This window comes from Pempheris klunzingeri, chromosome 11 (assembly GCF_042242105.1).
Source record: "Pempheris klunzingeri isolate RE-2024b chromosome 11, fPemKlu1.hap1, whole genome shotgun sequence".
Taxonomy (NCBI): Eukaryota; Metazoa; Chordata; class Actinopteri; order Acropomatiformes; family Pempheridae; genus Pempheris; species Pempheris klunzingeri.
In genome coordinates, this window is record NC_092022.1 from 15,483,018 (window position 1) to 15,613,700 (window position 130,683).

Below are 130,683 nucleotides of genomic sequence, written 5' to 3' on the forward strand. Positions count from 1 at the left end.
AATAAATTAAGTTAATGATATCGACACTAGCTTAAAGACACCTAGCTGCTTTATACTGTCCGTCAATAACATACTGTAATGTGATTTGAAAGGTAAATTGAACTGAAGTGAGGGAAATGAGCAATGTCAAGCTCCGTGTTAATTATTGAATAAACATTTGACAAAGTGATGGGGCAGAAGGAGACACAGGAGCGAGCCTGACTGCCACATTAATGCACTGAAATATCCAACATGACTTTGCTGCAAAACCTTGCAGCTGAAGGGTCTCTGTGGCCTCTCTCTGCCAATTATGAACCCCTGAACCTGAACATACACACCCTCGTTGAGTATTTACTCTGCCTTTCAACAGCTTTTTGTTAGCGTGGCTGAGAGCCACACTCACAAATGTGAAGGAGCCAGTGCCTGGATAAAGATTTGGAGGATTGACTTTTATTTCTTCTCCCTCCCTGGGTGAATCTGCAGTCTGGATGAGCTCTCTGTTGTAAAAGAGTTTCAGACAGTGCCAGGCTGTTTGCTTGTCACGAGGAGCTGCTCAGCTGCTCCATATGCTCTGTATTCATAGTGACTGCAGTGCGTTATTTGAGAATGTCTTACTCAAACCCCACAAAACCTGGCGAGATAGTGGTTTTATATGTTGCGTAATGGAAGTTGCACGCACAGTATGCTCGTAGACATTATGACTATCTTTTCCAGTTAGAGCTTTTCTCCACTCAACCCATCTGGTGGATGTGGTGCACTGTCAGTGCAAAGAGACAAGCACACCATCTAGTGGTCAAGACTCAACTGGAGCGACGAGGCCTCCAGTGCCCTCTTTCCCTCTTTCACTACCACTGGTGCAACACAAAGGAATGAGAATAAATATGATACAAATACATTCAAAGAAATACTGTAACATATAGATGAATAGAATGACCCTAAAATGAAACATAGTAGTTGACACTTTTTTTGAATAAATGCATAGTCAGGATGATTTTCAGTACACACTCTTAAAGGAATAGTTCAGCATTTTGGGGAATACACTTTAAAAAATTTGATATCGGCTCATGGTATTAAAAAAAAAACAACAACATGAACAATCAATCTTGATATTGAGCTCCGATTTTTTTTTTTTCTTCAGATTTTTAATTTTGACTAAAATGCGTAATGACTGGGGGATTTAAAATCAACATGTCAGTGCTCTCTAGTGGACAACTTTTGTAACGGAGATACGATTTTTAAACCATGTCAAACTAACTTTGGTATTTCTACTCACATTTTTCGGCCATCATGTATACAGATACTAATCATTTTGCAAATAGCTAACATTGGCACATTTGCCTACCAGCACCTCTAAAGCTCCTTGATATAACATTGTATCACATTTGTTTAATCCGTACAATAAACCAATGATTTCTTTTCAAGGAGAACTTTGTTTTTTCCACATATTAAAAAAGCCAGGTATAAGATATTGATTATGGAGGTGTTAGTAGGTGGGTTTATTTCAGCCTTACACAGCTAACTGTTTACCCCTGTCTCCAGTCTTTATGCTAAGGTAACCAGCTGCTGACTGTATTTATGGACAAATATGAGAGTGGTATCGCATCTAAGAATGTAAATTTTTTGATTGAATGACAATAACAGTCATATTTTTCCATTTCAAATCTGCTGCATTCACACTGTTTGATGTGGACAGAAACCAGAACTGATTTTAATTAGAAAAAAAAAATCCAGATTCTCCAGATTCTCACATGTGCAGATGTTTAGCTGCTATGTTTTCGCTACCCGTGAGCATGGCAATCAAGCATAACTCTTGATTATGATGCAAACCCACGTCTTCACGCATGTCAATACACGGCGCGCAGTGTGCAGGAAAGAGGGCTTGGGGTATGAACAGCCCCACGTATCCTCAACCTCTGTCATCTCTGTTTGATTGTTAACGGATTTCAATTAGGACTCACAGGAGTTAATATGATTGCTTGCTGTTTACCCTTTCTTGCTTCCTTCCATGGAAGCCAATTATGCATGAGTAGCAGTAGATGAGTGCTGGACGCTGCTAATGGCTCTGCTTCTCCCTTTGTGTTCACATTACTGAAGGATATGGGTTGTGAAATTAGATCACTACTGACTACTGTGCTATCAGTGATTGTGCTATAAAACATTATGGGCCAGAACATAATAAATTGTGTAACGTGACTGTGGGGTGGCAGGCTGTCTGCTGTTTTATCTGTTGTCCTCTCATCTCCTTCCTCTTTTTTTTCTCCCATTTTTGCCATCTCTCGTTTCTCTCCTCTGCTATCATATCCTCTCTCCCCTCTCTCCTCTTTGCTCATTCACTAAACCTTCCTCTTGCTTCCTTCCTTGGCGTTTTGCCCCCTCTTCTCTTGTCCTCTACTCCTCTTCTTTGGTTTATCCTCTCAACTCTTATCTCCCCACATCACTTTTTTTACACCACTTCTGTCTGCCTTTCATCTCCTGCCCTGCGGTTATCAACAGAGACAGACAGGACATGAGCCAAGCCTCTAACCTCTCCTCCTTCCAGATCACTTATGGCAGACTGACATATTTTGGAAAATCTATTATATCCCAATCAATAAGGATTAATGGACATGATATAGGGATTTCATATAAATCACACCCATAAAATTAATCATTATCTTATTACTCAAGGAATCTATGTCCCATATATTATCTGAAATGCCTGATTGCATGTGTGCATATCCTTGTGCATGGCCACGAATGTAGACAATTGGTTTTGGCTCTGCTGTACTGTTCTGTGAAGAATGAGTGAAGCTGAGAGAATCAACGAGTATGACGGGAAGTAGCTGGTGTTGGTTTATGATCTATACGCACATTACACAAAAAAGAGAAGGCGAGAAGAGAAAACATAACGTCGTCTCACAAAGATGAGAGATGAAAACCGCAATGTCTGATGCGGAGCAGGCTTATCTGACTGCACACCACAGTTGAGATAGGGTGATGGATCCCGCAGCCAGCTGTCTTCGCCACCTGAGCCACGTCGCTGTCTCCGTGTCGCTGCTCTCTGCTCAGACAGACACTCTGGGACATGAGGGGTGATGAGCAGTTAGCAGTTCCATCAAGGATCTCCGGGGCCATCCGTGGAAAATGAAACCATCTCTGAACAGGTAACTCAATTTAACTCGTGGCCGCCTTCTCTGGAGCTACAAGCACAAATACTTTCCCAGCTGATGAGATGAGGTAACAGAGCATGGCCGAAGTCACTGAATGCAACAGGAGAGGCCCGCTACACCCTAATTGCCTGGACATGGTCAGGGGAGGCTTTTCCAGCAGTTTTACAGATGGAGAAGTGGAGACTGAGGAGTAGAAAGGTTCTGGGTTTTCTATCCTTCCTTTTCAATCAATAAAATAGACCGGCTTTAATCATGGAGCTATTGAGTGCTGAAGCTAGCAAAATGGAGAGTTGGTCTTCTGGAACCATTCCCAACTTTACCCCCTGCTTCAAAGGCATTTGCCTGCACAGGAGGGAAAATACTGTATTTGGACTAAATTTGTAGCAAAGCCGATGAGGTGCCAAAGCTTTTGAAATTCCACTTTGTGCTCCACGCAAGGAAATTAGTGACTTCATTTCTAAAAGCATCTTTAAAAAAAGCACCGTGTGTGAGTCTGTGAGTTTTATTATTTCCCCCTGTAGTGGATTAAATACTTGTATCGTATACTGAATTCAGTTTAGCATTGTAAAAATCCTACAGACAAGTAAAAGTCCTGCAATCAAAATCTTAATTAAGTAATTGTATTTTCAGCATAAAATAATCAAAGTAGCATTATTATGCAGAAAATGGCCTCATAACAAATGTGTGTAACATCTGATGCTGCTCATGTGATGATTCTTGAATCCTTAATTTTGAATTCCTGAATCATTGGGTCTCTCTCTTAATGAATGAATTTGGTCTAGACCTGCTCTTTATGGAAAGCGTCTTAAGATAACGCTGTTATGAATTTGGCGCTATCTAATTAAAGACTGATTGATTGATTGACTATATTTTACATTATAAGTATGTTTACAATAATGCATTGATCTGCAAATAGTATTTTAGTAGCTCGCCATGGTGGAGTTTTTAAATTACTTAGTATAAAATTAGGTCTTTTAATCGAGCGTTTCTCACTCCCCTCTACAGGTGCATTTATTTATTATATATACATTTTTTCTTCAAATTTTGTATAATTTTACATCATTTTTAAGTGGAAAATCTTTATCTATAAAGAAACTATTAACTAAAGCTGTCAGCTATAGTGGAGTAAAAAGTGCAATAAAAAAAATCTGAAATAAAGAGGTATGAAATAGCAAGGAATGGAAATACTCATAAAGTACAAGTGCTCCAAAATTGTATTTAAGGACCCTAAATAGCATTGAATTTGGGAACTAAAACTTAGGACTTAGATTTGAATTGTATTAAAGCTCTGAAATGGATCTTCGTGTTTTCACAATCCGATAGATTAGCTCCACAGGAGGAGGTGTCACTCTCACACCGCACCTTAGAAATCACTCTTGTTAGACCATTTCATAATTCGTGCTAAATTATATAACGATCACATTGACCTTCCACATTCCTGCTCAGTAGTCTGATGTGGTGCATTCAGGAAAGTCTGTTTAATGAGTACAGTTTAATGTGTGGCTCAATAATGCTATCTTCTACTCCATTATTAATCACAATAAAAAAGTTAGCTCTGCTAATTATTGCAAATGTGTTACAGTGAAAATGCCAATGTGGCTTGAAAGCCTCGAGATATTTCAGCGGAAGTGATATATTGTTCGCAATTCTGGAGGAACTCCTAATAAAAAGTTTCCCATTAAAGTCAACCACAACAGCAGATAGATATTGCTTTAGATGTAGTACAATGTCTTTCAGTAAAGTCTGTATGACTCCATTAGAAGACATTAGATGAAACTTTAATGTTCCCTCTGGGCAAATTGGATTATTACACCTTCATCTTAGCAGCTCGGAACATATAGCATGTATTGGCATCCTACATATGCTGAAATGAGCAGGGGGCGTAATGAGGAAAAAGACTTTCCTTTAATAATGAGATCCAGGTTCAAGCCTCTGTCATATTAGCATCTTTCCTGCTGAAGTGTCCTTGAGCATTACGCTGAATCCCTACCAGCACCAGACCCGGCGCTCTGCAGCAGAATCTGAGGATAATGGAGCCCAAGAATAAACAGCACAAGCCTACGGGCTCTCGTTGATCACCTGCAGTGGTTCTCATTGATTATTCACTAATGCAGACACTAATTCTGCTCGAAAACAAAATGCGAAGGAAAAAAAAATGCGGTGCCGCTGGTTCTAAAACTGAGCGAAGTAGCTGTATATCATGCCTCCTCTGTCAGCTGCATGCTGTGCAAGTGAGCCAGAAGATGAAAACGAGACGGGGGATGGAGAGCGGCGGGTATGAAAACAGGATTGAGTGAGACTGATTGTAGCCTGCAGAGGGCAACCATTAAGCTCACCAAATATCATTATCAGATTTTCAATAAGGTTGCAGCCATCAGATAGTGAATGCAGACAGTCTTGCTGCTTCTCCTGCCCGCACTAGCTGCGCCAGGTGCAACATGTTTTTGCAATTCAATCTGGCTACAAGGCCACAAGGAGGCTTTACTTATTGCTTAGATCCCAGAACAAATCATAAGCCCAGCAAATATCAGGGGCTGGGCTGCCTGGGGAATGGCTGCAGGCTCGGCCCTGGATGTGCACTGTTGTTTGAGTGATTACACAATGATTACCACCCGCTGCGTACTGTTGTGCTATGTGTACACCATGGTACAAGGGCACTTGGGGGATTTACAGTGTTCTTCATTATCAAAATGTAAATTGCTTTGCTGATAAAGTCTATCCAAAATGAAACTATATTTCAATAGATTACACCCCCCCTCCCCACAAAGCCAAACACTTAACCGCAGGCTAAAGCTAATGAGAGATAAGAAACTGGAGATAAGGGAATTTGGGCTTGCGGGGTGTTCTTTTGCTTTATTGTATACTAAGCACTAAAGTAGCAGAAAGGTTATAAAAGACTAAATAGTCTCCATAAGCCAGCACATATCATCAGTGAGAGCGTTGGTTGGTTTGGATAGAATAAGAGAGGAGGGGTACCAAAGAATAAAAGTGGGAGCCCATCTGTCAGTGCAGTCTGGCTGAAGTTGGCCTTCGCCTCTCTGTTTTGATTATTTCCTTATCTCTCTCTCTCACGGGCTGGCTGTGAGTAACAGTGACCCGCTGGATTGCTTCCTAGACCATATTTCCTGGTCTGACTTCGGCTTTGCAATCCATTACTAATGTCAGTGGATTTATTCTGAGGCTTAAAATCCCACAAAACAGCAAAAGAGTGACTCACCAATAAAGAAAACTTTATATAATGAGTCCATATTCCATATTTAACATGTAGGGCTAAATGTGAAAGGTGTGAATGAGTATAATGGTTAAACATCAAAAGTCCTGTATGTTTATGACTTCTCAAATGTGACAGGGCTCAGTACCTTCAGGATAGAACAAAAATGGCTGACGATCGCCTCACTGCTGCATGTTTCCAACAGGTTACTGCACTCTCTTCCTAAAAACTCTTCCCCTTTCTCATTACTCACACCACAACATTGTCAGCAAACTTCAAATTATGACCCACGTTTTTTCCGCTGTTTTTATCATTTGGTGCCACACTGGTCAGCAGGTCTCACTGACTGTAACCATGGAAATATTGGTCAGCAGGTGTCAGTGGTTGTTACCATGGAAACATGGCTGCGTCTCTTCGTTCACTGATGGTAGGATGGATAAGTTTTTAGGCTTGAGATGAGTCTGTCTTTATTTTTGTGAAACAGTCTAACCTGCAGTAGATTAAACTGAGAGCAAGATGAAGTCTGGCCTACAGATCAGTCTAAAATATGTCTGTTAAACCTGCAAAACTTTAATGTCACAATTTAAAAAGGTCTGCATTTGGCCCCTGCCAGTGGTATCATTAAAAGAATGTCAGACTGTCCCTTGCAGTAGAGGTAGTGTTTCATTTTACAAAAATATTATGCCATGCCAATAATTTGAAAGATGTTATTAAAATTCTGAAAAAAAGATAGATAGATAGTTAAATAGATGTGCTTTATTGATCCCAGACTGGGAAATTGTATCGTTATAGCAGCATCCACAGCAAATATAGTACACTTAAATTAAATAAACGCACAATAAGGAAAAAAGTTATAATAAAATCTCGCTTTTTGAGAATTTTAAAGTCTCTCAATTAAGGCTACAGCCACAGACTGTATAAAGAAGTGGATGTAGCGTCCAGGTCGGTAAGTGAAACCAATGCGGAAGTGCCTCAAACCTCCATCCTTTAAATTTGGCCAGCGGGTGGCTACTGTGCTGGTTGCAAAAAGACTTCCAGTTGTATGGAAGTCTATGGGATAATGATCCTACATCTCACTTGATTTATTACCTCAGTAAACACTTTCCTATTGGGTTTATGGTGTCAGTCGCTACTTTTAAGTCTTCTTTTAAGCGTGATGTTCATTTAGTAGATTATTGTCCCATTTAGAGTAAAATAGACGATAAAGCAGGGTATGTTTTAGGGCAGGACTGTGTTGTGACTAACCAATCAGAGGCGGCCTTCATGGCCCGAACGTCACTTCTGGTTCTAAAAAACCGAAATGGCGGCATCCATAAAGCCGCAAACCAGTGGGTGACATCATGTCCACTTCTTTTATAGAGTCTATAGCTACAACTAATAATTATTTTCATTAAGGATTAATCTGCTGAGAAAAATTTTGTCTACTGTTTTATTCATATTTTCGTTTCATCAGACCATTTGTCCAAAACCCAATGATAGTCAGTTTACTATCATATATGACAAAAAGAAGAAGTCCAGAACCAGTACAATTTTGTGATTTTTACTTAAAAATCCTGAAACAATCAACCATTTAACAAAATAATTGAGTTTTTTTGTCTATTGACAAATTGTTTCACCTGTACTAAAATTACACCATGAAAAATATACATAAAAATTATTAAAAACTTTATTCTTTGCCTTTTTAACAGGCAGGTTATTTCTGATTCTTGTACAGTATGCTGTATTTGCACAACACTACATGACTTTCAAAGGCATTTCTGAAACACAGCGACCACATGACACACTCACCATTTGCCAAACAATCACTCTTTGCCTTGTTACTCTACTGCTGTGATTTTTCTCCGCCCAGATTGTGTCCTGTCCAAGTAAACAGTGTCTTTGAAGTATTCCCCCAATGTTAATAGCTATGGCACCTTTAATGATGAGGCAACAGACAAGGCCTGGGAGAAATATTAGCTCAGCAAGGTCATAGCAGACAAGGTCCCATCTGTCTCCGTGCAGCCACGGTGGATCCCAGGCCCTTACATTACTGTGGCCCCGGGGCAGGGAAAATGGATCATCAATCTGATTTAGAGAGTCTCTGGCCAATGCTGTCATTTCCAAGCAGAATAACACTAGTTTCTTCTCCCGTCACCTTTCGCAGGTAAATTCATAATGGCTCGTGATGTTAAACTGTCTCGTGTATGGCGTCGCTGAGCCCAGACCTTCAGAGAGCTTCACATCACATTACATCACACCAACATGCCACGCCGCAGCACTCTGCAGCCACCATGGATATCTGGGTTTAGTGCAACACTGCAGCAAGGGCAGTAAAAAGAAAAATAGAGCAGAAAAATAAAGTAGTAATAGCCATTCATTTTTTTATATACTGCTGAATATACTGCTGCTGTGTATTTGAGAGTAATTCCATGTCATGGTTGTGAAGTTTAAGTCTGTCGGTAAACTCAGTGGCCAATCACTTTGCTCCAACTTCAGAAATGAGACACCGTGTAAAACTGGATCAGGCATGTCTTTAGTGCAGCCACTCTCTAGACTGTGTTTTGCTCACACACACACACACACACTCTCACAACAAAATGCACCCCTCAACACTCTCCTGCCGTGGAATTTGGTGTTGTGGCTGACACAGTAGAAATGTGGTGTGAACGACAGGCCTCTATGGCCACACGGCGCTGTTGATAATGAGTCTGTAATCCATTTGATAGCCTGTAAACAGGGTGAGATTCTTATGAGCCTCTGCCAGGAAAGACAGCCAAACAGCACCCTGAGGTAGACATTACCATAAAGAAATGAGCGTGAAGAGGAGCACCAGTCTAGTGAGGGCAGGTCACCGCTGCTCGAACCTCATTCTGTTGGTGGATCTTTGCATAAGAGATGTTTGAATATGAAAGGGTTAGAGAAATCCCACTCTTGCTGATCTCTGTCATCTTCTTTTCACGCTGGTTTTCCGGTCCCTCCAATCCCTGCTGTCGTCTTATCAGCCTTGCCCACCTATGAAGCCTACTCTCAAGCAGCACCTGCATGAAGAAAATGTCACGTTAGCCTGCCAGTGTAAATTTGCTTATCTTATACAGAAAGGAACCCGTGAGAGTTGTCTCCGCAGAAAGGAGGGGCCTTAAGGGATCTTTAGAAAGCCAGTTCTTTTCTGCTCAGCGTCCCTCTAATGTGACACAAATCCATCCAACAGAGGAATGACTTCTGCATCCTCAGGTTGCTTCAGGTACATTAGTATTTTTCTGCCCTGTGTGTTACGTGTTGCATTCAGGCACAGCGGAAAAAAAAAAAAGAACAGCAGGGGATCCCCGGCTGTTACCCCTGGCTTGGTGTTTAAAAAAACCTTGGCAGCAGCCCAAGAAGCAAGCGGGTGGCCAGACCAAGCTTGTTGTGCTCCGGCAGACTTTGAACCTGATTCCTGCAAATCCACACATTGTTATTCACCTGGAACTCGCCGTTTGGTTGACTTCCAGACCCAAACAGCATTATAGCAGGTCTGCTCTGCGCACCTCCTCAGCATTCAGCTCGGCCTAGCCCGGGTCTTTATACTCTGCATCACATCGCACTTTCATACTGAGTCCAAACACCCGTGTAGAATTCCCTTCCTCTGCACACAGTGTGATAGCATGCTTTGTTCTTTCTAGCAAGGTGAGTATCGTCAGGGGATCATTTAATAAGAGAGGGATTGCTTGGAAAGGACAAGAAAGGGCCTCAGGTGGAGAACCTCCCTCTGATGAGGATTAGTTTTATCCTGCATATGCAAATGACATTGATTAAGCCAGAGACTGTACTTCCCCTGCTTCAGTGTGGCATTCCTCTCCTGCAGGTAATCTCTTGAGAAAGTACTGCAATACAGCCTTGGGAGACAATGCTAATAGCCAAAGATGAACTGCTGTCATCATGCTCATCGTTTGTGGCTCACAGACAGAGGGGTGGTGGCAAATCACACAGACATGTCATTGAACAACTGGTGTTTGTTTTTCCTGATCTGCATGCTGATTAGCATGATAAGTAACATGCTTCTCTATTCCTAAAATGCACTGGATGCTTCTTTTAGTGCATGACTATACAGCCTTATCGCCTTCCCATGCTGGGACTTTTAACGTCTTAATCCCTCAGCATATTGCAGGAGATTATCTTTCTAAAATTAACTAGCCCCTTGAGACTGCAGAGATAGCAGCTGCTTTTTTGCCACTTGGCGAGTTTTCAACAAACAAAGTGGCTTATTGCATACGGGAGAGCGTGCTCACATTAGCTTTTTAAAAACTGTAAGATTATAGGACTGTTGTGCTGTTTCGACTGGCGTTTGATTTATTCAAACAGAACAAATGTTTGTGTGCAGGTTGGAGGAATGCAAAGATTTTCTTGGTTCCAAAGGCTGTTTGACAGCATATGTGCTCTGCATGTTGTCGCTGTACTGAGAAATAAAAATGGAGGAACTCTAAAGGGCTGCCAATCCCACTTATGTCTGGCATTTATGAGAGGTAGTCAATCTAAATTACTCAGAGGTAAACTTTAGCTGATAGATCCTGTGGAAAAAATCAGACTGCATCCTGCAACAAAATATAGATTCATCATGCTTACAGCTGCAAGTAAACAAGATTTATTTATTGCACGTTGATTAGAATTCTGTTTGTAAAAAAGCACCAACTAATCCTTCATATAGCTGCAATCCAAGAAAAGCGCACATACGTTGACTGTCAGCAAGTTTATTTTAAATCTCTACTCACCTTTTGTCATATACGTAGTTCCATACTTCTGCAGACGTGATGGTTCCTTTTAGAGGGAGCAAGTCATTAACAGCGTTCATGGTCCTGAGTTTCTCACTTTATAAGTCACCAGATGTCCGTAGTTAAATGTCCACCATTATAAGATCTCAAATCTTGAGTTGTAAACGTTACTTAATTGGTCATAAATGGAATTTGGATTGTGCACCTCTTTTTCCAGAAGGTAAGTGGTCAAATTGGTTCTTGCCAATTAATTTAAAAGCGAGCTAAAATTACACAGCAAATATGAGGTGCAATAGCCAAAGGGATTTTTTTACAATGTGGTAACTTAGAAACTGTTATTTCTGTTCTTGGCTTGTTACTGATCTATAAAGAACTAAGTGAAATATGATTCATAAAGCTAAAAAGTTGAAATATGTTGTATTACTTTATTCATTACCACTGCTAGTTTAATTATTACTAGTAGTGGTTTAGTTTAGTCCAAAGTCTTTTAAAGGTATAGGACCATTTTGATGACATCCATCTCTTGATAGAGTTTGACCTCACCAAGCCACCAAATGACTATTAACTCATGTAATGTAAGATAAAGGTGTAAAACTTATACGTATTACGTACTGATCTTAGCTTGGCAGTCGTTTCTCATAATAGAGATGCCGGCTTTTATTCTGCTGCTGCGTTAATGGAAAACTAAATTAAAAAAAAAATTCATTCATTGCTTTCAACTTTCCATTCTTATTCAAAACCCGTCGGAGTCTTTCACAGCATACACTGCATATAAACACAGGAAAACAACCAGGACAGACTGCTGGTTTATCACAGAGCAATCACAAATTAACATTGTAAGTCACACTTACACCTATGGGTAATTTAGAGCTATTAATCCCCCTGATTTGCATGTGTTTAGACTGTGGGAGGAAAGCCTCAGGAACATGCACAAATAAATGTGTAATTAAAACTGATGTATCAGTTGTCAACAGCAACAGGTGACAGTCGCAAAGATGGATCAGGTCATGGATAGACGTTTAGAAAAGCCACTTTTTTGACAATTTGGACTAATTACAGGTTTATCTACCCAAAATTATCCTTTCAGTCTATTGCTAGGATATAAAATAGTTTAAATTAGCACCATCTCAAGCAACTACAGAAGCAAAATGCTGCTTACACATGAATGCAGCAGTAGTAATAATAAAAATCCACAATAATCCAATAGATAGTAGAGTACCACTCACAGAGGCTGTTTTTTCTGCATTAAGTGCTTTTACTCTCTGTGACAATTTCACTGACGGACTTCTACTTAAAATGGAGTTTTTCCATGTTGCATTATTGTTACTTTTACTGAAGTAAACTCTTTGAATACTTCTCCTTTCACTTTTGAAATGCTATGGCAGTGTAACATAGCCACTTACCTGACAGAAAATATAATGCCTGTGAGAATATGGGTGTCTGTTGTTATAATTTGAAGCGCCATATTCATTTTCCTTCACACTCAGTCTGACTGACACCCTCCAACCCCCTCACTGCAAGCCAAAAAAACTCACCTCATCTGACTCACAGGCAGATCGGCTGTGACTGGTGATGGTCTGGAGTGGGCACTTTGAAGATGAGGACAGGAGAAAGCAACTGAGGCCGACATAAAACGACATGAATGGACCATCCATTCGAAGAGTAATGAGGGCTTCTATGGCTTTTTACCTGTATCATTGCTTGTGTTTGCTTTCATAGAATTATGCTCATTACTCACTATTTGGTGCTGAACCGTGTTCCGCTTCAACTCACTCACTGGTAATATAAGCTATTTTATAGAGTGCATCTATTATGTGTAATTTGATAAAGATTTAGCAGCAGTGTATGGTTGCTTTGCTCCAGCCTCCTTTTGTGTGCAGTAAAGCTGAGCCTCAGACAAGTGAGTCATGTTGGAAGTGACAGCAGATATTTATCACTGCCACTGTTTATGGTGCAGCCTGCATGAACACTTTTTCTTTTCTTCCTGTCAATCTGAAGGCCTAAGCAGGAGAGTTAAGCACTAATAAGACAGCTTCAGTGTTCATCTCGCGCACTCCCCTCCACTCCTCTGTCAGATGAAGGAAGAGATCTGAGGATGTCCTGGAGAGCCTCCCCAGTGATCACTGGGAGGATATAAAGCCGATTGCTTAAATAAGTAAGAACAACCACAACCGACTGGCTGGCTAGATGTGTTGCATCGCTATATTTTGCCCCATCATCATGTTTTAGTTTTTTGAAAAACAACGAAAAACGGTTACAGATTTTGCTTCATGTAAACAGAGTGGAGCCAGTTGGGTTGCTGCTGTATGCTGGCACGCACCCACTTTTCAAAATTAGGACTTGCTCCCTTATCAGCATGCCTTTCTTTGCACAGAAAACATGATGAATAATTAAATATTAAATAGTGGAAACAAGGAAAATGTCATCAGTGCCTCAACTAGATTTCGACATTTTTCCTGAGGTGAAAAAGGAGAAACAAAGCTTCCAGTGTTCAGATTGTACAATTTGTTCTTTTTGAAGCTTACACATCCTTCACTAACCTGCTTCATTTTATCTACGTTTCCCCTGTCTGTGATTGGATTATATAAGCAAAATTGACAAGAGATAATGGTGTTTACCTGAATTCTCCTCACAAAGAGCCTTCACGCCAAGAGTGTCCCCAAGACGTTTTGGATTCAGTGTCCTGCTGCAGCTTATGTGGGCATCTCGAGCATGTTAATGAAACACAGAAGAACGTTTACTGCAGAATGAACTGCGCAGAAAATTACTGACCCTGAAGGGAATGAATTTCTATTTGCTTTTGGTCTCAGTCTGTGATCATGATATACCCACATCCCTGCAGCTACGTTGTGATTGCTGAGGTCACCCCTTAATGGTTTTGCTGTTTACTTTCAATGCACTTTCAAATCACTTGCATCACCTTGTGAACTTCGGCGCACGTGTTTACTAAAAGCATCCTGAGAGCGAAGATGGGATGTAGTTGCTTTGCTGAACCCGGTCTCTCCCTTGTGAACCAATGTCTCTGAGGCCCTCATCAATTATGTCCTCAAGGCTCAGTCTACTGGCATATTTCCACTCTCAAATGAATGGAATTCTCTCTTATTTAGCCGCTAATATGGCTCCTGATGGGCCCTAAAGTCTAACGGGATGGGCTTGTGTTTGATGCTTTCCTGCACTCTAGCCCAGCTCCCATGTAGAAAGGGGCAGACTCTGGCCGCACTGGTCATTTTATCTGGTCTCCTCGTTTCCTGCTCGTTGCATTAGCTTGTCCGCTGGGGTTTCTTTTAGCACATTAAAACAGATTTGGGTTAATAATTGATGCTGCGATTTATGGAGTCTAGTGCCTGAGGTTCAATTGTAAGCCTCCACTTAAAAAGAAAGCATGCCTCTCATTCCTGCCTTTGCCTCAGAGTGCCATGATTTATGACTTCAGTTTGGTGGTGTGCGATTTATTGTACAGGAGTCATTTGAAGAAAGGAACCAGACGTATCATTTTTCATACAACAGTCATTTTGATGTGATTATATTTGAGTTTCGAATTTCTCGTTCACACATCAACCCAAGACAAAGAAAAAAAAAATCGATCTATGCACCACGAGTAGTAAATCCATGTTTGTTTGTGAAGCATTGAGCTCCGGGCTCTACTTTGATTAAGAAATGTTGGCTGAAATTAATGTTCAATATTAACACCAGTTTAGACGGTATGTGAAACGGTCTATAGGATGTTAATCAATAGTATTACCTAGGGTGATCAAAGAAGGTGTGAAATAGGTGTAGGCGTTAGGCTAAGCCTTTCCTTAAAATTCCGCTAAGAGGCTGTTAAGAATTACATGTCTCATAACGTTTGCCTGTGATAGCCTCCCCTTCTCTGCACAAATGTAGGAGTGAGAGTCGTGCACTTCATTTGAATGTGTCACTCAACTAAATGTCTTGGTGTATTCCATTTAATGCCTTTTCTTGAGAGGAAAAATGTCACTCGTGAATCTCTAGACTCACAGGATACTGATTCTTTGATATTAGTGCAAAGTCTTGAGGCAGCTGGACTTACAGTTGTGTCATTTTTAGCCATCCTAGTGGCATGGCTTTAGGGAAAGTCACATCAGTCTGTCTGTCTGATGGATTATCCCGAAATTTTATATAGACATTCATCACTTTGGTGAACCCCTCACTTTTCTTCTAGCGCTACCACAAGGTTGACATTTGTGGTTTTAAGCAAATTTATAAAATGGATTGACCTGAAATACGGTACATAAATTCATGACCTCATCAGGATGATTTTTTAATAACTAATGATCCCTTTACTAGCACCATCAGATCAAAATTTAACGTTGTCCGGCACTTTGGTTTATGACAAAGTACCTGAATAACTAATGACGTTCCCATCATCTTCAGTGGCCATTAGCAAATGTTAGCATGATAACCCGCTAAGATGGAAAACATGTATCTGCTAAATATCAGCATGCAAACATTGTTATTTTGAGTGTGTTTGCATTTAGCTAAGAGCAGTGATGTGTGTAGGCACAGCCTCACTGAGCCGCTAGCTAGGGCTGTAGACACATAGGTGAAACCTGTGGTAAATTGTGGTCAGTCATTCATTCATGGATGTGGCCAGTGCTTGTCAAGTGTGAACAAATTAGTTTTCTCAGTGGTGGCTGCACTGTCTCTAATCATATGCTTTTATGCAAATGTAGTTCAAGCGGAGGGTCAGCCAACAACTTTGTTCAGCAGCCATATTTCAGTAAAACACGCAGCCAGGTGAGCAGACACAGTTGTAGGTTGTGTTCAGGATACAGTAGAAAGACTGAGCACATGTGGGATACAAAGTAAGAGTTCATTGGTACTAGAAGGTTGTTTTTTTTGCAAATTAAGTATACCGGCTATTTTTTTTTAAGTTTTGATGACTCAGAATCCAAAAACAATTTAGCAAAAAGAATCTATTGTGAATTTTTGGCATTTCTAGCATTTCTCAAAGACTATAATTCCTTACCTTTTTCAAGCATATTAATAAGAGGGAAGAGGATCCATTCCCAACAGAACAGAATATAAAGCAGGAAGACGCGCTAAGAAATGCACCTGGTTTCAATCCCCTGAAAAGAAGGATTGCTACCATTTCCAGCTCCGTTTTAATTTCCTGTTTATTTCGCTCTCTGAAGCTTTGGGAACTCTGAAAGGATTTAAATGCCCTTCAGTCCTCATGTCTTTCTCCCATTGCCTTTGATTTATAGATTTGATTTTCAGCTTGAGAGCAAAAAGGGAGAAATTCCAAAAGGGGAAAAAAAAACACCACCATGACATGGAGGAGCTTAAAGTGAGCTGAAAGGTGGAAGAAATAGGAAGGATATAAAACGCCCATTGCCAGCGCCACGGATGAAATATGAGGAATTGTCGGAAACCATGTAACAAAACGTGATATGTAGCAAATGAACTGGGCTTTATTCAATCCCCGAGCAGCCATAAGAAGTCCCATTCTGCCCGGTCTGTATTGTGCTGTTCCCAGTGTCGACAGGGCTCACTTTCACTCGACACTGTCGGGCACCCATTAAATGCAACAATACACAATCATTCCTCCTCCTCAACCTCTGTAAACACAGTGTGCTCCCTCTTACTCTCTTTCACTTTGAGCAGTGTATCATCAACTATACACTGGCACCCTGATTTGAACATGACTCCCCTCATCTAACCTGACTATTGTAACTATGTATGCATTTCCTCACCTTAACTGGCCCTCTATATATGAGAGATCAGCTGGGATGGCTCAAAAAGCACCCAGTGTGCCAACAGTGGAACAGCCCCGGGGAAAAGGCAGCTTTAGCTCCGAAGGGACCACTGGGCCATGGGGAGTCCAAAGGGAGACAGACCGTGGCTGAGAGACAGGAGGGATACTGGGGGACCGTGGAAGCACTGAGCTCAGTGAACAGATAAACCCAGGGGATTACTGTCAGACTGCACGCTCCTCAGGCTTGCACATGGTCAAAATGGGGAGCAGTTTAACTCGAACCTCTTTTAAATGAGTATGGCCTCCAGCTAAAGGAGGTGATGTACAGTGAAGGTGGCAGCGACCGTAGGTGGCTGCTTTTATACATAAAAGTAGTGATTTATTGTTCCACCTTATGTGATAGCTATGCGCGGTAATTTGTAACAGAGATAATTTCCACCTAATGAGTGAGAAAGATTAATTCATGTGCATGATGAATTGCGCAACGGCAAGCAGTCAGGCTAAGCACATTTTTGTTCAAAAATGTGTGTGTGTGTGTGTGTGTACTTTTGTGAATGGTTTTCAAACACTGGTGAAGACTGCAGGGGCACTTATCTGAAATAAGTAGGCCTGCCCTCCACCACAGTCCTCGCTAGCAGCTCCGTATGGTAATGAGGTGTTTAAGATGAAGAAAATATGTTATTTGCAACACAAACAGCACTGCAGTTAATTCAAGCAGTGAAGGCATAATCCACTCACATCAGTTTCACTGACAACAACATTTTTCCAAGTGTAAAGTTCAGGGGGGAAAAAGGAAAAAATGGGCTAATTTGAGTTGCAGTAACACAATGAGCATTTTAGGAATATATAATAGTTTCAAGGCTTGTGCAATGCAAATACGTCAGACGCTAAGTCACCGTGGTGCTATGAGCCCAGCTGCCAGAACATAAATCGAAATGAATAACAAACTAGGAGCTGCTTGCCAAAGTGAAAGGGATGATGAGGTTATTATGTCCATCTGCAGTATTTGCAGTGTCCCTCTGTTAGTGTCCTCATTAACATGAAGATTGTTATAATTTGCAGGTCCATCTAAATGTGCTGACATTTGGTACTTCTGCCTCTTTTGCAGCTCAGTGTAGCTTTCCTTTGTGCAACATCACAAGTGCAGAGCTACAATATATGCAGAACCACAGTCTGTACTTTATGAAAATGCCTATATTGCTGGGCAATGTTTACCATGGTGACAGAAATCAATTCAACACAAGAACAAGCCATTGTTGAATAAAAATGGTAATCATAGATGAAAACAGTTCAGCTGAACACATTGTACTCAGAAAATGTCCTGATGTTTATCACAGTGCAGGTTTTTTTATCTTTTGTCAGAATTCTGTCTCGGTTTGTTGTGAAGGAATTAACTGTGCATTCCCAATAGAAAGGATTATGCTTTACTTTACTTTATTGCGCAAATTAATGTTAAGTCACAGTAAGATAATTATAAACATGTAACTACACCATGAGGGGGCACAAAATTATTAACTATCCTGAAGAGCTGAAACGATTCCTCTAGGAACTCCAGTGACTCCATTGCTGAAAATCATTGATGCAAATTCTTTGCATCGAAGCTTCGTTTAATTCATATAACTGTATACGGTGCACTGCGTTTCATATGGGCGATTATTACTATCACCCTTGTATAGCAAGAAAGAGAAGAGACGGGCCATAGAAAATGGCAGAAAGTGTCCAAAGTTTGGGAATATTTTACGCTGAAACAAAATGAATCTAAAACTGAACCTACCACACACCACCACTCTTCAGCAAAAAATGTCTTGTAATATGGCACTTAAATGCACTAAATGGGTTTAGTTTTGACATATTATAAAAAAGAAAGCAATTAGTTGTTCCTTTAAAGAGACCTGTCTTTTCTCTTTTTTTATTTCTTATCCGATTAATCGATGGAATAATGAATAGATTACTTGATGACTAAATCAATTGATAAGTGCAACCCTACTATACTGTAAGTTATTTGAATTGATGAAGAGTTATTAGGTCACTGATTCAGAGTTAATCATCATTAAGGAAGCTGTCAGTATTTTGATTCCTAGATATTAGTTATTAGTTTCATCAAAGGAACAGTTTGACTTGTTGGGAATTACGCTTGTTTGCCTTCTTGCTGTGAGTTAGATGGTGAGATCGATGTTAAACATCGATGCTTAATACTACTCAGACCCATCAATTTGTGTCCCTTTCAACAATGATACCAAGCAGACCACAGATACCGATCAACAGCTGTCTGAGACTGAAGATATTCCACTTTTAAAGGAACAGTTCAACATTTTTGGGAGATAAGCTCATTTGCCGTCTTGCCCAGAGTTAGATGAGAGGACTGATACGACTCCTAATACGAGCACTGGAGTCTCCGCTGGTTGCCTGGCAACCTCACCGTGCTGACAAGACTACAGGAAGAAGCCAAGACATAGTCATTAGCACCAAGTAAAAACCACAACCTGTTATCTTTACATTTCCATTTTTTTTACAGATATACAACTAACAAGATCTAATCATTGATTAACAACCATAAGCAGGTGTAGGGGGCAGAACCAGGGTAGATATTCCCTCTGTTTCTAGTCTTTATGCTAAGCTAAGGACTGCACTGTTGCTTCAAAACAAGAAGGTTCCAGGTCTGAATCCAGGTTTGAACCTGGGGTCTTTCTGTGTGGAGTTTACTTGTTCTCTCTGTGTTTGCGTAAGTTTTCTTTGGGTACTCCGGCTTCCTCCCACAGTCCAAAGACATGCAGGTTAGGCTAATTGGTGAATGGTTGTCTGTCTCTATGTGTCGGCCCTGTGATTGACCGTCGACCAGTCCAGGGTGTAGCCCGCCTCTCGCCCCAAAGTCAGCTGGGTTTGGCTCCAGCCCCCCCTGCGACCCTGAAGGATAAGCAGTATAGACAATGTAACTCTCGGTAAGAAAGTATGCTTATTTCACAAAATTAACAAACAAACTATTCCTTTACCACTGTATCTTGAAGTCTGCTTTCAAGCTTATTGTATCCTATTGTAAAATGTTACCAACAAAACAATTATTACATTACAATACATTTTTCTACTGGTCTCCTTTTCTTTTGGTAAGTAAACAGCTATGAAAGGAACTCATCTGTTCAGCTGTATCTGTCTGTCTATCCTCACCCAGGCATGTCACATCACCCCCACCTACACACAGACGCACATGACGGGGGATTGCTATGAGTCATTCGCCAAGACTGTGGATAAAATCTCCATCACAATGTACCACGAAGACACTTGCGCTAAAATATTTCACAGAGGTCCAGAGCTGCTCAGAAGGTCGGCTAATTAACAGACATTTGCTATCACAATCAAATTTGTGGCTAAAGTCCTCCTGGGTAACTAACACAGCTGCACCCACTTATTGCGAAAGTCCAGTGGACCATGAGGTTAGCCATCAAAACAAAGGTTCAGTCACCCACTAATAGAGCCTCTGGAAGATTCCAGGAATGCGTGTGTGAGAGGTCAGCACCTTTGGGTCCATTACTGCCACATATAATACCGCTGATCATTATCGCTACCGGGCAGACTCCCAATCAGGAGCAGGTACTTGTCACATCTGTAAGAAAGAAAAACGGCAGCAGTTGTGGGTTCATATTCTTTCGGCTTTTCTTTTCTCTATTTCTCACTTTTTGCTCGTCTCAACGGGCACATCTCTGGGTAACTGCCTAAGCAGACTGATTGTCGAATAACCCATGAGTCTCATAGATAGTCTGTAGAGAAAAACCTCTTGTTATCAAGCTGCCCGCTGAAGTTATGTATTCCAGTGGTCACTTGTGCATTATCTGTCTATCTTTCACATTTCGGTGTGTGAATGGGTTCTCAGCTCATAGCAGCAACTTTACAGAGACATAATTAGAAGGGAGCAGGTATGACAGATGGATTACAATCATAATTGAGAGCGTGGAGAGTCTATCGGCCTAGCTGCAGTGCACCTGCTTTGTCGTCGGCATAAACAGCAGAAGAGGTAAGAATTTGTCTTCTCATACAGCATGCCTGTAGAATTACAATGGCTTTTTTTTCTCCTCACACACTCTGATTCTGCTTACACTGATGAAAAAAGCATAGATAGCCTGATTTTATTATTCCAAAGCAGATGGTACAAAATGAGACACGGGGTCCCAGCAGCTCAGTGACCTTCATGTCGCTAATCTAACATTGCCCTGACATTGATCCAACATTAACACCTCAACCCTCACAGAATATGCATGACTCCAAACAGACTGGTGGCCTGCGTGCGTTTGAACAAATCACCTCGACATGCAATTACCTCCTGCTCTGGAGTTATTTCTTTCCTGTGGATACAACGACCCTTTCATTTGAGTCTGGGAATTAAACTGGTTTCCAGGTTAATTAATTTGACAGACAGACCCCATTGTGCCTGGTGTCAGCCCAAAAGGAAACCTTATTGCCTCTTGTCCTGGAGGTTGACTTTTTGTTTGATTCGTCGTTCCTGAAAGGAGCACATGGTGCCAGCCCTGTAATTGACTTGAAGAAGACCGCATCGAGCAGGCGTATTATTGAATGCTTGAAACAAAAGCTCTGTTTTCTCATAGGAGCCCATAATTTATCTGGTGGGATGTGCTGAAATGTTGTCCAGCCTTGGCATTTAAAAAACCATGGCTGTATTTGTTTGCTTGGTCAGCTACATATTGAGCATAAACCTCCTCCAGATACATCCTCACTCCTCCTGGCTTGTTGCTTCCTGCTTTATCCCATGATGAAATTGAAATGGAATTTATCTGAATGTGTTTGTGTGTATGTGTGCGCGCTTGTGGGCACGTGATGTGTGTGGAAGTGAGGAAGGAGAAAGAGAGAAGATCCAAACCGAAGTGTAATCTCAGTCTAAATCACACAGCTTCCCCAGGGGAAAAGGCCCCTCTTCCTGGGGTTAGTCAGTGAATTAAATCACAGTGAGGGCCCCATTTTTCAAAAGTAACCTTTCCGTTGACAGTGTAAGTGGGAGTCAGGCTCTCACCGCAGAGTCCGAGCGGTAGAATTAGTATCGTGCATTGCGACACCGGTCTCTCAGGGTGTCATTTGTAGGGGCTGTTGCTGCATTTTTCCAGGCCTGCCTGCCTGTCTCAATGTGCTCACAGTGGAGGAGGCCATCTGCCTCCCTCCCCTCTCACATCCCTCATTTCTCTCCTCAGCAGTCTCTTCCCAGCAGTTCCCACACAGTTTCCTTAAATGTATTTTTGGTGCATCTCATGAATTTTGGCCCCACTGTACAGTTTGCGCATCCAAAACCACATTTCCACGCTTAGATTTGGTCATCAGCGATTTGCCAATTGAAAATATTCATGCAATAAGTGCAGCTAATGGAGATAAATACACTACATGGCAGGATTAGGCTTGAATTAATCTCTATTCAACTTAATTAACTAGAAATTTGTCCATCCAAGCCTGTAATGTCAACAGGACATGTTTCAATTAGAGCTACATCGCCTTTTCTAATCTTTTAATTGAACAGTAAACGAATGGAACGAACATGTTCATAAACTGGGATTCTATGCCTCATAATCATTTTCACGATAAAGCAACTCTCAGAGGCTGTTTATTACTCAAAGATCAAGGAACTTAACAGATTTATCCTATAATCCATTTACTGTTTCCTGTTTGACCGTTTCCCACAGTGCTGCTGTAATTTTCCAACAGCAGCAGCCCCGTGGATGCTATTGTTGGATCTGTGGTGGCTGGTTTAGAAGTGGTCAGTTTCTAAGGATACTTGAAAATGAAGGCTTATACATGAATTATGTATCTGCCGAGTGTTCAGTCTGTACCTTTTCTCACACTGTAACCCAATGAACGAATGCAGCGCTCATTAGCAGAACAGAACAATGATTTTTTTTTTTTTTTTAAATATGAGATTTTGAATTACACACACAAAGTACCTTTTTTAATTAATGTCACAAATTGCCAAGCGAGTCCCCGGCTAATGCATGCCCACGAAAGCAAATTATCATAATCTGCTTGTTTGTAAGAGCACCATCTGTGCAATTAGATAGTTTAGTGATGATAGTGTTTTGTTAGGGAGATGTCAGGGCTTCCTTGCTCCTAAAGGTGTGGTTAATTCTCACCAGTCTGCCAGTGTGCATGCCAGCATGGTGTGTGTGTGTGTGTGTGTGTGTGTGTGTGTGTGAGGAGGTGGGGGTGCACAGGATGAATCAGGACTGTCTGAAGGAGGGTTGCCTGGGAGACCAGCCTGGACCCCTCCAAACGTATCTGTTCTCCTCCCTCCCTCCCTCCCTCCCTCCCTCTCTCTCTCCCCTCCGTTTTAAAGGTGCATCAGTAATGAATCCAAAAACTATTTCAGGAGGCACTTTTGAGTCGGCGGGTGAAACCCCTCATACCTGCAGCTCTGCAGTGTTTCCATAATGCCACACATCTCCGTTTCATGCCTGCCACTGTCAACATCAAAAGAGGAGGAAAACACTTTTTGTGTGTGTGCGTGTGTGTGTGTGTGTGTTTGAAGGGGATAAAGGAGGGAGGGGAAGTAGAGAGAGATTATGAATGCTGAGATGCAGCGCTCTGAGAGGCACTCAGAGGAACAATTGTCTCTATTAAAGTCTGTAAGTGCATTTGTTCGTCTTGTTTACCTTCTCGTCGAATCGCTGTCTGAAGACGCTGAACGCCAACTTCCTGAAAACCTTGCCATGAAGTGATGGTACTCTGTTTTTTTTTTTTTTTTCTTCCCAGCCTCCTGAATGACGTCTCGCAAGGAAAGGGGGCTGAAAACTCGGCGCACACAGTGAATCCCTCGCTGTGACTCATTCATTTTGTATAATGCGACCGGTTGCGGAGCCAGAGGAAGAGCCGCGGCTTTAATTAGCTGGATTTTGTAAGTCCCTATGCCCAGTGAAGGCCACATTTGAGCTCGCACTGGTCGTTTTCTTTCTTTCTTCTTTCTTTTTTTTTTATGGAGGTGGTGGTGGTGGGGGGGATAATATGCACCCCTGGGAGACAGACACCACAGCCGACGGAGCCATCCCTGCGCTCCCGTGGAGTTGGTTTGTGCGCAAAGAATGTCACCCACTTCTGCCGGTCCTAACATCTAAGTAGCCTATTGGTTTTGAGAGATAATTCCTGAAATTCGCAGTGTTTCATTCGCTCGGATTGCCGCTTTAGGTTGTGAAGATATGCCAGTTCTCAGCTGCGGCTCCGCTCTCTTTCCGCTCGCGCTTTGGATTTAGCATAAATGGACTAAATTAGGCCAGTTCATCTGCGGCGGCTGCTCTTTCTCTGTTATTTTCTGACTTATGGATGTAGCCTCCCTTTCCCGGGGATCTGAATTACCGTCAGGGGCTTTACTATTCAACAAGCTGCACCGCTCACTCCTGGCAGCCAAGCGATGGGCGCAGTTTGCCTGAGCCATCCACTGCGTCTTGGTTCTTCAGCCCAGCTTGTTGAATCTCCTCCTTGGTGACAAGAATGGGTTCGTTTTAACAAACTTCTCAGATTTCGTGGCTCTATTTTCGGCGGATTGCAGACTCCATCCTTCCTTAAAAGTTCACCATGGCTCGTCCCGGTCTGTGCGTGAAGCTGAGCTCCATATGGAGGGTGTTTTGGCTCATGAGGACTGTGGTCGATTTTGCGCTGCCACAGGAGACTTATGCGCCCCATTCAATACGGACAGAGGGGCACCTGACCCTCGGTGGACTCTTCCCGGTGCACGCCAGAGGGGCCGACGGCACGCCGTGCGGGGACCTGAAGAGGGAGAACGGCATCCAGCGGCTTGAGGCCATGATGTACGCTTTGGACCAAATTAACCAGGACGAGCAACTCCTACCCAACATCACCTTGGGCGCCCGGGTGCTGGACACTTGTTCGAGGGATACCTACGCGCTGGAGCAATCTTTAACTTTCGTTCAAGCCCTGATCACGAAGGACACCTCCGACGTGAGGTGCACTAATGGGGAGCCACCTGTGTTTGTCAAGCCTGAAAAAGTGGTGGGAGTCATCGGAGCCTCGGCGAGTTCAGTATCGATCATGGTTGCCAACATCCTACGCCTTTTCCAGGCAAGTCTCCGAGCGTGTGCGATAGTTTTGTGGTTTATAAAAAGTGTTGTCAGTGATGTAGCTACAGTGTGTGTGTGTGTGTGTGTGTGTGTGTGTGTGTGTGTGTGTGTGTGAGCTTCTGGTAAAATCTGCTTTTTAGGGAAGAGTGAAAGTGGTGTGCCTCAGTGCTACCCACGCAGTGATGGGAAGCAGATGAGAACAGGGATGCCATAAGTAGTAAATAACAAAACAAACATATCTGATGTAAAAAGCAACAAAAAACAAACAAACAGCTATTTTACAGGTGATGTTATATACGTATAAATGTGTGTGTTTGTGTGCCTTGTCTCCATTTTTCATATGATGTACTTATGATTAATTTACATCCAGACTTCTTCCATCTCAAAATAGGGAAATAAAGGGAAGGTGAAGTGAGTTTGGGTGGTTTTTCCCCTCCACTACACTGTGCGGATGAGACAGCTGAGTGTGCTGTTGCTTGTCCCCGGTGGTGCTGAAAGAACCGCTCCCGTCTGTTCCAGTCTCACTCCAGAGTCTGGATGAGTGGGCACTGACAGCCTGACACAATCACACCCAAACTCAACAACCCCCCTCCTGAGAATAACAGGCCTGCTTCATATGATTGCACATGATTATATGAGCCTCTTGTACGGAAAGACTACAGGCGTTTTTTATGAATTGTTTTGAACCTGAAAGCCTTGATTTATGGTTGAGTTGAGCTCGCTTTTATCTGCAGGGGTCCCCCTCTCCGAAAATGAGCTTGTTTCAAACTCTTTGCACTCTAATTGAGCTCGATGGTTGCGAGTAAATGAAATGAAATTGCACCACTAATTTCGAAAGTGAGTTTGCTCAGGTCTGTGGGAACACATCCATACTTCTTTTGGCAGAGAGTCAACCGATGGTGTTGACCCACTGCTGGTGCTGCAGCGAATGAGCAACGCAGCAGGGCACCAATACAGCAAATTAATTATTTAAGACACATCTCCATAGCAAAATATCTATTTGCTTGGAATATCATGTGGATGCTTTTCCAAATCTGTAGACTTCGATACAGTTTTTTTTTCTCATGTCAGGACAGAGGTGTTAAAGCCAGAGAGGCCCATCAGAGCTGCAGTGCTGGTGCTAATGATTTGCGGTTTGGCCATTTTGTGTTTTGTTTCAGTTCAATTAGACAAACCATGGGCCCGGCTGTAAGTAGCTGTTTAACTGCAACTGTAAGACCGTAAGTGCATAACATGCTTTTAGTGCCCCTTCTTCCTTTTCTTCTTCACACACACACACACACTTACACCCACACACGTACACCCACAACACTCTTGCTTTTTATATGGTTGTCATCCTCTGGGGTTTTATGGCTCCATTGGTTGGACAATTAGACTGACAACCACAACCACCAGTCTGGCTTTGGTTCCTATCCACTCTTTGTGGGGCCGAATTAACAAATTGAAATTTTATCCTGCCAAGTTGGTAAAACCCTCCAGTTATACTTTGAAGCATCCTCACCACACTTGTTATTTGTCGCAGAATGCTAGCCGTGTCACATTTACATGTGTGCATTTGTGAAATCTAGAGGGTTTAAGTGGAGTGAGAGGATTTCTTAATTCCCTCTCCTGGTTCCACTTCACACCAAGTGCGCCGGCATGCAAAGTGTAAAGCTGTGGTAGTGTAGGTGTAGTCCATGTGTGATGTTGTCATCAGTCTTGAGGAATTTGTGGATTGACAGCAGTCGTCATGCGGCTCCGTCCGTCACTCTGCATTTCTTCTCATTTCCCCACAGTGGTGCCAAAAAGATAGATTTAATCACCGGTCAAATCTGCACACCAGATAAACTCAGTCCTCCCCTCAACCTGTTTGCCCTTCGCACAAGTCTTTTTTCGATGGTGCCGGTGGCGATGATAGCACTGATAATAAACGATGATAAATTGAATGTGAGGCCACATGATACTGTATAATCAATACATGCCAGAAGTGTGAGCTCCCAGCCCATTTACTCTCATTAGTTTTACAGCATTTGATTAGTGCGTGGAAGCAATTTCCAAGTTTCCGAGGATGCTTTCTACTGCAATCCATCAAGTATCAAATGATTCCAGTCAAAAGTTGAGAGAACACCTATTCGGATATGATTAAAGAAGCAAATCAGATTTTTTTTTTTTCCTCAAATCAAAGCGAAACAGGGCTCTATACAAAAATTCCTTGTCCTTCTTTAGTCGATTTCAATTACATTTGATTATTACATATCCTCCATAACCAAGCAGTCTAATGGACTTCGAAGTGAAATCTTTACACTGCAACCCAGTAGACCACGACCTCGGCCCGATCTGTCCTCCTAGCCTACTTCCAGCTTTGTTCTCAGTGAATATCATCAGGTCATTTTGTGTCTCACCCCTGTGATAAATGAATCATCAGGGAAGCTAAATAGTGATTGAAGATTTTATTGCCAGATGCTAAATATCATGGCTGTCTATTCAGGACATGAGTAGCTGCCGAACTGTTAATGCAGGGAAATTGACATGAGGGATGGATTTTTCTCTGGACCCAGGAGGGTTGATCAATACTGTTGCCATGGTGAGGCTGATTTGCTGCTAAGATGTTTTTATTTCACCTCCTTTCATGCTGTGTTGGAAATGAGAAGCAACAATGCCATGGGAGGGGAAAAAAAATCAATTAGCCAAACTTTTGAATTGTTACCAGGAGCTACGATGTTATCCACCTTTGAAAAAATTGTCCAGTACTTAGACTACACTCGATGAGCACCAAGTCACTCTCGGAGAGGGCGACGCTCTAGTTGAAAAGACGGGGCAACTTTGTCCATTTGTACGTCCTGGCCTCTTGAATGAATCATGAAATTGATTTTTATCCAGATGACATTTATGTCAGGGAGTGCAAACTCGCTTTTCTCTGTCGCATCTCTTTTCCCAAAGACCGTGGCAAAACTTTGTATTGAATGCAGGTGAACTCTGTCTTGTCCTCCTGTCTGGGGAAGCAGCCCCTTTAGACTAGCTGTCTAAGTGAGGCATTGACGTCCCCTGCTCTCATAGCCCTGACAGGCGCTGGTTGGCTTTTTATCTCTCCTTTTTTACAGAATCATCACTGTGATTGATTTGAGGGAGATTGAAGCCTTGTAGTGTGATCTATTCAGCTGGCAGTGGTAAAGACGGTCACCAAAGGAATATGAAGGCTTTGTGTGTGTATTTATATGTGTGTGTGTGTGTGTGTGTGTGTGTGTGTGTTACGTAACAAGCTCTCAAAATGACATGAAATGGCAGAGGTTAATTATGTCTGTTTTTCTAAACATGGTTGCCATTTGTACACTGATGCATGAAGTAGCACAGTCAATTAGTCAAAGCCCTATCAGAGGAGACACAGTTGGCATGTCTTGTACTAAGCACATGAATAGATGCACACACATACGTGCACACAAAGAGCTCCATTACAATTGCGGAAGGAACGAAAACACAACTGTCTCACGGATAACTCATGATCCACACCACTGCTCTTGTATTTCTCTCTGTCACTTGCTAATTGGCTTTTATTCAGTGTGTGACACAGAGACCCCACTCAGTGCATTATAACTTTATAACAAGTATCTGATACATCCATAACAAAGAACATAATTCCACTTTCTCAACTAATGTGACCCTTCTCTCCAAATGAAGTGTCAGTATTTTAGTTAAAACATAAATAAACCCATGTAAGAGCTAAAATTGACCAGAAGTAAGAGTTGAGTTTGTTATTTTATGCAATGGGACATAGAAATATGTTATTTTGTCGATCATCATTGGATATTTGACCAAATACGGATGATTTCAGTAAACCGCCAAACCTAAACGATCAGATCGACACCTTTCTTTGGAGTCATGAAGAGAATTACTGAATATTAGATTATGAGTTAAAATGTTCTACCTGTCTGGCTTTCCAGGGGGGTTTAAGTGTGATTGTGCCTCAGTACCCAAATGAAAGACGAACTGTACAATTTTGAAGCACACACGCCTTCAAGAAATGTTTTCAGTATCTGGGTAGCAATAATCTGCACAAATTGCCAAGATATAGCTGTGCACTGCTACCTTGTTTCAAATTTTATTTTTATCCTACGTGGACATGACGTCATTTTGCCCATAGCAGGTCCTCCTCGGGTTAAGTGAGGTTATGAGCATGCCTGTATTTATAGACGAGCCGTGATGAAAGTACATGTGAGGACAATATGTTCAATTATTCAGTCAGTAGGAAAGATTACATGTTGTATATGTGAATACCACACCAACAAGACATTACATATACAGCACCCGAGTCCCTGAAGTAGGACAAGATGTGGTTGACATCTTGCCGTGTCTTTGGGAACAGGATAGCATTGTGGCAGGTATTTTTAGTCTTACTGTTTTAGTGCAAAACACAACGTAAACATTTTCTCCAGAAGAAGTCTGGTCCTCTTTCTCAGAACAGATAGCAGATCAGTTATGCTCTAATAACACTCTTTTCTGTCATGCCTAATACGCTTTGAAGGATTGATGAGTCATAAATTACAAATATTTGTGCTGGTTTTGTGGATCAGTTGATATTATAATTGATCTCATTCTCATCTTCTGCCTTTTGTATCCCTAATATACAAATATGAAAAGTCAGAAATAACTACCAAAACCCACAAAACTACAGCAGTGCATATAAAATAGAAGTCTGAAGTAAATAAACCCTTTTATGTACCCTTTTTTTGATGACACTATATAATACCTGTGTTCATAAATGTTATATTCGTCAGACTTATAAGGGAAATAACTAAAACATAATGAAGTAGGGGCGGATCAAGCAACTTAAAAATAAATGTTGTACTTTTATTATTCCTGTGTGGACAGACTGAATAATCTATATTCGAGTAATTCTCACATCAGATCCTTGAGCCTGAGAGCCCTGCTGGTTTTCATTCCAGCCATTTAATCAGATGCTGACTTATGTCCTGCTCAGACCAGATTTGGCACGCTGAAATTTACTCACATGCTGTGGCAAAAAGCAGGTGGGACAGGAAATAATTCAGGCAGGGTTATAAGCATAAACTGCAGCAGACTAAGAATAGCATTCCACAAATTGAGAAATATATGCCTAATTACTCAATCACTTAATTACCTTATACTGCAGCTTTTTTTTCTCAATCTCTGTCCTTGCACTAATGGCCAGCAACAAAGCAAAAACCTTCTGCTTCTTGTGATCTTTAAGCATGCAATTACAAAAAAAAAGCAAGGATACAAACAATCAATACTTACTTAAGGCGAGGTCAATCCCACCTGCTATTTCAAATTGGCTGGACACCAGTAAATCCTGCTATTTCTTAGGTCAGAGTTTAATCAGATTGAACAAGGCAGGATCAATTCATGCAAATGCATATGAAGAACAGCACTGGAAATTATGGGAAGCAAATTTTGGCGGCAACAGGACAATAGACTTGTGATGCAGATGAATGCATTTAACTGAAATTATCTGGTTGGACAGAATGGCAGTAGCCTGAGCGCCAGGACTGAACGATAGTGAGCATAGATTTGATGTTGGACTTGGATCAAATAAAGAAAACACACACACACACACACACACACACACACATTATGTTTGTATTTAAAATGGGATGTTTGCAAAATGAGAGTCTATGACTGTCGACTGTTTTCAGAGTGTGACCTGTAGTCCAGGAATATTCCGGCCTGCAAAGGCAATAATTATACTGATAAGCACACAGAGAAATGATTTTTAACATTTCCATCCTGTTGGCCTGTTCAGGAGCAACCTTGCTGGAGAGTGCTGGAGAGTGCTGTTGTGCTCCTGTTTGTGGTGCAGGTATATATTCGCACACACAAACACGATGCAGTGGGAAGAACTGATGCAATATTAATAAAATGAATAAAATATCCCCATGTTAGACAAGTTGTCATTGCTGCCGACATGAGGTCATTAGGTCAGCCCGCCATGGGGAGAATATAAGAAACCATGCATGCCTGGTATTAATGTCTTGGCTATTCCCAAAGGCCTGGGGGGGATGGTGCGCTTTATTATTCGGCTACATAATAGTGTGCGAGATGACTGAATTTCAGGCATATTCTATTTTGTTTCTGTGTAATGATTTTGCCTATAACCTGTAAACATTGATTCAGTGTCTCTAATGAGGTGCCATCCCTCATTCATACATGGGTTTGGGGTCCTTGCTTATAAATTGCAGCAGCTTGACTCTCCCAGTCAGGCTATTACCCCCATTTTCTCCTTCTGCATTGGACAGGGGAAGAGGACACCTGCTTAAAAGCTTAGCTCTGCTCACATTGAGGCCACACCAGCGTTCCTTCGAAACATATTGTCGGTATGACTGTAAAATGTGACAAGAATAGCACTCTTAGACCTCGTTGGAAGTTTTCTGCAGTTTATCTGGCGAGCAGAAGGAGCCAAAGAAGAGGAAACCCCATTACGTCGGATCCTCTTACGGGGATGAGTGGAGAAGCATGAGGAGGTCTCTGCTGGCTGCTGGTCTGCCTCTCACTCAACCCTCCAAAAGGGAAAATGTCCCCGTTGCTTCAGCAGAAATTGGTCCAGTGTGGGCTGAAAGGCATTATCACAGGGTCCACTGTAGTTTGTTTCAACACAGTGATCTGTGATCCATGCAACATTCTGGAAAGACCCTGAATACAAAGTCACGCAGCCATAGTAGACTTTCATGCTATGTGACTGAACAACATCCAAGTCTAGTTTTGCTGTACAAAAACCTCATGTGAGCACACAATGTCTGTATAGATCAATAAGAAATTTGTCTTTTAAATATGATCTGTCTTTACCAGGCAAACTCCCCTCTTCTCGCAGTTCCTAAAATCCTGCTGCCTGTGAGTGTGAGTGTCTGCTGCTTCAAAAGAAGGCATGTGCTGTTGTTCCTCTTAGACCTGGATTCTGTGCTTTGTTCTCTGTTTTATCGCTTTCTTAATTCTTGCCCATCCGGCTCTGAAATCACACGGCACCTTAGAAATTATATTGCACTTAAGACTAATCCTGTGGATCTGCTTGTCAGGGAGAATTCCCTCTGAACACATAAATGTATGTATGCATAATGTTGCATTTTAAGGAAAACAGGGGCAAACAGGCTGAAACAAGATTAATAGTCTGCAGCCATCCTAGCAGCCCTAGCAGCTCTCTGATGCTGTACTGAAGCACAGTGGCAATGATAACATGCTGCTGTTTAGATAGTTTGATGTTAATGCTCATCATCTTAGTTTAGCCTGTTAGCATGCTGATATTTGCTAATTAGAACTAAACACTGAGTGTAGCTGAGGCTGATGGGAATGCCATTAGATTTGCAAGTATTTGGTCATAAAGCAAAGTCTCACAAACATCATCATCAGGAAAAATGGAATTTCAGCCAGATGATACTTTTTAAATGTATAGGAATCGGCAAAGATCTGTGACTTTGGCGCAAAATCACAACATTTCAAATTAAAGTCTGAATAATCCAGTGACTGGTTCAGTGTAATTCGTTACAACAAAGAATGCCACAAACAAAACTGCTTTAGCCATAGCTTACCAAAAGAGAGGCTACTGTTCCCGGTGGTCAGACATCTCTCTACAGTCACGGGCATGAAAGCGATGACGTCTTGATGGATTTCAAGAAAACACAGACACATTTACTCAAGTAATTTCCTAGAATGGTACAATACTGTAAGTGTAGCCTATTCTTCATCAGCAACTGTGCAGAAATACAGTCAACATCAGAGGTTTAAAGAAAAAAATTCGGATGTAAATGCTACGAATGAAGCTTCAAACTATTCAGTACAGCCTTAGTGCATGGATACACACATTTTCAGTGTCTACAATCACATAGTTCACACAGTTAAGGGTGACGGCCACATGTGTGCAAAAAAGACTAATGCAACAATACACTTCAGCACGACACAATCAACTTTGTTCAGTGTGCTGCCAACTTAAAAGGCCGCGCTGCTCACATGACTGTCCCGCTGTCCCTGGAGGCTGGTGGCACGAGGCTCTGTTTGGACTGCATTCCCATGTGAGGGCTCTAATGTAGATAGGCATGTCACTGAAGAGCAGCCAGAAGTAGACAGCGAGTCACTGCATGCCAGCTTGTGCTGCAAGAGAGGGAAGAGGAATCACAATGGTCCTTCATCTACAGTGGGTTTTTTTTCATACTAGCTCTCGTAGCATCGGGCCAGGTATTTTGTAGTATTTTACACTCTTAACTAGTGGGGGTGGAGCTACTACTTTAGTAGTACTAGTTTAATCTATGACAAAAAAATCAGAGCCCAGTGTGCTCTCTCCCAGTATACATAATAAACTGTCATAAGGATTCATCCCTTGTCCCTCAGTTGTGTTATTACAGCAGGGTCTGAGGGTGCATCGGTTGCTAACAACAGATAGTAATATATAACCATTATATCAGCTGGCACAGTGTGGACCTTTTTATATGGAGAGTAAATTATTAGAGTGCAGCATGGGCCTCGGGTAGTTATGCTAAAATACCTGTTGATTTTCCATATGAAAATGAAAGAGTGGAACTACAGAGTTTCATTAGCTTCAATTTCATTTTGCCTTTTCCCTCGAGATGATGTTTGGCAAGTTCTTTTTTTCTTTTTTTTTTCCTGGCTGGCTGTGCAGTGGTGTGTGAGCGCTGTTTGAACAAGTTTGTGTGTCCCTGCTCTTTTGAGCTTGAAATGTATACTGTGCTGCAGCAGCAGCCAGAACATGCATAAAAAATCAGTTGACAGGATAACTGTTTTCAAATGCAAATCTGGTGAGATTTCAAGTGCTCTCTGAAACGCCTGCATCTGACAGTTACATTGATTTGGGGGAAGACCTCAATCACCATTGACATTTTGCAAATTAGGGAAGCTCTTTCCTTTAAAAACGGTTGCTTAAACTACAATTGACTGTAGACAAGAGCTATTGATGACAGAATATAGTGTTTTTTAACACTTATCAGTTACAGAGTGCACACATGGCAGAAAGGAGGATCAATAGCATGTAATTTATCAATGGATTATGAATAGAGCTGTCATTTGCTCTCTACCTTGGGGTCGAAGGCCACTCAAATGTGATATTTGCCAGTAAATTTACTCAGTCGTTGGAAAACAAAACCATTTGTACATTGTATTAGCCAGTCAGCTATCATTCTCCCTGTACTTTGGAAAATGGATCCAATTCTAAAATGTATGTAATATTTAGGAGGGCTAAATATGTTTTGTGTTAAGATTACTACTGCACAATCCTGATCAAATACCTCCATCAGTTTGGTTCAGTTTTTGTTCCTTTTAAACCCTATTTTTATTAATCATACTGATGAGACAAAAATCTTTTAAAATACTTATATCATGGGACACAGTGGCGGGCCGTTCATTTTACACCTGGGCCTTCAGTGGCGTCCTACCTGAATCAAACCACCTCTTAATACCATCATTATGACGTCACGGCTATAGAAACCATCAACATTATACAGAAAGGCAGTATAACAGGACGTTGCATCGCAGACAGGTATCTCATGTTACGAGAAAGCAAGAAACCCAATTAAAAGAATTCAACAAGTCACCAAACACTCTAACCACCGACTCGGCTCCAAATACAGAGTCGTTCGGTTGCCAATACCAGGCATTCTCAGCAACACAATTTGCTCCTCGGAGCTTGTAAGCCGAGGGTACCGCTCGTAGTTGCTGACCTGAAAGTGGCGGACGAACCCTTTTCCCGGCTGGGACAGGCTTGCTAGCTTCGGGGTTGGCCAGCATTTCCTCAAAATGTCCAGCTTTTCTTGGAAAGTCCGCCTTGAAAATGGATTTCTAAGTAGATCTGCGACCAAATTAACATCTTCTCCTCCGTCAGCCGTTGTGGGTTAAAAAACTGCTATTAATAGTTACAATTATGATAAAGTTTTAGCTTGTGCAGGTCGCTACAGATAAGAATCGCTAGCTTTGGCTACGCTCTCTGACCATCCAATCAGAGGAAAATACTAACGTCATCGTACGCCTGCTAGAAGGCCCTGGGGTCACCAACTCGAAATCTGATTGGTTAAAGCAACAGTTTCATTGCGATGTATTTTAAGCTACGGGCGCCTGCACTTTTGATTCTGAAGGCCTCAGGGCAGATTTCTTTGACCCTGGCAACACATGATGGCTGAAATATGATTGGATAAAAACTCTAATATAGACATACACTGCTGGAAACACCCCAGCCCAGAGACGTGCTATGAAATGAAGAGCATAGACTATTAGGAATAATCTAAAATGATTAATGGGAAAAACGTAAATCAGTGATTCTGAGTTTAGGCCAGCAGAGAAGGCCTTGCTGGCCCTGACGGCCCACCACTGATGGGACATGAAGTTGGACCTCATCAGTAAAATTCAAGACCATGATTTGGTCTGTGGTTAAGGGTTGGGTTAGTCACATAGTGAGGTTAGGACAAGTCTCTAGAGAATTCATGTACAGCCAGATTTATGGTTGACACGGGGTGTTAACAGGAGCTCCGCCGTAGAGACCTATGGAGTGGGTTTTGATTTATAAGTCAGTGTCAGATTTCATCTGTGGATGGCACCACTGCCACACTAGACTGATGTATTGTATGTGTTCATCTTGCTTTATTTGTATTCCCTAGTGTAACTATTGTGTACAGCAGCGCTCCCTAAGCCTGGTCCTGGGGGCCCACTGCCCTACATGTCTTAGATGTTCCCCTGCACTTACACACTTGATTCAAATGAATGGGTCGATATCAGGCTTCTGCAGAGCTTGATGACAAGCTGATCATTTTTAATCTGGAGTGTTGGAGCAGGGAAACAAATAAAACATGTAGGGCAGTGGGCCCATAGGAGCAGGACTGAGAAACACTTGTTTACATCCTTTCATTCTCTTTTGTTTTATAGACCAACAGTGGGCAACTCAAATACTTATACAGTAGAATTGGAGTTACCGTCCAGGTTAAATGCCTATTTCACCTTGTCGTATCACAGAACAGGAGACCATTTCATGTGTAGTCGCCATGTTTACATTCATTCATTCACTGTGATAAGAGAGTGGGTGGTTGCGGTGAGCAGATGCTTTGCAGCAGAAATGTCTTTGCTAGATGTTTGATTCTAGAGAAGATTATTGAGTCTTTATTACACTTCCATAACATTATCTTCAACAATCTCTTCCAGCATCAGAAATTCGTAGGACAAAACACAAGACAAACTGACCTGTCACAGTTCTTGCAGTCCTCACGTAGTATCTCTGCAGGCGCATGTCAGATACGGCACACAGCATAGCTTCGGCGGCTACATGCCATAACCCCATTATGTACGACTATAAATCAAACTCAAAGGCGTTTGTTCACACCAAAACAAACGTGCGCTGCGGGTCCACAGTCGGATCTGTCAGTCATCGCTGACTGATAACCTCTCTTAGCTCAGTTGCTTAGCTGAGACTCTAAGACTCAGTGGGAACAATGCGCTGGGTCCCTCAAGGTTAACCGTTATCTTCAATTTTTGATCAAGGCTACTTTTAGGATTAGGTTAAGTTTGGACTGAGGGTTGAGGTTAGACTAAAGCCTCCAGGGTATGAACGCACGTCAATGCAATGTCCTCTTAACGTTTTGAAAACGTTTGTGTGCATGTGTGTAGGTGTGTTTTAGGGTGGCAATAATCCTACACTCTCAGTGCTTAAGCAATTTTCCAGTTCCTGTGCACAGTTGGAAACACATAACACCTTTTTTATTTTGAGAAACCATCCACACAGAGGTTATGAAATTGAATGTCCTCTAATGAATAGAAAATAAATAAACACTAAGCACTTAAATACACTCACTCTGTTGGTGATGGCATAAGTGGCTTGGAACAAAGTTACCACCAAACTTTGTTGCATTTTTCTGTATCAACTTACAATTTACAATAATAATGTTAAAGCTTAATCTGTTCAGGCCATATGCAGTCATAGGTTTAGCTTCAATGACACAGCTATAGAGGAACTTATATATTGGTATTTGGATTACATTTCTGACACTGAAGGCTAGAAGTTCTTACACGTATATATGAATTCTCTGCAAATCTCTGAGCACATTTTCTACAATATTTTTTTGGGATTTCAATGAGCCAAGTTTAGAAGTCTGGGTTTTGGAAGGTATTGTATTTGTCTTATTTCAGCACATTTGACAAATAGTGATATTAGCAGATGCATGTTGGTGCTCGTGCTGAAGATAAAGATAACCCCTCAGTAGCGGTGTGTGACAGTTTCATTGTATGCGACTGGGCCCATTCCTGTTTCGGCTGGTTAACTTGTCTGAGGGTAATTGTCTGATCTGGCGTCTGTTGTGCATCTCTGATTCTGGCTCTGTAATACATGTCAGTGTGCAGCCTTCTGACACTTTGTCTCACTGCGAGTGGAAGTTATGTGAAATGTGCGTGTCACAAAAACACATTCCACATAAATCTTCTCAGTCCATTAGTCGAGACACTTGCTCTGATGAATCATGATCTCAGTGAGAATGAGAGTCTGTTTACGCAGAATAGCTCTATCTGAAAGACTGTGTCCAGTTCTTCCACTTGGCAGGATTTTCAGTACAGTGCTGGAAAAACTCACTGGGTAGACAATTGTCCATTGTTCTGGTTGTGCGGTGGAGCCAATGTACTGCTGATAGCACCACCAGGTCAGATGCCCTCAGTGAGGCACTACATCAGCAGCACAGAGCCGAATGGAGAGCCCACGGGTGGCCAGGTCACGACTGAACATGGGATCATTTTCTTCAGAGTGAGCCCCGAGGGGGAAGATAGCAGACATTTATAAGCTTTACTTCAAGTTTACTTTTTCAATTATACAACTTACCTTACTTACTTAGCTTTCTTTGTGTCTTACTGCTCAAGAGCACAATGTTATATTGTGTAGTAATGAAATCAAAGTGCTCCTTACTTCTTCATATTCTGCACTGTGTTACAGCATAAACATATGTGCCATATGATTATTGCAAACCTGATGTTCACTGAGATGGATTATACAATTCAAGAAGAGTCTCCCAATATATTGTACAGAAACTGATTGAAGACGATGAACGTCTGGATTTACATGTTGTACAATGTTTTGCTAAGTGATTAGTTGTGATGTAAAGTGTACAGTTTTGTAATAAACAGGCTCAAACTTTCAAAACCACTGGCATGCACCTTTTAAAGTGAAATGAATTTTAATTAAAAAAAATGAGCAGCCTAAATCCAATTACTCAACTGTGCTTAGCAAAATTTAGCTGATAATAAAGCCTCAAAAACTTGATAAGTATCTACTGGGACTGCTCTGGTAGCAGCGCTGTGAGGCTGTACATTGGCACAGTAGTACTTTGAGATAAATGCTAATGTCAGCATGCTTACAATGACAATGCTAAATGGTGGAGTTTAGCAGCATTAATGTTTACCAAGTTCACCATCTCAGTTCAATGCGTTAGCATGCTAACATTTGCTAATTGGCACTAAACACAGCTGTAGCTAATGGCACTGTCATAATTTTACAGTTATTGAGTCCAAAATATTAAAGAAATAGATGTAAATTATGGGGATTATAAAGTAATTACAGTTCATCCGGAGAGGGGCATGAATATCTGTACAAAATTTAATGGTATGTCATCAAGTAGAATTTGAGATATTTCATAGAATAAGTGAAATCTTTGACCTGCTGGGGGCGCTAAAGGGAATGTCAGGGGATCATCAAGTTGGTACAATTCATCATCTGGGCATCATGAAGGTCTGAACACAATTTCATGCCAATCCATCCAATTATTGTTGGGATTTTTCAGTCTGGACCAAAGTAGTGGACAGATCAATGACTGAGAGAGCCACATAGGTGGCATATCAAAAAGTGGCTAAAAGAAGAAAAACCGGGATCTTTTCACACATTTTGCTCCTACATTTAGAGAACTCTTAACTTTTTGCCTGAAGCATCCAAGTCATTAAAATACAGCAGTCAAATTTTTACCCTTTATGATACCATACATTCTTGATTTTAGCATCAGCTCATTGACTAGAAGATTTAAAGTTAATCCTCTGTAGACATCCTGGTCACGATGAAAGCATAAAGCTGGCTCCTAAAAGAACTTTTATTTCCATGTGAGTCACACTCTGCCTGAGATCCGTAGGCTCTTCTGACTGTCCTGTGTCTTGACAGAAGACGAAAGGTGATTGGTGACCGCGGGAGGCAAGGGGGTTTGATGCCCTGAACTGAGCCTCCCAGGCTGTGGCTGTGGACTGCCACCAACGTGCTCTACCAAACAAATGCTTTAGGTTATGGACGGTTAGTGTGACGGTCAGTTAGAGTCTGCCAAAGCTCGCAAAGGAGGCGAGATTCGTATAAAGCCTTGGAGGAAGGTCTGCCTGTGCAGCTGAACTCAGGGCAATAAAATCCCATGTTGACTGTGAAGTGCCCTACCTTGAAGCCTGTTTTTTTAAATGACACTCAACGTTGTCTTTCAAAACACTTTTATTGTGAGCTTTATACTCGGATGTGTTTGATTTTTCCTGCTTCCAAAATTTTGTCTATGTCTGTATCTTTATTTCTCCTTTTACCCTTTTTATTTTAACTACTTTTTGTCTTGAATATGTTTTTGGACTTTTATTGCCTTTTTGTAGATTTTAATGTTCTTTGTTGTCACGCCACTTTTGTGTAGCCCCGCTGGATGAGTGTGAATATTTTTTTATGAATGGCAGTTTAAGCAGCTGTTTTTGCCTTGCTCTGTGTAAATTACACCACGGCTGCATTCGTTCATCTCCAAACACTTCCTGTGAAAACCATTGCATTTCCCACAAAGCACAGTGTAATTTGTGAAAACAAGAGCAGGGATTACATCAGTTTTAGCTACTTCAATCCGCGTGTGAGACTTTTGCAGGAAAGTGGATTCTTGTGCTCATTCTTGTTCACGTTTACAAACTCTGTGACACACAGTTTCATACAGGCTGACAGTGAATTTGGCGCGTGATGTGAATGCAGATGTTACTGATATAATACTACGATCTCAACTCTGGGAGAGGTTCAAGGCAGCACTGCAGGCAATGCCAAGCGAGCAGATAGCTGCCTATTAAAATGTTTTGTTCTGTTCTACACCGGTACATATATCTCGAGTGCATGACATCAAGTAGGGGCTCAGACACAAGATGCTGAAGGAATAGGATGTCTGTGATATTTTCCACTGCTGCGATCAGTACGTAATTACACGGCCCTGCTAAAGAATTCTTTGTGAGGAGCAGATAGAGAGGAAAGATAAGATCGAGGAGGCTCACCCGCATTGTCTGCGCTATTAGGGGAGAAATGGGCCTGGTGATGATGCTCTGTCAAGTCTGAAGAGAGAGCTATACAGGGATAGATGGGGATAGTACAGAGGGAATCATTGGGATGCAGGTCAGAGTGTTGCAGGTGTACGGCTGACAATGAATGTGTCAGACCCAGTGTGCTCCAGATATAGGAGGGAAAAAAAACCTATGATCACTCTTTGGTGAATAATATGCCAGAGCCAGAGCAGAACAGGACAGAGCAATGAGGCAGAGCAGCGATGTGAAGATGTTGCACACAACAATAATTCCCAAAATACAAACACAGAAGTTTGGACTTGCATGCCTCTCATTAAAGAATACTCTCGTTCTGTTTTTTTCTTACCCACGGCGTAATGGAATATATATTTCAGTATAGGTTTATTGGTATTTCTTATCTCTAAGAAGAAAGTTATTATGCAGGCTGTAAAGAGCAGAGTAGAGAAAACAAAGCAGCGTCCAGTGCACTTTGCAGTCAGGAAAAATCAATACAGCCATCTGTAATGTGAGACCCTGTGGATATAAAGAAATGCATTTGATAACACTTAGTCATAAACCTGCAGGCTATGTTTTATTCTTACCCTGACTTTGTGAGTTTCTGTCACACCTGGAGAGAGCACACAGCACAGCCACGATGATCAAGGCTGCTCTGCTGAACTGCATTGTTCTCTGCAGGGCATCGCTTTTTGTGAAGCCTAAGTCAAAAGAAGTTTTACAAAATTACTTGAAGAGATACAATGAAGTATCTGTGCAAAAAAAAAATCCCTCATGAGTGACAGCATAAAAGCTTGTCATGCCAGCTTGAAAGGCAAGAATCCTAAGTCAGTACGCTCCATTTGTGACGTGTTTGTAACATCACCGCACAACACCTTTACACTGCAATCCATAGATGTTGAGCCTCTCCTCAGTACAGACTCTTCTCCAATGAGGCTTTGAGTGCTATTTGGTGGTGGGAAACGATTATTTCTTTGAAATACCAATAGAGTTGAAACAGCAGTCTGTTTACCAGATGGAAAGATGGAGGTCGGTCAGGTTCCCTTTGTGAGCTATCCACACTTTCCTCCCACGCCTCGGCTCTACTCTCTGTGTGGCTCTCCTGGTCAAATATCTGATTTGTGAGTCATACCTAGCCTCTATACCCATGGAGGAACATGCTGGTTGTCTTAAAATACACTCTGGCAGGGCAGCCATGCAAGAGCTCAGGCCCGGCATAGAGCACTGGAGCTGCCCAGGGGACTCGCATGGAGCGAGCAGAAGAGACGGAGGGTGAGGGAATCGACTGGGAAAAAGAGTAGTGGGCGGAAAGAAGGAGACGGTGGAAGGTCGTGTTAGATAAAGGATTATGAAAGCCTAACTTTCTGTCATGTAACACTAAGGCTGGTTCAGCGGTGTGGGCAACTCTGAAAGGGTTGTCGCTGTGATTCCTGTAGCAAAAACCTTTTGCCAAACACACTAAACATCCAGGTTGGTTTAACACTATTCAGGCAAAGGCCTTGTGGAATAACTGGATGGAAAATAGCGGAGAGATGTAATGTTGCCAAATACAACACGGAGAAAACTGAATTGCTGCCTCGGTTTTATTCACTAGCGACACTTTTTCCAATTCAAAAAGTGGGGCATTCCTACACAGCAGAAGTCTTACGGATGAAGTTGGTCCGGGCGCTTTGCTGAACAAAGCGAAAAGTTTGAACACTAAAGACTGGAGCTCACATCCTCTATCCCTCATGTTGCTGAAACACTTAATGAAATAATGAAAGACCATGGTTTTGGTTAAATATTTAAAAAGACAATTTGTCTCAAATAGATGCTACAAGTTAATGCATTTTCAGTGTTTGATCATAATGATCAATATTTTCCCCTCACCTTAAAGCTGCTACAATCAATATTTCTATATTAACAAATGGATCAAATGACCATGTGTGTGAAGAAGGTGTTATCTGCAGTGATGAATCCAAAGAGAATCACCTGACTGCAGATTCCCCCATTGTAGCTTTCTTTTAGCTCACAGTTTTGGCGCTCCTGCCTGCAACTTTACTGTTTTGGTTCGCTGTCATCAGCACTGCAGGCAGCTATTTTCGGTACAAAAAGCTCTAAAAACCCACTGTGCACTACCTGCTCAGCACCAAACAGTAGACTGGCACATTTAGCTTCTAGCTGGTGAACATGAGGGAACATTTAGCAGCAAAAGAGACAGATCTTTCCCTCAGGAGTTGATGGGGATCAAAATAAAGTGAATATAGTGATTTGCATTCATCAGATGACCAAAAATACGACTCCAATTATATCTGCGGGATGTGTAAATAAGTTAAAGTTAAATAAGTAAATAAGTTTGCCATATCAACTTTATAACATGATCAGAAAAGATACTTATTATGCTTTATTTGCTGAAAGCGGATATTGTAAAGAAAATCAGTTAAATGTACTGAGCCTTCTACAGATATGCTTCTGTATTGGCAGTGACCAGTTTGCAAAACAAAATGTTGGTAAAAACTTAAAAAGGTAATCTTGCTGGCAACATTTCTGACAAATTATATTTGCTAATGCAAATTAGTTGTACCTAATTTTCATGAACACGGGTTTAAATGAACTGGGAAAAAATGGGGGAGAAAAGTGAAAGACCAATGACAGTGAGGTGGGGAGAATCGGGTGGCATGCTAGCAAATGACTGAGGGCAGATTGTCACGACTTGGGGGGAAACTGGCAGCCCTAGGACCTCTCTGGGCAGGAAATGTCTGCTGATCATCTGTGTGGGCGTGTCTGCATGCAGATAGATGACAGGGAGGGAGGGAGAGACACACAGGAAGATGAGACTCACTTGTCTCTCTCTCCGACGGCGATGAAACACACAGAGGAGCGGAGAATAATGGATCGAAGCTGAAAGTCACAGGTTGTGTGAGGGCACATCGGGGAATCGCAGTCTTCACAAAAGGAGAGTTTGAGTGAGAGTGAGAGACACAGATGGGCAGGAAGAGAGTGACAGAAAAAGGGAGGGAAAGCTGTCACTTTCCCCCGCCCTGCCTCCCTGCCTCCTCGGCTTTGTTGGCAGTGCTGTGCTCTGGTGAAGAGAGATTACCAAAGCCCAGCCTGAGGTTGCATGTATGGACAGAGTCATTATCTCTGCCCTGCTAACAAATGGCACTGCTGTCTATATTCAAACCCATGGCTGTCTAACCCCTTGTCGCGGAGCTATTGAGCTTTGATTTAGCAGGAAAGATGTAAAACTTGATAAGTGCTCAATATCTTGATAGGCCCATTTATGGTACTGTATTATTTTGTTTATAGGATATCGACTGTTGCTGGTTTACAGTGCTGGGCAGGGGAGCTACAAATAAATCTTCTGCCCAGGGATGTTTTTTGTGAGCAAATATTTATTCCATTATGGGTGGGGTGTGTAGTCTTTGAACTGCTTTCAAAATGGCTCCTTGGCCTGCTCATAGGATCATACTTACAGTTTGTGCGTGCATGTCATTGTGCTGGTGTCATGAGGACAATCTGTGCATTGGCGTCCGGCCACAGACAGCATGGGGTTCGAGTCGGGTCTGTCAGTACCCGCTGTCATTTCCGCCATCACCGTGGAGACCTTGCAAACAGCCGAGTGAAGCTGACTGATGTCAAGATATACTTAGAAGCTAATCATGCAGCAAATAGAGGCACAGGGATTCCTGCAACAGAAACTGCCTGGCCGCCCTCGCTCCAGTTAAAGCCATTCGTGGGAAACATTTCAGCCCTGCCACTCACAGTTCATTTGCAGCTATGTCTCTGGGCCTTGTTCTTGGACTAATGGATGCTGAACCCACTCTGGACAACACTGTGGTTTTCTGTGCCTAATTTTTGACACTGATGGTGTCTACTCAGTGCTGCCTTTTGTAAGGAAAAGCTGTGTGTTTGAAAGATAGCCTTTGTTTTTTATCTAAGTTTTTGTTTAAGAACCCATGGGCTGTCATACCCCTCTGTTTTCTGTGGAGACAGCCTGTCTTGTCATATCCGCAGATTTTCCTCTTCTCAGATGGCAAGGATAGATGGTTGCCATTACCCCAACTGAGAGTCGTGTTGTGCCATATGCCGCCTATTTTTCTTCAAATAACATTTCGTTTTGCATCGAGCATATGAGAGAAAAGACAGAGTGGAGCAGCACAGCTAGCTGCATCTTCAAGTATTGCTGTCAGCTCCTCAGGATCATCACCTTCGCATTAGCAGAGCAGGACAGTTAAAGCACAAACATTAAAGTATTTCACCTCTCTTCAGAGCTGCTCGTGGTGCTTGTGGGCTGCTATGTGTGCAAATGCAACAGAAAGGCCAAGACACTCTAATTAACTTCACCTGGCATTCCCACTTACTGTGAACGTGTCTAACCTTTACAGAACCTCGCTTAGTCACTTCTCCTCTTAAACACCCAGGTTGAAATTCTCCTTTAATGTCAATAAGCAGATTACCACCCCCACCCCATCCCAACTACCACCTCCCATCCCTGTTGTCTTTTTTCTTAACCTTCTTTATACTTCAGCATCAGATTTTCATTCAGGGCGGTCGCAGCACTTGTGGTGGTAAATCAATAAAACAGTGTCCCCTATAACAGACCTCCGTGTTTTCCTCCCATCGATCCTGTCAGCCCAGATACATTCAAGAGCAAGCCAGGCGATTACCCTCAGCAATCTTAACTTTGATCTATACTGCAGATGACAGGTGCCAGACATCAGCTTTGGGTAATTGTGATACTGAAAGGGGGCATCGTTAATCGTTCTTTCTTGGCTTGAATTCAGTCACTCATGATTGGTTCATGGTTATTGTAGCCATTGTGAGTGCAGACTGCTTGCAGGCATCGCTATCACCCGTTCACCTTGTTGAACACCACACTGTAATGTGTGATGCCATATTTCAAGTTATAGATGTGAAGTGCCTGAATGAAATAAGGAGAATTGCAAGCAGTCTTTCTAATATAACTGAGGGCTTAAGAGAAAATGATCATTTCCCCATTCCAAGCTAATTACTTACAGAAATTAATTCCAAAATGTTAACAGAATATCCATTCTCCCTGCCTTATTATCTCTGCACTATCGACATCACTAAAATTCAAATCTGCTGCAATTTGCCACAACAAGAGCTTAGTTAGTTGAAACCATTGTGAGAGTCAATCATGCAACTGAAGAGGAAAAGCTAAACTTTGTCACCCGTAATTTACTGTGAACGACATACTCGTTCAGAAGATGGCAAATTAAATGAGCTTATTTCATGGAGAAGGTTAAATTACTGACTTGCATTCCTCTTAATTTGTAGCCCATTTGCTTCCAGATAAGAAAATACAAAGGTGTTAGATCCTAATCATTATTAGTTAACCAGAATCTCATTGTATTTCCTTGTAATTCCAGCAGGTTTAATCCTCACACCTCTGCATTTTCCCAATCAAGGTTTAGCACTTTTGGTACCTGAAGGTCGAAGTGGTAATTAAAAAGCACAGGCAAAAAGCATTAATATTTGCACTGGAAGGAGGTGTAGATTCCTGGGGAATAAAGAGTGGAGAAATTATATCAACAGGGTACAAGCAATAGGACCAAGTAAAAAGACATCGCCATCTTAAATGGTTCCCTGCAGCAAAAATCTCCAGAGAGACAAATGTTCAAGCAGCTCTCTGTCCCAGCTGGGGCGAAGATAGAACGTGATTTAACAAACCTATAACACCTTTTGACTCGATAGTATTACTACAGCAGCTCTGTTAAGATACATCTACTATTCAATGTTTCAAATAGATGCTTCACTTTTTGGAAAGAAGAGTCTTTTTAAATGCAAATTGCTGTTGCTGTTGCCGTTGCCTTTCCATTACTTTGCTTTGCTTCTTTTTGACCCACAACACTCAATTTGGGGAGCCCTGGGGACAGGCATATAAACAATGCGTTGCGTTTTCCAACACATAAACTTGTGTTTATTAACAGGAATGTGCGGCGAGGATGTGCACACCTCAAACATGCTTTAGAGCAGGCATGCGGTTTTAGGTGAAATAGCTGCAGGTGAAACGATGAGGTGGCTATGAAATATAAGGTGAGAGACGTACCCTTCAAATAAAACATTGTTTGTTCAGGTTGCGAATTTCAACGATTGTGTCATTATTTTGCAGTCTACACTGCTGTCTGTAAAATGCCATGTCAGAAAGACGCAATAGATTAATTGAATTTATTCATGAGCGATGAATGTCATTCTTTTTATTTACAGCCAGCCATCATTTCCCTGTTAATGATCTTTTCATTTCATCCTGAATTGTGAAGAACGTTGTAACGTCTGTTTCAATATGAACACTATAAATAAATCATCCCTCTGACATAAAACAAGGTTGATTGAGATATGTATTAAGTATACATGCGATGAATCAGTGATGTGGCTGCTAAATAATTGCCACAGCAGTGCGTAGGGGTTGCACATAATGACAGCTGTTCTGGTGCTGTTGGAGAACCTCGCTGAATCGAAACAATCAGTTCAATTGCACTTTTTCTTCTTTGCCCTCCTTCAAATTGAGGTCTAATGAGTGGTGTATCAATATGCGATCAATAACGGATGTTTAAGGGCATTTCTTGTGAAAATGAGGGTTGTGCATATGCAACCGGTTCAACAATGACTGAGATTTTTAAAACGGTATGCTCATGTGTGGCTGTTGTTTAATTGCATCACAGATTTTGTGTTCATTTATATTGTAGTTGGTTGTTTGGGGGATTTTTTCATGACTTGAAACACATTGAGTCATCTTGAGCTTGACCTCCTCCTCTGCTCCTCAATTTGTCAGCTTTGTGCAGTTGACACCCTTTGAGTTGTGGGTCAAAGCTATAACTCACACTCCGTGAGTTGAAGCGATCCCATCAGCAAGCTGCTGTGTCCTCATCCCTGTGTTTCCCCAGTGTCCAGCTGCTTTTGATCACTCTAACAGAAATGGATGGCATTCATACAGTGCTTAGATTAGACTGTGTGATGAAGTACTGCACTGAGTTCAAGGGAAAATGATGTCTGTCCCTGCTTGTGCAGCCACCTGTCTAATGCGAGGTCGCCATTTTGATCCCAGACATGCCAGCAGGTGTGATTGCAGTTTCAAACATCAAACACAGATCCCAATGAGATGTTTTGGACTTTATCAGGCAGCACAACCTAATACTGGATTCCTTATGAACTAGCTTACATTTTTGTTTAGAGCTCATGTGAAAAATGCAAATGCAGTCATATACTTTATACTTCTACTTTTCTACGAGTTTTAACATGCACGAAACAAGACTGAAAGTGTATTTAGACAGAAAGCAAAGACTCACATTTTTGTTTATTCATTCTAAACAGCCAATGTACTGTACCAGCTGCACAGACACTGGCTGTAAGCTTGTTAGCTAACGGCACTTAGGCCTCAGATGTCATCAGAAACTCCTTCTTATTTTCCTCCAGCCTCTCTTCTTTCTTCTCTCATGTCTGTCTCATGTGCAAAATTTCTCACTTTCCATAACTAGCTCACAATTTGCACCATCCTGGGTCCCGGACTCTGCATCCCAAACTTCAGGGGTGTCAAACTCAATCAAAGAAAGGGCCAAAATTTAAAACCCGGTCTAAGTCGCGGGCCAAACGGGCTCAACATTTAGTGAAGACTCTAATAGTGACTCTTTTATGATAGTATATAATAATATAATATATATTTTATCCAGAAATATGAATGTAAGCAGCCAAACTTCAACAACTTTTCCTCAATAAAATAAATAGAATTTTAAATTATTTTCTTATTTTCTGTACTATCCTGATGTTTCGTCTCATAGTGTCGTCTTATATTTATATTCTTTAATTATGGCCACATCAGCTCCACAAACAAGACACAGATATCGACTAACAGGTAAAATTCTGTCCCCCACCTTCTTTGAAAGTCTCTGTTTTCAAAGTCCACTTTTCGTTTAGCCATTTATTTTGGGGGGGCTAGCTTAATGGAGCGTTTCCACTAGTACCTACTCCGTACCTACGCCGAGTAGAGCTGAGTAGGTACTAGTGGAAACGCGCCATAAGTGTTGCTATAACAGCGCTGATTGATGCATTGATCCGCTGATCGGTGTGTCATTATACCTGCGGGAGGAGGGGCTGCTGCACGGGTCCTGACTAGCACGGCAGCTGTTCAGTGCATTGTGGGATTTATAGTATTAGAGGTGGGAGTGCTGTTTACTGACGGGCCATTCTTAATAGTCACATAAAATTATCTCGCAGGCCGTATATAATTGTATCACAGGCCGGATGTGGCCCGCGGGCCTTGAGTTTGACATATGTGCCGAACTTGTAAGTAATCCTACCACCTCTAAAATTCACTTTGCGCTCTGTCTGAACTCACAGTAGGAGTCTGAAAGAGTGGTGCTCTGAGATAAAGGCTAATATCAGCAATTACATCAACTGGCTGATTTGAGGGGAATATAACATCTGGCATGATCATCTTAGCATACAAACCATTGCTAAATAGCACTAAACACAAAGTATAACTGACTATTTGGTCATAAAAGTGTTGGACAAATTTTCAGAGTGCCAGAGGAAAGACTGAGGGGTCATTTAAGTTAACATGTAGCTGAACATGAAAGACATTTCGTGTTAATCGTGATAACAATGTGTGAAAAAAATACAAATATCAATGAAATATGAAGTAAAATAATAAATTACACAAAAAAAACAATAAAGCATCTAGACATAAACAATAACATCAATCAAATGTTAATATATTTCAAATTGAGGCTACAGATAATGATTCTCTACAATATAGCAGTCTACCCGGATGAATTTGTGATCTGACGTGTTGTGTGAGCGTATTGTCTCATTTGCAGTTAACAGCGTTTCCCTTCACTGGTTTTTGCTGTTCTCGTCTCAACTCGGTTAATTTTGCTATATTTGTCATTACAGCGGCTAATTACCCACTGTACATTTAAAATTACACTAGTCCTGCTCAAGCTCTCACACTTCTTTTAGCGACTTTCTGACCTATCCCACGCTTGCTTACACACTGTTCAGATCTGTTAATTGTTACTTTAGCTTAACAGTTGGCGATGGCTCCTCTCTTTCTCTCTCCTGGTCTCTCTTGCTCGATGTGTCTTATGTTGAGCTATTCCTCTGCCACATTTAATAATGGTACATACTAAATGTAGTTTATTTGCAATGTTTGAGGTGTGGCTCAGTGAGTTAGAAGTTTGACATTGCTAGCCCTTAACAAATCCAGCTAAACTTGTAAACAGTGTTAATAATGCAAAGTGTTAATCATCAAACCCCTTTTGATGAGACCTTGAGATGTGTGGTTGAAAGTTCCAGGAAAGTCTTAAGTGTTTTTTTGTTTTTGCTGAGTTGTTGTCAAACTGTGTTAATGCTGCTTCTGTTGGCTGTCTGAACGTGTCATGCGTAGCTCTAAGCTCCGTCTAAAAAAGTCTGAAAATGTGTCAAAATATTCTGCAGTTCAGAAACTAATCTAGTTGAGTGTTCCTTCGAAATGTTGGGCTCAAAAGCAGCGAGAAATAAAGTGTCTCAGGAAGATCCAACAACTTGGAAAAAAAAGCTCCTCAAGACAAACAGTTGGAGTATCCAACAAATGCATCCTTCTTAATAGCATTATAACAGCAAGTGGATAAGTTGACAAAGAAAGTCAAGTTGGCTGTTAGAGAGATAGTCGAGGATATGTTCTCCGTTGAAAATAAAGCCTAAAAGACCATGGTTGAGTCCTCAAACTCTGCAGTTACCAAACCTAGCCAGGATGTCCCTCACCAAGCTGAGGTTGGTAAAACACTTCAAGGGAGAGTAGATGGACCCTCTCTAGTAGGGGAAAAGACGTATATACCATCTAGGAAAAGACCAATTGTTCCCGGACGCCCAATTTCAAACTACTTCATTATCAGACCCAGTCCTCCCTGCACTTTACCTCCTACCACATCCACTGACAAGGAAATCTCAATGGACACTCTACCTGACTCATTCCGATTGGATGTCAGAGCGATTTGGGCTGATGGGCATGGGAGCTCGCTGCCAGAAGCTGGGGTGACATGGAGCCAAGGCTATTTCATAATTAACCGCTGCAGATTATTATTGTTATCACAGTAGGTTGTCTCATAATTTGCAGATTACATTGCTATAATATTACTTCATTTTTATTTTAGATGGAGGAGGGATTTTTTTTCTCACTAATATAAGCATACTGTTTCTCATCACCTCAACTGTATGAAACATCTAGCCTTGATTTATTCAAAGACTTGAAGATGACTAAACACTTATTTTTTTTACGGAGACGTGCCACATTAGAAAGTCACAGGGAGATTTTGATTTTTCTCTTTAAACTGAGAGAAAATTCCTTCTCTTGTAGAATGAGCATTTGTCCGTTTAACTAAATAAATGTTTATATTTATCGTATTATATTTCATGTTATATATTTTAAAGGTATCTTCTTGTGTAGATCTGCATGTGATTTTCTTTAGATTGTATGGCATGAACCCGGGTTTTAATAAACTCTATAAAACCTATGGGGCCCTAAACTAGTCGGTTTGTGCAGCTCTGTTAAAGACGATGCTGGAAGACTGATATACGCTGTCTTATTTCAATATGTGGTCAAAACCCATATTTCCCCCATACTTTGGGGAAATGACTAAAGACTTTAGAAGAGGAAAATCTTCCTCATTTGCTTCTCATTAAAGGCATCCAGATAACATAGAAATCTAGAAAACATAGAATCACACAATTACAGAGTGTAATATAGACACTAGAATCTGATCAAAAGTGTCAGTTCTCTGACCAGACCCACTCAACCCTCTTGGCTTTGAAATTTAAATTAAATAGCCTGCTCAAGGCCTAGGCTGAATTCATGATTCACTGTACTAGAGTTACATATTATAACCAGAGTGAAAGTTCAAGCAGGCCGCTCACAGACAGGTTAAAACAAAATGAATAATTTTTCCACCATTAATGCAACCTAAAAGGACCTGTTACCCATGAACCAGATGAAATGAATTATACTTTTAGTTCATTTTGCTTTCATCTTGACATACCTGAATCTACTCCTGACAGCCCTCAAATCATATTTGTCAGAGCTTAACCTTAGCTTCATTGACTGATGGGGACACAGAATACCTTGAGGTGCCACTTATTCTCTTAGAACTTAAAGAGGCTTTGAATTCAATGCAAAAAGCAAAATTGCGTCCAGAACTGGTCCTGAAATTGTGGGATGTTATCAGATGTTATCATATTAAGTTCTCTTAATTATGCTTTAGACTCTGGGTCCTCTCATCATGACCAAAATACATCACTTTTAGCAGTATTATCTAAAGAACATAAACCTCTGAGATGTGGCATCTACAGACTGATATCACTCATCACAACAGAATTGAAGCTCTTTGCTAAAGTTTTCCACATCACACAAGCATCTGGATCAGAAACATGTCCTGCAGCTGTGTTCATCTATTGGATGTGTTCATCTATTGGATATGTTCATTTATTTGAGGCCTTTTGACAGGGCTTTTTGTAGGGCTAGTAATATCTATGGGTGGTCTTAGAGGAATTGGTAGAACCTTCATATCAATGGTTAAAATACTTCACACTAATCTTTGTACAAATGGGTAAGGTTGAGCAATTGAGGCAGTAGGCCTCAATTGCTCTTTGCATTGTCACTAGAACCGTTGGCCCAGACAATTAGACTAAATCCTCATATGTCATCCATCAGTATACAAGATACGCAACATAAAATCTTCCTTTACGCAGACAACAACATATTCTACTTTCAAGTCTCTCAAGTACTACAAGTCTTTACCTGGTTCAGTAATCTATCTGGTTAGAAAATCAATTCACATCACCAGTAATTTTTCATACTCAATGGCACAACTCTGTTTTACATACTCAGGTTTGATTATAATCATATTCTCTGATATATCACACGGCAATTATGATTAATTCAAACTGTAAATTTAATCCGATGTCTAGAGATGATCTAATCTTAAAATGTCATTGCAAGGCAGAATCTTAGTAATAAAAATGAATGTTCTTGGTCAATACACTTTCTTTTCTCTATGATCCCAATTCCCCCACCACCTAAATACTTTGATTAATTACATTCCCTGGCTTATAAATTAATTTGGAATTGTAAAAGACCTTGTATTCTGCTACGTACACTTCAACATTCAAAGCTCCCTGGAGGTCTGGCTGTACTTGATTTCAAATTATTTTACCGGTCATTTCAGAGAAATTAATTGACAGATTGGCGTGGCAAAGAAGCTACTACACCATGGGGTTAGATAGAGCAGGAACTAGTAAAACTACACAGTGTGGCAGATGTACTGCTGTGTTGAGTGAAACCTAGATAAACTTTTTGGACCAATTATAAGCAACTCTTTGCAAATTTGATCTGATGTCCAGAAACATTTCTGTTGTAACCTTCGAGACCTGTATGATAGAAATGGATTGCTTTCACTCCTGTAACGTCAAACTGTTATTTTCTTCCTGGGTTTTTTGGTTCCTGTACCTGCAACTGAGATCATTAAACCGGGCCCATGCAGTTCCATGGGATTTGCCTTTACCCTGTCACTGAGTACCTCAAATGTACTCTACTGAATTAATGTCCAATAATGATTTAGTTTCCAGAAATGCCAAAAGCCTTGGGGTGACAGAGTCACGAATGTGACCTCAAGGGACATGGCTTCAACTTGACTGGGCCCAAATTTTGGCGAACATATTTATCTCAGTAAAAGTCCAGCAAATCAGCTCATTCATCGTAGATTTTTATACGTTTTATGCTACACCATATAGGTGCTTCAAAATGAGGCTCAAAGATAGTAGAAATTGTACTAAATGTAGCTAGAATACAGTTGGAATACGGTTGGTGGTACAGTGTCTTGCAAATATCCTGGAATTCCCAATTTGTAAACAGCTCACCTTATTTTTCATTCAATGATGTATTTACCCTCAATGATAACAACAACAACCAGGTCTGACTCCTCAGGAATATGATATTTGGAGGTTTAATTACCACCTTGAAGACCATAATACAGTCATGCTTCTGTCTTGAGCCTCCATCAATAAAAGAATGTCACTTCAAAGATATTGCTCTCATAGAAGGATCAGTAGCCGTAATTCATAAAGTGCAGGCATCCACTGTAGAGACTTGGGATATCCTCATTAGTTCTGTTTTGAACCCACTTTTTCTTTCCCAAATATAATGTGTTACTTTGAGTGTAAGTTGACCTACACATAATTACACTTTCTTTTTGTTTGTTTGTTTGTTCTTGCAAGGCTACGATGATAAGATAAGACAAGATATTCCTTTATTAGTCCCTCGACGGGAAAATTTAAAACGTAAAAGCAGCAGTGGGTAACAAACATAGAGCGTTCAGTACAGTGTAATACAATACATGTATATGTACTGCATATAGTTTATGTTAAAAGCTGTTTGTATGTGCAGGAATCCTTTCTACGGGACCTCATCCTCAGTGATTCTCATTTGAAAATACCTTAAAAAATTGATCACAAAAAATGTTAATGTTGTTGAATTTTTCATGTGGCAAACTGATGTTACATGTTAGACTATAGATTAGTTCGAGTTTCAAGAACCATGTAAGCTTAGCTATGCTGTTTGCCAAGGTCAAATACAGGGTGAAACAGAATAGTCAGAAGTAGCACAGTAACACTGAATTTTTAAAATCTTATATTTGTACATGCTATAGGGTGATATAGACCGGTATGAGCTCTCACCAGGAGGGAAGTGTAAGAGAGCACTTATGAAGCAGCACTGCAAAGACATTTCTGCAATAAGTTCTTATTGATATGTTAAGAGAAGAAAGAGACAGCACTGCATGTTGCCTAGGTAACAGACCCAATATAGGCTATGTAGACTATTGCATGACATAATGTGAATATATTTTTAAATGATCAATAGACGAGATAATGTGAAATATATGAAAAATGTGTCCTCTGCTAACTTGTTTCGCAAGTCATTTTATCATTTACTTGTGTGAGCAGCAAAAGAAGAGAAACGTACAGCGCCTGCAGTGCTGTACTGCCAGGCTTTTAATTTATTAATAATGGGAAAACATCATTGTTTAAAAGGTTGTCAAATGTGATATGTGAAAATGTATATAAAATATAAGGTGTTGCTATTGTCTATTCGTGTTTTAACACTTTGTGATGGGGATATATTTGTAAAGGACAAATAATATTCTCTTCCCCATAGCCTACACAGTTAGTTAACCTTGATTAAACAATGCATTTTAAATGTGTAAATTCTAAAATAAAAAACATATTTAAAAAAAAATGATGGCTTAAACTTTCCTGCATACATAAAAACTGATGCAAATGTGAAAATGTTAGCAAATTAAACCATTAAGTGAAACACGTTAAAATTGGCATTAAAGGAATTAATGGTTTAAAATTAAAGTTGGAGCTAGCAGCAAGTCACCTTAGCTTAGCACGACGGCTGGAAACAGAGGGACATGGCTAGCCTGGCTCTGTCTAAAGAGCGTAATTGATCTTCTCATTTAACTCTCAGCAATAAAGTGAATTAGTCCATTTCCCTAAATAGCATTATGGGATCTTAAGCAAAAATGTAACTTACTTTCCACGGGCACTACTTATTCGTTCCATTGTGGCCACTGAACTGAGGACTTTTTGTGCATAAACTTCACTCTGAGAATTTATACATTCAAATAAAACGGCAGACAGTAAATGTAGTGCACCTAATAGTAAAGAAGCAGTGATTGTGGACATATGATGTGTGATTTTTTTTTAGAGCAGTCACCATAGAAACAACTCATGATACTGCATCGACACATGATTAATAGTTCCTTTCCTCTCCCCTACCCCACTTCTTCTCTTCAAGATCCCTCAGATCAGCTATGCGTCAACAGCCCCAGAGTTGAGTGATGACAGGCGCTATGACTTCTTCTCACGGGTGGTTCCTCCAGACTCATTCCAGGCGCAGGCCATGGTGGACATTATCCGAGCCCTGGGCTGGACTTACGTCTCCACCATTGCCTCAGAGGGCAGCTATGGAGAGAAGGGAGTGGAGGCCTTCACACAACTCTCCAAAGAAGCAGGTAAGGAAAAGTGGGTCAGTGCTGGGCACTTACAGAATCATAATCTTTTTTTATTTATTTATTTGCATGATTTAAATGTGCACTTGCATTTTTGCAGGAAGATCAGTTTTGCATTTCCAATTCATCGTAAAATCTGTTTTGGGCAGATGAATTATTGATCTGTTTGGCAACTTGTGCTTAGTCCCCCGGTGAGTTGTGGAGTGTTACTGGAAATGTAGACAGAGAAACAGCTTGTAGAGAAGATGCCATGTCACGAAAATGAGCAGAGCATGCACCTATGTCCATGTTTTTTAAATTCTATAATTTCAGCGTTTTGCTGCATGCACACTCAGAAGAGAAATGAAAATGTCTTATGTGTTCTTTTTAGCCAAAAGAGAAGAGAGAGAGAGAGAGAAAACGGTCTGGCAACTGTTCATTCGGGAGACATGAATTTTGTTTTATACTGCCTTTTCTCTTTCACTCAAGCACATTTTTTATCTCTGCTAGTGAGAGTGCAGGGCTCGGAGGATGGTAATGGTGGTCAATCAGTTCAAACCACTCTGGTCTGGTTGTGTGTATGATGCAGTAGGGTTTTAGATTAGGGATGTAACCACATCAAAAACTCCCAGTATAATAATTTCAAGATAAAAAGTCCACAATATGATATTCATCATGAGATTTAAAAAAAAAAAGGAAAAATGATTTCTTGAAATAGTAAAATTCAACAAAAAACATTCAACAATAACTCATTGGCCTCGGTTCTGACAGCAACATTTAAGGTGCTCAAGTACTGACATACTGTGTGTAAGAAAAGATGAGAAAACTATGCAGTAAACACAAACGTCAGTAAAGCTAAGTATCTTCTGACCTGTTGATAATTCCTGAATGACTGCAGCTTGCACTCATACACAGGGCAGGCACAACCGACATGTCGTAGTGGAACTCTAGCACTTTGAGCATACACTTAAACCCTGTACTCTCTATAACTGAGTACGGTCTCATATCAGCAGTGATAAACAAAGCAGTAGTTAAGGACTTATTTTCCAGTCTTATTTGTTCCTTATCCACACTTTCGGCTCATGTTGTCATGAATTACATGTTTAAAGTGTTTCCACAGACATCCCAGACTTTATTTGATCATTGTCGACATGCAGTTTGACATTAATTATTGCGCTTTTTTGTTGTAACTATCAGGGCTAAGTCGACTAGCAAATTCAATATGGCCCTATCTTAAATATTTTGTATTTTTAGGAAAAAAGCCTACCTTCTTCTGTGAATATGTCTAGACATTGCTTTAAGAAACCATATGATTAAATTGAGAGAGTCGAACCACTGAATGGTTTAGAGAGCAAGCTATTAAGAGTCTTGTTTGTTGGGGCCTGTAATGTAACATTAGTGGTGACTGTGTCAAATAGCAATGATCCTTTTTCAGGCTCAGCATTTGAGTTTTGAGAGGTTAAAATAAGGATACGGAAGAGTACTTAAAGCAGAAATTTGCATTCAGACAAAGTGTTGTGGTTTTGCTTCTAACAGGGCTGAAAATTGTGCACATGCTTGACTCGCCTGCTTTTTTCCACATTGATGCTGTTGTTGTCATGTAGTGGTGCAGCCATTGTCGTCCCCAAAAGACTCTTAGCTGCTATACAGTACAATGGGTCGGCTATCTTTGTCAAATCATGTGCTGTACTGTGCTGTGCTTTAGAGAGTCGGTAGAGTGTTTCCACAGCTGCTGTAGTATTTCTGCAAGATCAGGACAAGGATACATTTTTATAATAATTCAGTAATCAGTTTGAAGTGACTGATCACAACATTTTTTAATACACTAGAGGTGGCAGTAGCTGTGTTCAGAACTCCAGTCCCTTTTCATCTTTGTGAAAGATTCACTTTAAGAGAAATGTTACCTGGGCTGGAAAAAAAAAATTACCTCCATGAGTGCACATCGTAGCACATTCATGCAACTCATGACAACAAGAGCAAGTATTTTACTGCTTCTCACCTTGACCTCTTTGGATCCCAATCCATTTCCTGTAAATCTGCAGGGAGTGATCCCTGTCTCTTCTAATAGACTAATGTGCAGAAACCTCTAAAATGAGGAAAGCTAATGATATCCCACAGGCACCGATCAGAAGTCCAGTGTGCATGAATATTTTATCTGTGTGCATTCGTGTCCAGTGTGATCACTCATTAAAACTTTAAGCAGCTGTTTGTGGCTGTGTAATTTGCATCGACAGGGAGAGAGAGAGAGAGAGAGAGAGAGAGAGAGAGAGAGATAGTAACTTGTGTAGGAAGGAATAAGGAAAAATCCTGATTTAAGGCTTATTTTAGAAGTTTCAATTCATCCTATATCCTGTGATAAACACAGTTTCTTCCAGCTGGTTTTCTCAGATACATTTTCGACTGATGTGTCCTTTTCTTCTCATGCAAAGAGCAGTAAATATACTGATATTATTATGACTCTTGAACAGCTACAGAAGGAGTTTGGAATTATACGCCGTTGTTGTTGTTGACTCATCCTATTGCAACTGAGCTGCAGTCACTTTGCAGTATTTTTTATTCATATACAAATGAGAATTATTTCCTCCAAAGAAAAGCCTCCAGTACAAAAGGCATTTTATCTTTAATAAACACAATAATTTTGTAATAGCATAACTGCACATTCATATGATTCATGCAATGGCACGGGTTCTGCACTGGGACTGACTGGAATGGATTGAACTGAATAAGAAGCGAACATCTTTGTGAATATGGACAGAGATGTATAGACGTATGTAGATGTATTCATAACACATTTTCAAGAATTTTTGTTGTGTGGATGTTGTTGCAGCATCCCTGTAAGGTGATCCATGAAGCCTTGAGATGTTTTTGTGGCTGCTCTGTTTGGTCGCAGTGAAATGTCAGATGCATTAGTAGGATTCTCGCTTCACCACTTCAAGCAGAACCATCTAGCGGACTAATGCAATATGGCTGCCCATTACTCCAAGCTGAGACTGGAGTGATGGTCAGCCTGTATTGATCTCTTCTGTTTTGTCTATTCTTTTATTTATTTTTTTTTGGGTCTTCTTTCTCCTCTCCCCTGTTTAGGCACTGTTCCATTGCGCACCTTCATCCTGGCTCCAGGTGAAGCTGGCAGAGATTAATCCTGTTTGTATTTTTCTGTGTCTGTCTGGACTAAGGCCAGAGCGATGGAGTTCAGTTTTCCTATTTGATAAAAAGACTCGCATTTGAGGAACACCACCCACAAAGTATCACTGAGGAATTGATTGCAGCAAGTTGCCAACATGATGCGTTCTTAGATCTAGTCTGAGCTGTGCAGGGAAAAAAAATCTGCCAGTGAATTATAGCACACATATATAGCAGAAAGAGAGGACTATGGAGGAAGCCTGATGCAAACATGCCGTAAAATAGACCACAATGTTTGTGCATGACCCCTCAACACTGCCAAGTCCCAGACCGGTAGTGGAAAGGCGCACAGGATATGGAAGGGCTCACAGATGCAGAGTATGAATGTCGGCTGCATGTTAGCTCATTTTGATGTGCTCTCACGTGTTCAGGCGGGGAGACTGGAGGCAGCAGGTCTGCCTTGTGCTTGTCGAGGTGATAAATATAATTGCAGCATTATGGATCCCCTGGAGGTTTGGGTTTGGAGGGTGTTGAGTCGGCGGGTGGGGGGTCGAATCCATCAAGAGCCTCTAATTTAAAGGGATTTGTATTTCACTAAGCAAAATGGCAAAGCGAGATTCCTCGCCCTGGAGTGCATTTTCAGAACCGAGGGCATTGAGGATGAATAATTGAAGCAGTTAATGCAGTGCATGACCTATGGCACTCAGACAGATAAGCAGAGAACTTCTAAGAGCCTGATGAATTTGGTCATCATGATCATTAAGCTGTCTTTGATATATTGTGGATGTGGAGCAGAGGGTAGAGACTCTCAGAGCATATAGTTTTAATATTATGTTGTAGGATCATAGGTAACTGAATGAAGTGCTGCTGAAACTTTTAGCATCACAGACCTGCACATCCCACTTCCAAAGTCAGCAGAAATATTTACATTGTGAGTATTTAAATTTATTCAAGGTAAACTTACATTTTGTCTTTACTCTCCTCACTGACTGGAATGCATGAAGCGAGGATGAATGTCGGAAGTTACAGAAATTGTCGAACAACACCCACCCACCCACTTCGCCACCCAATTCCAATGCTGGAAACATATGTGGGGGACAGACAAGAAGTTCTGATGAAATAGACTGGTCCAGAAGGTATGGTATTACTGTACAATCCCATTTCTTGGATAAGACTTCAGCAAGTTGGAGTAAAACACTGTCTTCTCCCAGAGTCTGACATTCATCTGTCGAGCATCACACATCTCCAGCCAAGACAGACATGCTGCTGTTCTTTAAACTCATTGTTCGAGTCGAGGACTCTTTTGAGTCCACACAATGCTTTCCAGTGACAGGTGAAGGCGGTCCAAGCCACAGCACAGTACTCTGGAAGCACAGATACAATGCCTGCTCCATCATGCCTGCCTCCCTGACAAACTGACTGACTGACCACCTGACTGACTGACAGATGAGGTATTCTGCAGGCATTCAATAATTTAACCACTGCTGCACAGCTGCTGATTCGCAGCCTTTGGGGCAGTCTGAGGCCCACAGCATGTTCAGCTTCGGTGCTCTCTCCCTCTCTGAAGATGGGTTCTGCTTCAAATGCTTCTTATCTTCATCAGTGGCTTCTGTGGTCTCTGTCTGTATTATTGACTGTTGTGACCTATAATATATCTCTGTTCCAGACCTTTTATACCATTTTAACTCTTCACACAATCCTGCAGGGGTTTTTGCCATTATGGAGTTAATGCATTTTCATGTAACTTGAAGGGAAATTTTGCCACATTTTTTTTATTTTGATGATAAATGTAGGCAATTGAAGCGATAAATACCTCAGAGCGTGCTATGCTGATCAAGAAAGCTGAGTTGTCCTGCTGCAAAATATTTGGTTCTTTGTTCTTTTGCTATAGATGCTGCTCAAAAACAAAGCTTCCTTATTGTCTTTGCTTGTATTGCAAACTAGCTATGTGGACCACGCAGTCAAGGCAAAGAAACGCAGGTTTGAATTTAAAATAAATAGAAAATAAAAGAAGGATTCAAAAACAAATTGAAGACAAATTAATAAAATTACAGGGCCCCTGAAAGAGGTCAGCAAAAGAGGTCTTAAAAAATAAGGCGAACAAAATAGCATGTTAACTTAATAAACAGGCCTAACAGAAGAGAGGCGTGAGGGCAGCATATATACTGAGTAAACAAACCACAGGGGAGGATGACATAGGAAACAAATAAAACTTCAAATACAAAGAAACCATGTTTCCCCCTGTGCTGTTACAGCTGGTGGTATGGTCCTTGGTTTGTCATAAAACCGGGCTCCACCCTCTACTCCAGCTTTTGTCTGACCAGGAAGCAGAATTCAGCAGCCAGGTAACTCAAAAACAAAAACACAGAAATTAATATAACTCAAGTAAAACAACACACAATATAACAAACCAGTGTAAACTGTGTGCATTTTATCCAAAAAATAGTGCATTGACAAAAAGTATATTCTAAACCTAAAAAACAGTTGTGTTTTAAGTGTCTGTGAGTGTGTGAAACCTCAAACCTCCAATGGTGTGGCTGTGGCCACAGCCACCACATGGACGTGCATACATTTTACAATATTTCGCCTGACTCAGATATTCAGCTGTATTTATTCAAGAGGATACAGCCAAAGACAAGGCAGCGGAGAGCAGCTGAGGCAAGAGTCGGCCAGTCAGGGGGGACTATCAAGAAACTGAGCTGCTGAGAGCAAACAGGGACTGGTGGTGCCTTTGCTCAAATTGCAGATAATATTGGTGTGGACAGTGTCTGTTGGACGCTATCATCGACGCCGACCTCAAGAGAGCCGTGTGCGTCACTCTGCATGAAAGTTTTACTCCTTGGACAGATCTCGAAGATAAACTGGAGTAGACAACCAAGACTGACTTATTTATTGCTTCAGTTGACTATTACCATCAACACTGATTGGATATCCACATAAAACTTCCCTTTTGAGATTTTCTTTTTTTTCCCTGGAATTTATGGGTGTGTGATACCTACCTGCAGACACACTGCCCCCTGGAGCTGAAAGGTGCCGCCAATATGCCAGTATCGGATATTACAGAGCTAAAACAGAAACCTGGGAGTATTGTAGGCTTTGTGGCTGATATCAACTGAAATCTCTGTGCTGAGACAGAGCTTTAGTGTCGTCCCTTGGAGACCCACAACGCTGGCTGCTCTGCACAAATGACACCGAGCACGTTTCACTTTAACAGGATACCACAAACCCTTAAGCAACAGCCAGGCCATTTGCGGGATCTCCATTTTTATGTTTAGCCCACTTAGGGAGGATAACAGCAGCCATCCCAGCAGTCTTTTGGCACATACAGGATGTTTTCTCGCATCAAGAAATATTCCTTCTCTGCTTGCTGGTACTTGAAAATGGATAGTTAAGAGGAGGTTCAGCAGTTGTCATTTTGCTATCCTCTGCCTTTAGAAATACCACAGTAAACCGCGACGGGAGATGTGTGATCTGCCAGCTAAAAGCTGTTTATATCAAAGTAATGAGCCTGAGGAGACTGGCAATTAGGAGATTCCTTCCATTTCTCTGTCTACTCAAGGAAACTCAAACTGAAAGGTTATTGGGTAGGCTATTAAAATGCTTGAGTGGGGGAAATTTTAATTGGTTTGGGTAGAGCTTTGCTGTTGACTCAGGACACAGGCTGCTGCCTCAAGTCTAGGCCTACTGTAGTAATGATGGTCTTTTTGCACAGGTGATCATATCATTATGTTTATCCAAAGCGCCTCAAAGGTTAGCTTGTCCTCTACACCTGTAATTACCACACTAGACTGAAGCAAAACCCTTGTCTTTAATCATTTTTTTATGAAAGATATAATTTTGCTTCTCTACTCGATAATGAGCTGTTGAGTATAACCCCAAAGACAATATCTAGCAATCTGAACTGCTAAAAGCCAATTGAAATAATATGCTGTGCCGAATATCTAGAAACTATTTAGCAATGCATGGAAGCAATCAGTACCCCTCATCCTGTACAAACTCATTAGTGGTGACCTGTCTTAGAATGATTTATTGTCAGTATTAATATCCTCTTTGTTTGTTATTGCCGGCTGTGCTATCTGATTGGTTCAGGGTCCAACAAGAGATGTTTGATAATGACTTAAAATAAAAAGTCAATGGCAAGCTGTTGGGTTTTCCAAAATCTATAATGTGAAATCTATAGCTTTATGTTCCCATTGAATTTGTTCTAGCAGATATGTTATATAACTCACAATCTGAAATGATTCTGGTGCTCAGTCAGAAGCTGCAGTTTGAGTGTAATATTGCATGCTGCTGCTGTTTTCAGAGCATTGCCAAAATGTAAATGTATACACTGTTAGACTATCATTTAGACTCTACAGCAAGGATCACGACAGCATCATCAAAGTCTCACTATTGTGCTCTGATGTTTTCCATTTCCATAAGGAAAAAAGCAGCTATTGTGACCCCAGGCTTTTGTGTATGTGTACGTTTGTGTGTGAGAGTGATTGAATGGGTAAGATCATCCCAGAGGCCTCATCATTTCTTACTCCTTCCCCATTAAAAAGGTGGAATCTGCATCGCCCAGTCTTTGAAAATTCCCCACAACCCCAAGCTGGAGGATTATGACAAAGCCATCCAACAACTGCAGGAAACGCAGCACTCGCGGGCAGTCATCATCTTTGCCAGTGAGGAAGACATACGGTGAGGAGCGCATCGCATTCTGGCTTTATCCATGTCGTTGAGGCGTGTTGATGACTTCCCATGTTGAGGTCTTTAATCTCTGGTTAGCAGCTCCTGAAGACAGGCTAGAAGCACAGATTTGCCATGTGTGCTTGACAAACATTCCTCAGACAACACAAACACAAGCATGCCCCAGAGGAGTACAGGGAGTGCAGATCACAACAGAGCAACGGAGATATTGTTTCATTCACAATGCCCCATGGGAAACAATTATGTAAAGAAACACAGAATAAGACATTTAGTACCTGTAAATTCAGAATGAAGAATCTAGAGGTGGATGTATTAGTGAAATGTAGAAGAAAAATTAAGATGAGTTATCTTTAGATGAAAGATCTTTTCACTTAACACTTAACATATACCAGTACAGTCAAAGCAACAATAGTTTCCCTCCTTTCCCTCTCACCTTTAATGTGATAAACTGGAGAACTGTACATAACAGAGCTGTAATGTCAAAACAAGTCCTTAAAGCTAGCTGTGCCTCTGTGCGATAGCTATTACACTGCACACACCTCTCTGGTGCTCTCACCTAATTCACACACGGATGTCCTTGCAGGGGAGTTCTCAATGCCACCAAGAGGGCCAATCAGGTGGGCCATTTCTTGTGGATTGGATCTGACAGCTGGGGGGCCAAGAGCAGCCCGATCCACCAGCTCGAGGATGTAGCTGTGGGAGCAGTCACTATACTGCCCAAACGTTCCTCCATTGAAGGTACGCACACACACAGGCTCACTGCATGATCCACCACATGTCGTGTAAGTGTATTGTATTGTTTTCTGCTGTGCTGTTTTGTTGGGATTAATAGTTTCGATTAACAGCTTTTTTTCGCCTAATTGTGTGTGTAATTACTTTCTTCTGTTCATTTCTTCTATGAAAAACACCTACAATTATTGTTTTTTGGGTCTCTTTGCGTGTAGTGGAACAAGCTGAGAACACAACATACATCATCACCTTTTAAGTTGATATGATGAATCTGTTACAAACAGGTGCCTGTTATATTAGCACTCCTTTGGAGTCGTGGTTCTGGCCACCTGGCAAATGTTTCTCTCCTTGTAGCTCTGTCTACCGACAAAAATATTCATGAATGAATATCAATAGCTATAGCTTCTCAACCTTAAATTGTCTGCCAGCTAGTTTCTTAGTTTGTCTGCTGTTTGGCATTGAAAAGGTAATAGTAGGATGGATATAGGATAAAGAGTCGAATAATCAGAGCTAATTAAACTAATGAGACAGAGCTGATGAGAGCAGGGAGGGTGAACCAAAACAGTTAGGTAGCAGGCTCTAAAAGCAAAACAATGCTCTCAAATAGGCTAAAATGCTCGGTAGAGCTGAGAGGAACTGCAAAGTTAAGTGACAATTCTCTTTTGGTTCATCAGTTTTAGTGACCCCTTTGACATTAAGTATATTGGTTCGATCCATTCTTAATGTAAAATCATGGACAAGAGCAGCTTTAAATACCAACATTCACACTGGAAATTTTTTTAGTATCTCCATGTGTGATTGACTAACTCATACAAGCTCATACAAATGTATTCTTGCACAGACCTTTTGTACAAAGTACAGATTTGAAAACACCCAAATTCTTTAAAAATAAAAACATCTGTGGCATTCAGTGCATTTATAGATATTTTCTGAAGACATTTTCTCATGTACCTTTTGGGTATACCCACATTTCCTTATGCCTCATCTATTTCTGTTTCAGTGTGCAATTTTCTGCATTTCTCAGAATGACTTTCAACAATCCTCAGAGAACAAGTATGACCTTGTTGCATTTGGCCGTGGGTTGTACATGACTAGACTAAAGTCAGCTTGGACAAATTGGCTTCTTTATAGATTTTATTAGATGTTGAAACCAATGAATGTAAACTGTGTCACCTTTTTGCAGTCATCACAAACATATTCATCAGTGTGGTCCTGTTTATTTGCTTTAAAAAATGTAAAAATCTCCAATTTCAGCCTGTCGGCCTTGGAGAAATTGGTATGTCTGGTCTCTGCAGTGTATTTGTTGAAAAGAACAGACCGGATGGGTCTTAGAAAGCGCTGCAGTGTATTTCTTAATATTTACCATTGATGTTTATAACATTTTGCATCATTTAACACAAAATAAAAACCATTACCAATTTGTTTTGGGGCAAATTTCTATTTTAAATTGTAGCTTGAATAAGTCCACCCACAGGTAAAAGGAGGCAAATGAGGAAGTTATGCTGCAGGACATGTACAAATTCACCACAGAAATAGAATATTCTCAGAAAGTACCGTCTATTTTAAGTTGTGCCCATTGTCACAGTCCTAATAACCACTCATCATCACAATCGAGGAAATTTGAAAGTCTGAGTTATATGAAGCTCTCCTTAATTAAGGCAGGTCTAGCCAGGACAAATGTACACTCTGGAGACAGTGAGAATATTATTAATCCACCATGCATCATTGATGGTCTTTTGAAAAGAAAATCAGCTGAATCATTCGGCTCTGATTAGCCATTATCACCTCTACCCACGACTCAGCTGATATGACTGGATAACACAGAGTGAAGACACAGACAGAGAGACTTTAAAATGTGAAATTATTCCCGAGACAGAAAATTGTGCCTCTGTAACAAATGTTAAAAAAGTACTGCACCATGAATCTCACAGCGAGGTTTTGTCCCAGCTCAGTCTCCTGACCCATATTGGGTGGTAAATCTGCACAAACAAAAGAACAAATTTCAGCATGCTGGCTTTCTTTTCCTTTGTTGCAGCAAGTTATCTATGCTCAAACTAATGTGTCATACAGGCATCTAAACTTTGTTAGAATGAGTGTTAAGCTAATATAGCATGCCTTCAATCCATCTCTACTGTAATGGCTTTTATAAAGTGAAGAAAACCTGTTCAGCACCTACAGGACCTGAGTCTTGAGGCACAAGGCTGTGGCACCACTTACAATCCCTGTGTTATTTATCACGCATCCTGTTTTTTAATTAATGTAATTTCCTTGATGAAACAAGTGAATCAGCTTCCATGGGGCTTGGGAGGAAGAGGAACCACCGTGGTCAAATTTTGATGAAGTAGTGCTTGCTGGTGTGCTTCCAACACCTAGCGGCCGACACCACACCCCCACCACCACCACACTGCTGCACAAGTTTTGCTTCATTTCCTCCAGGTTTGAATTGGTTGATAATTGGTCCGGAACTAAGCCACTCTCCTCTTTCCTCTATTCCCAGGGTTTGATGAATACTTCACTGCGCTCACCCTGGAGAACAATCGCAGGAACGTGTGGTTTGCTGAGTTTTGGGAGGACAACTTTGACTGCAGGCTCCTCAGTGCCTCGAAGAGAGAGGATACCAGCCGTAAATGCACAGGTACACGAGTTCGGCCATGAACAAAGCAGGAACATTTCTGTATTACACTAATAAATTATGCATATTTTCACCTTTCTATGTCAGTTTGATGTGAACTTGCCCTTTTGTTCGCATTAGAAGCTGCAGATAGACTGTTGGTGGTTTTTAATTCAAACTGCAGCACAGCCAGAAAGTCTAACACCAGGTGTTTCTACGCAGTGGGTGCAGGACAGGCAGAGTTTATTATTAGAATAATAACACACCACGTGTCTTAGTCATACTACAGTTACAGACCGTCTGCTCCTGTGGCTAATGTCCTGTAACTATTAAATCCCATATTCCCCCTAGTCCCCCTTAACCTAGTCACCTTGACCGCTCAGCACAGCCGTGACGTGTGTGCTAACTGCACCGAGCCAGAGAACACTCTCTTTAGTGGGGAAATGACAGAAAGCTGAGTAAATACTGCCCATGCCCCCATTTTTTTTGTGGTAGCATTAATGATAGTGTTGTTGCTGGTGGTGATGCATGCTACCTAAACTCTGCCTGCAATGGTGTGACAGGCATTGCACTGCATTTATTATCTACAAGGATGATGCCTGTGATGTGGGATGCTGTATTAATCTCGCTTGCATACGTGATGATGGTAATAGCTCTGTGACATAAATTGCTGTTTGCTGAAGGATTTTGTTTCCTTCATAATCTCCTGCATGGCGTCTTTTATTATGTGTCACTGACAGAAGATGCTCGTCCATTTAGAGAGCCCCACAAACCCTCTGTAATATGTCTTTTATCTTTTCTTCAATTCCACTGGAAATGGCTGCACAACCGTCTCTATATTCTCTATTCTTATACCTCAAGTCGAGTTGATATTTATGAATGCTGAATACAAAGGGGAGGCTTTTCCATTCAAAGACTGTACATTTAGCATCCTATGCTGCAAGAAAAAGTTATGTGTGGGCTGCAAAGTTCTGAGAAATGGGCTGAAATGTCTGCACAGATTGCTTTTGACCTCCTTCATTTTATGCAAGTCTCCCACATTCTTCTACTTGTCCGATTAACATCATCTGCTCCTCCACTAAGCTCTCCCTGTGAGCCACGAATAGCTATCACTGTGGGGAAGATTGTCTTTTAGTATTCTATTATTTCCTCGATGAGGCCTTTTTGTTTACTGGGAGCTTGAATATTGAAATTATGATGATAATGACGACGTTCTTGATAATGATAATCATGATGATGATTATTATTAAAAGCAATAGTAGTATTTTCATTCACTCGGCAGCTTTCATCTACCACAAGGATAAAATAGCTTATTCAATTTGTAACAAAAACAAAAATCCAGCAGAGGTTTTACATTAGTTATTCAATCAGTGTACCAGCAACATGAGGCAAAACCTTTACAGCAGCCCACAGAGAAAGAGCAGCACACTGGGAGGAGGATACAAAAGAGCAGGAAGCCACCGTAGAAGAGTATGTTACTTACTAAGGTTCATGGTGATCTTCATCACCCTGCAGATGGGAAATGTGAGGTCCGTTCTAAGCAGCCTGATACTTTGTAATACACCGCAGTAATTCAATCTGAGCCTGCTGTATTTGTCACAAACACTTTGTCTCACAGCTCAGCTTGATATTTTCCACTTGGGAATTAAATGTGTCTTCTTATTTCCTACGCCTCATTGTCCCTTCAGGTGTAATTCCTGCAAAATCAAAACTGAACTGACTGGCAGCAAATGGTAAATGGAGGAATACAAATGAAGCTGGAGATGATAGGGAGCGCTGAGAGAATGTAATGTCTAATGGCTCATGGTGTATTCCACCTCTTGCTTTTCTTCCCTCAGGCCAAGAACGCATTGGGATTGACTCCAAGTATGAGCAGGAGGGGAAGGTGCAGTTTGTGATTGACGCGGTGTACGCCATGGCCCACGCTCTCCACAACATGCAGAGGGACTTATGTCCTGATCATCCTGGCGTTTGTCCACAGATGGAGACTGCTGAAGGGAAGACTCTGCTGAAGTACATACGTAACACCAGCTTCAACGGTGAGTGACTCATCGTAAAAGTCTGCACATCGGATGCTCACAGAATGAGAATGTATAGATAAGAAAAGTAAATTTGGTTATATTATTTGTTTAGATAGAGTTTTGTCCACTGCCTTTCAAGCTGTATTGTGAAGATAGTAAAGTATATTCAACTGTAGATTTGAGATATATACGAGAATAAAATAATGTGTAAACATTCATGAATTTATGGATGAACAACCTATGAACATAATGTCACATTTTCTCTACAGATTAGTTTAAAGGAGCTTACTGACCCTATTACATTAGTTAAAGGAATGAAATTAATTTATTCTTTTGCTCTCATGCATGTAGGCTAAATATAAAGCAACAGATAGCAGCTGGCTAACGTAGTTTAGCACAAAGGCTGGAAACGGGGAAACTCTTAGCGTGGCTTACCTCTAAAGGTCACTAATTAACACATTTTACACAGTTTAACACATACAAAAAATGTATGAAAATGAGTTGTGGTTCTAATAGGGGCTTTGTTTTGGAGAGTTTCTTCACTGGGACCGGTATCGAACCGAGACATAACCCCCTGTAAAATGGTTAATTGGCATTTTTACGATTCACTTTTTGTACAGATCAAAAAAATGAGATGCCATGTATTAATTAATTAGCTTGAGAGGTCCTCAATCTTCTCATCTAACTCTCAGCAAGAAAGCAGGAAAGAAGCAAGAAAATGTTTCACAAAATATCAAACAATTACTTTAAACTTGCAAATACTCAAATATGCAAATTTTAGCAAGTTAATCTCAGCTAATTGATGTTGGTAGTATGTTGTTAGCTTAAAGGTCCCATATTCTGCTGATTTTAAGGTTCATGCTTGTGTTTGGAGGTACTACTAGAACAGGTTTACAGGGTTTAATGTTTAAAAAATACATTATTTTTCTCACAGCAGACATGGCTGCTGCAGCTGTTTTCAGCCTCTGCCATTTTAGAAGAACAGAACAGTCTTTGTATTACCGGGAGCTGGTGTTAGTTAGCAGTGGAGGACAGAAAGGTGGATTCAGGTTTTCAGTGGGCGGGGACAGTCTGCAGAGGGGTTGGAGGAGGTCACATGATTAACAGCATAAAAATGCGCCAAATCTAAACAGCATACTTTCACACACATATACTGAAAGATGGAGCAGGAGAGAACAGTCTTTACTCAGTGGGTTTAGCGGTCTGTTGGCACACTGGGAACACATATTGATGTTTAGAAGACATTAAAAAGTGCATTTTGCATAATTCAGCTGACCCTGACATGCTCGAGTCTGAGGGGTCTGTGCTGAGGTCAGAGAAACAAGTGATATAGAGAGGGTATCAATCTCATCTACGTCTTGGCAAGAAAACAAATAAGCCAATTTCTTGAAATGCCAAACTATTCCTTAAACTGCTGTTTCATCCTGAAGAATTGTATTCAAAGCTGCTGTGTCCACTCCAATTGGCAGTGTCAACTTAAACTTTAGAGGAAATAAAACTGCAGACATAAGAGCCAAACTAATCTCAGTTTTACCTTAAAAAACAAAGCAAATGGGTGATAAATATGTGCCACCTTCTCTGTTTTATGCATCATATGCAATTGCTTGTGAGCCATCTACAATTTAAACATACATTCAATTTAATTCATAGCTTAGAGCACCACATTTCTGGATATGTGTAATGTTTTGAGTCAGTATGATATATCATAGGTCTGCCGGTGCTTGAACCTCTACATTATTCAGCCCTGTATGGGAAGTGATGTGGAAGATACTTAACAATTAATGGCAAATAGCTATTAGTGAAATCTGCTCTGAAATGCCGGAATGAGTGGAGGAAGGGAGACAAATGGGAGATGAGTTTCAAACAAGAGAAACCCGTGTCATTACAAATGCGTTGGCATGTATGTCAGCCTGTGATCATTAGAGACTCTTCTGACGTACTTCAGGTCTTCACAAAATGTTCTGGAAAAGATTCAGCGGTTTAAAGTAAGGAATCAGCGTAATCTTCTCACAAAACTGGCCTACTTTTAGAGGTGGACACAGCTCATTGTCATATTCTCAGGCGTTAAAATAACACTCCACTGTGATGTTTTGAAGTACAAAAATGTAGTTGCATGTACTTTACTGAGATATTCGCTAAAGATCCTAGTGTTTCATTTCATGCTTTTTTTGGCCTCATTTCAGGGTACATCTTCAACGAATTTTCACAGAAAATATAAACTGCAGTCTAATAAACTTAGTCCGTGGCTGAAAAGGAGCAGGGAGAGCTTCCTTGCCTGTTTAAATAAATACATGAAAAAGTAGTGTAGACATATTATACAGTAGACAGTCTGCTGGTGCTTCTACATAACACTTTTAAATTCAATTTTATCATTAAATGTGATACATAGAATCACTGGAGTCGAAGATGTGTGCAGTGATTCAGAGGTCTGAAACTGGCCCATGAAATTTCTACCAAGGTTGGCTTTCTATTTTTGCTGTTGTCAATACTTACCTACACTGTTTGTGGCTGCCCAAAGTCCCCTCCCTCTTACTGAAGAACAAAATCTTTAGAAACACATTATATGTATAGTTCCTTTTTTAGGTTCAGCTATTTTCTAAAATAGCTGGGCGCTGTGTTTTTTTTTTGCATGTTACACATACAGGGGCTATTTGTTTTGGACTATTTTCACCTGCAGATTAATACACATTTGCTTCACCAGTGAGTATTTCCACAGTTGGACGTTGTATGTGAGATCGTTTCAAAATAAACAACAGTTCCCATGTTTGTCATAATGAAGGAACATGTCACTCAGTGCACTGATGTGATTTTTGATGCATTCTTCATAGTTTTTGGACGACAGTGGAGGCCTGTGGCACAGAGGAATATCATATATCAGGCTTATGCTATTTGCACAGTACATAGTCTGATCAATTCGTGCCTGGTTTTTCGTGACAAGAAAATGAAATCACCAGAATTATTCTTTAACAGATTAAAAGTATAACAGGCAACGTCATGCTCTAAAATTATGTTAATCCATTAGAAATTCTCTAATCCATAAGAAGTTGTATACACATTTTGTATTTGTTGATCAATGTAAGCAACGCATTAATCATGTTTAATTGGCAAATATCTCATGTACAATTGCTTACAATGTACAAGAAACAAAAACAAACTTCAGTCAGTGAGCTGAAGAAGAGCTGCCTTCTCTCCTCTAACACTGTCGCTATGGCAGCAGTGCAGAGCTCCAGCAGGCGAGATGCCCTCAGATTTTAAGGTGGAACTAAGGAAACAGAATATGTGCAATTGGCTGAGCAGTGGTAAAATTTCAAGGAGACCTTAACTAAGTGCAGATTCATTCATGGGATTGACAATCTGCTGTCCAATCTCAATAACCATCTGGACTTGTTCTGACTTTTCTGGATTTTCAGCTCCCGAAAAACATTTACCCCAGTGTGGCACTGATAAAGGAAGAGGTTCATTTCACCTGTGCCAAAAATAAGATCTGAACCTACTCCATCTCCTCTGCCTCTTCCTGTCTTGTTATTATGTTCTCAAACCTTTTTACTGGCAAGCGAAGGAAGGTTGCTGCTGTTGTGGCTCAGGCATATCTCTCTGCCCCTTACTGCATTTAGTCTGGAACCACGCACATTATCCTGTGTATGTGCCAGTGCTAATGTATGTTTGAGAGCGAAGGAGTGTAAGCCTCCTTTGTTGATCTCCCCACTGCGCCGAAGTCACAGAGCTGAAGAGTGAGAGGCAGGGAAAAAAAGAGAATAATGATGCGAGAGAAACACAGCAGTGGATCCCTAGTCCACCCACACTGCTCGGCACAGCACAGCAGCAGTGCACTTTTGTCATGTCGTAGTTCAGAGCCACATGCAAATGCATAAATCTTTCATCTTAGACAGCGCTCTCACTAAGGAGTCTGCACAGACCATTTTGTTCCCTTGAAAATATCAGGCAATAGAAAATACAAAGGAATTTCTAATGCCTTTTTATCTGCACACACAGAAACGCCACTTAATTATTTGCTCTAAAGCTGAGGAGCGCCAAGTGCCCAATCACTCATGTCACTTTACTGAATGACTTTGTGTCTCTGTTTATTTGTGTAGGTTTTTGCTGAGGCGTGCAGTAAGAATGGTAACCTTGTCACAGATTTTGCTCACAGGAGTCAATACCTTGTCAACATCTATATACACTGTGTCAACAAGTCTACTGTCTGTTTGGTGGAAGCAGAAGTGACAGAATGGTGACTGCCACCCACCGAGTTTTAGTTTGGGTTTCATATTGAGAGAGCTTTCTCTATGAGCTTCACAAGCACACTTGAATTCAAGCTTTATATTCTGTGCTGACATATGGACACCTATGAATTAGTGTTTTACTTTTACACTAAAACGACTGGTGGATTAATGACTCGAGTGGGGCCATTTCTGCAATGTTAATGTGGAATATATGTGCTTTCATTTTGCATAACAGCAGTGTAGTGAGGGATTTCTGGCTCTGCATTAACATGGAAATGGCTACTTAAGGTCTTATTAACTGCTATTTGTAATGCACAAAGGTGTCACTAGGTCGAAAAGGAAAATTTGGGTGCTTGTCCACAGCATTTTATTAAAATGGTCCCTTATTCTTTCGCCTGAAATGGGCTTTTTCTCTTGCCTCCTCCTGCCTCTCTTGTTTTACAAGACCCTTTTGGTCTGAAACTTTTGTAGAATGTTCAATGACAAATGTCCTTGGAAAAAAACTGGAGGGAGATGAAATTCCCTTCTGGCTGAAAACTAAGGAAAAGGTTCAGTGGCCTTCCATCCAAAAGCCACAAGCTCTGTTCTAGATACAAAAGACAACATGTTCCCAGAAGTGTTTTGCACACATGCTCCTAGTCCTTTCTCCACACTTTTTATAGCCAGAGCTATTAAAGTACTTAATTCCCATGCCAAGAGTCATCAGATTCCCCCCGTCCCAATTCAAAAATGGTATCTCCATTCGTTCTTATGAGCTACTATATGCAGTGCCAAGGTGAATAGCCGTGTAAAATGCAGCAGTTTTACATTCTGTCTCGGCATTGTGCGATGGTTGAAATGACCTCATCAACAATTCAGGCCTCATGTATAAAATAAAGTACAACCGTTTTTCCCATTAATGCCATTCAACATTTACTGCTGCGAGGGAGATCTGATGTTGACTGACATCTGCATTAACACACTACCTTTGCACACACTGTGCAGTCACAAGTCTCAAGTAATTGAGTGATGTGCACACATCCACATTGGATATTAGTGTAGACACAATTGACAGGCTTGAGAGCTTGTCCAAATACGTATTTAAAAAACTCCTTTTCTCATGCATGATATTTCAGGTGTCCGCAGTCCTCTCTCTGCTAATTAGTGAAATCTTCAGAACTCTGTTTGAGACAGATTGCTACTCACTGAGAGCAGATGGGGACCGTATGATGCTTTGGCTGACCTGTGCATCTTCCCTACTTCCCCTGTTGTTGTCCACTGTGTGACTGAGATGCATTACTTTTCAACTGAGGAGGAATGCCTTCATTCAAAACAGCGAACAATGTCTGGTGTTAGAGCACAGCTCAGTGTGTCCACATATCTTGTTCATGTTTTATGTTTATGACCATTCTGCAGCAGTGATGATGCATAGGAAGCAGGTGAGGAAGGGCTGTACTGGTGAGTAGGGAGCTTGTTTCCCTGTCCGTGATTATGAGAAAGGTTATACTGTGGGTCATTGTGTTTGGAGCTTTTCACTGTGAGGGACAGGCACAAACACTCTGAGGTTGTTTGTGTGGTCCATGTAGGCCACCGCACAGTGAGAGGCAAGGGGTTAAAAGTTCATGGTTTTCTCTTATTAGAAGAGATGCTGCACAGTCCTGTCACATCAAGGTCTAACACTTTTCTATTCCATTGTGCTTTTGCTGCATTTCCTCTCTTTTGCTCTGTACAGGCAGTGCCGGCACCTCTGTTGTGTTCAACAAGAACGGCGATGCTCCAGGACGCTATGACCTGTTCCAGTTCCAGATGACCAACTCCTCCATCCCAGAGTATAAGGCGGTGGGACAGTGGGTGGAGACCCTCCAGCTCAGGGTATGACATTTACTGGTACCGGAAGCACAGACGACAGACACACAGTGTCAATTATTGTTTAAATGCTTGTGTCTAAACAGGCTCCGCGATGCTTTACAAGCGTGAAGACTATTTTCCAAAATTGAAATCTCTTATGCGACAAGGAGGTGCACATTATTTGCATCTCAAATACGGAGAGAGCTCAGGTGCAGACATGTTTTACTGTCAGTCTAATTGATGCATTTTAGGCGCAAAAAATGAATCTGTTTTTGCTATTCAGCAAGAAAAATGAAGTGTTACTCTTTATTTGTTGTCATATTTTCCTCCTCTCCTCATGTTCACACACACACACACACACACACACACACACACACACACACACACATTTCAGTTGATGTGTTGCCTACTAATGCAAGCCAAATGTTAAACGTATTCCAAAGTCCTACAGAAAGTTTCTTTTAGATTTTATTTAATAAGACAAATGTTTATATTCATAATTGAAACAAGGTTTTATTAAAGGTTATCAAATGTCCCAACGGCTGCTTTCAAGAGGAGAAAAAAAAACATGCAATTAAACCGACAGAGGATTTTAAAATCCGTGTGTGAAGAGGGATAAAATGCAGCAATTTTAGTCTGTCACATTTTTATGCTATTAAAAAGGGCTTTGATATGTTTCCACCGGTAAAAGGATGTTAGGGTTACACTAAAACATCAATGAGGACTTGATTTGAGAGTTCAAAATTAAAAAGAAAGACAGAAAACAGATAATGATGTTTGCTGGAGATCACTTTTCTCCCACTGAATAGGTTGGTGGACTGACAGTGAAGGAGAGTGGGAGGAAGAGGAAGAACATGCTTTTAACCCAAGTGTCAGACTTTATATGTTCAGTATTTGGCAGCAGAAAGCTGCTGAAGATGTTGATGTTGATGAAACTGACACCTAAAGACATACCGCCAAGTTATTTGTGGTGCCTGGTAGGTTTTACTGTACATGATAAAAATCAAAATCTATGATCACATTTTGTCAGATGGTATATAAGGTACTTGCAGGAGTGCAGGATAAATCATACAAAAGCTCTGGGGACTTTACAGGAAAAACGGATGGATTTTAATAGGAAAATATGTGAACATTTTATTTGACAATTTTTGAAATATCCAAAAGAAAGTGTTTCCCATGGAATAACAACATAGATAAGGCATTTATCTTTATCTTTATTTATCTTATCATTTCATGGGAGCTTTAAATAACTTGAATTCACCTACAAAAAAAAAAAAATACTGCTTAATACCAGTGTTAGATGTAGAGCTGGAGACAGCTGCCGTGCGGCTTTTTTTAAGTGCAAGATCTTGGTTTGTAACCGCTGTAACAGATCTCACTGTCACAACACAGGAATGGGCTTGGGTGATTCATGTGGACAATAAAGAAACTGATTTTATTTCAAGGCAAACATGGTTTGAAATTGCCCACGCTGCATGATAGGATGAAACCTGAGCTGAAATTTGTATGTATTTCTATGTAGCTCAGATTAGAAACAAAAAAACATGACATTTACATACAGATGAGTTAACATTTGCATAAATGCGCTCTGGATCACAAGAATTAAACTCACCCCAATGGATTTGAAAGCACAGGTGGAACAACATTTGTTGCTGGAGATTTGTGCTTCTTCCTGTTTTAGTGTGATTACAAACTAAATGCTGTTACAATGCAATTATATTCCAATGCTCTCGCTATTTGTTCAGTAACACATAAAGAGCAGTCTAATTTAAAGCTCACCCTGGAATGAGCATCCCGATACACTTTGTGATCATCAATACAGAAGTACAATGTAACGCTGTCCCAGTTCACAGAGGCTCAAATTAACTGTAAAATTAACGACTAAAGCAAATACCCAAATGAAAACTATGGCAGCCGAGTCCAAGGTGTCAAAAATCTTGCTTCTGGTCTCCATGGCAACAGAGCAGTTGGTCTCATTACTGTTTCCACACTGTGTGTAATCGGGAGGTTTTCCAGTGAGCGCCATTCATTGTCCAAATAACAAATGGCACCTTCATGGCCCCAGATAAATGGCAGATGATAATCTACCCAGACACCACAGAAACAACACATTTGTCATATAGGTACACACAACATGAACACACTGTCAGCATGTGTGTATGTTTGTGTGTAAAGGTGCAGCTCTGTGTCTGCAATTATTGGCAGTCGCCACATCTGGAAGAGTTGATGCCGTTAGTATCCTGAGCTGGAATCTATCTGATGATATTTGTACCTGTTTCTTTTTTATCTGCTGATAGTATGTTATGGAGTAACATGAGCTATATGAGCACACAGCTAGAAGTGGTGAGACAGTGGTTCATTTCAGCGAAATTTTGTGTTAATTTTATGCTCACACTGGTTTAAATTCAATTTCACACCCTAGAAATGAAAAGTTATTAGTAGATTAATAATATCAATGGTAGATTTTTTAAAAGATTATTTTGACATTTTGTGGAATATGCTTATTCAGCTTAATGAGAAGATTGATCCCATTATCATGCCTGTATGGTAAAAGAAGCTAGCTTAGTTAGCCTATTAGCATTAGTCCATTAGCATCTCTAAACCTTCACAAATTACCATGTTAAATCTCATTTGCTTAATCCGTAAAAAAAATGAAGTCTAAAAATGAGAACTTTTGGTTGTACAGAGCAGTTATGTCCCATACTATTTCTTGGAGTATAGCAGTTACTGTGGCATCGCAGCAATCAGTTTTTTTTGTAGATTAAACACACGAAATGTAACGCTAATTAACCTGCTAATTTAGAGGTGCGAGTAGTTTGTTACCTTAGGACAGAGCAAGGGTAACTGTTTCCTCCTGCTTCTACTTTTAATGTAAAGCTAAGCTAACCAGCTGCCGACTTTAGCTTCATGTTTAACAGTCATATTGTATCAATCTTGTCATCTAAAGGTCTATACATACTCAACAAGAACAGATAATTTTGATTGTTAGTAGGGTTATAGCTCAGTGGTAGAGTGTATGCCTTGCATGTATGAGGCCCACGGTTCAATCCCTGACAGCTCCACTACTTTATATAATTTCCTTCTGGATGAATAAAGTTGATCTTATCTTATCTTAGTTTTCTCAAGGTGGCAAGAACAAGAACAAAGTTCAGTCTGTCCATGACATTTCATACTTCACGAGAAACTCAAGTGCAGAATTCCTGGGAAGTCCTCATAGGGCCCTTTCACTGCAGCACAAATCACTCGTGGGAATGACATTTCCGCTTTTCCGCATTAACCACGGCCACTTCAAATTTCTGACCAATTACGCAATAGTTCTCGGACACCACACGAGAAAAAAGTTCTGCCCGGATGATTTGTCGAGAACAGCCTGCAAGAACTCCCAAACCAGGGCTGCGAGAAAAGAATGACATAATTTTTTCCTTGCAGATTTGGGAGAGAGAACAAATGTCTCTGTTCTTGCGGAGTATGCACAGGCCTTAACTGTTTCCTCCTGCTTCTAGTTTTAATGCAAAGCTAAGCTAACCAGCTGCTGACTTTAGCTTCATGTTTAACAGTTATATGGTATCAATCTTCTCATCTAAAGGTCTATACATACTATACAAGAACAGACAGGTTGTTTTGGTCAGTAGGGGATGTAGCTCAGTGGTAGAGCGCATGCTTTGCATGTATGAGGCCCCGGGTTCAATCCCCGGCATCTCCACTACTTTAAATAATTTCCTTCAGGATGAATAAAGTTGATCTTACCTTATCTAAGTTTTCTTGAGGTGGCAAGAACAAGAACAAAGTTCATTCTGTCCACGACATTTCATACTTCACTAACTCAAGTGCAGAATTCCTGGGAAGTCCTCATAGGGCCCTCCCACTGCAGCACAAATCACGCATGGGAATGACAACATTTTCGCTTTTCCGCATGAACCACAGCCACTTCAAATTTCTGACCAATTACACAATAGTTCTCAGACACCACACGAAAAGAAAGTGCTGCCCAGATGATGTGTCGAGAACAAGCTGCAAGAACTCCCAAACCGAAGAGAACAAATTTCTCTGTTCTTGCAGAGTATGTACAGACCTTAACTGTTTCCTCCTGCTTCTAGTTTTAATGCAAAGCTAAGCTGACCAGCTGCTGACTTTAGCTTCATGTTTAACAGTTATATAGTATCAACCTTCTCATCTAAGAAGTTGTAAACTATTCCTTTAAAGGTGACCTTTTCCGCCAAACAAAAACAGTTAAGTTACATTGATTGTTCCTCAATAAGACACAGTATGTGTAGCCTTGAGGTGAAACAAATGCGTTGAAGGCATTTCTTCCTCGTATTCATCACATGAAGCATTTGCAAGGTGTTAAATAGCTTGGATTATTCTTCCATCGGCACATTGCTGTGTTTCATTGTTGTGTGCATTACTGCCCCCTGTAGACTCGTGGAATAGTGTGAAACTGTTGGCTGGACTGTATGCGTGTGTCTCCTTGTCCACATAAATCAGACAAACAGAGCAGGTTAGGGTTTAGCACTCCAGGGCAGGGGGCGACTTTAAGTCATGAATTCACTGGAAATCCAGGCATAATGCAAACTAGAAAAGCTCCTGTTCATTTTCAATATAGTTTTACACTACACCATTCTGATTTTAATGTAGGTTATTATGCACTCAGTGTTTCAAAGCTCCTTTTAAATCTGTCACATCTGAGCAGTTTTAGAAGACAATGAAAATCAGTTTAATGATTATACCAGAATGTGCTGCTTTTCTTTTTGTTTGTTTGTTGGTTGGCTGATATATATTTCTGTGAACTGCCTAAACCAGGTTAGAGTATCTTTAATCTTCTGGTGCTTTTAAAGCCATGGATCAGTACGCTTAATAATAAATCAAAAGATCAGCTCAAAGTATTGTGAGAGCTTTTTCAACTCCCTAACAAAATATGAAAGAGCGCTACAAAATTCAATTTCTTCATGGGCTTTTTTTTTTTTTTTTAAGGCTGACTTGTATGTTGAGACTGTAGTTTGAGCTTAAATCATGAAACACCTCAGGGCCTTTTCGGATTGGACTTTCAGATAGTTCTTCAATATGACTCTACACTGCACTTTTCATTTTGATGACAAGATCATAAATAGAAATAGCTCTGCAAAGTCTAAAAGAGGCATTTTGCAATCCCAAATCCCATTCTCCTTCCTTATCATCACATATTTCATACCTCACTGGCTCCTGTATTAAAACATAATGTCTTTTGCATTTCACATTTCTTTATTTTTATTTCACTGAACAAAGGTAGGCTCTGTTGCCATGGTGATTTCAATTACTTTCAAGTATTAGAAAAGGCAATCCCTCTAAGAAATTGCCATGGAAGAGTACTGTATTAGGATAATACAGTGTTTAATTTTTTCTGCTGTTTGCAAAGATTGCATTGCACTTTGTTTTTGCAAAGAATGTAACTTCATGAGAATCATATGGTAGTGTCATATAGTAATGTATCATGACTATTATATAAGTAATGAATCGCCTCTTAATCAGTTGTGTTGGAACAGTACAAGAATGTAATGTTGTTCAGGTACTTTTCACTATCCACATGTTTTTTTAGTATTCAGAGGTACCTCTCCGCTTACCCTCTCTTCCTGTGCTGTGTTTCATCCTGTTTCCAGCTGGAGGAGCTTCAGTGGCCAGATGGGGAGCAGGAGGTGCCTATCTCTGTGTGCAGTCTGCCCTGCAAAACTGGAGAGAGGAAGAAGAGGGTAAAGGGCATGCCGTGCTGCTGGCACTGTGAACTATGTGACGGCTACCAGTATCAGTACGACGAGACTTCCTGCAGACTGTGTGCATACAACATGAGGCCCAACCCCAACAGAACAGCCTGCCAGCCCATCCCCATCGTCAAGCTGGAGTGGCACTCCCCTTGGGCAATTATCCCCGTCTTCCTGGCCATGCTCGGTATCATTGCCACCATCTTTGTCATGGCAACCTTTATACGCTACAATGACACACCCATCGTGCGGGCGTCAGGGCGAGAGCTGAGCTACGTGTTGCTAACTGGCATCTTTCTGTGTTACATCATCACCTTCCTCATGATTGCCAAGCCCGACGTAGCTGTGTGTGCCTTCAGGAGAATCTTCCTGGGCCTGGGCATGTGCATCAGCTACGCTGCACTGCTCACCAAGACCAACCGCATCTATCGCATCTTTGAGCAGGGCAAGCAGACGGTCACGGCCCCGCGCTTCATTAGTCCCACCTCGCAGATTGCCATCACTTCCAGTCTGATCTGTGTGCAGCTGCTGGGCGTGCTGGTGTGGTTCGCCGTTGACCCTCCAAACACCATCATCGACTACGATGAGCAGAAAACCATCAACCCCATGCTGGCCCGTGGCGTGCTGAAGTGTGACATCACAGACCTACAGATAATCTGCTCATTGGGCTACAGCATCCTGTTGATGGTGACCTGCACCATCTATGCCATCAAGACAAGGGATGTACCAGAAGACTTCAATGAAGCCAAGCCCATTGGCTTCACTATGTACACCACTTGCATAGTCTGGCTGGCCTTCATCCCGATTTTCTTTGGCACAGCCCAGTCGGCGGAGAAGGTGAGTCATCTCTATCTCAGTTTGCTTTCTTTCTCTCTCTCTCTCTCTCTCTCTCTGTCACCACCCCTTCTCTTCGTCTGTCTCTCTCCCTCCTCTCACAAATTTCCCTTTCATTCCTTCGGCCCTGTTTTTATCTTGTCCAAACACATGCGCACATCCATATTTGTACAAACACAAACAGTACATAAAGGCAGCACAAACACACACGCATATACACACACAGGCACACATTTAGTGACTGTATGTAAGTTATGGATTTGTTTTCTTTTGATTTCATATTCACATGGCTCTGGTGTGCAGGGAAACCCACACTAGGACCACCGCAGACAGAAAAAGGCATGTAAAGGCAGAGGCAGGGTTGATGCTAAGCACCAGAAAGCTGAAATGCCCGAGGAGTGATGCGGATGGGGGTGCCGGCAGCTCCAGATGCCATTATCTTAGCTCTCACGCCTCAACATATACTATTACTCCTTATTCTGGAGAGGGAGACAAGCACGCTGAGGAGGTGGAGGAAGTTGAGGATGAGGAGCTGGAGGAGGAGGAGGAGGAGGAGAAGGAAGGCAATGGGAAATAAGAGGGGGTGTAAGTAGAAGTTTGATATAACACATTCCATTTCTTGACAGCTGCGCACCACTCAACAAAGCATTTGACACTGGATGCTACTGGAGTTGATTGAGGATCTGACATTTTGACCTGATGTGCTAGTCATTGCTTATCTGACCAGCACTGGGCAGAATACAGATGCATTCATCTGCTGGACTCATGAGCTGCGCGTGCTGCCTTGCAGGCCGTGTGTACAAGCCGGAGAAGAGGGGAAGTTTTCCACTGACAGATTATTGATGCTGACAGGAAAGTGTTACTCCTAACCTTTTGAGAGGCACACCGTTCAATATCCTTCCTGCTAAGCTACCACATGAGATGGATCAGAAACTGATTTTCCTCATCTCAATTTGCTGCTGATTTCATAGATGAATTACACCCTCAGCAGCGATTAGGAGTTCATTATGCTACTCGCGGCGACTAGCGAAGCAGTAATGTGTTTATCTTTCCCCTTTATGCAGTTAACTCTTTCTTCACACCAGCTCCTGCCTCACACTCACATCCACATCATCCAAGTGTAATGGCCTTCATGCGTGCATTACTCCCTAGCCACTGCTGGTGAGAAGTGCCTTTGCATGTCTTTATAACGTCCTTTGCAAAAGCTGCAGTGTAAGTAAGGTGAAGCCAACTTATCCATTACTTCAACCTACTTATACTTAAGTTTTTAGTTTGAACACACATTCCTCACAACATCCGTGTCTGCTAGCACTGTATTTACCTGCTCGTAGGGTCCCTTCATGAATACTTTACCAAGGACATTCAAAAGTAGTCTGTCCCTCTGTGTGCATGTGTTTGTGTGTAGATCTGCATGCGACTGAACTGCTGGAGGCTAAATGTGATCCAGTGTGATGTATTTGACTGTATCCTCACTTTATAAGCAGCTTGACCAATTGTATTTTAAAGTGCAGATGTGGCTAAACACCCACACAGATCTGAATAACCTCTCTCACCATAGGTTGTCCAATATCAAATGATTTACAGGGTTCAACAGAACATTTTTATCTCCACTGGCCCACTTGGCGTGTAGATCAGAGTTTTACTGGCCCCTTGTATATTGTCACTGGCCTGGCAGCCAAAACTCTTTTTTTCCATTGCGATGATTTATTTTACATAATATGCACAGTGAAATGCCCTTTTCCTTTAGGTATTGATATTCATGTTGATATATTACACAAATGTGCAAAATGTTATTTAATGTTATTTATGTTATTTCAGAGTATCATTTTATTATATTTTGTCTCAGCCCCTTTAAAAATCACAACCCTGGATCAAAATATATGACCGTCTGAGTTTTCCACACAGGAGTATTGTTACTTCCGTGAAAATAGAGAGCCCCGTCAGCCGACTTTTTCGAATACTGGTAAGAGGTTAAGGTGGGCTAAGAGTGCATCCCATAGTGCATTTCGCCTTCCTCACATCTATTTCAGTGAATCATGGTGCATTTCGCCAGTCACATGTCTCGAATGTGATGGCATCCTCTAAAACATGCGTCACGTCGGCTTGCCTTGCCCTGCGTAATCTTTTGCTGGTCCTGGTCTGTCGGGCCATGGGTTACATTGGACCCAAATTTATGAAAACACTGAAATGATTTTATGTCAGCGGCCAGAGGTAATCAAAACAAATCAGACAGCTGTTTGACCTCATGTTGTTTTGTTATACTGTAATGTGGCAGAAGTTGTGACTCAACCGAGTGGAATTTCCTTAACTCAACACCATTTAGACACCCTTCTTTTCCACACCTGTGCCCCCCCCACCCCCCCCCTCTGTTTTGCCCATGCAAACTTGTGTTGAGGGAAGCCATGCAAAAACAGTAACAAAAGATCACAGAGCATCCTCCTGCCTCCTGTGCACCTGCATGCACTTAGTCAACTATTCAACACTCTCAAGTTAATTACTGTGAGAGTCACCAGCATCCCAATTCAGCTGTCCTCAGGCGTGGAGATCAACTGACTTTTCAAACAAACTCTGAGCTTGTGAGTCACAGTTAAGGCAGACTTTTGAACAATCAGACAGCATGGAAATGTGCAAAACAGTGTTAACAAAGTCACAAAAACTGTAAATGTTACTTCTTGAATAAAAGACTTGCAAATAGATTTAAGGGACGCTGTCACTGAACATGAGAACTCTCTTACTCTGTTACATCTTTGACCAGAGAACAGAGAGCGCTTCTTACAGTTTAAAAGAGTAGGATGATGATACGGTGAAACACTTTCCCTGAGGCACAGAAATGTTCTAGTAAAACACCCACAAGATCTAGTCACGCTTAAAGGAGAACTTCATGTCATGAAAACGTACATACCTCAGTGCATGTCTGGAAACCACTTAGGTGCTTGTAAGTTGTCTCCTGTACTCACAAGCCCCCTTAAAGAGACGCCATTCTGCCAAGTATCATTAGCAATGACTACCTATACTTGGCAAAAACCTCCTGATTCCAGCTTTCAGTCGGTAAAATTACAACTTCTAGTGGTCCTGTGTCTCTGCAAACAACTGCACTTCACAGGAGCTGGACTTGACATTTATTGCTGAGATGTGGAGTCTTTCAAACATAATATAATATGTGAAATTCCACTGCCTATCATTTGGTTTATCCTTGAACCCAATTGTAGATTGCATCAGAAGCAGATTGGAGGCACAAAGGTAAAACTGATCAAGTGTGTTGGAAAGATTTATTTATTTAAATAGATGGAAATAGAGGATACCACAACCTCGGCCTGTATTTATTTATCGAGTAGCAGAGACAGTGACATTGCTGTTTTACAGAGCCACAAAGTAGAAATGATGTTGATATGAGTATTAGACAAGTGTGAAAACCAAAATGCAGAAAATAACAGCAACAGCTTTTTTGTGAAGATGGGTATCCACTTTCAAAGGTAAAAATGTGATTTCAAAATGAATAAAAAGCTAAATCGCATACTGATAATTCCCAATACACTATACATATTAGTCTTTAAGTAATGACTGTCTGGCTTCCTGTCCTGGCTTAAAAATAAATGCAAATTAAATTACATTTAAAAAATTGAAATAGCAGCTAATTTGACTGCATGAAATTATATCAGCCCTGGAAACCCTCTGCGGGGTTTGGCAGCTCTCTCTCTCTCCATGTAGAACATGAAATCTTTAACTATATGTCCCCTATGAGTGGGAGAAAATGTAATTCTGTAATGTCACCCAGACAGAGGGAATATACAGCAATAATATGAATCGCTGAATTATTGTGTCTCTGGTATAATTTGAATGACATAAATAAGGTATAAAGAAAAATAAGAAAAATGTATCCACTTTTACTCCTTGAACTAAATATTGGACCAAAAATGTGACATCCCTCGACTTTTTGGCTCATCAGTACAGACTAGTGTTAAGGATGCATTTCAACAAATCATGTCGAGAAAACATCAACATTGATTTCCTAAGATTGTTTACTAGAAAGATGATTTGCCAATTTTCAGCCAGCTTTGTATCATTACAGTGTGGGGAGTATATATGTAAATGCACAATGTTTAACTTTGCTCCATTTTGCCTGCACCCAGGGCTCCCCGCTCTTTTGCGTCACCCGGTGAACATCCGGTGTCGTTCAAATGACAGACTGTACTGTTTTTGTATGCCATAAAAAAACTATTTTAATGGTTTAACGCTTGAATCGGGTATTTAGGGCTACCTATGTGAGCGAGAATAGTTTTTTCATTTATTTATGTTAAAGCAACAGGAATTAACTGAATAATTATGGCATGTTGAGTGGGAGGAGAACGCCACAGCAGAGAGTCGGAACTGTTGAGGATAGCGACGCTTTGCATTCTGGTTATAGAACGATTTCTACCTTTTGAGCAAAAGGGAATAGCACAGCCCTTTTCTCTGCTTTCAATGGTCATCTAACACCAATTTCAATAACATTTGCACCTTTCTAGTGCACCCAGTGTTATGAAAAGACTATCTCTGCACTGGTGAAATACTTCTTTAATGACCTGCTCTAACACATGCAGAGCTGGTTATATGTGTTATAACATCTTTATCGACCAATCTCGAAGCCCAGAGATGGGGACCTCCTGCACAGAGTCAAAATGAGGGGAAGACCATCCACATAGAGAGCGGTGTCTCCAATATGGAATAGGTCTTTGCAGCTCAAAGCCAGACAGAGTTATTCATGACATGAGCCGGGCGAGAAAGTAGGCCACCCAAAACAACAAGAGACATCCAGGTAGTTGAGAGGAGACTGCAAATCCCCTGGATCCATTATTGAAGGCATTCTCTAACGGGCCAGGGAGCATCCCAATTGTCACTGACTGAATCAAGTCCTTATCACTGTGTTCATTTATAGTGCTCAGCCATACCCTACGAAATTGCCTTTGCAGTAAGTATATCCCTGGTGGGTATAATTATGAGAATTACACTCTACAGCTTTTTGTCTAAATGGAGGACATGTCGTTTGTTGTGGCTAGATGGTAGTATTTGGCTTGTCAATGAGATGTAAAATTCAAAAGCAACCGTTTGATTCCTGATGAGGACGTTAATAAATCATTACTGCGGCTATAAATAGAGAGTTGCCAAGCAGTTGTGAAAATGACTTCATGTATTTATTTATGTTAAAGCAACAGGAATTAATTATGAATGTTCTGTGACAAGCTAAACATTCGAGTGGTGGGTGAGAGGGGCTACGAATTTGGGTCAAGCTCTCTGTGATTAGAGGCGCTAAGAAAAAGGATTTGGTTCGGTGTGTATATGCGTGTGTTTGTGCGCATGTGTAGCTGAATTAGAGGGAGTGAAAGCCGACATATCTGCATGGGTTTTTTTTCTTTTTTTGGGTGTGTGTGAGATTTTGCTTGTGTGTCCTGAGTATGAGTAAGCACCTTGGACTGAAAGCACCTAATGCTTATTGTGTGCCTGCTCTCGAATCAACTCTCCTGCATGGTCAATAAATCAGCTCTGATAGGGTCAGCATTGCGGCGTCTAAGGTATCAGACTCTCATTAAAAGCTTATTTCAGCCGTGTTTAGTTGCTCGACCAAACTCTGTAGTGTTGCTATGGATACCAGACAGGTTACCAGCTACCAAACATGAAAACACAGCACAGGGCTGAGATTCAATGGTGATTATATATGTACTCCTCACGATGCTTTGATAAGTGACCCCAATATCTGGTCATAAATGCTGCAAATTCACAGCTCAGACACGAAAGAAAGCACGACATTTCCGCTTTCCCCGAGCTTAGAGTGACACAGAACAGAGTGCACTGAGAGCATTGTGATATTCATACAGTTATTAATGCATGGTGCGCCAGCCAGATCACTGCCTCTGATGCTGCTCCACAGAGAAACAGGAGGGGATGGAGAGAGAAAGACGCAGTTGAGTGTATTGGTATGTTGATGATATCAGGCGTCTGAATGATTGGGAGACAAAGGCATGACTGGCATGTAAATTAGTCTCTCTTGTATGAAAAAAATTACCATTACTCGTGTTATTTACCAAGAAAACTGTATGCAAATGGTGACATTTCTTCCTCTCACTGAATCAGTAAGCGTTTTGCTGCTCTGCAGATACACTGTGGTGGCTAATGTGTTTACAATTGTATTCTCTCCTCCATCCACATCACCAGTGGCTGACTGGAAGGCAGCATATAAGTGACAGCTGATGCTTTCAAGTGCAGTAGATTAGTGAGGAGGCTGTGGTGATCTGCTCTTGAAACAATGTCCCCTGTTGAAGTGATTCCTTCTCATCCAAGACCCTTGTATGGAACAAGAGGCTCTCGCGTGTCTGCTGAATTTCTGACTTCTCTACCTCTTAGTGAAATCGCTACCTTTTAACAAAGTCACCATTTGAAATTTGTATTAACCTAAATCGTAGTGTGATATCGGTTATGTAAGCTTACAATTCGAGCTTGACGATGTGAAAGGTGTTACGTAACCTCTGAAAAAGGAATGTTGGGGAGGAAACATTTAAGAGAACGTACCTGTGCAGGGCTCACATGAATGGCAATCGCGTGAATGACTTTTCCACTTAAAACAGTGAGAGCCTTTCTCAGACTGCACTTGACTACGTGCACAGCTGCAGGAAAACAAATGTAGACCTTCTGTATACCTCAGATGCAGTGTTCTGAGTCCATGCTTAATCTTTTATTTTACTCTAGGAGGAAGTGACATTAAAATGCGCCCGGCTACTTGAATTGTTAGTGAAGGAAGAAGTAGCTCAGAGGCTGCAGATTGGTCTGATGAATGCTTGAGTGGTGAGATAAAACATCGGACATGAAGGGAAAGGAAAGGTGACTGTAACATGTCACGGACAGATCCTCGGCTGAGAGTCTAGTCTATCAATCTAATCAAGGGTCCGGGCTTACAGACTGATAGAAAGGAGACCATCTAAGGACATTTCGATAAAGTCATGGTGATGTTTCCTCTATTGTCATTAATACGCTTGAACCGTCTTTGACTTGACTGAGTACAGTAGCTGCAGGTCAGACTTTAATAAATGCTGCTGGATTATGTTATCGTACGCATGACTGCTCCTCTCCCCACGGCTACACATAGCAAATATCCAGACGTATCTGATAATAATGTCAGCTCAACAAAAAAAGAAGTTTGTCATTGAATAGTATTATCTGTTATTATCAGGAGGTTTTGTATTATGGTAGTATATGAAGCAAACATATCCTCAAACAGTCCTTTTGACAGGAGGTTTCTCTACCCGCCAGGATTAGAAAAAGGACAACCACCAATGGACTTTTTTCACTGGAATCTCATATTTTGTTATCGTGTGATGGTTATTGTTTGATTTTGAGTCATCACTGTGCTCAACTGTGTGACTTTTCAGTAATTGGCCACAGATGTTTAGTTGTCATAGCTCTCTTGTCTCTCATTTTTCTTGATAAGAGTTTAAATGCTACTTCTGACTTATTTGTCTGCCTCATAGAGCTGCCAAATCAAAGTTCATACCTCACAGATGGGACTTGTCCATTTACATGATGTTTGATGCTATTCCAGTCTACATTAAAATCCTCTTTTTACCTGTCTGTGCTTCCTTCCAGCTGTATATTCAGACAACCACCCTGACCATCTCCATGAACCTCAGTGCCTCTGTAGCACTGGGCATGCTCTACATGCCCAAGGTGTACATCATTATCTTCCATCCTGAGCTGAACGTACAGAAGAGGAAGCGTAGCTTCAAGGCTGTGGTCACAGCTGCCACAATGTCATCACGTCTGTCCCAGAAGCCCAACGAGAGGCCCAACGGAGAGGCTAAGACGGAGCTGTGCGAGAACCCTGCTGCTGACCCCATGAGTAAGTAGCCCAGCAAGAGATGCACAAAGCCTCAGAGCCACACACATATGCACAATGAACAAAGCTTTACATTAGGCTGAGTATGGAATCTACCACAGTAAGTCATTTGTAAAACACAACGTACATGCTTTCTATGTTTAGTCACACATAGCCTATATTTGTCACTGTGCATTGTGCAATGATCAAGCCTAGTTATGCACCAGAATTTGTCAAAATGGCCATAATGAAAATCTATTAAAGCAAGCATAGCACACTTTAATTCCATATAACCTGTTTTGGAGTTGCAGCGGGCCCTGTGACTGTCCATTTTGTCTACAATGAGTTGATAAAGTTAATATAGAGGTCAGGATGTTATACAGACCACAAAGACGCAGGAGTTGAGATTTAGATATATATCTGTGCTCTGGAGGTTGCAGTAGGTTTTAAATCTTCTTTTCCTAAGAAGAGTGAGATGTCTTTCTGTCCTTTCTCATATCTTTCTCGTATTTCCTTTCATGCACTAGAAAGTCCCATTCTGGCAGTTTAATTGGATGGCCACTTGGGTAAAGAGTATGTATAATGTCCTACAGAATGAACCCAGTTATCTCGTTTCTGGATAAATGCTTAGACCTTTAGCCCGAGTGCACAGCTGTGAGCAAGACAGAAGATGGGGGACTTGCTCTGTGAAGAGATTTGAAGAAGCAGGGCTTTGTCGCCGGGAATGGAAAGAGATAATCTGTCTCTGTAGCTGTGTGTTACTCATACCACCCTTCATCTGAAACAGTAAGCATGATCCTGTTAGCAAAGATAATACTGGGTATTAGTGTGTGAGTGGGGAAGCCCACATACTCTCGTAGTTAGGTGATATAGCGGTTGTTTTGGGTGAGAAACACCAACACTTGAAAGGGTGTTAGAAAAGAAAACTGCAAAAGCTGGATTTTAGACCAGTGTTGCCATGGAAGCTCTTTGCTCCTCTCTAGTTGTCAGGATGAAGACCGAGATGATTGACAGTCCATGCAAATCACACATCACAGGCTCCAAAGGCCTCCTCTCCCGCATTGCTTCTAATCACGCAGAGCGATCACGGCACCTACAGGTGCGCCAGCCCACCCCCCCCTTTCTGAATTACGCCTATGAGATGACAGTTTTTCCTGGGAATTTCTCCAAACACCCAACAGTTGTCACACTCATCTGTCATGAGCCGAATAAGCGCGCGCGTGTGTGTGTGTACAAATGTTAGTGTGCATCTGTGCGTGCGGTTTTCACTGTGTGTGACTGAATATGTGCGTAACTCACACATTCAGGGAGCTGATGCGAGTGTATCAGGGGATGGGGAACATATCCCTGCCACTCACACATGTGGCTCAATGAGCAAATACTTTGCATTGAGGGTGAAAACCTTAACATCTGTCGCAGTAGCACATCTAAAGTCCCCAAGCAGTGCACGTGGTCTCTGGGAGGCCCTCCCAAAAGTGCACCGTGTCATCTGCTCTGTGTGTCTCTCACCTTCTGTCTCTCCTACATGAATGTCTTCTCGCCTCGTCCCCCCCCCCTCACCACGTGCTCTCTCCTCCTCTTGCCCTTCTTTTTTGGCGTCAGGAGAAGTGACATTTATTAATGGCGAATTTATGTGCATGACTGCCCCGAAACCTGAACTGTGCCTCGACCATCCCCGGAGACTGTCCGTCAATTCCTGTAACCATCAGTGCGCCAAATACCTCCCTTTCAGGGCCCATCAGTCTCATACGAGATGAGTCCGAGTGATTTATGGGATTAGGAGCATTAGCAGTTCTGCAGATTTACATCGGTATTGATACGGTGTAATATCTTCATGATTACACTTCTATAAGACAGGAAGATTTACCCTGCAAATCAGAGATGTCGAAATGCTTCACTGTCCTGTACCGTGTTTTCCGATACAGATCAACCAGAACAGGCAGCCATGTGTGGACGACTTAATGCTTTTCAGATCAATTTCATTTCATGAACAATAAACTCTGTGGGAAGAAAACATCCCAACAAAAACCACAGAAAGAAACATAAGAGAACTGATGGAATGAGATGAATATTCAGCTATCAATATTAAAAATGTAGATAATAGCGTAGGTAGATGTCTCAATCCCAGACAAGTAAACACACACACACACACACACGAACGCAGCGCCTTGCTCAAAAAAAGACTGATCTTCTTGAGGAACTGTTTATGGTTAACAAGAAGAATCTGTTGTACATTTACTAATGTTTTATTCATCGTACTTGCTGGCCAAGACTACAGAATGCAGCTGTAAGGAAATGGTGCGACTTTAATTGCATAGCCCATGGGAGTTTGTCGCCATAGCAACATTAAAGCAGTAGAATGAGATTTTATTGCAATGTGTGTGATAAAGAAAATGTACATCAACCTTCTCCGCCGTACAGAAAGGACACTGCACCTGCAAGTGCACACATCCTCGCACCTGATGTTGGTCCACTGTCCACATTCACATTTCCTCACCCCAATCTTACCCACCACAAAATCAACACCTGCTCTACACTCAATCAGCTTAATCCAAACTTTAACTCCTGACATAAATCCTACCCTAAAACAGCCTTTTTTACAGAAGTCATGACAAGCCAGAATGATCCCAGTTCATAAAAAGAGCCTTCACACTGATGGTCTGAAACTCAAATTGGTTCTCATAACGATAGATATACAGGAGGACGTGCAAATGCACACACAGCACCAAGGCACTCAGCCACATTCTGATATGTTTCCATGGTAATCCAGACTGGGATCACATTGCATGCCCTAGCATTTGTTCGGTGCTCACTTGTGTGGTGTTTGTGTTTTTTATCCGAGTTAACATCTGAAAATAGAAACTAAGGCTTTACACGGGGGCATTGTGAGATGAAATGATACACAAGGCCAGAAAATATTGCTACTGATTGCACACAGCTGGTGATAAGAATGCATAGCGCAGTAGGAAGAGTTTACAAAAGCAGATGATGTTTGTTTGCCTCTGCAAGATGCATTCTTTCCCTTTCTCCTTTTTAGCAATGCTCAAGTAAATCTGAACCTCTTTTTTTTGTACTCTGTTTTCAGGTCAAGCAACCAAGAAAACATATGTGAGTTACAACAACCTCAGGATCTGATCTGCTTGAAAATGAATGCTGTTTGTCCTTTATCTGTGATTGAAAAGGGAGGGGAGCACTAGAGGAACAGAGAATGACAGACAGAGACAGGAGAGCGAGCGGAGGCATCCCAGCACCACCTGCAGTACCTATGCACTCCAGGACTGTGGATAGCGTCCAACCTTCATCCAGACATGATACATGAGTCCTGACAGAGACTAGCACAGCTGTAGGCCAGCGAGGCTGGGTCAGCCTCTCGAACCAAACTGTAGGTTTTAAACTTGTGTTGTGGCCCCCTTCTCTCTGACAGAGAACAACTTGCCTGCTAAAAGGGGTCACTGTGAACGAGGACGACCGCAAAAAAGGACAGTGGATCTGCTTTCAAGATATTTTCTTTTGAAATGTCATTAAAGCCATATTCTCTTGGGGTTTCCATTATCTGATTTCTGTTTTGTATTGTTTATAAGTGATTTTCTTCTGTGCCTCTTTTTCTTGCAGTTGATTTGATTTACCTTGAACAGCAAGCTCTGCCACACACAGTATTTTGTTTTACCGAAATCAACTCAAAACAGTCCCAGTTGATTGTTATGTTAGAGTGATGGGCATTGTAAGTATATATATTTTTTGTAAATATTTGAGAGTATTTTCATGTTTGGAGTACAAAAATAGATATCCAGTCTTTGTTCAATTGGATTTGGATGGTAATGAAAAGCACCACAAAGTGTTCACTTTGCATGTGCCAATGTATGTCTGTTCTATTTGATGTAAACAAACAAAAAAAAAGAAAAAGAAATAAATTCTGAAAATGATAATGAGCTTCAGCATCCTTCTGCGGTTTGTTTTCTTCATTAAATGACAGAATATGGCTTTAATCTGTTGTTGAAGTGACCCCCCCCCCCCCCCCCCCCCGTGTATCTGCAAGCATGTTTGTTTTATATAGTTTCGTATTGGGTATATTATGCCTAATTATGATGTGGGACGCATTAATATCAGAGCAATCATGCAAGTATGTTGTGATGTCTGTCAAACTATGAACATGTAATAAATCATTTTGTTATCTTTTATACAATGAAACCAGGCAGCATATCATATTATTTGTGTGTCTGCGCGCGTGCGTGCGTGCGTGTGTGTGTGTTTCGTAGCAGGAGAGAGAGTAGAGTGTATTCAAACGGATGTATGAATAAGTACCATTAATGACTGTGTTGTTTTTATGTTTCTGTAAACTGATGGAAATGTTATGTGCTCATTTACGGTCTCACCCTGCGACAGGGCACATTAGCGAGCTCACTGAGCAGTGCTGTCATGCAGAGGGGATGAGACCCAGCGAGAGCGGAGGATGTCCACTAGCTGACTCCTTTACTCGCCCTTTGCTCCGCCTGTCTCATCCCGTTGTCTCTCTCCCGCTGTTGCTCCTTCCCGGTCTCACCACCGATACCCCACATGAATAAGATATCGTGTCAGATCAATTTGTCCTGCTGATGGCCGAGCCTTTTACGATCTAACCACTCTTTATTCCTGTGCCTGCCTGCAAGCATAATGTTACCATTTTCAATATTGATTTTTATATAAAAACATGAATAGGCCACACATGAGCGACTTCTGTTTCCTCACCGGGTAAGCATCTCCCTCTAGGCTGTTACATGGTCAAATGATATATGACCAAGGGATGCTGATTCCTCTTTTTTTTTTTTGGTCTTGTGTATAAGTTTGTAGGTGTGCGTGAGAGGGGGAGAGAGAGAGAGAGAGAGAGGGGGAAGACGGAGGATGAGATCTTTACCCACACAGGTTTCTGTTGTTTCTCTTTCCATTTGTCTGGCATCTCTCTCAGCTCCTGTGGGACCAGATGGTCTTTACTTCTCATACGCACAGTCTGTCATTTTCTGTTGCACACAGCCAAGAAAAATCCCACTTATGCCCAATTAAGACTAGCCTCTCCCCCACCAAATTAATTGCCTGTGTCAGTGTCTGTGCGCAAGTAATCAGTAGGGGCTGAACAGAGTTTAGATTTGCATCTCAGCAAAAAGAAGAGGAATAATCAACAGCTCGAGCAAATAGCATTTTGGATCTTGATATAAAGCAGAAACTTTAAGAGACAGAAAATATTCAAAAGTCAAAACATAGCATGGTCAGGACTGGTTTTTACCTTCCTAAAATAGTGTGAGCCGTGTTTTACTCCAGCTCCAAACTCTTGATGCTCCTACGTAACAGCCCACCTGCTCAGTATGCACCTGTTCTGGAGGCAGCAGTTTCCTGGGAGAATCAAGTGGGGAGAAGATCAAAGGGAGGAAACTAATCATGGTGGACTGAGAGCAAGGCACACTCCAGAAGGAGGACTTAAATGTTTCAAACTCTAAGGACTGTTCAGTCGCAGGTTATTATGCGTGGGACATTTGAAGTCGAACAATAGATTTCATTGACTTATAAAGACGTGCACGGCGCCAACTTGCTGCGAGTTTCGACTCTTAATCGCTGTCTAGTTACTACGTCGTCAAAAACGGTCCTCGCTGTGTAATAAGTGCAGGTCTGCGTGACCCAGTTTGGATGACGAGGTGATTCTGCTGCTATGTGAAGTGTACATTCAGTGTGCGCCTCGTGTGGCGTGTGGAAGTCCCAGCACCAAAGGCCCGGGCTTTCTCCTATCTGAGTTTTCATGTCACTTTGGTCCAGCTCTGCCTTTGAAGAAAGCCTTCCTTATCTTGTCAGAACTCCTGATGCGCTCTTTCACAGACAATTTACTGATGTTGAGTCTAGATTAGCTCTGTTTCATGGCTCCTGGGCCCTGGGCTCTCCTATCTCTCCATAAATGTCCAATTATCCAACTCCAGCCAGAGTGAAACCTTATCTGCTTCCCGTCAGTAACCAACTGAGGCCTGATATAACATGGGGTGGATTAAGACACTCTTCACTGTTCATGTTTTTCCCCCTGCTGCAACTTGCACTCAAAAGCTCTTATGATGCTTTGTGTTTACCAGCACCTCATTTCTTCCTCTGTGTCTGTGCTGCGGGTTACTGTTACCAGCACGCAGGGACACTAAGATTTTATAATTAATGGTACACTAAGCTAGCCATTGGTTAGGCATGAATCATACCATGCACATCTTCTCCTAGGCACTAATTATCATCTGAAGGAAGATCATGAGTAAATTTTAACAACAGGCTCTGCAGCTGAAATGCTGTGTTTGTTTTCCTACAAGCAATCCAAGAAAAAGATACAGTGCCTCTTTTTCTAAGTGAATAAATTAGTTTGGGGTCACTGGGCGCGATTTCTTATCTGTGGGTCTACACAGCTACGCCTCGCCTCGCCTCGCCTTGCCTCGCCTGGGCTGCACAGTGTGCGTGTGCATGTGTGTGTTTCTCACAGAGTTATTGCATTTTTAATCAGCGGAAGAGACCAGGCATCACTCTCATCACATTAGTGTCTCCTGGTATTTATTCCTCTCTCTCACCACTTTTACTCCTGGGGGGAGTTGGGTGGGCGGAGAGAATACATTTGAAATTTGCTCATTTGACAGTCGTTAGAGATATGGATTCTGACAGTACACAATTAGCTAAGTCACCTCCTTTATCTTCACTCATCTCTGGCTGGGGGATTTAGTACGTGTTGCCTCTGCTGTAATGACTGTTGTGCCTCTCTCACCGTCTCCCTCTCGATCTTCTCCTCCCATCTCTTCGATATCCAAACTTCTAATTCCATCTTTCCCCCAGTTAATGATTATTTGAAAATTACATATCTGACTTCATGGATTTAATTGACTGCTGTGTTATTAAGATGGCTGAGTGAGACGAATTCTCTTCAGAATTCGCAGCTGAGTAGGTGCACTAATCTGCTGCTTTCCCCCAATTTCCCCTGTCAGAAAAATGCATTCATGGAGAAAAGAAGCACAGAGTGCTGGCATACATCTCAGAAATATGTTGGCTGCATGAAAGATGCAACTCACTTTTAGAGGCTTGTATAAAATAAAGTCGTACATCTTTAACACTGAATTACACCTCGGGTTCATGGCACAAACAAAAGCCAATAGCATTTAAACCAAGGCAGATCTTCTGTGGCTTAAACAGGAGTTGACGGAGATAAGTGCCGCCTGGCTGTGAAATCTAACTCGAAAGCTAAGCCCTCGATTTCAAGGAGCGCGGAATAAACAATGCATTTCCTCATCCCACACAGATCACTGTTGTTTCAAAGAAAAGTAAATGCCTAAAGAGAAACACGATAATGAAATGGAAATAAAGAGTTGAGAGTGAGTGATAGAAATCCACATCAAACACAGATGGAATGAAATTGGAAAACCCAAAAGGTGCAGATCATGAATCACATGCCACACTCGTTTGCTTATTTGGGAGTGGATTAGCATGCGCCGCTGTCTGGTGTTCTGTTTTTATTTAGTCTTCTAAAAAAACTGATTCCAATTCAGGATCATAAGTGCTCCACAAGAGTCCACCTTTAAAAGCTTAAAAGCTACGAGTTTTGCTTTGGGCATTGTGCAGCAAGTGTACAGTCAAAAAATTAAAAATCAATTCAAAGTGTGAATTATAGTCTAACCACGCAAACTACATTGCTGAAGATTGTGTGTCTCATTTTTCAGTCGGCAGTGGAGTGTGGAGCACTCTCCATTTGATTAAACTCTACCCAAAGGCTGCATCAATTATGTATCTTCACAATGGAGTTAATGGACTGCAATAACAGTTGAAGATGACTTGACTAAATTTCCACATGACATGGCAAGAAAAATCTCACTTTAGTAATGTAACCCTCCTGAACAGCTTGTCTGAAATGATAAAAGACCAGGTCTGCGTCTGGCTTATTAAATAAAATCCCATTTTCTTTTGTTAATTTCTCCATTAATCGGTAAAACAGTCTGTCATCTGACAGATCTATCTTCTCCAGCAGAGAGCAAAATGTGACATGCCTCGGCATACGTGCACATACACTCATGTATAATCCTCAATGTACCTGTGTGGACTTTGTGTGTGTGCACTGAATGCACATGGGCGTGAATGTCTCAGCTCAGCTTGCAGTCCATCTACCTTGTGATCCAGCTTCTATAATTCAGGTCTCTGGGGTTTCGATCCCATGAGTGGACCCTCGCAGAGAACAGAAGGGGCCCGCCAAGCCCGGACTACACAGTCACTGACCCATCTGGTCATCAGGCCAGTGGGGAGCATGAGCGATGCAGAGACCAAAGCTCTGCACAAACATCCTGTGCTAACATGAGACAGGCAGATCACACAATGCCTGTAAAAGGTAGAAATGGTCTACAGCCACCACATACTGAGCAACCCTCATGTTTTATTTTGAGACGCTGTGTGTTGTCTGGACTGCATATAATATCAGAGGGCAAAGACTTTCAAGCTAAACGCACACCACTGAAATGAATATGCTGTGTGGCACATAAAGAAGCGGTGATCCTGCTGTGGCTGTGTATAAAATGTAGAGTATAAACAACGTGTTGAATCAGCTGTGATCTTGGCAAGTCAGGCGGAGGTTGGTTCTACATGACATTACAGCACAGGAGGGGGGGGGTTTAACCTGACCTCTGTGATGCTGTATCTCGCATGCAGTCATGTAAATGTTTCTAATAACCTCTCGTATGTCATGTGTCTGTTGTTGCCCTCAGCCCCTGCAGCAAGCCTCAGTTTAAAATGCTCCTCACACCATTAACTCCGGTGCAAGCAGCCAGCACAAGGCAGCATCTGTCATGTTTCCTCCCCTCGTTGGTTATGAAACCCTTTCCAACTTCTTAGCTTTGTCATGCCTCTGAAAATCCACAGCATCCACGCATACGGGCTCCTTCCATGACTGAAGACGGGGATTTCCATCCCAACTCTGGAATGGATCCAATTTATGAGATAAGAAGCAAAATGCAATTAGTCCACACTTTCTAAATCTGTCACTGAATTATAGAGTCTCACAGTTGTTATAACTTATCTCACTTTCTAATTATGAGTGTGACTTAAGAGAGAGCCGACACATTTTATTATCAAAGGGAATTAAATGAGGTTTGCTGCTTTGCTGATGCACTGTTAAATAAATAGCAAACATCAGTGATACACTCACTGATTCACACGTGGAATTACAGGCAACCCGCCTGATAGGTAATGAATTTAAACAAACTCAGATATCTTATAATAGGCTCTTGTTGCTTATACATGCAGTATCTGATAAATGATAATTGCAGTTTTGTATTTTGTTTACCACAGCTTCAGGCTGATTGTTATTTGTCATGAAAAGATATTATGATCTCATGCAAAAGTTATTTATCAGTACCTTTGCCACGGTGTGATACTACTGCCATCTACTGATGCTGCAGAGATCTCTGTCTTTCTCTCCGTTCCCTCCACTCTCAGAGCCTCGTATTCTCACCCTCCCTCTCTGTCGGAATATAAGATCTGCACAACCAGTACTGACAGATGACAAAAGCTGCTTGTGAATAGACTTCCTGGTCAGCGCTCAGGGCAGCCAAGATCATTGTGTCTGCAGCACAAAGCATTCAAATGAACTTACCTCATTCTTTCACAAGATGGCGCTGCAGGCATTGCTGGTGGGAGGACAAGATGCAGCCTGAGATTAGATGAGGACTTGACTTCATCATGATAATTTCCACTGCTGCAAGAGAGTCTGAACCCACAGAGACACGCACACATACAGCTGTTTTATCGCCTGGGGGGACAATGTATTGAATCAGATTAATTCCCTGGCTACTAAACCTAAATTTAGTTTACAGGCCTAACCCTAATTTCCCTTAATCTTTCTGTAACCCAAATCAGCCTTTTTCCATATGTGAATGGGTCATTGTCCAGACAGCCAAACAGCCTGATTAATAACAGTACAAACAGTACACACAAGATGTCAACCTCTAAAACTCCACCTGCCCGCCAGCATCCTGGGTCAGGCTCAGGTTTATAATAATAATAATAATAATAATAATAATACTTTTTATTTATAGGCGCCTTTCAAGGCACCCAAGGTCGCCTTACAGTAAAAGACAATAAAATACATTAAAATGGCAGAAAATACATTAAAAACAGACGATGGATGGTATAGATATGATCAGAAAGTGCAGTGAGTCATAGGGAATATGCAAGTTTGAACAGGTGGGTTTTGAGCTTGGTTTTGAAAAGTGAAAGCGTTGCGGAGATCAGTTTAGAGGTTATGGCTGCATTTTGGCCTTACAGTTCTGTTTTAAGGGTTAGAGTTTGTGAAAAAAAAAACCTGGACACTGACGAGCAAGTGGAATTTTAGAATTTAAAGAACAGAAACTACACAGTGGTACTAAACCTCTTGCGTAAATGAATAAAAGCTACAACAGAAAAGTCATAATCCTAGTTTAGTCTCTTAGCCTGTATCTAAAAATGTGCTGTTGTTACTCACCGTTGAAGTTGACCTCCCCGAAGACAAATGGCGGCACTTGGTTAAATAATCAACTCATGATTACAACTAGCTTTTTAGCCAACTTCTAATATGGTATATGCACAACAAATTATATATATAGACTATTATGCTGTATGGTCATGATGTTTTTTCTTATCACTGTGCTTTCAGCCTAATGGGAAGCTGAGTGCCACATGTCTTGGGCTTTGGGCATCTAATGAGGCCTATTACTGAGATGTCCATATCACGTGGTGCTACCCACCATCGTTCCCGCTCTGCTATTTCCACTGCAGAGTAGCAGATCACCTTACCGCCTTCTCAAGCACGAGGGTGCATACAAACACTGATTAGTTTCCCTTTTTTTAATCAAGAGAAAAGTTTGTGTCAATGATACTGTGCAGTGGAAATAATTACCCTCCTGTTTGCAATGAGAGCTTGCCCCAGCATAGCTACAGGCCTAATTAGAATTTGTTATGACCCCAGGAATTATAAACACGCTTACAAAACACCCGTTTTGATTAGTGTTGTGCCAATGTCTGAAATAACAAAGATACAGCAGGTGTTCTATAAACACTGAATATGGATATGCAGAAATCTGTGAAACAGTTGCAAGCAATTACACAGCAAAGCATTTCTATTTGTCTGCGTTTTATCTGGTTGCTCTTTTTTCAGAAATTAAAAGTCGAAACAGATCAGATTAGTGGTTTTGTGTGCTTGTAACCACAACAGCATGTTGCAAGTGCCGTGCATCAGACCCGTCGACAGCTGAAAGGTCAGGTCTTCCTATAGGTTTTCATGTGGTTATGCATTTTTCATCATGTACATTAACTTTCATTCCCGATACATTATTAATGAGTGCAGGAGGGGGGAGGTTGATGAAGTGAGATTGGCAAGGCATAAAATAGCCTCAACTCCACATTTTGATACAGCCTCATTACCGACTACAGGCTGCTCTTATCGATTAGCTCAACTCCATTTGCAGATTCAAACTACTCAACTGTTGTTGTAGCACTTAGATGATGCTTTATTCAGAGTATTAATAGAAGGAGCCTCCCTGCATACAGCAGACGTGCTTTGAAAGGCTACACTAAGTAGCCTCTTTGTTTCAACTATGCTAACTGAAAAGTTAGCAATTAAATTTAAAGGCGATTTGGTGCATTTTACCCTAGACGGTCCAGTTTGACTTTAAAGTCCCCTTTTTAAACCTTACAGTAGGTCAGATGCAGGAACAGGCACAGCATCAGCTATCACACCTGCCCCTGGTAATATTGCTGTGCATTACTGAGCCTTCTCCCATCCTGAAACCCACAGAGCTGCTGTCAGTTGCCTGAATTGCAACATCAGAAGATGCGACTCCTGTCTGTCAGCGGTCAGTTCAGTCATGTGCTCCCAGAATAAAATGTCATCCTACAGCTGCATATTCAGAGACTCTCTGTCTCTGTGTGCCAGAGGTGTCAAACAGAGACAGCCAGAGGCGACTGCTCCAGCAGTTGTTAGTGACTGCGATATTATTCTGTGTGTTTTTTAAAATCCTCAAGGTTAGCGAACAAAATAAAGGTTTGTAGCCTTTGTAAAGACAACAGCCTGGAAGGGGTGGATCTCATTTTGTTTCAGTGTAAGACTGCAATTATACTCAATGATAGAGAAAAGCACTTGTCGAAGTCTTATTTGAACTATTCATGTTTTAAGGCTGCAGCTAATGATTTCAGTTATTGATGTTTGCGCTGATTATCTCAATTATTTTGTTTGATCCATAAAACACCCAACATGAACATCATTGTCTTTCTTGTATAGAACATTCTCAGACCCAAAGATATTCAATTTACTATCATGTAAGACAAGGAAAAACCAGGAAAGTCTGACACCTGAGAACCTAGAACCATCCAGTGTTTTTTATTCTTATTTTAAAATGACCTAAATAGCCATTAATCAATTATAAAGATAGTTTATAATTTCTGATCAATTAATTGCAGCTCCTATCAAAATTATTACAGTCAAGTAATCAAAGGTTATTTGTGAATTAGGTTCTCCCTTCTCCAGACTGCTGTGCTGTTGAAATCATTTATGTCATGCTTCATTCCTGTCGAGTACCATTATTTTATCATTATTGTAATGAACTGTGTATATCGACTGCCCTCCTCAACATGCAACCATGTCAGTGAGAGTCTGACATCACAAGGGAGAAATGTCAGCATCTCAGTCTGTATATCTATAAACAGTATGAGCTGTATTTAATCACACAGTCCGTGTTTACAGGAAACACAGCCCAAGTCCAGCATCTCATATATCTCCTGTAAATGAGTTGATCGCCCACACTTGAAAGGATGCTGGCTAATTGATAAATGATTATTACATTCAATTTGCGACCTAACCCATGTTGTAATTACCAATTATGTGTTATAATATCCAAGACTGGTAAGACTTGAATAACATAATTATAGCTCTGACAACAAAGAAACAACGAAGCCTCACACTCACTACAGGACACACTCTGCAGGAACCTACAGCCACTGCAGACACATGGTCGGTATGTATGAAGTTATCAGTATGTGCCTGTGCTAAATATAAGACCTTTACGATCTTTCCCTCTTTGCAATAGGTCATGGTCTAGTGGATGAGTCTGGAGATCATCAGTGATTATGTTTGAGCTTAAAGGGTAACTTATTATTAACACAGGGTTTGAGAGCTCTCTAAATATACGAAAAGGAAGAACATTCAGTACTTTGATTAGTTCTTCAAGTAACTTTCCACCAAATACACATTATTGCAGCACTTCAAGATTTCTTTCTATGACCGCACAAGAACAAATTAAAATGTCATTTTGTGACTGTACTGAAAATGTACATTTGCCAAGGCAGCGTGGTTCTTCAACTTGTCACAAATCTATGAAACTGTTTTTGACGTCTCCTGAATAACCTACCAGTCCACAAGCTCTATACTAAAAGAATTTGAGAGCAGATATTAGTCATTGTTATTGATATTTCTCCAAGAGATGTAGGAACAAACAGCCAAAAAAAAAAAAAAAAAAAAAAGCCCACCTAAATGCCATGAAGAAGGAGCATTACTCTTAGAATATCACAGTGTCTCACAGGGGCTGCCTGCTGTGTCTTTGGTTTATTACAACAAATGGCTTATAGCTCATGTTGTAGCCATAACCAGCCAACCATTGGACCTTATTGTAGCCTGCTTCTATAAACCCTGTCAAGGATGTGACAACATACTGTAAAGCAGGGCTACAAAAAGTCCACAGATCTTTGCCATCATGTACTGCAGAGTCAAATATTTGCTGGTACAATAAATCTGCAAAGCAAAGTAGGGGGCACGATATTACAAACTTGGGTTATTTAACTTTCAAAAATACAAATTTTAACATATTTCATTGTTAGCACTTAATTCTCTCACTTCTAATAAAGCCCATTATCATGTAAATATAAGGTGTTGTATTTTACACTCCAATTTATCTGGTAAATTGGAGTGTAATCCACCTCTTTACAGACAAATACAGACAATATTGAGAACATAATGCTTAAAAGAAAAAACAAAAAGGGACTATACACCATCTTTGAGGCTTTACAAATAGTATTACATTTTATTAATATATTTCATAAAACAAGTTTAAGACTGTATCAAAAACTCAGTAAAAACATTAGATTTTTTAACCATTTTTTCTTATGGTGATATCAGATATGAAATATACATAATTCACATGTTGTGGTTTCTTTGTTCCCCATCATACTGAGATAATGCATTTTTTTTTGTGATGGGCAGATAAACGGTCTTTTGTACCCTCACAAACTATAAAGTCATTTTTTTCATGATTGTGATCATAAATCTAGACATACAGTTAAAAAATAAAATTATTTCCCACTCTGGCCCTCCCTTTCCCGACTAGGTTTACCGATAAAACACTAACATTATGGAGTTGTTTAATTTCACAGGCACACAATTATGTACATCCCCTTGTCCCCATGCCTCATCTGAACTGACAACAGGCAGCGCACCGATCGTAACAGTGCAACACCTGGAGGCAGAGCAGTGATAACACCGTACTCTACGCCCACCCGCCCCCTCATACCAACAAAACCAACTGAATACAAGACAGTGGATCTACCTCATTGACTATGTTGCCAATTCTCACTCTGCTGTGAACCACAGCATCCCATAGGCCCCTTCATTATTGTTGTAGCAACCCCACATGGTTTGCCTTGTGACCACAGACATCACCTTGGCAACAGCAAAACCATTCATCTCACAGGCAGGTTCAGTGGCACGCACACATTTAAAAAAAGAAAACAAAAAAAGAAAAGAAAAAAGTAATTATTTGTTTTGTAACTTAATGAGGCTACATCTACAACAGGCATGATCAGTGTTGTGTCCTTTGTGGTCAAGTACCAGAGGAATCTCAGTCATGTGGTGAGTCCAAGGATACACAAAGAATTTTCTTTTCCTTATTGGACTACCACTTACTGCGTTCAATTCTGCGCAAGACACATAGTGCAAGGTTTAACAAGAATTTGCATAAGTGCAAGGTTTGCGTGTTATTGTCAAGAGGGAGCAAAGCATAGGAAGGAATGGGGAAAGATCAAAGTCTAAGAAACAAACAGATTTTTGTGTAAATAAAGTGTTTCATGCTTTCAGTTTGGCTTTTTGTATGTCAATCCCCTCTAGAAATAACAGGTGCAAAATCTTAGTAAACCTAGCCGAAAGGACAGATAAGTGATATAGAACTCATAAAGATTAACATAGTGAGGGGGAGCCTCAAGTCTGTTGTCATGGAGACATCTGCTCAAAAGGCCCTGTGGGCTTCAGTTTTCCTGCTTCTTTATTATTTTCTATACAATAGAAATAGTACATCATTGAAGATAAAATTGACTCTTCTTGGCAAAAACAGACAAAAAAAGAATATGCAAGAAGTCAAAAGCAGATCTGAAGGACAAAAGAAAAAAAAAATAGGGCTGGAATTACAAACCCGTCCATTTGCCCTGTGCCAGTAGTAGAATTGTACGATACAGTGTCTTATCCATGATGGTCAAATATATGGTTATGGTTGCCTGCTCCTCTACAAAGTCAAAGCCATTTCATTGAACACATGTAAAATTACTCCTGTAGTAGTTTGACAAGCATCCCTACATTGCATCTGCTTTCCAAACTGAAAGCTCTAGTGTGCGTTAGGGAGGCACATAGGGAGGTGGTGACCTGTACGCGGTCATGTTCTTGGGACGAGACCCTTTGCCCTCGATGGGGACAGTAAATGGCGGTGGCGGCTGGTAAGGAGGGGCATTAGGATCATCATCTTGATAAACAGAATACTCCTCTAGCAGATCCTGGTTGAGCAGGGTACTGTGGGGGCCAGCCATGTTGGGGTACTCCGGAGGGGGAAGTGGGGGCTTCTCCTCCTGAAGGATAAGAGGGATACTGGAGGACGGAGGCGACTTGGAATCATCCAACTCATCTGCAAATATTATGGGGACTCCTTTCTTGATGAAAGTGGCCTGCTCCTCTATGGTCATCTTCCCTTTGCGCTTCTTGCGGTAGCAGACCATAGCAATAATCCCGGCTATAAGCAGCAGTGCTGCAACCACTACAGCGGGAATGACAGTGTGTAGGTAAACATCATCAGTGCTCCTACGACCTGTCCCAGGTGAGGGTGTGGCTGTAGGAAGAGTAGGCATTGGCACCTCTCCTGGTGGGACGAACGTGTAGCTCTGACATTTATTGGTGCCACGAATGGAGATGTTAATGGGTTTGAAGTCAGGCTCCATGGCTTTGATGAAGGCTAGTTTGGGCGTCCCTTGGGGTTCAGAGATTCTGCTGCTGAGAACAGTGATCTGGTCCTTTGGACAAGGACTCTGCTTGAGACTGTTGTTGGTCCATTCCACCACTATGGAACCACTAGTGATGCTTCTCAGGGTTACCGTGCTGCTGTTGCGATCGCCGAGAGCATACGCCAACTTTTTGGTCAAAAGAATCTTCTTGTGGACATCATTGCTTAAGGTTTTGGGGTCACCATGGAAACGAGCAGCAAAGACAACTGATGGTTTGTCATTAGAAGACCAACGGTTGACTTGAACCTCAAATGCATCCATGATGCTTCTGCCACCCTTATCAGTGGCCAACATGAAGTACTCATGTTTCCCTTCGTGCTTCTCCTCTGGAAGGCCGTACAAAAGCTGGATAGTGCTGTTGAATTGGATCCAAGATGTTTCACTCACTGCTTCCTTGGGGGTCTTCTTCAGAGTCAAACGCAGCTTATCAGTAGTACCATCCTCCCTGTCAAAGAATGTATCAGGAGGAATCTTGACCTCGAAATATGTGCCTACCCATGCATTCACCTGATCAATGGGGTTGCGGATCTCTGGGGTTTGATTGGAGTCTGGAGCCAAAGAAAGAGTAGTGGTGCGTCTGGGCGGCTTAGCAGTGGTGGACTTGGGTTCCCGGGGTGATGGTGTGGAAGTTTTGGTTTTCTTGGGTTTCTTTGTGGCAGAGGGTTTGGGTCTTTTGGTGGTGCTTGGTGGTGTTGGCAAAGCAGTGGCCTCGACAAATGTAGGTCGGGTCATGGTGGGCTGAATAGGGATGGTGCTTGTAGTCCCCAGTACTCTTGTGGGTTGGGGAGGTCCAAAGACAGGTGTGTGGGCTATCTGATCTCTGACCCTCATAGTGGGCTTCACTGGAAGAGGCAAAGGACCTCGTACAGGGGGAGCAGAGTTGTCTGTTGCTGCGGCAATAGAGGGCGAAGTTGGGGTGGGAATAACACGTACTGGAGGCTCTGGGTGAGTAGTTGGAGGAAGCAAGGAGGGCACAGGAGTAGGAGTATTGTACAACTGCCGTCTGACTCGTTTCACTCCATGGCTTGGCTTCTTGTTGACGATGTGCCAGCCAACCACTGGGTATCCCAGCCTGGCTGACATGGTCCCATCCTTTGCCGAGGATTGGACACTGCTAATGTCAGGGATATTGCCCTGGTCGAGGGCACATCCAAGTTTCCACGATAGTAGGGCCCCATTCTCAACCACCTTCTTTGCATTCCCTGGTCCGGCCATGAAAGCAGACATGTCAAATAAGCGGTTGTTGACAACAGGAACCACCCTCATGTGCTCCAGGGGTACATGTGAGAATTTTCTCATAATTGCCAGTAAGTTGACCCTCTGTTCAGCAACCATCTTTGTCAAGTCAGCATCCAAGATGACAGTGAGGACAGTGACAGGCTCCTCAGAGCCACAGGTGAAAGGCAGGATGCCACTGATATCAGACTGTAGAGTGAACAGTGCTGGCTCACTGTCTGCCCGTTCTTCTGGGTATACTTCAATAGAGAAGACCGTACTAGGGAACACTTGGCTGCCAGTCTTCTCAATCGTCTCCTCTCCTGATACCAAGATATGATACACACCTTTATCCTGCTCCAGAGCCAAGCCTCTAAGAATGCAGCTTTCTTTGTCCCAATATAACCAGGAGGGTAAAGTCTCCTTTCCCATCTCTGTGAGCTACAGCAGGAGAAAGAGAAACACTGTTACTGTTTAATACTACAGAGACACTTCTGAGATCCGAGATCTCAGAAGTCTAAAAAGGAAGTACTCATTACTTATAGTTCACTTAAACATAAATAAAAAAAATTATATAAAATACCAACGCCCAAGTTTGGCAATGTTTGATAATTACTAAAATGGTGAATTCATTAGCATGGGTGTAACCCTGTGTTAATTATTGACTGAGCCGACAGTGAAACAGGAACTAGAAAAACCACCAAGAGTAAAGATGAATGCAGAACTTTCAAATATCTAGAGTAAAAGCAGAAATCCTTTCACCATCTCCACAGCTCCCACCCTGCTACATATTCTATTCAGTTTATCAAATCTTGCCAAATATGAACAGGAAGCAGAGTGAGCTTCTGTTCATAATAACTATGTGAGTCATCACTATTCATTTGAGTTATTACTGTGTGACAGGATATCATTCTGCATCACCACTCGGGCCAATAATCATCTCATCTCATTCACAAATCAGACTAGAACAAATTGCACCACAGTCAGCTCCAATCAGCAGTGATACAGTGATCACAATTGAAGAGATAAATACTATACATTATGTATTTCTACAGTGACAGTGAAATACTTTGGCACACGTGGCCACTGTACTCCCAATGAGGGAAATCAAATTAAAATAAACAAATGTTCTAAAATCTTAAAATGTTAAGACAACTGCACACTTCTTTCACTACACTGAAGTTGACTTTTAACCTTATTACACAATTGTATAGTTCAAAGGCCAAAGTATAGTATATTTCTAAATAAGTTTTCATTTTTTTCCCCCAGTGTTAACATCCAAGATAAGAGAGGAATACGTTTAGATGTTAATGGCACAGTCTAATGTAAACCACCTACTACTCAAATAAGACTGGGGTTGGCTCTATTTAAACAAACAAAAGGTGAAGATAAATTACCTTCTGTCCATTAGTACAACAAAACTCTCCCACCCCCCCACCCCCGCCCCAAATACAAATGTTGAAATTGACTGATTAATGCTGCTCTCATAAATCAATGTTTAATAATTCACATCCAATTATTTGTAAATGCCAAACCATTAATATTATGTTATGAGAAATTCCATATCACCAAATATGCCAAATATTTCCAATATAAAAATAAACATTACATTTCTGTCAGTGTTTAATTCACCCTGTTATGTGTAATCTTCAGTGTACTTACATGGACATTACAGGTTGCATTGGCAGGTCCTGGTGGGACCTTCAACTGGAACACCTGGCCCACGATTGCCGAGGAGTCAGGGATGCCCGTGTGCACTCCCCCATTCTTTGCAGAGGAATCTGGGATAGCTGTAGGCGGCCCTTCACCGACCGAAGATGCTGCAGCCTGGAGCTCAGAGAGCACAGAGGACTGCATAGAAGCCTCTAGTTCCACAGATATCCTCTCCACCAGTGTCTCTTGCTGGTCAGGCACAGTGCCCTGGGCCATGGTCACCAGAAGCGCTATTACCAGGGGGATAGTCCTGCACGAAAGAAGCCTGCTCCTCCTGGCTTCCCCGCAGCTCATGTCTCTCCGTTTATAGTGCATAGCAATAGGCCTTTGGGCTGCCCAGCAGATGTCTGTGAACAACTTAAGAGGCCACATGCACTGAAGTCAGTCTGATGATAAGCTTGTGGTTCAAATTCCCTAGTTATTGGCTATGCTCACAGATGCAGTGGTTTCTCTTTGCTGTCCTCTGTGATCCATGAAGAGATCTTTGGCAGCCTGTTAGACAGCCATGTCAGCCAGCTACACGAGGAAACAAGCAAAAAAAAAAAGAGAAAAAAAACAGAAAGCAAACATGAGTGTAACAAAGTGTCAAAGGAAAAAAATTCAGTGCAAACATATTAGTATAACTGTTTACAAAGTAAAGTTATCTCAGCAGATCTCCCCACCCTGATACTACCAACACAGTTTGTGTATTGCATGCTGAGACTGAACTGCACATTATTCATTAATACTTTTCTTTGAAAACTGTAAATGGTGCTACAGTAGAGTACAATAGTGTAGCACTATTGTTCTATTACTTTAAAAGACCTGATACTGGTAACATAATCTTGCTGAGCCCAGAATCACTCCTTATTTACCATCTAGTCCACTATATTTACTTGTGCTGATTGGCAATCAGATCCAATATCGACGCCGCAAAGGGTCAGTGAGCCGTGTGTGACCCTGGCTTTTTTTCCTCCCACTCTGCTCTCTGTATGTTCCAAGTCTATTTTTGATGGACCAGTGTCTCTGAAGTGTGAAATTCACTTGTGAATGTATACAAATCATTTGACAGTTGACTTTAAATAAAATTTCTAATTTTCTCATTTTTCATTTGTCTTAACACACATATACAGCAAAAGTAGTTTTCTTGTTGAGAGAAAGCCAGACAAACAGAGAGAGACACTGACAAACAGACGGTCTTATTAGATAGTTATAACCTCTGGTCAGCACCCACGCCACCAAACTACATGTGATCACAGAGAAAACAATGACAAACACACCCACCCATTGGCCGCCAGATGCGATCAGACTGTCTACCAGCCATCACTGGCAATAACACAAAAATATGGACTGCCCATAGATTGCCCAAACCTAACTCTTGACAATTTGTTATTTAAGTGTATTTAAGTGGACTGTACATAATTATCTGCTAACATTCACACGATGCAACGCATCATATTTTACAGATGGCAACACTACACCTGTCAGTGATCACACAAAATAACAAGGATTTAAAAAATTAAATTTACTGCAAGTGAACTATTGAGTGTCTGTTAAATAAGAACTAGTGAATGAAAGACGGAAGGGGTGATTTTGGACACAGCATTTATCTTCCCACTATAAATGGCAAGTGAGGCAATATTTGGAATTAAGTCACAACACAAAGACCGACTAAAAACACAAATGCAAAAAAAGCATGCAATTTTTCTAAGTGTTGGGATAAACAAAAGTGTCCAATTACTAAAATTAAATGTAGCCTAATCGTAAGATTATTTGTGCCAACAGCATAAATATACATTTCCATTTTCTATTTAGATTATACACTTGTGGTTTTGAAGTAATAGACATTATCATAAAAAAGGACACACTGATCTCCCTCTGATCTTCACCTCACTATCATGGCATTTTCAGTAATAACAATTCTCACGAGATGCATGAGTGTCAAAAGGTTGTTTGTCTTGGTTGTAAGTTTTAATTAGGTGCCCTGGGGGTTGGAATAAGAGTCTCTATTGTGCTGACCCAGCCAACCCCAATCCTGTAGCACTCAGAAATGGGCAGAGGAGGGTCATTCAATTGCCTGGAATCCTAATGCCCGTCTGGCATCTTGACGTGACGTCAACTTCTACTCTGTAAAATACAGCCTGCTCTCAACTGCTCCGAAACCAGAGGGAGAAGCCCTCTTACTGAGGGTCTCAGTAAAATACTTGTCATTCACTGGCCAACATTTTGATCTACAATCTAAGTCATGAAATCAGTCACATTATACAAAAGCCATCCCTCTAAGAATGTTTTATGCCATTTGAACTACACCCCACAATTTATGGATGATTCATCCAAAAAAAAAAAAAAAACAGCCAGTACCAGAGGACCACACTGCAATGAGATAGGAATCTTGCTGGACCCAACACAAATGCTGAATTCTCAAAATATACACCTATTTACCCTAATATAGCCAGATTCAGACACTGCCATTGTTTTGGCATAAGCTACAAAACTTAATGAGAGGTAGTCATTAATGAAATCATTCATGCAAGCAAACACATGGTCTTGCAGTAAACTGTACCCCAAATAAAGCAGAACAAAGCTTCAGAAGATTAGTTTGCTTTTCTCCCTCACACAATCGATCATATGCAAATCCTGAACAACATTAAAATAACCATTTTAATCCAAATCCTGACAATAACGCTATCGCTCCTCCCCTGACATTCAAACATCTGGCTTGTATCTGCTCCAATGGGAAATTACATCACGAAACACACAGACAAAAAAAAAAAAGAGGGAAAAACATTTCTATTCATTTTTAGTTCGCACTGTCAGAAGCTGTTTTTTTTAACCTTTACAACCCATTTAATAAGGCTCATTTGTAATTCATTTATTCTAAAAGGCGGCTTATTAAACAGTTAAGTGACTGTATTTTCCCGGCTGAATGGGGCAGAAAGATTTTCAATAGAAAACATTGTTGCAGGTGGGAGTGATCAGAATCTCTGTGGGAACTGCTGGTAACGGTTTGAAATCCTGCAGACTATGCAGACCTCTCTATCCAGTAGCTCAAGTTGGTCTCAAAGTAAAAAAAAAAAAAACTTTGGGGGTTTTAAGAATCTTTAATATAATACCAAAGCGTCACTGCCCATATCATGTTGCCAAGGCTAAGAATAAAGCATATCAGGTTTTGAAAGGCTTACAATATAATGGCCTCAGACCTCATGAGAGGTTTTGTCCTATAAAGGCTGAAATCTTGTGGGACTGGCAGTAAACAGTTCTCAACAACAACACTTTATGTAACTGCATGTTGACTTTATAATCTAAAATTATGCCAAGACATACTGAACGTTTGGTAACTTAATTAGTATTTTCAAATCAAAGATAACTGCCAAAAACAATAGACAACATTACTAAATGAATTGTGCAGATCAAATTATCTCTGACCTAAATCAAGAGATCCCACCAGTTTGTGTGGTATACCAAATTCATACCACCACAACAGCTACTTTTGCAACTTTGATTTCTGTGGCTTCAAGCTTGGTCCCTATCCTTCACTGCCTTTTACAATAACTGCCCACATTATTCTGATCCGATCAAATAATTGTAAGGAGCCCGTATCGCTACAGTGGTGTGCAGCTCAGCCAGCTCTATTGAGGTAGGCCAACCCACTGCTTCTGCATTTAAAAATGTGTGATTCATCACTAGACAAAAACGGGCATACTAAAGGCTGCTGCAGTTAGTTATGTTTGCTGGGAAAACAATTGTGTCAGTAGATCATCTACCGTTAGTGACTAATAAAACCTTGTGGCTTAATATATTCCAGACAAAACAACTCGAGCCATATTGTGCAATAATGCACTTTCAGTATAAATGACAATAATTACCATCTATAGCAGGTATATTGTGTGCCTTCTCTGGCATGTATGTGTTATGACTAGACTGCCAGCTGGCAAAACTATAACATACAATTAATTCACATCCACAGGGCTCCATCTTCCTGTATGTTGTTTGAAATGCTGGATGGACGTCGAGCAATAACATATCAAATATGAGATATATTAACAAGAAAAGTCACTCTTAAATTTGAAAATAATAATGATATGTGATAATAATTTCCTACTTTTTGCACAGTCGACTCACAAATACACAGAGGGCACTGAGTCATGTCTCATCTAACCCTTTAACCAGGTTGAGACATGCACCTTATCTGGCAGCTTGATCTACCAAGTCAGTTCAGTGAGATTTATACCCCATGCTCCTCTCCGCCTGCATGGCCCTCTTCTGACTTCTAGACAGAAAAATAAAAGCCTCTTTAAGACACAAGCAAGAATACTTAAAAGCTCAATCTTCAGTGGCCTATAATATGCCAGCTGAGTGTAAAGACAAATTGTATTGCTTAAATCACCTATCCATGGTGTGTTTACATGTAAAACACAGGCATTAACATGAAAATAGGTTTTTGCCATAAGCTTAATCTAATTCAGAGTGAGCATACACCTCACTGTTGCCGAACACGTGAAAAAAAAAAAAAGCAGCAACATCTGAGCATCAAAGTAAGCTCTCCACAATGTGACCTAGATTCTATCGTTTTCTTTTCAGTGGGCGAGTAATTCAGAATCCAATTAAAACAACATCTAATTAAGAAATGTGAAACGTTTTAATGTCAATTTGCAGTATTCCGACTTGCCATTCAAATGAACAACAAAACAATATTAAAATGAAACATGTGCATAATGGAATGTGTTTGAGATGAGTAAGGCTCAGCAGTAATGAGGATGTGACAAAAGGCCAACAATCAAAACATGGTTTAACAAGAGAGTATAGATGAAGCCATAATGCCCGTTGAGGATTTGAAAAATCCATATATCATGTACTTAATCATTGTCAATCTACCAATAGTCTAAGAATAGAGCACACACTCAAAGCCAATTTTCTGAGAGGATAATTGTGTCTCATTGTTATCACCATGCTGATTTCTTAACAGCAGCATAGGGGCTGAGCTATATGGCACTCCTGATAAATGTAGTTTCAAAAGCCCTAAAGCTAAAACAAAGACGACATAAAGTGTTATTGTCAGTATTTATTTGGGAGTTGAGTACAATACAACATGCTCATTTTCCACTGATCACTCGTTAAAACCTCACTATTTCTATGACAAGCCCTTTTTACGTATGGTAGACAGTGCCATGACACAGGTTTGCATGTGGCTGATTTCTACCCATTTCACACCGAGGCCTGCACTACTTGGGGGAGGGGGGACAAAACCGTTTACAACCATGGTACCCATGCTGTCTGCAGTTCAACAGTAGTTAAAACTTGAAAACCATCAAAAATAATTAGGGCTACGATGCACAGTGGCACTCAGGGCCAATTGAATTGACGTACCACATCCAGCAGCCTCTGGATAGAGCATGAGCTGAATAACAAACATATCCACAAGACAAGCTTGCTTTGCAATTGGATGTTTCCCTTGTGTTGCCCTCCACACTGTTCGACAAAGTAATGAAATATGTGGATTGAAAACATAAAGTCTGTTTTGGCTGAGTGAAACTCTAACCTGGTGTGATGACCTGAGAGCAACTCGCTTTACACTTCAGAAAACAACTGTACAGTGTTGGAAGTCAACAAATCCCTCGCTTGTTTTTATAAATTCAGGTGTAAACAAAGCATAAAGCAAGAGCAAAGATTGAAGAGCAAAACAATGGCAACACTAAATCCCTGCTCTGTAAAGCTCCCCAACTAGTGACACTTGCACTTGAAAATTAGTCATTGTTATGATGGGGTTTCTTTAATTCCTTTAATCTGATTTACAGTCACAACAGCTGGTGATGATGCTCCAACTCCTTATATTATATAACAACATTAAAAGGATAAAGCAAAGCTACTGGAGCTGCTGTAACACTGACCACGTTGGGAAATCCAGGCTAACTAATAATAAGTTAGGCTAAATCAGCCCTTCCCAGTTTAACATCAGCAAAGGTGCAGGCCAAGAGGCTGCTGACTGTAGATGTAGTTTCTGAGGTGTGATTAAACAAAACACAGCTATCATAATCAGATGTTTCAGGTTTGATAGGAAAGTGTGTCTCGCAGCTAGCCTTAGCTAACTGACTGAAACAGGCTACCGGGCCCGTCTCTGTTGCCTCAGTCTCTACCGACAGACGAGGCCTCTGTAAATGATAACCCCACCTACGACGCTCAACCTTGATAAATCATTTAGCAGCCCACAGTGAGTAAACTCCATCTTTAAGGGAGTGATCGCCCCTAAAATTAGCCCAGAAAATAACAAACTGCAAACCCGGTGGCTGGCAGCGTTCAGCGCTGTCCTGTATCAGCCCATCGCTAGCGCAGAGGTGCACCTGTTTTATTCTAGGCGGAAACAAGCTGCTGCAGTATCCACCACACAAATGCCTGGCTCCCTCGTAATAATATAGCTGCCATTAGCAAAGCTGCACTGCTCTGGTGATGCCGGGACAAACAAAAGCTCTCTTCTTGGCAGTAACCTCCATGAGGCGAGCCAGCTCGGCCACTTTCAAACGTCGAACAGCGGAGTCGAATAAAGGACCGAGCGGCGGTAGCCACCGAGCGGAGCTAGCCAACAAGCTAACGCCAGGAGAGCCAGCCTGAGACAAAAATAGCTGCTAACCCGTCCTCCGCGGACCGGAGCCCCTGCTAATTCAGTAAATGAGCCGAGTTAGCATACACGACGAGGGCGGCATTTTTTTAAAGGATGCTACGGCTAAAACAGTGACATAACCCAGAATTCAAACTGACCTTGTTAGCGAGCTAACGTCGGCTAACTCGCGCCGTAATGTCTCCTCTTGTACCCGGAGAGCGCCGCAGAGACTTCCACAATGCCATTAAACATGCGCTTTCCCCTCACCGCCACGCACGGATATTTAGCATTTGGTGTGAGTGGAGTATCTGAGCGGGGTTACAGATATCGCTGTGGTTTGGTTAGTGCACAGATAGTTGGGTGCTCTGTGTGTTGGTTATGTCGGAGGCTACCCCTCCCTCGCTGCCTCCGTCCTCCTCGCAGACAGGTCTACAGGTTGAGGCCAATCCTGTGTGCCAGCGTGACTCCGCCTCCCTTTAATTGGAGACATGCAGGTGGAGAGATCAACTGTGGAGCACACTTTAAATGAGTGTTTGAATGCACCGAGCGCTGAATCAGCTCACAATTATATAGCACCGCACTTGATGATAATGATCACGCATCATCACGCGTTTAAACCTTGGGTGAGGGAGCTACTTAATGTTGCTGTGCTGATTAATATGAAGGGAAGAATAGCTAATGAGCGAAAGGTAAAGGTTTCAAAGCTGCAAAGCATCTTAGCTGTCTTCTTTAGTTGTCTTTGGTAAAAAAAAAAACAAAAACAATAATCTACATTCAGGCATCCTGTACAGCTCCCAGCAATGTGACAGCTTCATATTTACTTTGGCATGTGGCTCATGCAGGTTTGTCCCTTTAGGACTTCATTTGGAGGTTGTGAAAATGTAATGCAAAACCCCAGAATATGCCTGTTAATATCTTGACTGTGACAATGAGCATCTTAGTTTTTTTTGTACGACTTTGTATTTTATTCATACTAAGAGGGAAAGACACACAGATGGACAATTGTCAAATATCATGGTGTTTATGGTGTATTTTACAATACGGTGAGCATCACATATAATGTGTTATTTGTAGCATGTAGAACAGAGGTTAATTCACACAGATGTAATCATATCTCATCACATCCAACAATATAAAGCTGGTAGATTTTTCTTAACAACTGACCTTTCTCAAAGGATATTTTTTATAGAATCCATTGAATCTGATTTAAAAGTCAGGATCTTTTATTGAGCCTTTCACAAGTTTATCTGAAAGGACCTTACAGAGAATGTGCCTACTTTGATCTTTGACAAAAAAAAATCTGTGCAGAATAAAGTGCTGCAGGACAGTATGCAACAAAGGGAATTAAACAAAGTGCAAGATAGCAAGTTTGAAAGACATAAATGGCCTAAAGTTATCCTACAACCTAACCTCATAGCCTCCCTTCAATGCAGACTTACAAACTTAGACCATCAGTGAAGATGAGATATCGGGACTGGGTCAATTTTAACTTACCTTGGGTCAGTCATGGTATCCAGTTCTGGGTCAATGTAGCATCGACACAGTATTGGGTAGATTTTATCCTCCACTGGTGGGTCTAAAAACTATTGGGTCACAACTGGGACAGCAGTGAGTTGTTTTCACCACCTGACAGGTTTAATGTTATCAATATAATGTCAGCCATACCAATATGTGGTTATTTTAACCCAGTAAAAACATTGCATTTATCTTTCTTTCTGTCATAAATCAAACCGAAGAGGGTGGATACTTTTACCCAGTGTAATATTATTTTTAATATCAACATTGGGTGATGAATCTCTTTTAATGTTCTGTTTAGACAAAGCAAGCTTTTGCAAGTTTTACCTTCAAATTGTCACCAATTTATTGTTAGCTGTACATGACGCATCGCAAAATTGAACATGTGACGTAAGTTTAGCTACAGTACGTTGTAGCATTTCACTCTAGAAGTTATTCACTCTAAGATTATATTTAAATATTAAAGTCTTTACCCTGAACATTTTGTGCAAACTTGGAATATTTCCAAAGCAATTAAAAAACATGGGAGGACATTTAACTCTCCTAAAAAACTTCAAACCTGCTCAAGCACCAAAATTAGCATTAATGGATGTTTAATGGCAGGAGACAAGGTGCCAGGCATCTGATACACCACCATCCACAAGAATTTGGAGACTGAGGAGCACTTCTTTGCTTATTTCATGTTGAAGACACGCACACACACACACACACACACACACACACACACACACACACACAGCACACATCTTCTGCAGCAAGCAAAGACTGATGCAACACTACATCTCCATTCACAACAGTGAAAACCGTATTTCCCAGCAGAAGGGCGAAGGCTTCAGGCTTCATGGTCTGGACTTTCTGTAAATACTGGGACATGTTTGTTCCAACCTGTAGAATTAGTAAAGTGTTTTATAGTTTTAGGAATACCACTCTCACTATAATTTTACATTTCAGGACTAAATATATTAAGATTTATTGCAGACTGCACATCTACAAAGCTAGCCTGGGCATCCAGTGATCATCGATCAGTCATCGTTTCCACTCGACTGACTGATTTAACAGGTAAGCTGTTGCTCATGGACCATTCACGTTCTAAAGGTTAGATTTGTTCAAAGAACTGTGCTGAAATGATTAACACAAAGTGGCTCATTTTCTCGCGGTGAACAATGGTGTCAGTGTTATATGTTATCTTCAAAGCATTTCCGCAGAGCCGCCAAGCTTCTGAATTCAAGTTTCTTTGTCAATAATTGGTATTGACAGTCCTTTATTGATTTTGGTATCAATACTCATAATGTCATGGCTGAAAATCAAAACCTGAGGGGAAACAAACATCAGCTGGAAGAGGAATATTGTGGGATTTTATTGACAGGGTGTGTGGGGTATCTTAGCACAAAAGGTCTTATCATATGACCCTGTTGCACACACTTTGCAATAATGTGCATTTGCATCAGTGCACTCGGTCTCGCGGAAACACTTGACTGTCGAGTGAAGGCAACTGTGATATTAGTCACAAGGTGCCAGCATGGGGTTGTTTAAGGGTTCAGGGATGAGGTGTTCAGGTGGTTACATGATGGTGAAATGATTATAGTATATAGTATATTCAGTCAATATCCAGTCAATGCTTTATTATATTAACTCCTCCTGTAAAGTGCCTTTTATTACTTTTACTGTCTATTAGTGTTATAGCAATCATGGATATAAAGTGACACATAAAACTTTTAGTATATACATACAGTATACACATACTGTATATGCTGCAGTTAGTATAGGTTTGTGGATTTATGAAGCAGCCATTCAACCCGCACTCTGCACTGCAAAAAAGATTCCTTGAGATTACTTTTCTTCACCTTGATGATGTCCTACCTACTCCTTTTAAGGTGGAATAAATACTCACAAAAAAGGTGACGTGTCTTTGTAGAGATCTCTTTCTTTGAGCTTATCTGAATGACTGGTTATATTATGCATTATTATGGTTTTAAATAGGGCATGAACTCTATTGGGAACAATACTTGAAAGAGGAACGAAAAGTTTAAAGAAAGAGGAACTTCTCCCAGACTGACAGCCAGTATTAAAGAAGAAGAAGCAACGCAGCACGGCAAAAAACTAAAAATGAAACAACACAATCACAGATGTCATTATGCTGCCAAATAAAACAGTGGAAATGGGCATTCTGATTATTCGCTTTGCCAACAAATGATTAGAATGATTTTACTCCACAGAAAATGTTGGCGTGAAATATGTGCTGCCATTTATGTGATGCCATCATCATATATTATCATAAACTATAAAATGCGTGAATATCTTGGAGCGAGAACTGACTTGATGTTCACGGCGACAAAGAAAGGGCCTTAATATACTAATAAAACCCTTGGCAAGCATGATTAGGATTTTAAGATAGAGATGCAGGGCTTGTCTGTAATAGTTCACAGACCTGTCAATCATCTGATTTCTCTGACTCTTTGTTCACCCCTGCAAGGCTGCAGTATGAAAAAAGAGCACGTATGTAGGATCTGCGTATAGACCTGAGAGAAAAGATTGGAAATTGACTATCTAAATTAATGTTCTATTCAAAACGAACATGCACACGTGATGAAATCCCCTCAGAATTAGTTTCCAAATACATTTATTATCACATAGATGTTCCATGGATTCATTTTTTGCAATCACAAATTGCATTCACACATTACAAAACACATTCAGAGCAATGATGATCTTTTTTGTAATTGCGTTATACCTCTAAATTGTCTCCAAATCCAATGAATACACCATCAGCACAGACATATTATGTAAATTGTATGTCAGCTCAAACATGTAGCTGTTCCTTTGTCCTATTGTTCACACTTGAGGCATATTATGGATGAAGGGTTTCCATTGCAAATGCATCACCCGGTGCTCATTTTGCCAAAACACACATACACAAAAACATCTGCAGGTCTACTAGACCATGATAGCCACACCACAGAGGGGCTTTCATGTGATTGCACATATCAATCTGACTCTTGATGTGTGAGCACAGAGCGAGAAAGAGAGCGGATTACAAATCAGCTGACTCCCCACATTTTCTTCCAAGTGACTTATTAGAAGGGTTAGTCTGAGCGGACTGTTGGACCGCTGAGGGGGGTTGGCTGAGTAGTGAGACCATCAATGGAGCCAATCTCCCCTCGCTCACAATAGTGGATTACTTTAGACAACCTTTCTCGGCTTCACTCAATAACAAACGGGAAAAGACCCTTTCTGCCTTTTATATGTTGTGCTCACAGTTCTTTTTTTTTCACCCACACTTTTGTCACAATAATAGTTCAGAAAATCTGCCCTATATTAGCATTTTTGGTTCTTACATGTAAACGTACAGTAATTTGCAGGCCAATTTCATCCAAATTAACAGTGAAACAATTTGAACACACTTTGCACTTTGTTGCAGGAACACGTCATTTACCTGTTAGAGGTTTTGTTTTTGGTCTGCAGTGGGTGTCTGCTTACTCCGTCACATGTTATGTTGAGCTGATAATAGCACAGGAAGAAGGAGGGTTTCCTTTCAGCACAGACCAGACCACTGTTCCTGTTTCTGCCTGCCCCCAGTTATCTGTTCTCACTGCTCAGCACAAATAAGGCTTTCCAAGAGGTACCATCATCACTTGCGCATGTTTACACCTAAATAGATTGCTAGCGAGCTCCTGCTCTGTAATAACACCCTCTTTGTGTGAAAAAATGATATTTTTTTTTTTACCAAATAGTATATCTTAGTGAAAAACAAATTGAGACTTGAAGTTTCATCTTGTCATATTTCCATGTATCTCAGCATGAATTAATCCCATTCAAGTCTTGCTGAAGCTAGTTAGCCGATAATTTGCAAATTACACTGCATAATTAATCCGCCATCAGAGCCCCCGAAGGCAATTACAGGGGATTGGTCATTAGCAGTTCTGTACATTCGACCAGTGGCAGATCAGGCCACTCCATTACAGGATAAACACATAGCTCTTGAGGAGACATCATGCTAAATGGAAAGTCTGAGCAACAGCCCCTAATGGCCTCTGTGACTGGGGTAACAGTTTTGTTATCAGAGACAAACAGGCGTAATGACTCTGAAACACATCAAGAGGACATCAGCAAATGTAGAAATCAGCAAAATGGAATGGCCACACTATGACCCCAATGAAGAGCGGAAATCAAATCAGTACTCCCTCAGTAGCCCCTAAATGTGCCCTGCATCTCTTTAGCAGTTGCCTGAAATATCCTTAACCCAATTCGTCAGTGCAATAATATGATTACACAGTCCTAATGTTACTCACCGGGACCCTTTTGCACATTTTAACCATGATACCATATTCATCTACAATTTCTCATTTATTCCTTATTTGGAGTTTAGCAATTAAAGTAATCAGTCTAATAGCTGTGACTTCAGAAACATGCTGTATTGTTTAGTTCAGTTATGACTGTGATTCTTCTTCTAATGACAGGGGAATAATTTAAATGAGGGGATTGGCAGGATTACAATGATGGGATTGTGATATGGCATGTGAACTAAATATCCTCGTTTTTAGCCATCTAAGCGGCATGGGTCTATGAATGCCAATGTCTGAACTACTGGCAAGGTTGCCATGAAATTTGGTACAGACATTCATGTCCCTCTGTGGATTCATTGTAATGACTTTGAGGATCCCTTAATTTTTATTTTAACAATACCATGAGGTCAAAATTTAAATCGGCCCAATACTTTATGATTAAACACTTGCCAATGTTCCCATCAGATTCACAAAGATAGTAGACAAGGTAAACATTATACATCATATAATGTGGTGTTAGCATTTAGCTCAAAGCGCCACTGCGCCTTAGTATGTAGTACTTAAGTACGTAAGGCCCAAAAACTGAGCTTGCTATTTAGTTTCATATATATATAAATATGGAGAACAATGTGCTTAAATAATAATCTAAATAAATAAATATGCACACTCTCGAGAGTGTGCATATTTATTTATTTATTTATTATTTAAGATGTTTGAAACTTTGATAACAAAAGCTGTAAAACCATGTAATTGGGCCCCATCAAACCTGTACATGAGAATCAGGCTAAATGTTTATACACACCTCCTTCATTTCATCTCTGTGTTTGAGTTTGGATCATTTTGGATTGGATGATAGAAATGTGTCTCAGACAGTACTTACATGTAGGCAATATATGTATTCTAAAGTAATTCATTTATACAATAATACTATATTACTCTATGATAATGCTAGGTATTTCGCAGTTACTGTATATCTCTGTGGAAATTACATTGTTTGAATATGACCAGATCAGTTTGTGTTTGTGTTGAACAGCTCAGGGACACGATGTTGATCATATCCTGGGTACAGGGGGCAGCACCCATTCTTCCTCTCTCATTTCCATCACCTTCTGTCTTTCTTTTCGTCTCCTGTCTCCTTATCTTGTCCTTTATCTCTTCCCGTCCCAAGGCTGAGCTTTGACTGACGGAGTGTTTTCATTTTTGTCTGTCTCAGTGAAGAAGTAAACACAGGGTCAATTGATATTCATATGCAAATTCTACTACCTGCACCTCAGATAATAAAATATATAGCCTTGGGGTATTTCATTTTAACATAGATTTTAGCCCTTTGCACAAACTGAAGTGAAAGAAAAGCACGTCAACTTTAGTGTTTATCAGTTTGGCTTTGGATGGATGAAATTAACTTTGATTCACTCACTAGCCGACATCTTGGTGGACGGCCTGGATTAATCTGCCTGTTCATTTTCCTCAAGCTGTTGGCATAATCAAAGAGCAGTCAGACCATCCTCTTCACCACCCACCCAAACACATACAGACACACAAACAATACAGGGGATCAGAGAGCAAATGGGTGATCTTTGCATTGTGCAATATCTTTGCAGCACCCAATTAAAGTTATTTTCCACAATAATTTTCTCTACTTTTATGACATACACCTTGGAGAAAACACAGAGGCCCGGACCTTGGTGACCTCAATAGTGGGTAAAGCCTTGCTTAGTAGGCTACAGCCTCGCAGAGCTGCTGGCATTTCTGTGGACACTTAAGTCTTGTTATTTCATACAGTCTTTCCAGGTAACCTTACATGTCAGATTTACATATCACGTATCACATACCTGGGAGAGTCAAATCCCTCCACAGAGTGGCAAGCCTGTTCAGTGTAACCTGACTCTGTGTCCTCTCCTGTTACCTATAGATAATCATCACCTTCCTGTTTTTCCCCTGTTCTCAGCAGTTAAGAGATTTATTAACTAGCAAGCGAATTGTAAGGTCTCAGGAATGTGCTCCGGTTTTGCCCATTGGATGTGACGATGACTGACACTCACGCCTAATGTGGTAGGCAGTTCTGTCTCAGTAAGGCTGCATGGGCTGCCGAGCGTGTGGAGCGGTAGCTACTCCTGCCTCATGTCTGGCTGAGGCCCTGGGCTTGGGGACGATGGAAATGGGGAGAAAGCGCAGAGACCCAACTCCGGGTCCCAGGTGTACATTTAATGCTACCTATCAGTTCTGGCCCAGGGTGAGGGAGACTACAAGCCAGATCAAATCATGAGTCAGAGCTCGAGGATGCATTTCAGCCAGCCTTATTGCCTGGTTAGTCACATGGCAACAGCACAGACTGAGATGGAATGAGTCAACAGGAATCACAGCCACACATCCATCCAGGTGATGTGTGGGAGAGTGTGAATTGAATCTACACTCTCGGGCGTATCACTCATAATCCCATGTTGTAGTCATATCTATGATAAGAGACAACCAGGAGAAAAAACACATCAGTGGTGTTCAAGGAGAAGGAATAGCAGCATCTGAAACTGCCTATTATGTGGCTCCCCATATCCACCCACTCCTCCATCCAAGGCTGTCTGTGCTGCTTAGCTCTGGCACAGGGACTCTCTGTGATACAGCAGAGCTCTCAGTGCAGGGAGTGTGGTGCTGATGCCAAAGTCCTGTTATCCAAATCCGTCGGCACTGTCTCATTTAACAGATAAGAGGCTAATCTACAGGGTGGGCAGGAGATAGACCTACTAATACAAGGCCTCTTTTGTCGCTTGCTCGCCATTCTTCACATTCCTGGAATATGTATAGGCGTGTGCAGACAAACAAAACCTTGAGGGTATTTTTCCTTTATCCTTTCAAGCTTAGATGTGTATTACAGAATGGAAATCACAATATATTTGTTCTATTTATCATCTTATATTGTATTTGTTCTCTCAGATGTAAATTGTAGCCGTAGCCTCCTTTTTCTACTCTGCAACAGAATACCAAGCAGTATGGCAATGCTGACGCAAAGGCTTATGTATTTGTACAGATAATCAGCGTCCAACATAAAAATGTTAGTATTCCAACCAGAATTATATGTAATTTGCATATAGCATATCCGACTTGCTGCTGGAAAATAATCTATGCAATGAGGCTGGTATCCTAAGCATCAAGTCAGTGGGCTTGTGAAAAGGGGGTCATCAGTCTTTCCTCTATTATCAACACAGTCAATTTGCTTTGGAGCAAGATGAATCTCAAGCAGAGCTGATTATTGTTTGAAATGTTTTTCCACTTTTATAAGTAAAGTTGAATAAAAGAAGCCAAAGTTCTAAAATGTTAAACACTAGCAGTCTCACAAGAATGTTGCTGTAAAGAAAGTGGCAAAAAATGCTTTAAGTCATGGACAATCTGATCAAAGAATTAGTAAACAACATGAGTACTTGCAAGTTTTACCCAGCCATAATCCTCACTTCAGCTGTTCAGTCGCCAACAGCAGAATATTGTTGCTATGCTAGTTAGCTTCTACTTGAATGCACGCATAACTGAACGGGTTAAAAACTAATGAATAAACAATGGTTTCAATAATTAAAGCCTGGGGCACAGAGACAGACTACCAGAAACAGGCACACACTGGCACGCTAACCAGCTCCCTAACAGTGTTTCATGCTAATTGTTTTTATCCTTTTGTTGGCTGCATAGTTACAAACATTCAGCCGTTATCCTTCATGTCAGGCCTTTTTCCACTGCAAATCTTCTGCACTGATGAAGGCCTGACATAGGACAAAACATTTGTCCTTTGCTCTCAATAAATGTGACACAAACAAGTATATGAGGAGCTCATTAATCAGTTGTTAGAGTGTGGATATTTTGTTATTTGAAGTGGCAAATGTACTTATATCTAAAAAAAATGGCATACATGTTCCTGTTAATGTCAATGTCAGCAAATACAGGCTCTCTTATCTAACTTTTGGCACTTGCCAAAGTTGCAAAAGATCTTCAGAACAGCTGGTGTTGCCCCACCAGCATTGTAGCATTGTGTACAAGTACAGTATTGTACGCCAGCACAGATCTCATTACCTGTTTCCCCACCTCAGTGCACTTTCAAGATCAAAAGCTGTTTGAAGGTCCTCGTCATACCTGATACGTGAGGCTAAGCAGATAGTCCTGTCAAGAGCTCTGGGGTCCTGGGATAGGAAGTTATTAGTAAGTTACTGCAGATTATGTAAAAAAGTTGATTCCATTCTTTTCTGTTTATAATTCAAAGTGAAGAGCAACTAGTTAAAATATGAATTCTATCAAAAGCAATAAGATATTTTGAGAGATTTTTATAATGCCGAATTAAAGAGAGGTGTGCTTATCTCCATTTATATTCGCGTAATTTTAAGTTCTGATTCCCTCTTTTGTATTTCTTTGAAATGAATGCCAGAACTTCCCACACTTTCCACCATACTTATCAGATCAAGTTCTTGCCTACAGGCTGTTTCCAACCACAACACTAGAAACCATACCGTCATTATGTTGCCGGCATTGCATATTTGTGCACCTGCGGATGACACAGTATCCTCTGGCCTGTTTGAGACATAGCCTGGAGGAGCTCTTCCTCTCACATCTGCCATGATCTCATCCTCAGACACTGAATTAAGGCCCCTGCGACCCAGGGGCATGGCTGTGGTCTTGTTATTGAGACATTAAACAGCTACACGTCGGGTTTTGCCGCATGATTGTAAAAATGGAGAGGAGAACCTGCATGAAATCTCAATTTTTAAGTGGTTTGATTAAAACTGTAACATGGTTTTGAACAAAGCTTCATTTATCTGGGTGCAGGAGGAGATTTTATTATTAAATGAAGGAGAAATTCAGTAATGATCTGTCTCTTCTATAAAACTATGGAGAGTTGCAGTAATTCTGCAAGGCTTTTATACAGTGCTGTTAAAGTCCTGTCTTTAGGTTTAAATGAAGTTATGTCATAGTATCCTATTCAGTTGAGATTCCTTTTTCAAAAGGAAACTGATTTTAAAGCTGTAATTATTTAAGATATAATTGTTCTATCATCTGTATGGCACAGTGAAATATTACATACTGAAAACCCCACATTCATGGTTAAAGTGTAGATGTAACTTTCTGCACTTTTACTATACTAAATGTGATGTATGAAATGTTTATTTGGTTTGTTAGGTCACACCTGGTGTGGTTTTAGGTGCCATCTTTGTAGTTTTATCAAACTGTTCTATTTATTCGTTCTATTGTTTATTTAGCAGAGACATTGCACAATACATGTATTGTGCCAGACATATCTAAAAGCAAATTTTCATCTGTAGTCCCTGAGTGGAGGCCACTAATGATGCAAAGGTTACAGGGATAAATGGTCAGTTGTAGTAAGTCAAGACCTTTGTAGAAAAAAACAGACTTAGTAAAACACCATATGAAAATCTAAGAAGCAAAACAAAAAAGAACAACCAGCCCGAAACAAACAACAGCAGATACTAAATTCCCACTGAGGAGCAAACAATCTGGAATCTCAACAACACCATTAAAAACAGACAGTTCATCAGTACAAGAAATTACTATCCAAACACTTAGGACCAATGCGTGTCACACTCAGTGGGTTTTCGCTTATTGGCTACAGAACTGATTACTCTTCAACCATGTTTTCAAGCTACATTTGAAATGTAGTTTTTAAAATTAAAAAGAACTGCACTCTTTGACACTCAGTTGTAAAAGATTCAGCATTCTGACTGCTTTAACTGTCCAAGTGTTGTAGACTGAAATATATCCAGAGGAAGCTCTTGTTAACCTTGAGCCAGCCCCACATGTTTGTACAAACTGTTTTAAGAGGTTGTGGTGCTAGATTGTGAATGATCTTAAATGATACACTGACACTGGGCGTAAAAAGAAAAATTTCAAATGTCGAAAGATTTTACTTTTTAACTACACTGCAATGATGAGGTTTTTATCCGTGATTTTCAGTGCTTTCTTATACAGAAGTGGGTATAGTGTGCTATTTTTCAGAAACCAGGTTGTTACACAATAAAAAAAATGTATCAACGATATTATATCAAACAATATCATCACATGCACAGTTTTGCTGCATCTGCACTCATTTGATTTCCGATAAATCTAAAATAAGCAAGGTTTGGCTTCATTGTTTTGGAATTTTTTGAAGGTTTGACTGCTGTCAACAATCACATAGAAATATTTAACATGTCGAACACTGTGTACCCTCTGACCTCTTACAGTAATTTCAGGAGGAGGGGAATTGCTTCCTAATATGTTTACTGTGGTTTCAAAGTGCACACAGTTATACATACACATTTAAGAGAATGCAATATTGATAAAAGCAAATTTTGTTCAAGGACACATCAATGATAGCTGAGAGACTAGAGAATTCGTAATTCACACTCTCTTTTTACTGGCCATTGCAGGGATTTTACCTTTGATCTCGGTGTGTCTGTAACCACCGAACCATCTCTGCTCATCAGAAATCAGACCAGGTGGTTTTAAAGTGCACACATTAAGTAGATAAAACTGCTATTTTTGGGGCTATGAATGCTCTGTGGTTGGAACATGAAAAAATGTTGTCTGACTAACCAATATATTTGAGGTCTTTTCAGACATTGCAAAACAAATAGTTGTGATCCCTCCTGTCAAATTCGGCAGGAATACAACATTAGTTCAATTCTACATTAGTCAAAAGGTCAATGCATCAACAAATAGTAAGGCTCAAATAACTGTCATTTGAGGTTGGGGGAACAAAAAGTTGCTAATTTAGCCATCATGTCCAGCATTTACAGAGCAACTTTTCTCTTGTCTTCTCTTTTAGGTCTAATTTTGGTCTCCACCAACTCCTGAGGGAAAGACCTTTTTTTTAGCTGCCAAATGTTCCAGTATCCTCGCTAGCTAGTCTCTAACTGTGTCTGTCTGCTGTTTGGTGCTGGGCAGGTAGTGTACGGTAGGTTTTGTGGAGTTTTTTTTCACTGAGAACAGCTGTCTGCTGTGGACAAAAACAATGCTGTGAGAGTGTTTACAGTGAACAAAAACAGTGAAGTTCCAGACAAATAAACAGTGAGGTGAACTCAGTAACCAACTCAATGAAGCCAAGAGTGGCTGTGGATTCAGTTGATAATTCTTTGTAGGTTCATCACTTTTCATATTGCTGATACTGATCTGAGCTTTGATAAAAAATAATAAATAATTTTAAAAAGTCCCTTTAAACACCAGGGCCCCTGCAGAGCCGATGGAAGCTCATTAGTGCACTTTAGAGCTCCTCTGAGATGTAACTGCTTTAACCTTGTGTTTTTGTACAATTGTCATGTAATTTGTCTTCTGAATAATCTTCATTTTTTTTGCTCATTCTCTGTCTCTACGGTACTTATTAATTATTACTACTTAATTATTACTTTTTCTATATATTTTGTGTGTTTTTTATGGGTTTTTTTTTAAACCATGTTTATATGAACTGCATTAATGAGGGGTCACTGACTGACTGAAAAAGAAGCCATGGATGAAATGTGAAATTTGATTGTGTCACTCTTCATGACATTTAGACAAAATGAATAGAAATATGGTATCAGATGGCAGCTTGTCGTCCTCAGCACCTGTTCTAATGAGATATTTTTCCTTTAAGTACAAAGAAAACAGAACAACACTCATAGAGCATGGGGAACATAATGCTCGTTCTGTGTGCTATTTAATATTAAATCTCCTATTAGTATTCCAACTCCAGCTTGTTCTGTCCAATGTCTCCTTCGCCCCCGCTGATCAAAATAATACACTCACTTAAAAGCAAAGAAATAAGTCTTCAAAGGAAGTTATATGGAAATGCGCTTTCTAACATACATTACCATTTTGCATCTAAACGCAGGCCATTGACAGAGTGGCAAACACTATATAGGAGTTGACTATGCATGTGTCTGTATTTGCATTAAATTTGTGGGTCTCTTTCAGTCCTTAAGCAGGTTCAGCGGACATTAAAACACCTGTAGCTTCTTTAGTCTTATTGTGTGATGGGAGGAACTTATTGTTCGGTTTGTACAAGAAATCTCTTTCATGTTTGATAAGTAAACACCCAAAAAACAAATGTCAAACCGTTCCTTCATGCCTGAGAGGGAATCAAAGGCGATTGCAGCTTTCAAGAAGATCAAGCTACTGCAGAAGCTACTTTAATGAAAGGCGAACCTACTTTGAGCTCTAGCATGTGGAAGCAGACTAAAGCAGAATATGTCTTCAGTCATTTGTCTGGACAAAGTTACAGTATGCCGTGAAATTCAGTGCAGAGAATGTTAAACCATGTTTGTTTGTGCATGAGAGGGCTGAAAAGACGAAGAGAGACGTTTCATGGCTGAATAATTGTACTTGTTGCCCTGGTGTCATCTTCCGTTGTTTCAGTGCCATTTAGTATGAGAGGTATTTGCGAAGCTTGAATGCATCCAGACAAGCAAGGATGACATACATTGTGTTTGCCAAAGCAAATGGGGCTCTGTGCACCATGGCTGATTTCAGCACCAAAAGGCCTTTGTGAATTTGACATCACCATCTAATTCCCAGCTCGGTTTTAAATCTAGAAATCATGATGGTACAATTAAATCACATGCTCACAGTTCCGGCTCAACCAATCTAAATTATAAATCATCCAAACACAGATGCATATAAATTAACAAACGTGAATCCAAACCATAAAATGTTACCAAAATTAGCAGGTCATTCTCTCTCTTTTAACCTCACATCTAACAGCTCTCCCAGTGTGTCCAGCAGTGATTCAGTGCAGATCTCACTCGTGTTAATTATATCCCTGCATTATTTGTGACAAGTGTATTGACGCAATCACAATTCCCTCTTCCAGATGATGACTGTGTCACATCCGACAGTGCACCTTAGCTGTTTTACAGCCATATCACCAAGACTGATGGCTGACAGAGGACTGACCCACACACCCCTAGTGGTGGTAGCATTTTTTCTTCTTTTTAACAAAGCACCCTGTCTCTGTATGATGGATTTGAAATCACACAGCACCTCCTACTGTTTGAAAAACAACATCTCGCTCTGCCACCAGGGCAGATAGACCACAGCAAGTTATTCAGCAGAGCATATATATGGATAAGTGATTGATTTCGAGGGCTCCATCATGTATAAACTCCCTTAGAGTTGCCTTTGCATAGTTGACAGATCAAACAATAATAGGTCAAATCATTTTTCTATTGCTTGCATCAAAGTTATGGTTTCCTCTGGAAGACTTAAGGCATATTGTGATGTGTCTTCCCTAATGTTTAGAGTCTAATATGGCTTTATTCACTTACTTCAATGGGTTAGTGTTGTGGTATTCATACCAAATAATTGCATCTCTTTCATCTCAATAAGTGACCCTGTAAGTGCTTGAGATGTGCTGAAACCCAGACACTCATAGTCATAATTCATACATAATTCATACATCACACATTTGGGAAATGAGCAGCTAATTACAATATCAAACTGTGTGCCTATATCTGCTGTAAATATCTACTCATAACCCCTGAACTTATTCATTCTATGTAGTAAACTGACTGGCGGGCCAAGAGAAAATGTCACCATCAGACAGACAAAGCCACAAAATGTAAGAGCTTACAGAGACAATAGTAAAAATGTCAAGCAGAAGGTCTTTTATTTAGAAATATAAACACATCCACTCCCTTCTCATTTCTTTGCTTTGCAAGAGAGGCACCTGAAAAACAATTGAGATAATTTGCGAAATGGATGGAGATGTCATGCTCAAATTACCCAGACGCTTCCCCCTTTACACGGGAACAGTGGGAGATGTCTGATATCTTGCTTCAATAGCTTTAAATTAATGAGCTGTTTGTCAAGTGAAAATTCATCATAGACACCTTTTGTTGATTGATTTGCGTCATTCTGTCCCTTTAGTGCTGTTTGTTTTGCATGACTCAGAGGAAAAAAAATGTCAGCTACTTGCCTACCAAAGATACCAAGACTTCACTGATGCATCAGTGTTATTTACAACAATGTTACTGGTGTAGTAGCCTATACAGTGTGCAGGATAAGAGGGCATAGACAAGTGATGGCATGAAGGTGAATAATAATAATCAGCAATGATAATCATGAATACATGAATATGCTCTCCTTACTAACAGTAATGTTATGATGGAACACTTGCAATAGGAGAACAAATACGCTAGATGGCGCTGTTTGAGAGAAAGTTGCTGATCCCAAAAACGCCACGAACTTCAAAAGAAAACGCCAAGAGCCTCAATTCTACATTTACACCACCAACTTTGATTTGAACGGTGAAATTTGCCTTGTACATTTTAAAATGTACGATTTGTATCGGATCTACGTGTTTAGCTGGCCAATAGCCTGACAGGAAACCTTGGG

At 41.0% G+C, this 130,683-nt stretch overlaps 2 protein-coding genes and 1 non-coding gene across 4 annotated transcripts; 2 read left to right on the forward strand and 1 right to left on the reverse strand.

Annotated features, from left to right (window-relative positions):
• Positions 1–24,333: 24,333 nt before the first annotated feature.
• LOC139209516 (metabotropic glutamate receptor 7-like) lies at positions 24,334–91,875 on the forward strand. Of its 2 annotated transcripts, none has more exons than XM_070839254.1 (10): positions 24,334–24,837; positions 54,916–55,132; positions 62,776–62,911; positions 63,504–63,658; positions 66,147–66,284; positions 68,099–68,299; positions 74,216–74,355; positions 79,965–80,900; positions 88,512–88,764; positions 91,826–91,875. In XM_070839254.1, the coding sequence occupies exons 1-10, from the start codon at positions 24,334–24,336 to the stop codon at positions 91,873–91,875; spliced, it is 2,730 nt and encodes a 909-aa protein (XP_070695355.1). The 2 variants fall into 2 exon arrangements, with proteins under 2 accessions (XP_070695355.1, XP_070695356.1); XM_070839255.1 differs by having other exon boundaries at positions 24,370–24,837; positions 91,832–91,875.
• On the forward strand, positions 77,963–78,034 carry trnaa-ugc (transfer RNA alanine (anticodon UGC)). The gene has a single exon. It is a non-coding gene; the product is annotated as a tRNA-Ala (tRNA).
• Positions 91,876–102,792: 10,917 nt separating the features above from the next.
• Positions 102,793–114,947, reverse strand: LOC139210054 (dystroglycan 1-like). The gene is made up of 3 exons (XM_070840013.1): positions 114,709–114,947; positions 107,926–108,492; positions 102,793–106,704 (listed from the first exon to the last, which is right to left on the reverse strand). Exons 2-3 carry the CDS (start codon positions 108,346–108,348, stop codon positions 104,392–104,394), a joined length of 2,736 nt encoding a protein of 911 aa, XP_070696114.1. The 5' UTR covers positions 108,349–108,492; positions 114,709–114,947; the 3' UTR covers positions 102,793–104,391.
• Between the last annotated feature and the right edge of the window lie 15,736 nt (positions 114,948–130,683).

Bases quoted from the DNA above. Each gene is read 5' to 3' on its own strand.
- LOC139210054 (XM_070840013.1), bottom strand. From the start codon at position 108,348: ATGTGGCCTCTTAAGTTGTTCACAGACATCTGCTGGGCAGCCCAAAGG. The intron at 106,705-107,925 runs GTAAGTACACTG...CTCCTGCTGTAG, and splicing joins ATGCAACCTGTAATGTCCAT to CTCACAGAGATGGGAAAGGA.
- LOC139209516 (XM_070839254.1), top strand. From the start codon at position 24,334: ATGGCTCGTCCCGGTCTGTGCGTGAAGCTGAGCTCCATATGGAGGGTG. The intron at 66,285-68,098 runs GTACACGAGTTC...TTCTTCCCTCAG, and splicing joins TACCAGCCGTAAATGCACAG to GCCAAGAACGCATTGGGATT. The intron at 88,765-91,825 runs GTAAGTAGCCCA...CTCTGTTTTCAG, and splicing joins CCCTGCTGCTGACCCCATGA to GTCAAGCAACCAAGAAAACA.